This window comes from Phalacrocorax carbo, chromosome 4, assembly GCF_963921805.1.
Source record: "Phalacrocorax carbo chromosome 4, bPhaCar2.1, whole genome shotgun sequence".
Taxonomy (NCBI): Eukaryota; Metazoa; Chordata; class Aves; order Suliformes; family Phalacrocoracidae; genus Phalacrocorax; species Phalacrocorax carbo.
In genome coordinates, this window is record NC_087516.1 from 73,345,394 (window position 1) to 73,489,572 (window position 144,179).

Here is a 144,179-nt window from a genome sequence, read left to right on the forward strand (position 1 = left end):
ACTGAGCTCTTACTCCATGAGTCCAGTTCCTGGATGGCCTTCAAATACCTGTTCTGCCCAGTGTTATGAATTGAAGCTTTGGTGTCTTTTGGCATATGCAAATGGGTAGATTTAGCAATTCTAAAGCAACTTAAAAGGAAATTTCTCCAAATAGATTTCCAAAAGTGTTTCTTAGTCCTTAAATCATGCTTGAAGAATCATCTGGGACACAATTTCTGTGGAAGATCTATAAAGACTGTGATATGACAAATGACCTGTCAGTAATTAATAATTCTTGTTCATGTGAATTAATTAAAATCAGAGCGTACCAAGAAAAAGTGTGTCCTGCCCTTCTTGTAACTCTTTTTACTCCACTCTGCATGCCGTACCGTCACTTAATCTTGCCTCTTACAACCTTCCTCTACATGTGCCACCGAGAGCCGTATTTACAGCTCTACTGATGCACATGATGTAATTTGCATGACTCGGGTCCTTTCTTTTATGGTCTGTAACACTGTGGGCAAAATTAGGCCACAGTTACTAAAGTCTTTGACTAGTGTTTTCATGGTAATAGTAATAATGGTAGTTCTCCAAGATCTGAGAATGAAAACAAAGTTTCAAATTTTTTTGTGGTGGCTGGATTAACAATATTTACCTTAGAAAGGCAGACTATAAAGGACATGTAGCTGGCTAACAATTCACCTGTATCCCACATTGGATCTTCTCTAAAGCCCAGTACATTTACCCTGTATTCTGCACTGCAGAATAAGTCAGAAGCTTGCCTCAGAATGAAAGTGTAGTGCTGCTTGCTTCTGATGTATAATTCTCAAATCTCTCATCCAGGGAGTACCAAGGCTTCACTTGGATTCAGTATTGCACAGCTATGTCCTGCGGATAGGTGTCAGGGATGCAGTGCTGTAAGTGGACCCAAACCTGGTCACCACTAGGGGATGCTCCACACACCACTGTCATCTTGGGTAGGTGGTCCAGGCAAAGCCTGAACTGTCCTGTTTCCTCTCCTGTGCAACTGGTTTATGGTAAGTGGATGGGCACAGAGCTGGCCTCTTCTAGAAAACAGTCTGAGATGTCATAAGTTATGCGATATACATTTCTAGGCAATATTCAAAAGGGCAAAACATTTTGAGTTCCAGCCTCCTAAAAGACAATAGTTACTATTTCTAGTGATTTGAAAGGAAAAATTTGGTTCACTTTGTGGACAGGTTGACAACAACTGAGATATTTATAATTCATTTTCTATTTCATTCACACTAAATAGAAGGGTCACTTTGGGTTTCTGGCCCATGTATTCAAATCCAATGGCCATCACAGGGAAAAGAAAACCTGCTGTCAGACTTAATGATTTGCTAAATCTGGACAAAAGAAAACCTATGGTATAACGTGCACCCTTGACAGAGGTAAGCCAGAGTTGTTTTCTTCTCTGGTTTTGGCTGAACTTTTTGGTCTGCCAATGATGTTTACAGTTTTTCTGAAATAGAAAATAATCAACTACTCCATAGAAGATTAATAGTGATAGTCTAAAAAAAATGTAAAAAAAAAAACCCCAAACCAAAACAGTCCAGCTTGTCCCTCCTTTCACTTCTAGTACTTTCCTATTAGTATTTCAGGAAACTTCAATTTATGCCTATAAAGGACTGGAGAATTCTTGCACCTGTCAGCATAATTCATTTTTATAGTTTGCTGTGCTCTTGTGGTTGCTATGTTGACTCTTTCCATCATAAGTTGATACTCGATTCTCACCTTCATTCCAGTCACATGTCCCTACTCTTTCTTTTCCCTTCTGCACTAATACACAGCCCCAGTTCCCGTGGTCATTCCTCATTCTAGGTGGTGGCTTGCCAGGGCTTCCTCAGGGCTGGAGTTATAGTGTATGACAGCTTAAGGAGTCTGGAGCTGAATACCTGGATTTTACCCCGGCTATTCTAGCAGTTTAAATTCCTCTTTTGAGCACCTGCAGTTCTTCCTTCTGTGACTTAATTAGAGGTTCATTTTGCATACAATTTAATAGCTTTTAAATCTTTTATCTGCCTCTGAATAACAGGTTTAAAATATTTCTTTGCTTTTCCTTTTTTCCCCAAATGTCCTTTTAGGATGAAAATACTCTTGTCCAGAAATCTGGCCCAAGAGGAGAAGGGCAAATTGCACCAACAGGTAGATCTTTGCAATGTTGTCTTTTCAAGGAATGTTCTGTGGAGTCTGAAATGGGTGCACTATCGGATTCCTCCCACCTTCTCTAGCATCTGTACTGCCTGTTGGCGTGGAGCACAGAGATCACAAGTTAGGGTTTTGAGGAGAATAATAGGAAGTAGTGGATGAAAGGAATTTGAATTCTGCTCTCATGTGAAGGATGAAAATATTTTCTTGGAGGAAGTTGTCTGTAAACAGATACAGACAATATAATCTGGGTTGGCATGGCTTCACCTGTTATTAAATTATATGATACTTAAATGTATATTGTAACAGGCCTTAGTTCTTCTCTACTAAAACAATAAGTGTGTCTAAAATCTATGAAATATCTTAGAAGAAGAAATAATAATAATACAATAATTTTTTTCCCAACAACAAAATGGGGATGTCCAGTGGGATATGTTCTTCTCAAGGTTGTTAAAAGTCTCTGCCAGATGCTTTATTCCTTTAACATTTGCAAAGTTTTTGTTTCTGTTCCCATGAGCCCTGCTGTTTTGTTGAAGGCTGGAAAGGGTAAAGGTTGGTGCAAATTCATTTGCATCAAAAACACCAAGCTGATCGCAAAGTAATCTAAGAACAAATACCCAAGACTCCAGAACACATATTTAGGCGTATTCTGTTTTAGTGTATATCAAATGACAACCAAAACCATATTCCTTTCTCTAAGACCATATGCTAGTAGTTAAGGGGTTACACAGTTTTATTAAGAAGTTTAGGAATTTTATTTTTTGCAATTCATTGTTGGCTGAATTGGAAGTTAATTTACTTCTAACTCTCTACCTATGGCTTTGCTTAATTCAAAATAAAGTGAAGGTGAAACAAGACCTTTGTTTCAAATAACCTTAAGCATGATGTGGTAAGAAAGTCTGAATCAAGCACCTTTCCTAGATGATATGAAATGTTACAGCTGGTTCAGTAAAATTAGTAAGCTTACAAAAGAAGTGATACTTCATTATGAATGACTATAGTTTAGAGACAAGGAAGCAAAGAGTTATAATATGCACAGCAATCTTATATCTAGAGATAGATGGCAGACTCCGGTGAGTCTGTCATGTGAAGGAGAGAGGCAGCAGACCTCTGCAACCAGTCTTGATCCCATCTCCACAATGTGCCTGTTCTGATAGAGCATAAAGTAATGTGCTTGAGAACACGATGAAAATGGATTGTTTCTGTCTCCAGAATCATTGCCTTCTCCTGAGGTGAGGTATTCTACTGTAAGGACACAAACGCATACCTTGAGAGTTCCTCTTGCTTATTCTTCTTCTCAAACACCTTAACCACAGAACCCTTCTTCCTTTCTCTTTCTTGATTGTTACGTTCACAGGCTAGGATTGTATGGAGAGTTTCAGTGTGGATTTAAGCTGCGTGGGGCTCAGAAGAGCTTTTGTGTTCTCTGTGTCTGGGGATTCCAGAAGGTTTAAGCTCCTCAAGGGAAAGAGAGGAAGTTTGCTCCATGCAAAGGGACCTGAGCAAAAGTAACTTTAAAAGAAGTAGAATGGCATATAGTTGAAACAAAATATTATACTTATTCTTTTAGGACCAGATCTTTGAAGGTAGTTTGGCACCTGGAATTCAAACAAAATGCCAAGGTGGAGTGAGTCAGGTGCTTATTACCTTTGATTTCAATGGGGGTGAAGTGCTTCTTAAAACTAAATTTCAATGCACTAATCTAAGTGCTTGTTTGCATCACCTTAAAATGAAAAGATTTAAAAAAAAAAAGGAAAACCAGAATAAGACTTCATGTCAAATTCAAAAAGTTGTCTGCTTCCAGTCTTTCCTGTTGACACCTCCTTAACAAAGCTGGGCTGGAAGTGATTCAGTCCAGCTTGCTGGAGCTGATTACCAAGAATAAGCACCAGCTGTCCTCACTTTTTGAATGCCTCCTTGCTCATAGCTGGGGTCCTCTTGATCTTCTGGTTTGGACCTGAGGGAGTGCCTCCTCAGTTGTTCTAGGGACCAACTTACCTTACCAGGGACCAACCACCCTGCCTTTGGCCCTGGTGACTCTCTTTCTCCCTGTCTTTGCATTACCGTGATGTCTGCTGAGCCCTTGCCTCTGTGACTTGAAAATTTCTGTGTAGCAAGGCTTTCTTGACATACATGAGGCTTGTTCCTGGTGAAGTCAGATGTAATTCTCATTACTGAGCTTTCTCAGAGTGGAAGGAGGTTACTTCAACCCATAAGGGTAAGCTGCTTTTCATCACAGTTGTAGATTAAGTGTAAGTTAGTGGATGTAGTGGGTTTTTTTCTATTTAATATGTAACATAAAAATATGACAGGATTTTCTGAGGTGATGGGTACCCTAAGTGCTCAATCAGCACAGTTGAACAGGGATAAAACCAAAGGTTCCTTGTTAAGGATATTCTACATAGGGATTTAGGTAACATATGTCTAATTTTAGATATGTAAGGATCTTTCCAAAAGTTATATTTCAACAAATGAGTGAAAATAATTGTCTTCAAATGCCTTAATTCATTTATTAAAGCAAATGTGTTGGGTCTCTGGTACTAGTGCATGCTTAAAAATGCTGTGTCATTGTAAGTCCTTATGTTACTAAATGGCATGGCTAGCACATGTGATGAAATGAAATTGCAGTGGAACAAGGTTGATAGCCTTCTTTTGAAAGGTGTGGCCCTGGATCAGAGTTCACCTATTAAATCCTTTACTCAGAACGATTAACTGACGTACAGGATTTCAGCATTATGCTTTGTCCTCAGAAAGTAATGTACAGCCATGACCTCGGAATATTTCACTGAACCTTTAATTTTCATGGCTCACTGCTGAAACTTATAAAGGAGGTGTCGTTCTCCTTTGCTACTAAGGTTTTGCTGGCAGAAACATTACTTATTCTTCTGTTTTTAAAGGCTGAGAATTCAGCCTTTCTAATATGCTTCTAAATTCAAATTTAATTTGCTACTTTGTTCTATAGATGTTGTTCATTAAAACCTTTGGGGCAATAATATGTTCATGTTCTGCTGCCTGAATCTTTGATGCTGAAATCTTTCCTACTAAGCACCCGTTATTATGTCAGACTTTTGCAAGAATCTGTTGACTTACTCAATTTTCTTGATTGAAGCCTTGGAAGTATATCTTTCTGTGTCCTGAACAAGTCCAGTGAACTGTAGAGGCTTGCAGTCTTATATTTAGACTGATGTCAGTAGTCATGATTGCACATGCAATTCTTTAGTCCCTTGTACAAAAGGAAATGTGTGTGGACTAGATGCTCATCTCATGCTAGAAGGTACTGGATTTTACTAGTGAATAGAGTTTGCATGTGCCTAGAAAGCTATGAAGATAACAATATTTCAGTGTTAGAAGAACACTTCTCCCTTCTGTAATTGCAAGGCTATTAGATGTAGATTTATTATACCATTTAAGTATGACTCTCATATTGGCAAAGAGATACAGAAATGTGGAAAGTTATGTGGATTCAGGAGCACACTAGAGCACAACTGTGATTCACACCACCAGAATAACCTTTTCAGTGCCTAATTCAGAAAGGACTTAATGAGAAGCAGATCTGTGCCAACTGCTCACCTGCCACAGATTTAGCTCACCACTCCACACTTGCTAAGCAAAGGCCAGTACGTTAGCATTAGCTGGCATATGAGTATGTGTAGTGGTGCTAGCTTTCAGGTGGAAAGAGTGGCCCTTTGAAAGTTGACTTCATACTGCACATTTAGAGCCAGAAAAGTAGTAACATTTTTTCTCTTACTCTCCATGTGTTCTTAAGCAATGCAGTTGCTTTAAAATAACTGTTCTGCGATTAATTTTTAATTGAGGTTGGAATGGATATCTGGAGGTCATTTAGTCCAAACCCAGAGCAGGTTTCCCAAGACCCTGAATATGTCTGAGGGTAGAAACCCTACAACCTCCCTGGGTAACACGTGCCAGTGCCCAGTTGCCCTCACAGCAAAAAGGTGTTTCCTGAGGTTTAGAAGGAACCTCTTGTGTTTCAGTTGGTGCCCATGGCCTCTGGTCTTGTTACTGAGTGGCACTGAAAAAAACCTGGCTCTGTCTTTGGTACCTGCTCCCTTCAGGTACTTCTACACATTGATGGGATCCATCTCTGATTAGGCAGCAAATTTAGAGAACCTTTTGGTAAATGTGTGATGGTGTTAGGGTAATCATTCCTGCATGAAAAGAATTTTTAAAAACCCAAGCAAACCATTCTGTAATAAAAAAAAAACCCTTCAATTAAAGTTTAAGAATACATTTTGTTTATCATCATCTCAGGAACCATTCATTAGATTTTTACCCTGTGAAAACAGCCATGGTACTATTACCTTTCCCAAGTAGGATGACTCTTAAATCCACCGAGGACTTTAAAGATTGATTACTTTTATGGCTAGTAGTTGTTTATATGGGTATTCACATGATGTGATTTTTTTCTGTCAAGTTTATCACAAAAAATATTTTTGCTAACCTGATTACCCATAGGAAGTGAATAAACAGTTTAGAAAGTCTACGGAAGTGGGGGCGTTGCTTTTATTTAAATGAATATTTGTAAATACATTTTTAGTAATATTTACCATCTTGTACTTCTTGGAACTCAAAAATGAACTTTTTAATCTGCAGTAGTTATATGAATGTGAATTCTTGAAATGCTATGGTGATTTGCAGCCACAATATTAGTAAATGTAACTAATGATTACTCAAAGTAAAACTTGATCTTCTGAAATGTTAGTTATTTGTCTGAATCCTAGCCCGAATGTATAGACTATAATTTTCCTCCCAAATAATTTGTTTGTGCTCACTATAAACAGCTTATTAGGAGCTTCTGTCAGCATCCATGATCAGTTCAAACACAAACCTGAAATCAGGCAGTGGTATGCCAGTCTGATAACCGTCATGTTTGTATTCACATTGCTAGGTGTCTTTGAGTGCAATGATAATCTCCTTGTGGGCAAGGCTGTGATAGATCTTCCCTACGTAGAATTTATAGAGAAGCTAAATCTATGCCTTGAGTTTTCTTGTCTAGAGCTTGCACTGGTTGCATGCTTGTACATAAATAGTGTAAATGGTGTTTCAGTCTGAATTTGGGTGGATGTCAGATACTCAACTCAAAGGGTAGAAGTAACACTGTGCATCCATGTCAAATTGCCGTCTTCATTTTGAGTACCTGGAGTCTTTTTAGTTAAGCTGAAACCCGTGAAGTGCACCTTGCTTAAAGCTAAGAAAAAACAGCTCTTAAAACTTCATTCTTCCCCTGGATTTCATCACTTCTTAAAAACATGACTGCTGTCTTGGTGTTGGTATTTTGTCTAGCAAGGGTTTGCCACTTGTAGAGGAGCGTAGATCACCTAATTTGACTATTCAGGGGAACATCTGGCACTACTCTCAACGTGCAAGGTGCAGGAAAAGAGGCCCAAGAAAACATATTCGTGAAAGCAAAGAAAATGGGTTTTGCACTGCCTGAGCTGCTGACTCAGCCCCCTAAGGATGCTTAAAATGTGGGTGTAGCACTTGCTGGAATTCAAGATACAGTGCTTAAAAAGGCTGTGGCAGGTCCTTTACCCTTTAAAGAGCAGTCACTATGTTAGATGGACATGAAAAAGACAGTACCAGATGAAAGTGCTCCTGATCAACATTTTTTAAAACTGAAGATGCTTACTTGGCCAGCTAATAAAATGCCAGTAACATCCTGAAATAATGAAATATTTTATTAGCCAAGGCTCAGCAGAATTGCCTCAGTGCTATTAAAAATATTTATAAAATGAATTTGAAGGGCATCGTGGCCCATTAATGTCATCATTCCTGACTTATTATCAGGACACCATACTACAATCTAATATTACTTAGCAAAAACTACCAGCTAACGCCAGGACTAGAGAACTTCCTCTTAGCAGGATTTGTGCAGTTATTTAGGGGACTTAGCTTCAGAGAATAAGAAAAGCACAGCTTACTCTAGAAATGTATACTCCTTTTTGTTTTCTGTATGTACTAACATGTTTTAAATAGGAAAAGAAGAAAAATCCTATTAAATGTAGCAAGGAGGAGCATATAAAACATCAATTCTATTGGTCTGACTACCAAGAACATTCTAAAAGCATTAAATGAAAGCTTATGCATATTTATGGAGCTTTACTTCCCAAAAATTTCATGGTATTATGCTCACCATAGTATAACATATTATTCACCTTGTGGATTTTCTACATAATTTCCTTGTGTAATATGTGATTATACTTCAGGAAAATAATACAGAGGAGAAAAATACAGTGTTCCATAGGCAAGCAGGTGCTGGATCAGAAAACTTTTTTTCCTCCTTTTTATTTATTTTGTTTTGTCTTCCTGTCTTTGTCTTGCTGTTTTCTAGCACATCCTCAGAATCTGCACCTCTGGCTGCACACGGATGTCCCATTTCAGAATACCAAATCAGCACAAAATGAGTCACTTCTTGTTATTACTGTGTTGGGGCAGCTTTCTGCCGAGCATGGGCACCAAACCAACCTGGCACAAGGCACGGGATGTACCAGATGCAGGGGAAGCAGCTCACGACAGCCGGGGTCTGGTTGTGGAGCCAAGGCTGGGTTGGCTCCAGCAGAGCTGCACCCTCAGTCTGCACCTGGGGGAATCTCTGAACACCTCTCTGGACACTTCTTAACCAGGACCAATATGGCACAGAGATTATGCTGGAGATAATGTACCTTCTGGAATGATATCGGGCTTTGGTTTGCTGCCACTATTAATGTAGAATATTTTTTTTCCCAGGAGGGGAATATTTCACTTCAGCAGGATTATTAGCTTGAAGGAGTGTTGCTTCACACAAGTGGTCCTGTTTAAATAAGCTGTGTTTGACAGCGAAAGCTACAGTGTGCTCCTGTGTTTCCTGAGACTGCACAAGGATAGATCTGTCTGGGCTATTTCCAGTTCTTCCTGTCAGATTAATTTCAAGGAGTCAGGAGCATTAACAACTCCTTTGCTTGAAGAGCACTGGCAAGGATTTCTGTCTCTCCCCCTCTTCCATGCCTTTAATCATACCCTAGGCCCTGGGAGAAGCCTGTAGACCACTAATGCTGCACTAATATACCAAACCGATGATATCCCTGAATTACCTGTGCAACAGAGCGGAGGGGATAAGGCATACTGGATAACAGACCCTTCAGCTGTGCTGACATCTCCTGTACGATGTGGAGGAAAGGGACATTTTCATCAAAGGTAGGGACTTCAGGAGGTATGCAGGGAAGGGCAAAGAAAGGAGGAAGCAAAGCTCAGTCACAGATTGTGTGAGCTTGCTGAGTGGAGCATGAAGCTCTTAAACATAGGAATTAATCAGTTTCTAAGATTTAATGCCAACAAAAAACTGTTGACTGCATATCAGTGTGCTTGCCTTTTCTCTTGCAGATCAGAACTCTGCTTGGAAACTCATCCAAGGAATATATAATTTTTCCCATTGTTTTGAACTCTTATGCAACGTGACAGTTACACATAGACTGACCAGGAAAGTCGGGCGTAAGCTGTGTATTCCACAGGAACATTTGTCATGCTGTTAAATAGCAACCTGTATGGTGAAAGAAGCTTTATTTGAATTAGGTCCATACATGTTAACTAAAACAGGACCATTCTTTCTGTATATATTTAACAGTCAGAAAATCTCCTTTATGTCAGATGTTATATAAATTACCAAGTATTTTGAAAGAACTCTCTTGTTTTGTGCAAAGCTATTTTGCTGACACCCTCCTATCCAAGGTGTTCCTATGCTGATAGCATCTTGTTCTCTTAAGTGAATTTCTTGTAAAAGGATTATGTCAGCTTTTTCTGTTTCAACAATTTTTTGTGGTTATAACTTTAAGCCATTTATGTTCCCCATTACAAATTCAATTATTTGATTTGCCATGATTCACCTCTGTAATATTTGACCATTTGATATACTGTACAATGCCACTGCCAAGATTTAACATAACTATAAAAAGACTAGCATATTCTAAAGCTATTTGTTTGGAGATGTTGGTTTTCAAAAAAGTTAATATATCAATATAACCCTGAGAAACCTACTAGAACACTTTGCATATTTAGACACTTTATCTTTAGTCCAGATTCTCATTAACAGGCTCTGTTGGTTTCTTATATTGCCAATTAATTACTTATTGATAAAAATAATAGAATTAGAATATTTGCAAAAAAAAAAAAAAGGAAGAAAGATTGAAGTAATAGTGACAAACAACACAGTTTTGGATAAACTGGTATCATAAGCAAGAAAGACTGGTAGGATGCAAATTTTTCTTTCCTTTCATGATATGCAGATGTGGCTAAACTGGTACAAAAAATAAAAAGTGGGTGTTGGTTTTTTGGCCTTGAAAAATTCCATTACTGACCAGTCATCATATCCAAATTTCCCTGGCTGATGGAATCTGACAAGAGCACAGCCTATGGGAATATGGCTGCAGGCCAATAAACTTTTTTTTTGTTCTTGAGGCATACTCAAAAGGGTAAAGCCATCTGCTTTCCAGCAATTAGATACTCCCCTTTCAATTGTAATATACTGTGAGTTGGATAATTTATTCATCCCAAGGTAAACGTATACACTTGCAATATGGTGGAAATGAAGAGAACTAAGTCTGGCAGAGGAATAGATAGCTCTGCTGTCCCTTGTCCAGTCCACACAGCGCCCCAGGAGCTCACCCATCCTGTCCTCTAATGAGCACACCTTCCCGCCCCCCTTCTCCTGCTTTGACACATAAAAGAAAGTTATCATTGCTGTGTTACTGGAGAATCTTTGAAGGTCCATGGTTATTTGGTTTAAATGTTTCAGTAGTCTATGAAGACCTAGGTAGATGGTGGGATTCAGGATGGTATGTGACTGCTAATGGTGAATGGAATATAGAGCAGATATGGCTCAACTGGTTTGCAATAAAGTAGGAAACCAAACTAAACACACAGAAATGTGGACCAATAAAGTGAATAAAGGAGACTTGCAGTTAACAGTGTCGCCCAGCCAATAAGATTTGTTGCCATTGCTAGCAAAAAGCCACAGGCTTTGCATTAAACAAAGTAAGGGTCTTGGCATGGTACATGACCGTGTCCTCTCCTGCAGCCGCTGGCTCCAGCAATGCTCTGTGTGTGGGGGGGGACCTGATCCCTGCAGGCTGCCCCTCAGGCAGCAGCAGCCTGGTGGGTGCCCAAGGGCTGGAAAGATACTGGTGCAGGTTGTAGACCTCACCTGGGCACTGGGAGGAGGAAACACACACATGTTAACCAGAGATGGAGGAGGCAGGAACCTACCACAACACTCTGCCCATCTGGAGAAGCCCTCGGGATGGTAGCAGTTTGCTGCAACCCTCCAACCCACCTCTTCCTGGAGGAAGGCTGATGGTGTCAACCTTTGGGCCAGGAGGGCACCTGGAGGGTGTGTGACACCAGGCAAAAGTGGTATCTATTAGTAGGTTTTCACATATAACAATTTACACTGTCATTAATGTGGCTTTTCTTTACCTGTGAGGTGTTGATGGTATTCTAACTGGACTGATAATTTCTGCTTGTTGTATTTTGATTACGCTGCTAAAACATGAACTGGGCAAATAGCAAATTCTTGGCTCCATGTTTATGGTATGTTCCCCTTTTCTGGTAACAAGGTTTTGAGTGCAACCAGCGGAAGAACTTCCTGCTTTGCTGGGAGTTAATTCCATGTGAGAATGAAAGCTTTGGCTGACTTTGAACAACTTAGTGTAGAAATAGCCACATTTAAAGAACCCAAGCTATCAATAGACTAAGGAAAAAAGTCTTGTGAATATTAATGAAGCCTTTAGAAATAATCTGAGTCTGCCTTCTTAACTGTATTTCTATATAAAAGTTAATTATACAATTGTTAACGCGTGAGAGGTCACTTTAAAATTTCTCTGGAGGAAAGCTCGGGTTCCAAGCTCTTTCTTCAAGATTTGGAAGAAAGTCTGATGCAAATCTCATCAGAAGTTTCTGGTTGACAGTATATGTTGTAATAGTAAAATGAAAGAAAATGTTGTAGCTGGTATGATTTGAATGTTGGAGAGACTTGGAAAAGTTTATCCCACTTAAATTAAAAATGTGAGAATTTTGTCTTGTATTTGAGAGTTTGTCCCAATTATAGTGTGTAGCTGTTGTGAACACACATCGATTAAATTTCACTTGTTGGAACTGGTTTTAGAAAATATGTATCCAAGATATATACACAACTATTCCTAGAAATCAGTCCTACGTTATCATTTGCATGCATACGGTAGGAGATACTGAAGAAGTGAGTTGGGAACTGAAAATATCATGGGGCATTGATCAGAATTAAGAAGATCAGTTCCAACAGAGCAGGTCCTAGAAATTAGAGCACTCCTGGGAGAAATTAGAAATACCTGGTCATCACAGGAGTCAATATGCTAGACCCTGTGCTCGTGTAGATTAGCATTGAAATCAATAAAGCTCTTACAGTTTGTCACAGCTTTTGGTGGTGTTAAATTAGGGTAATATTTATGACAGTACTTTCTAGCATTCTGTCTCTCAGAAATGTGTAGATGGTCAGAGGGGGTTTGTGTGTTACAGAAATGCATCACGAAACACTGGGTGTGAAATGGAGGGGACTTAACGGCGAAGATGACACGCTCATAGCTGTACATACTTGATCTGGAAGTATTTCAGTAGCATACCATCCCATTAACAGACTGAACCTTTAAGAGAGAAGACAGTGTATGGAGCCTTATTGCAGCATTTTCCATCTGCTAAGAAGTTAGATGTTGACATTAATTCCATAGGCTCATGATTTAGCACTCTCTCACACCTGATGTTTTATACGCGCCCCCTGGCAACCATCAATTGCAGTGGAGACTGGAATTTGTCTTGCTTTAGGTGAAACAAAGTGATATTTACTGAAATATTAAACAGGAGAACAGATTTCAAAACCCCAGGCTAGACATCATGAGGAGCTTCAGAGACATCTTCAGGGCAATTTTTTTCTACTTCGCTTCATAAGTAGGATAAGGTAAACACCAACCCTTTATGAGCAAACATTGCTTTATATAAACCCATAGGCAGAAGATAGTTACTTACAAAAGAAAGTTAAAACCTGATGGAAATGTGACGTATATTACCTCTAACTTAATGGAAATGTGAGGATCCATTTTCATTTTATAGAATGAACTAGCTTCCCACAAATTCTTTGAAAATACACTCTCTCCTTTAAAAACAACTTTGGTCTAGCTGAATTGAGGTTACAACCCTAAAATGTTTCCTAACAGTAATCTCACATATTACTAGGGTGATAATAACTTGCTTCAGCTGAGGGTGGTGTAAAGTGAACAGTGAATAGGATTGCTGATCTTTCATTTTTGTTCTTTCAGTCACCTTTTCTGAGCATATATGCCATTAAATCTTTAGCTTTGGAAGAAGAACAAAGATTTGTTCACTCAGAACAGTATACAATAACTAGGGAAAAAAAGCAGGTTATTGGTTTGTGGTTTCACACCCCACCCCCACCCCCCATTCCCCACACCTCTATATATGCTACTATTAAATTACCAAAAAGGGGTAAAACTCATAAGATTAAGCAGTACCTCAGAAAAGGGTGCTCATCATGAGTGATATCACAACCTTGTCTGCATGCCTGTTTCCTGGGTATGAGTGGGGATCTGCAGAGCCTGTGAAAGAGATGTGTAGCTCCAGTGCATTGACTGGAGGATGCCAAGGCCAAATTTTCAGAAATGGAATTTGCTAGAATTTGTTTCTCTCTGAGTTACACTTTGGGTCTGAAACAGGCATCAATGGAAGAGTTAGATTTTAATGCTGAAGTTGTTCCATGCATGGCAATTCACTGGATAGCTCTCTTGGCTGAATGGGGCAATCTTGGTGCCCCTTTCCTTTTAATATGGTACAGGCAATTTGGATAATTCCCAGCAAGAGTCTCCATCTCTGAAAGTCAGGAACATAATCTGATTTATTTTTATTATCATTATTAATATTATAAAATTAAATTTCTGGAACACTGTTTCTATAGTACAATGGAGATCCAAGGTCTCCCTGGAAAGGGGCCTCCAAGCCTAGCTCTTGGAGAAACCATATTGCAGTGCTGTAACAGCAGCTGTGGCTGAGACTTGTGGCACTGCTCGTTCCCATTCTCTTTTTAGATGGCTGCAGTCTCTGTGGCATCGGTCTGGTTTGGATGCCACCTCTGTAAGTCATTCGCAGGGTGCTGTACGTGCAGGTGAAACAGCATTTTGAGTTTGGCACTGCAAACCCCAACACTGATTCATTTTTATACCACTCAAGTGTGATTTTTGTGGGTCATCTGTTTTGTACATCTTTATCTCGCCCTTTTTTTACTCCCCTCAGAAGGAATTGTTTTTATAGTCCTGAAACAGGAGGTGGCCGCAGACAGACATACCAACTCTGTGCTGCTGCCCACCTTTGGGGCAGTTTCTGCTCTGATCCAAACATCACGGTTCAGTGTTTCTCTGGGGTAGCCACTGTGTGAAGGGTGAAAGTCAGACATCGTAAACTGAAAAAAGTTCAGATCCAGGCACAAACAGGCAGGATCTCAACTTTACATCTTGGGTCCACTGAGAACTGGGCCATGGTACTTGATCCTTAATCCCCTCAGGTAATTCATTTCCCTCTGACCTCAACAGGAACAGAAAGAGCTCAGAACAACACAACTTTGACCTTGCAATGAACAATGTGTCTCAACGGTGCAGTAAGTGTTTACATCGGTATTTCCTTCACATGGCTTCAATCATTTATGAGTTGACTTGATTATTGCAGAAGACAAAATGTCTAAGTGAGATTTAGCACTTTTGACTGGAAAGAATTATGTTGTGATCTACCTAATATTTTAGATTTAGGTTCATCTTTTCAGGGTAAGACTCTAAGAACTCATGCCAAGTATCCTTACAATTCTTTGTCTCTAGCTGTCAATCCAGAAATCAGCCAGCAGTGAGATATACAGTACCATAAAAGACAAATATAATGGAGCAGAAACTTTCTTCTCATGTTGTTATCTGTCTTGTCTGCTATAGTAGTTTTTCAATATACGCATGTAGTATTTCAATACATATGTATATATATCATGAAATATAAATATATTTCCATCTCCCTTTTCAAGTCTTAATACAAAACACTAATTTTAACTTCATTATAAGTGCTGTGCATTTTTCTGTGTACATTTGTGTTTTGCAAATAACATAAGATATTAAATGAAACCCAAATTCAAGTAAGCATTGGCAAAGCTGTTATTTATTTTAATATGTGACAATTTCTATGCTGATTTCTAGAAAAAATCATAGTCTTGAGCAGTTCTTTATTCATCTATTTTAAATACAATGCCAATGCTTAAGTTTAAAACCACTCAATTTTTGGTTTTGTTTACAGTACTTTCTGTGTATCTGGGAAAGGGTAAGGGAGAGCCAGAGGCCCACCCCATTCACTTACAAGCCACTGCTCACCCCAGTGAAACTGCAGACATTGATTAACGTACAGAAGGCTTCTTGTTTGTCTAAATGTGAAAATTAGGGTATTTCCCCAAAGAATGGAGGGAAATCCTAGCTATTGACTACTTAACTTGAAATGTCAGCACTCAGTAGCTAAACAGAGCTAAACGGAAAGTGCCTCAGATGCTGCATAAAGAGCTGTCATTTCAGTTGACTCCCTCTATTTGCATTTTTACAGAGTTCAATCATCAAAATATTTTTTTTTTCCCAAATATCTGTCTTTTTCATGTTTGGAAAAAATCATAAGCCTATTCTGCATATTCCAGTATTGGCTTTCAAAAAATTATGTGCCCTATCATGCAGCTAAATGGCTATGTGCTTGTACCTTTATAATCTTATATAACTTTAGTAATTATTGTCACTTATAAATGGCAGCTTTGTTAATTTCCTACAGTTAATGTCATAAAACAAATTTTTAAATCATATCTTACTAAAAAAAAGTAGAAGCAGTTGAGATTAATAAATATGGGTTCAGATGTTACTTTAAAATGCCTAGGCTACGTATATTTGTATCACACTTGCCAAAAATAACAACTAAGTATATGCAATGTCAAGATGCGGCTGCATACTTTGATTTACTTAATTGTTTCACTTAATTAGTTTTGTTTTCAACCTTGTATTTGTTTTATGGCTTCTTCTTCGGATTTAAGAAATGTTTGTGCTAAAATTCCATCTTTTTCACTTCTGCCAATCACTTGAGATTTTACCTCTTCCGTTCTAATGTTGTCTTGCTCTCATGATTGCACCAGTGCTATCAGTACAGCAACATATTCAGTTAAGTTATTCAAAATCCCAAATTCAAATTCCTTTTGCTCAGTTTTGTATTTTATCACCGATGTATGTGTCTATCCTGAACTCAAAAGCAGTTTTCAGTGTGCTCTGGTTTTTGCTACCTTCTGTTTTCCAGGTAGCTTCATGGAATAGCTTAGAAGTAGGTGCTACATAATGAGGCTGAGATTATTGAAATCCATTTAAAAATACTGTTACTTTCTTGTGATGTAGTTTAGCTTTTCAAATTATAATACTCTAACTGATTAATGAAGAAGCCAAGCCCAGCCTTAAAAAATGTTATGTATCAGTCATTCAGTAGCAATATTTATTCACCTATGATTGGTACAACACTGTTGACATGGAAATATCTTGTCTGCAGTCTTATATACAAACATGAAAAAATCCTATATGTGATGAGTCAGTCTGGAAAAAAAAATCATTCCCAGGCAAACAATGAATGTTCTTGAAATCTGTGTAAGCAATTTATAAAAACATTTACCTTGCTCAGCTGTTAGAAGTGGGTTTTAGTTCATTATCTCATATGAGGCAACAGCTTCAAAGGCAGCAAAGCCTCTCTGGAAGTGTAAAAGGAGACATTCAGCCTTGATGCAGTGTAAAATAATTCCATGGACTCCATGGGTAGTAAAAGCTATGGGTGAGGACTGTGTTGCTGTCTGTCTTCTGCTTCTTCCTTCTTTCTTTGTTACGTTGTTTACAGCTGAGGCCAAGAGGTAATGGTGGTTTTTGTTCTTCTTATTTCTGTAATCTGGGTTATTTAGGGATGTTTATTCACATTGTTCTTAAAAGTAGCGAATGCTTGTTTCCAGTTTTTCCTGTCATGGCTTATTTAAACTTCTTTGGCGGGGAGGGCGTGTGGAGTGGTTTGAGGACTGTTGGGCTCCAGGGCAGGTGGCGGATTTCAGTCTGCTGTTCAGGGTACGGTGGGTACAGGAGGGAATAATGAGGTACTGTTAGGATATTGGGTAACCAGTACACAGCCTCTGGAGGTTACTGATATTCTAACCAGTGTTTTAGGAGTATAAAGGACTGGTCCAGGGTTTGGGGCAGCTGGGATTGGGAAAGGATGCCAAAGTTAGCGGCACAGTGCTTGAGCTTTTTTACGCATTAATGTGGCTCCTTATGTTTCTTATCTTACTGAGGGAAGGGATGTAGCATACCTGTATCTCTAAACAAAAATTCTTGTACACTATTGAGGAATTGCAAGATATGATGAGTATTTCATATTTTCACATGATGATTATTTCATATTTTCATTGTCATTATTACTGAGAAACTGTGTGATTCCTGAACTAGACCCCTCTATAAACAGGAGTGCCTGGAGGGCACCTCTTATGTGTGACAAGGCAGAGATCCTTCTGTTTATTCATAGCACATTTCCTTGTCAGCAGGGTTGTTTGTAACAACATTGCCATGAAAGAGAGAATAACAATACTGAGAAGTTTGTAAGACTTCTCTGGAAATCTGAGGAATTTGTTTGTTTAGGACCTCCATAACTGCTCTTGCATTTTGCTCCAGATTGAGGATCATGAAGCCCCCTGTCAGAGAACATAATCAGTATCTTATCTAAATTAAAATCTAAATTAAATCTATGTGCCTCGTGATTCGACCTTTTCTTTTCTGTCTGTTTTATTGTTGGGCTGAATTCACTCTTGTTTCAAAGAAGGTGCAGAAATGCTAAAATTTCCAGAAGAATCAGCCAGAACAAAGCTACCCTATTCAAAGGCAGAATGAGAAGAAATAGGAAGAGCAGGCTGGGGTATCACGTTATCCTACTCTCATCATTTTCCTTCCTTTTTACTAGAGACATGACATGATGGGAATGCTGGGTGCTGCAGGTTTTAAACTGACTAGGTAAAATAGGTAGATGATGCCTATGTTTGCCAAGCTATTTAAATGTTTCTATATAATTGTGTAATCACCTGGGAAACTAAACACGACATTCCTCTTTATCTGGCATCTGCCTTTCAGACTGGATAAGTAAAGTACAGTCTGAACAAAGTATTTCGGGTGGGGGGGAGGGAGAGAAGGGTGGTAAACACCATCTGTCTTCCAAACTATAGACATAATCTAACAAATGAAATGTAAAAGAAAAACAGTGGCAGTATTTCGTGTATCAAAAGTAAGGATCCTGTGAGTATTGACAGGACTCTGCAGATCAGTCAGACCGTTCCCATCCCATGCAAGTCAGAAACAGCCGGCACATTCACTCCCTCCTGCTGGTCTAAGATGTAAATCCTGAGAGCTCACATCCCATGGGACAGGCACAGAGGGGCCCTTCAGGCAGCCACTGCCCCCTCCATGTGTATATTACCGCTTTGGGAATTCGAAGTTCAACATTATCTGCTTTTCTCTGTCTGTTCTTGCATAAAGGACCTTGTGTATCTCCTTGGAAAAGTATTATGAAAAATCTGCGCTGTTTAGTGCCTAGCAGGGGACATATTTATATTCAGCTTACAGGCAGGAGTAGGTTATGGTAAAGATTATTTAATGCTACCAGAAGCAGAACGCTATAGTATGTCTAATTAAAAACAAAGTGTACCAGCTTCAGCTGGTTCAAAGACAGAAAGTATTTTAATATTCTGTATGTCACACTATATAATGTTAAAATATACTGTTGCTGTTAACTTTGTTTCTGATGTTCTTCCTATCAGATACAAATGTTCAGGAGCTCTGGAAAGTTTGGTGTTTTGCGTTTTTTTTTTTCCTCTGGACTGGATGGGAGAAATCTAGTAATTGTTTTTTGGAGTGCAGCGTAAAACCTATAGTCAGCAATTGAGCATTGGCTTGTAATTTTTTAAGCGCCTTTTTCATGCTGTGTTGATGTATAAATACAATTTGTATTTCTGAGTTTATAGTAAGCCTGTAGAGAGGATTAAAAAAAAAAAAAGCCTCTCAGAGTACATTGTGGTATTTAAAATAGAACATAAAGTAGGTGTAACAGTTTCAGGGAAAACAAGTACAGTAGGCCAGGTTCTTAAGATGCATTGCTGTGCTGGGTCAGACTGGAATTAAGTTAACTTTCTTTATAGTAGCCCGTACGGTGCTGTGTTTTGGATTTGTGTAAAACAGTGGTGGTAACACACCAATGTTCTGGCGACTGTTGAATAGTGCTTGCACAGCGTCAAGGATTTCTTTTTGTCTCACTCTGTCCCCTCTAGCATGTAGGCTGCGTTGGGCAAGAAATTGGGATGGGACACTGCCAGGATAACTATCCTGAGTTGGCCCACGGGGTATTCCATACCAGATCGCATCACGTTCAGCAACGCTGCTTGGAGGGCCTGTTGGTGCTCAGGAACTGGCTTGGGCATCAGCCTACTTGTAGGTGGCAACTGATAGCCTTTGCATGGCTTTTTCCAATTTCCTTTGCTCCATTAACTGTCTTTTATCTTGACCTAAGAGTTTTCTTGGATGTTGCACTTTATATTCTCTCCCACTGGGATGGTGGACTGGGGAGAAGTCGGCAGCAGTACGGACGCTTAGCTGCCGGCCAGCACTGACCTACAACGGCTGTTGAAACTCTGTAATATGCCCTAAAAAGGCATGTAGAAATATGGTCATGAGGCATGTATGTAGCACTTCTCTGGAATATTTTTAGGCAGGAAGTCAGGAAATATTTGAATAAATATGCATTAACACCTCCTAAAACAAATGTGAAGGAACCCTGCTGCAAGACCTAGCTGGTTGTCCGTGAAAAATTAGTTGTATATGAATCACGCATGGAGACAGAAGAATTTAAAAGGTTTACAAGTCACTGCAACAAACGTACTGCTAGTACAGCTACGTGCCTCTGTGTTGAATACAGATGAAAATACATTAGATGCATATTTTACTACTTCTTGCTCTTTAATAGTGAAATAAAGAAGATTTTCTGTAGGATTACTATTATATTCTTCTTTTCCCAGGTATAATAGAGGTGCATAGTCCCTCAAGAAGAATTATGATGGAAGAAACTAATTGGAATCTTCCAGGAACTTGTTACCCAAATCACATGTTAAATATACACTTCTTAAGATTAACAGCTGGAATCACTGGTAAGTTTGTTTAATTTGCTATTTGTACAAAATTACATTGTAGTTATACTTCTGATTTTCATGTTTCACTGAAAAGTATTGATTTGGCTATTAGGTATTTGGACTTAAAAAAAAAAAATAAAAAAAGAAAGCCACCACCAAAACCTAATAAAGCAGTTTCAAAGACAAAATACATCAAAGTCTAGAACTTTAATCATAAGAAATGAAAAAGAAGCATTCTGTGTGATTCAACTATTCAAAAAATTCCAGTGAAAGTTTAGCTAGAAAATGGGAAAAGGCACTTAATGTATGTACTGAACAACCAATTAAGTATCATTACTGCACATTCTTTCCTTTTCATGTTGTGTTATAAAATATCTAAGGGATAGTGGGAATGCAATGACCTTAGATACACAGAGCCTGATTTTGTGCTTTATCTCTTCTTCTGTCATTTATTGAGTATTGCCTATCGCTGGAGTAACTGCATTCACTAATTGCTTAATTATTGCTTTGTGCACCCAGACCCAGACCCAGATAGAGAAGGATTTCAAAGAGAACTTCTGACAGTCAAACCTGGAAATCACGTATATTAAACTTTGTCTTGACTTTGGAAAGTAGAGTTGCCTCTTTCTCTGAAATTCAGCAATTATTGTTTCACTGCTAGGCAGGACTTACGGAAGCAATGATGTCTCAGACATGGACTCATCTTTCAAGTGTTACAGAATCTATATTTTTGAAACAATTATTTTTCAAAGAAACATCTGTACTCTCCTAAAGGCTCTCCGTAGACTTTAAGTTTCGGTAATTGTCCCATCCCTGAGGATTTTTGTCATTGTGAGAGGGAACTGCTCAAAGAATGACACTTTATGAATTTACAAAATGCTCAAGTTAACGTCCTGTGATTTTTGTCTGACTTGACTAACCAAGCCTATTTAGTGCTTAAAATAAGTTTACAGTTATTCAAGTTCAAATTCACTTTAGAAAGTTGACTTTTCACATTTAGAAAGTTAATTCTAAAATGCTAAAACCTTACAGCCTGTAAGAATGAACCATAGTGCATTTTGCAAACTGTACAGTTGCAAGAGTAAACACCAAGTTCCCTTTTGGTGGCATAGTCAGAACTACACACTGTGGTGAAGAATTGCGTCTTATTTTCTTTCTATATGCCAATGAAAGTGCTTTTTGGGAGACCCTCTTGTTACACAAACACAACACCCCACAGCAACTGCAAATTCTGACCTGCTGTAATAGTAATGCAAATGACAAAGGCTAAGGCAGAAGTGTTTCCTGAATGCATAGTTTATTTTAACCTGTTGCCTTGCTCAGCAGAGTTTCTCATATATCACTGCTCACATAAGTGAGAGATGCAGCCTCATTAATAGCCTTATAAAAAAAATGCTGTTGTCCCAGGCTTTCTTTAGATAACACTTTCTCCCCCTGTAGAATGACTGCAAATCTGAAAGAGTATCCTGCTTATGAACACATATTTATTTTCAGGGATGAGACTCTAATATTCTTTTTATAACCATAGCATCTGGTCTTAATTCTGCTTTTCATTCACATTTTTTAAAAGAACATACGTATGAAATTATTTTTGATGTTTGGTTTGTTTATTGTAGTCAAAAGTAATTTCAGTACAACCAAAACAACCTATAATTAGTTTAATGAATATTTCCACTTCCAGTGTTACTGTCATATTAGCATTAGAGCTGGTTAATAATATAGGTGAAATTATAGGAATGTGCACTGTAGCTGCTGTGGATGACACAATTCTAAAAATTTTAATATAGGTTCCCCAAAATGCTACTTTCTATGAGTATGAGCTGTATGAGATACAGGCACCATGACATACACAATGAAAACTGGCTAAAAAGAGTTACTGTACGTTCTCTGGTAAATTTAAGATACAAATGTTTCACTTTTTACATTCTGCATAAATACTTATCTGTTACAGGTCTCTCTTAGGTAACAGGTTAATACCTTATGAGCTGCCAAGCTGGAACAACGTATGTCTTTGCTGACAAACGTACAATACCTAGCCCTATTTTTAGATTCAGTTATACTTTCAAAGCCACCTTTGAGTTGTTCCTTTAAGTGCATCCCATAATGGGTGCTTTTTTGCTAGGATGTGAGCAGTCTGCTCTCTTCAACCCTATTGTCCTTCTCTGTTTGTTGCTTCTGTAAAACTACAGAACAAACTAGTAACAACAGTCAGTAACAACATTCTTCAGGTTTGTTTTCTAAAATATCTGGTGTCCTCTTTTTCTGAACAGTAGATATAAAGATTTTTACTGTCTCTTTTCCTGGCCAGATTTCTAGTGGAACTATAAGAAATATTTTATAATTAAAACAAAACAAAACAAAAAAGCCACCTTCAGATATTTGTGTCTTTAAGCAATGCCTAATGCAAAATCTCATTTTGAAATTTAGCATGCTGTTTGAGCTCCTTTAAGTTATATCAGTGGAACTGGCCACGTGCCCTCCAGCCACTACCACTTTTGCACAATAACACAAGCTAAGAAACATGTGGAGGGTCTTCTAAATCAAAATTAAATATTCTTACATCATCTTGAGAGAAAATATCTCAAATTATACCCTTTGGAACAGTGCAGATCCGTACCGTTATTCTTGCAGCTTTGTAGCTAAATATAAAAAAAAGCCATAGATATGTGTGTGTATTTATTAATTCTCCAAAATATGTATTATTCTACGTATAGCATACCAATCTTGAGTCAACTTCAGAGGCATGTGTTTGTCTATCTCCCTTATGGGATATATATTAGACATTTTGGTGTATGCCATGCTTTGTAGTGTTGGTCAGCAAACACCTGAGGCATGGGCAATTTTGCTGATTGGCGTAAGAAACATGTTCAATAACGTTTTGTGGCTGCAATCATTGTACATAAAAAATGGAAATCCACTGATTTATAGACAAAAGCACATTGTTTTGGAGACACATGTCTTAGTTTCAATCAGTGTCCCACCAGAGCTTTCCCAACACTGCCAAAAGGTTGCTTTAAAAACTACAAAGTGTCATCAACAGCCTGGAAATTTGGATTTTAAAATTCTGCCCTGAACAAGATGGTTACCACAGGAACTTCATCACCCACTCTGTGTCCTTGAGTGGCCTCTTGTTGTGGTTCAGCCCCAGTCAGCAACTAAGCACCACCAAGCCACTCGCTCACTCCCCCCACAGCAGGCTGGGGAGAGAATCAGAAAAGTAAAAGTGAGAAAACTCATGGGTTGAGACAAAGCCAGTTTAATAGGGAAAGCACAAGCCACACACGCAAGCAAAGCAAAACAACAATTTATTTACTCCTTCCCACGGGCAGGCAGGGGTTCAGCCATCTCCAGGAAAGCAGGGCTCCATCATGCGTAACGGTGACTTGGGAAGACAAGTGCCATCACTCTGAACATCCCCCCTTTCCTTCTGTTTCCCTCAGCTTTATAAGCTGAGCATGACACCATATGGTGTGGGACATCCCTTGGGTCAGTTGGGGTCAGCTGTCCCAGCTGTGCCCCTCGCAGCTTCCTGTGCACCTGGCAGGGCTTGGGGAGCTGAAAAAGTCCTTGACTAGTGTAAGCACTACTTAGCAATAAGTAAAACACCTCTGCATTATCAACACTGTTTTTAGCACAAATCCACAACATAGCCCCTTACTAGCTTCTATGAAGAAAATGTAACCCTATCCCAGCCAAAACCAGCACACCTCTGTAATGACTTTGGTGATTTCCTCATGATCAAGAATAAAACATTTGTTTGCTTCTGCTTCTCCAAGAGGTAGGTGAGATGATGTAATAGCAGACAGGTTACCATGTACCATGTGTCAGTGAGTTGGAGCTGAGACCACTGAACAGCAGAATTCACTTGCAAAGCAGAAAGGGATCCTGTACATGCTTGGAAGAATGGTGTGCTCTGTTTTCTTAAGGGCTGAGCAAGTTTCTGTGAGCTCTTAAAATGAGCTGCTCTGGTGGCAAGAAGATAGTTTTTCTAACATCTTCTGCTCACATTGTTAAGAAGTTACTCTTACGAGCTGAAATTAGTCAGACCAATTGAAGGAATTAGTTACAAGCTGGCTCTGAGCATGCATGTATTTTTAATACACAGTAAATCAAATTTTCATTATTCCAAATTGTGTTGAGAGATTATGTATTCAGTAAAAAATAAACGAAGTTTATTTTTCCTGTGCGAGGCACACAATCCAGGAGGTTCCTGCAGAGCATCAAGGATAACTTTTTGACACAGTTGGTGGAGGAGCCAATGAGGTGAGATGTGCTGTTGGACCTTATATTAACGAAGAAGGTCTAGTGAAGGTTGGGAGTAACCTTGGCTGCAGTAACCACGAGAGGGTGGAGTTCAGGATCCTGTGTGGTAGAAGCAGGGCAACAAGTAGGATTATAACCCTGGACTTCAGGAGAGATAACTTTGGCCTCTTTAAAGACCTGCTTGGAGGAATCCCATGGGTTAGGGCTCTAGAAGGTAGAGGGATCCAAGAGAGCTGATCAGTTCGGAGGGACTGGAGCACCTCTCTTACAAGGAAAGGCTGAAAGGCTTGGGTTTGTTCAGCCTGGAGAAGAGAAGACTGAGGGCGGATCTCATCAATACCTATAAATACCTAAATGGGGGGTGTCAGGACAATGGAACTGGACTCTCTTCAGTGGTGCCCAAGGACAGGACACGGGGCAATGGGCACAAGCCGGAACACAGGCAGTTCCACTTAAATATGAGAAAAAACTCCTTCCCTGTGCGGATGCCAGAGCAGGGGCACAGGCTGCCCAGGGAGGCTGTGGAGTCCCTTCCCTGGAGACATTCACACCCCGCCTGGACGCGTCCCTGTGCCCCTGGCTCTAGGTGTGCCTGCTCAAGCAGGGGGGTTGGACCAGTCCCTTCCAACCCCTGCCATTCTGTGAAACGTAAGCTTCCCAACTAACCAGTGACATCTGCCCCACTAACATGTGAAGGGCACTGCACGTACCACAACACAATGCCCATGTAGGATGCTCAGCTGCGTTTTGCAGTGTTGCCTCTTTGAAGTGTCCTGCTCTTTCATTAACAGCTGTATCACACTTGAGAAGAGCTAATGATAAAAAAATTTCCTGGCAAGTGGCTTCTTCTGTTAAATGGGGAATGTGATGTGTTTGGCATGTGTAATTTAGCTAATTTGTACAAGAAACACATTACTTAATCAGCTGTAGATTTGGTTATTGCATGATAAAGATGGCAATCCATTAATCAATTTATAGACATAAATGCATTACTGTCCAAGAAAAAAACCAAGGATTTAAACACCTTTGAATCAAGAAATATAATTAAAATAATGGTGTGTTGCAGTCATTTATTTGATTGTCCTACAGCTGTCTGATGCATGGTGAGATTACTGAAGCATGGAGCCAAACAGCCAACACTACATTTAGTTTTGTTTATTGAAATAATGAAAGGGTATTAATGATAAAGTACAAAAGTGTGTAATAGAAAGTAATGTACTGTGAAATAAAATTATGTTTGGAAATCAAGAAGAATACAGTAAAAGTTAAAGCCTTAAATATATTTGGAAACTACTTTGTATTGTTTTAATAGAAGAATGGTTGTGATATACAGGCTATGAAAAAATTTAAGAATGTGTTGCAGGCATATGAGTAAGATGAGATCAAATTACTTTATGGAAAAGCATATACTGTTCTTAGGTTTTTCTTGCAGTCCTAGAATTGGAAAAAAGTGATGGAAATGACCATGCGCTATATACTTACTGACTCAGCATTGCATTTTCATTTAATAAATTTCTATGTTCTATATTTTAGGATGCCTATGACAGTGATTGTTTGTTGAAGTCTAATTAGGGGACACACAGAGAAATACCTGTAATGGATATGATTCCAGTATGAGAATATTCATGGACTACTGTTTCTAAAAAGTCCTGAAATGAATGCACCTATGTGCTTCTAAATTGTTCATAAACACTTATCACAACTGAACAAATAATTTCTCTTTCAAATAAGAGAAATAAGGTGTTTCTTAAATCTTACATGCTTAAAACTAATAGAAATGTAATACTAAATTATTGGCTGATAAGACAACTGGTGTTTGTTTAATGACAGTGCAATAAAAAGATGCTTGCTTTCTACTATTTCATGTTTCAGCAAAATGTTAGATAAAACTACGCTATTGAATATGCTATGTGTTCTAACAAACCCTTGTCAAGTTTGTACTTATTAGCAGAGCCTATTTATAGTGGTTTTCATAGTACAGAGATTGCTTACCTGGGCTAGTGAGATCCTAAAACATGTGCTTAAAACCACTTTCCCATTCTGAATCTCAAAATACTGAACACTTGAGCACTGGTGTGTTACTAAAACCTCTTCTGAAAATCAAATTAAAATCTTCTGAAAAACACCTGCTAGCGAGCCTGTAGTATTGTTCATTACTTTCAAGAAGTTCACAGTAATATTGTTTTGTTTTAAAGATGTACGGAACATTAAATAAAGGTCCATATTTTAAAAAGCATATTTCTCTAGTATCAATCTCTTGATTTCATGCCCAAATCCAAGCACTTTAGACTATTTTAAACTTCATTTTCCAAAATAGTTTTCTCAGATTCACCCCAGTGATAGAATATGATCTTAAGAAATAAAAGACTAAGACCATGAAACTCTTCCTACCGTCAGAGAAATGACTCCCATAAAACCTTCATTTGGCTCTATTTTCAGTGCAGTTGGGGTACTGATGATAGTAATTATACTACATATCATGGCATATGACAAAGCTGTTAAAAAAATACAAATATATCACGTATGACAGCTGCCTAGAGATTGTGCAGTGACATCATCATCGTATTTTCCATAGCTTGTATTGTTCTTTCCCAAAATGACTGCTTAGTTTTGAATTCAGTGGAGTTTACAAGTGAGGAAAATAGCATTTGATTTGTAAAAAAATAATCCTAATAAAGTTGCAGTATGCAGAAGCACCATTTGCAGTCTTCATATATGCAGCACTTACAACTTGTAAATATTTCAGGTAAGGAAAACACCGAAGACTGTATATTCAGTGATCAACTATGTTAAAAAAGAATACGTTTTTGTTATGGATCTCTGCAAAAGGTTGAAGGTAAAGTTATATTTATTAGCTCTGAATCTAATTATTTCAATTTCAAGAGAGTTTTGTGTTTTCTTTACTGTATTTCTTTACTAAGCCACTTTGTAGAGATTAAGTCATTGGCCTGGACTTGGGAGACCTTAACACTACCCTATGAGTGCTTCCTGTATAACATTGGAAATATTACTTCTTTTCTCTGGCTTTTTTTCAGATCATTTGCAATGAAGTCAACTTGTGTCATGACAACCATGTTCTCTAAAGTCAAAAGAGTGAGAAGAGATCTAAACCATCTATTATCTAAGAATGCCTGGCAACCTATGCGGTCAATAGACTGTTGCTGTTCGTGGTGAGTCATACACTAATCTGTATGACAATATCAATTTTTCTAACAGAGGGAACGACAGTCAAGTCTTACAAAGATTATTTAAGGAGCAATTGAATAAGGCCGTAATGGCATTAGAACATTATGAGTTAAATCAGAGGCAATACATTTTCTGTGCACCAGTCACGGAAAGAGGTAGTATAGATGGAGCAAACAACATGAAATTAATCCAGAAATATAAAATAATGGGTTGTGCATACTTTGATCTTACTGGGGCATTTAACCATCAAAGGTTTCTATGCACCAAAGAAAACTAAAATATTTACATCATCATCTCCTGAGGCTTTTTCTGCTAGAAAAGCATTCTGGGAATAAGGCATACCTCTGTCTCTCTGGGTAGCTTCCACGAGGGCAGTGATTATGAATCTGTGTTAGAAGCAGCCACTTTCATATGGCACAGTGGGGAGCTACAGGCTCCTTTGCGGAGTAGGGGCTGTTTGCACCTTGAAAGTAACATGTCTCCGAGCCTGCCAGTACCAGACCTGGGTATTTAAAAAGTCAAGAATTTCTTTTAGAAGAAAGGAAAAATGAGGACAAAAAGCCTTTCACTCTTCACATTTACATAACTTTTTATTTTGTTCTGCTGGTTTTGTTAGAGTAAAAACATAGACAGTGATGTCTGTTCTCTAAAGAAATTTTAATTGAAAATAAAACCAGAAGTGGCAAATAGCAGTAACCAGCAAAGGGAAACAAAGGAAGTGTGTCGGCTTTGAAAAGAAAAACAGCTTATACTGCACATTAGATAGGCATTATTATGGTTCCTAACTACACTTAATGTAATTTCCCATAGTTTTATATCAATAAAGAAGGCACATTGACAAAATATTTTAAGTAATACATATAAACTTGAGATGCTCAGCTGCTGCAGGATAATTATTCAATAAATACTCAGAGAGAACAAAAGAACAGCTAGAAACACAAAGACGAGAACTGCAAGCTCCAGTCTGAATGGTTCCGTGGAGCTGTTTTCTGTTTGGGTGTCTGGTATCTGTTTTCTCACAGGTTTAGATCTGTACCACACTAGTCATTGATTTCCAATCTCAAAGCTTCTCAATATTTATAGTTGTGTATCTTCCCAAGCAACATCAAGCTTTTCTACCACCTAACCATGATCTTTACCGTCCTTTTTCAGTGACAGTCACTAGCCAGGGCTACTGTAACTCCTTGACACTTGGTCATAAGTTGCACATTCCCATTTTTCCATTTACTAACTAAATGATGAACGAGGTAAAAAGCTGATCATATGAAACAACTGCATTGTCTAGTTCTGCCCTTCTGACTTCCGTGCTCTCTGAGTGCTTACTTTAGCTGTACAGCTTTACTGATTTTTGACATGAATCGCATGGTGTCATTCAGGAATGGCATGATAGGTTTAAGTATAACATAACTGAGTTCATTTTGTGATTGTGAAATGAATACTGGTTAAACGGAAAATACTTCACAGCTCTGAGCTGTAGGGCCACTTGCTGTCAGTGCCAGAACTGATGGCCCCATCTGCAGGATAGCAGTGATATAGTCTTTAGTAGCTTCTCAGGAAGTCCAGTTTAATTAAAAGTTTATCTCCTAATACAATGCCAAGTTTCTATATGACAGTGTTTCCCACCATATGCACTTTCACAGCGTTGCACTGAGCAAAATGTTGACTTCTCTCTACAGCAGAGGAAACTGCTGTTTTACCTTTGTTTTCTGTGCTGCTGCAAGAATGCAGGGTTTGAGAGGGTCTTTGTTTTCTTTCCTACATGCTTTCCAAGATAACCAGACCATGAAAATCTGAGAAGTAACTTGCAATGAGGCTTATTAAACTTGCTCAAATCTGATTTCTATGGAGCCTGCGCAGTGACTTTCACTTATTGAAAGTAGCAGTAAGAAGCTAACGTGAAGTTGCAAGCAGATTAGCAAGCTCTTGCTGCAGTATGTTTTAGACTTTATATCCAAGGAAGACTCTGGCACTCAAGTTGTTTAAGCGCTCTGATTGTAGCTTTCATTTTCAAAAAATAGGGAAAATAGCATGCAGAGGTCCCCAGAGCTTCAAGATGTGTCTTATTATTCACTAGAAGAGTAACTAATTTTTTTGGAGGAGGTTAGTAAAAGGAAAACCCACATGCTACTACTGTATGTTTCCAACAGGTTGTAATGCTAACCATTGACATGATTTGAGAACTGTCTAAAAGGCAAGGGATCCTTTCAGACTGTAGTTTGACAATGGAAAATTTAAAAAATTTCATGTAGAAGGAAAGTGAAACATCTTTCAAATGTATATTAAAAACTTAATTTACTTCTCTATTTATACCTTCTACCTTTAGTTGTATCTTTCCCACAAAGGTCATACATATGTCATGAAAGTACTTCATGAATGTACATCATTGAATGTTTTACCTATTTTGTTCATTGGAGCAAATTCACTTTATATGATAAACAAAGCTTTGAGTAACTGCTATACTGAATGCACAAAAATTTGACCTGTAAAAAGGTAATGCACTTACCAAAAACCTTGCTCCACCTAGATCTGTCAGTCCTGTAGCATTATTCCTACTATGCCCAATAGGAAAATTCTGTACAGTAAAGCCTTAGTGACTACTGTGTGATGCTAAAGTGTACTAAGTGCCAAGAGCTTTTTCATATTAATCCCAGGCTTTCTAGGATATATCCTGTGTATTGCTATAGAGTTAGTTTTTTATTATTAGATTTGCTCATCTTCTTTTTGTTTAAAAAGGAATGCAAACTTTTCTCATTTACCTGTGTAGCTAACATATGATTTTAGTGTGAAATTACAGGAGAGAGAACTAATATAGCTCTGCTGGTATAAAGGCTGTACAAAAATATTTCAAAAAATGCTTTTACAAAAGCATGTGTGATAGTCTTTTAGAAAAAGGATACATTTCCGTGTAGTAATTGTGGTCACGTTATACATATACTACTACTGTGGTAAAAATATAGTTAAAAAATATTGTATATAATGACCCACAGTGTTGGTTGCCATATGCTGCAGAGCTAAGGAGAGTAGAGAGAAGGGATATGTACCTTTTTCCTGATTTCCCCATAAACCCACTTGTTTATACACATGGAAATCGTGACAGTGACTGCAGCATCCGAATTGCAAACATGTTGGAAGAAGGTAAGGTATTCCACATTTTCTGCAGCCTCTTGAGAGCTTTTACTCCTCCCGTCCTTGAATAAAATACTGTATTCTTATTATCATGAAACACGCAGTTATCAAAGGAGTCATAAAAAGCTTTTCCCTTGAAACTCCATTTCATAGCTTTGAAAATACCATCCCACTTATAGGGAAAAACACAAAGGGAAACAGTCTTGGATTGACTTCCTCTAAAGGAATACTTTAAAAAAATAATATTCAGTCTTTAAAATTATTAGGAAAGCTAAGCATTTCCCACAGCTGTCAAAGACTTGTTCAACATTACTTATACTTATTCAAAGGAAAGGCTGGCCCAACTTTTCCTGTGAATTATTAACCTGTTCTCATGAGAGTTGTCAGATGTGAACAGGAGATGGCTGAGATGGCTTTCAGTCCAAAATTCCAGTTGAGCGAACAAGTTGAAAATATACCAAACATAAGAGACCAAAGTATCATCTCAGTCTAGTCAATGGATTTATATCAAGAATTGACTTTGCAGTTCAGGGATTTCCTTTAGCAACCCTTTGCTATCACTGCTGTAAGCTGATTCTGCAACTTTCTAGAAGAGACCTGAAGCAGGGGAGGGGCGAACAAGCCAGCCCCTGCAGAGGTGCCTCTGTCCCCTTGGCAGCAGTGGAGGGAGGGTTTCAGCATGGCTGCATTGCCTTCCACGGACAGAATGCCTTTCAGAAACATCCTGCATGGGAGTGGATTTCTGAAGTCAAGGGGATGTGGTTGCTATCTGGAATCTGCAGGAGAAAACAGTCTCCCGCCCATGCTGGCACTTCCCTTATATGATTTACCTGCCAGGTTTGGGGATGTAGTGAAAAAATATTACTTATTTTTTGTAACATGGATTTTCAGTTTCTCAAGGGAAGGGTAGATTTTTACAGTGTTCTCTAAAGCTCAGGACATGGAAAACAATCACATGAGAAATATTCCTCAGGGGATGGCTCCGCAGAAACATATGTTGCTGTTCTTCTGTGATATGTGTATATTTTTGAATTTCATATTCTGATACTGTTGTAATATTTTTTTTTCTTCAAGAATTACTTAGTGTGGGAGCACACCTACTCTACAGAGAATTTCTTAATTTTAAGAGCTTCTCAGTGTGAGTGCCTACCCAGTCTGCAGAGGATTTCTTGTAGTCAGAGTTTATTGTAGTATGATCTCTTCTTCAGTTTGTTGTGTCTTTCCCCAGAGAAGTGGGTTACCCTTATTAAATTTCCTGTAATGTTTTTTTTCATTTTAATCTGTGCTTCCACATCAGTAATTCTTTGTTTCCTTTGGATTGTTTCCCACAAATCCTGTGGATCAGTATTGGGGCATAGCTATGCACATGCATACAGGTACACATACACGTGGCATGTATGTGGAGACCTTAATCAGGGTGTTTAAATTGTCTTTTGTCTCTCACTTTTTATGTTCTGTATTTATATTATGATCTCACTAGACTGTGAATTGTTCAGTTTCACTTCCACTTAATTCCCCGTTGATGAGTTCCCTGGGTCATAACTTATAAGACACCAAGGCTATGAGCTGCTCTAGCGACCTTTCCTGTATAGTTATGGCACATCCTCTTGGCATCAGAAGCAAGGGAGTGTAACTACACAGGAAAGGCTGGGCCATAGGGAGCCATTCAATGTCACACCTGCCCTGTACAACTTAGAAATTTGCTGTTCTGGCAGCCCCAGTGCAGCAGAGCTGGGGTACCAGGCAGGAAAAAGGCCAGTACCTCTGGTAGTATAAGGAGTCTCACAAAATCTTTGCATAAGTGTATAGCAATGCAATAGCAATTTTGTCAGCCTCTTGGTTTCATGAGTCCAGAGTTACTCTGTGTCTCCTCCGCAAGGGCTGTTGCTGTCCACACACAGATGCCTTCTGGTCTTCCCAGTCCAGCTGCCCAAACCACGCACCAGAAGGAGCACTCGGTAGTTGTTCGGCGACTGTCTGACGGTATCGGCACTTTTGTATTCTCAAGACCTGTCAATGGCAGCTCACCGCAGCAAGGTACAGTACCAGTGTGAAGATGGGAGAATGCTTGTTGTACTGTCAGGCAGACCAGACCTCCGGGTCCCAACGCTGCCAGCTGTGTCTGCATGCCACCAAAAATATAGTCATCAATGAAAGAAGTCAGCTTAGATGTGTTTCTCTGGATTTGTTTCAGAATGAGAATGGCTGTTTTGCTTAATTGTCAATGAGAAAATGGTTCAGATCACGCTCACAAAAAGGCACGTGCATTTGAGCAGGACTGAGCTGACCACTTCCGTTGCAGGAAAGGAAATCATGCCTATCTGCAGTCTCAGGAGATGCCTGGGCACGGAGCTCACTCAGCAAGGTCTGGAGAAGAATTTTGAATTATTATTAATAATAATATTAATGGTAAGTCACAAAATTTCTCAGAGATTCCTCTACATAGCTTTTGTGTACTTCTTAAATTGTGGAAGTGGTTAATTACATTCAGCAAATTTGTTAACCACCAAAATTTTATATTCAGTATTATTTTGTTAAGTATTTCAATAGAAATACAGATGAACAGTGTTTGGTACTAGCAATAAACAAAATACTGGCAAAATCCAGTTAATTAGCGTGCTTATTCCTCACACCTTACAGACAAGTGGAGCTTCTGTTCCAGCCTGAGGAGTTTGATGAAATGACTTTCTAATCCTACAGCCTATTTCATATTCATGGGGGTGATTTATGAGAAATAAGGGGAGTTTCTGCATAGAGCTTTAGGAAAAGCTCAGATGCAAACTGAAGTTTCTGTAAGTGTAGAAAGAAACATTCGTGATATCCAGAGATTGATCTTGAAATCTAAAAATCCTGCTGTGTTTGGATCCTGGGATTTAATTTGGGCTATTCCAGAGAAAGGAGCCAGACATTAAAAGGAGTCAGAGGCAGTTTTTTCCCCCCACTATTGGCCCCAAGCCTTGGTTGACCTTATCTCAGTACCATTCCTACTAAATATTATGAGGGCAAAGAGCAGGTTTTTCTTGGCAAATGAGAACAAGTTTTATCATTATGAAAATATTTGTGACAGGTCAAAGTACCTGGCACTTTTTCTTACCTACAGCTTAAATTTGTCATGATACAAGTAGCTGTGGAGGATGTAACTAGTGAGTAGTAATGTCTCAAGGGGCAGGGGGGAGTTCAAACTCACCTGAAAGGAGGTCTGGTAAACGTGGGAGAACAGAAGCACTCATGAGTGATATCTAAAGGAGTAACATAACTTCTCCATATGTAAAAGATATCTAAGTTTATGATCCAAGTATGATATTGTTGGCTGCAAAATCAGCGCCTTCTGTTTACTGTTCCTTATGACTCCCAAATTCTCTGCCACTGCTTTCCAAAACAGTCACCCATCTAGTATATATTCACTGCTGACATTTTTTGGTTTAGTTAAACTAAATGATCCCAATGACTGTCTGATCTGTGTCTTTGCCTACCTTTTCACTGCTTACCAGTCTCTTCGTAGTAAGTCTGTCAAGCCGTATGTTATCTGCAGATCTTCGTCAGTAGCTTTTAATGTTGTCTTCCAAGTAATCAGTAAATACTTAGGATAATCTCGGTGCGTGAATTGCTCTGTGGAGGACACTACTGGTATCACAGGGGTTTGTCTGTCTGTGCATAGGTGTCTAGCAACTTTGTAGGTGCTGTAGGGTATCTGAGACGCCTGCATGGCTACTGGCAGCTACAACACAGGATCTGGCGGAGATCTGCACCCTTGTAGGATGGTAGGTAGAGCCAGGTGTTTGAATCCCTCCCAAACCAACTTGAGAGGAGATGTACTACAGGACAGAAATCCTTCTGGTGCATTGTGAGGCCTATTTGAACACACACGTAGTTCCTCCACTGCCTCATTCTGCATCTCACATCAATCCCCTCAATTCTCCTATGACTTTGATGAGGCTGAGTGATCCAGATCCATGATAGTGAGTTTTCACAGGTAGAACTTCATCTTCCATTTTCACTATATGTCATGGGAATAATTTTTTCTCCTTTTTTTTCTATAGCCTTGTGTCAACTTCAAATATAGTAGTATGTTACACATTTAATACATGAAGGTAGTTTGTGTTTTTTTAAAGTGAGTTTCATTATTGCTTTTTCAATTCCTTATCTTTTACTGAACTCTCCTTGCTTACCTTTTATTTCTAAATGACATTCACAATATTAAACATGGAAAGTTTCATACACTGTGTGATACTGCTGAATATAATGATATGATTAAGGTGCAAATTGAGACTCAAAATGAAGCATAGTGCTCCCAGCATGTTTAGGTAGTTCTGTGTCATTATTCAGCCTCGTTGCACAGTCACAAGTGTCTAAATGTGACTACAGCTAGAAAAAAGAAAATACATTTAAAGGATTGTCAAAAAAAAAAAAAAAGAGACATTGTACAACCCAGGGTGTGTTCATGTGTGCACCTCTGTGTCTGTATATGCATACATGCACACAACAGTTCTATATTAGTGTCACCATTTCTTGCTTATGCAACTAAAGCCAAATGAAAATGTATTTTTCACAATACATGTTATTTATTTACCCTCTCTGTGTTATTTGTATGCTGTAGTGGTTTCAGTGGCTTGCTGGTTTTCGTACCCTCCCATAGTGGTATTATGTAGCTGATTTCTAGCATTCCCAAGTATAGTTTGGATCATTACACATATCCTCAGAAAGAAATAATGGTTTCTGAGGTTAAAAGTAAAATCACAGTAATGTTGCCATTTCTACTGATTCTCATGATTTTGTATTGTTATTTGTAATAAAACCCTAACTTTTCTGTTTGCTAATTTCTTCACTGGAATTCTTAGTAAAATACAGGAAAAGACGCCCTTACTCAGAAGAACATCTTCTGGCAATACTACATATGCTTTATTCCCATTTTAGATACAGCATTGTTCCTTTCTGTGAGAAATAATAAAGTTTGGACAAGACTACTTACTACTTAAATATGTGGAGAAGGAAAGCGCAAAAAGAAAAAAAGCTAAACTAAAGCAAATTTTTTTGTCTTGTGGAAAAATCTTGAACCTTTGCGACATTTGCTTATTGAACTGCTTGGCAGAATAAGAAAGTGTGTGGGTAGGAATATAATAATTCAGTTTGCAATAGAAAGAAATGTGATTTATTCGACTAACAGGTTAACATGCACAACATAGTATATTGGTGCACTGTAGCTACATGAATGCACTATTATAAGAGGGAATTTAAAAAATCTTGTTGTACTAACTTCCATATGGAAATGGCTATCCTGTAATTAAATTCAGGAAAGGAAATCAAATGCTATCTCATATTTTTAAAGATTACATTTATTGTCTATTGACACAATTATAAGAGGGGGGAATTTCAGGTACACTATCAGTATATTGGGGGTAGGCAGATTTTTCTTCTTTTTTTTTCCTTTGATTATAAAAACTGGGAGAAAGGAGGAGGAGAGTCTAGGAAGCCTTCAAATTTACAGTATCTTGTTTTTCTTGACTCCCACATGAATGCAGATCATAAAATCTGTGACCGGGAAGGTCAACGAGTTTAAATATAATTCAGATCCCTATCCAGGCCTACAGAAATTCTGCTCTGCCAAAAGCAGCTTGATGTCCAATTGGGGATCAGTGACGACTAGTGTTCTTCAGGGGTCTGTATTGGCACTGGTGCTGTTTAACATCTTTGTTGGCGACATGGACCCTGGGATTGAGTGCACCCTCAGCAAGTTTGCTGACAACTCCAAGCTGTGTCGTGCAATTGGCACACTGGAGGAAGGGATGCCATCCAAAGCGACCTTGACAGGTTTGAGAGGCGGACCTGTGCAAACCTCATGAAGTTCTTCTAGGCCGAGTGCAAGGTCCTGCACCTCAGTCAGGGCAATCCCAAACACAAATACAGGCTGGGCAGAAAACGGATAGAGAGCAGCCCTGAGGAGAAGGGGATGATGGTTGAGGAGAAGGCTCAATGTGATACAGCAATGTGTACTTACAGCCCAGAAAGCCAGCCCTATCCTGGGCTGCATCAAAAGAAACATGACCAGCTGTTTGAGGGAGGTGATTCTCCTTCTGTACTCTGCTCTTGTGAGACCCCACCTGGAGCAGTACATCCAGCTCTGGGGCCCCCAACATGAGAAGGGCATGGACCCATTGGAGGAAGTCCACAGGGGTGCCACAAAGATGATCAGAGGGCTGGAGCACCTCCTCATGAAGACAGACTGAGATAGCTGGGGTTGTTCAGCCTGTAGAAGAGAAGGCTGTGGGGAGACCTGATTGCAGCTTCCCAGTACCTGAAGGGGGCCTACAGGAAAGTTGGAGAGGGACTCTTTACAAAGGCAAGGGGTAATGGCTTTAAAGTGAAAGAGGGTAGATTTAGATGAGATATAAGGAAGAAATTCTTCACTATGAGGGAGGTGAGGCACTAGAACAGGTTGCCCAGAGACGCTGTGGATGCCCCATCTCTGGAATTGTTCTAGGCCAGGCTGGATGGGGCTTTGAGCAACCTGGTCTAGTGGAAGGTGTCCCTGCCCATGGCAGGGGGGGTTGGAACTAGATGATCTTTAAGGTCCTTTCCAACCCCAACTATTCTATGATACGATTCTATGATAAAATTATCTGTACTCTGTGGTGCAAAATAATGTTCTTGGGTTGCTTTTCAGACAGACAACTTCACACACACAAAGACATATAGATATATTACAAACATTATACTTCATATTGCATAAAGTAGAGTGAGGGTTAATGAGCAAACATTACACGTTGACTTTCTTTGCTCTTCTGTGATAAAAACATGTCGTTTTGTTTGCAGTAGCAACAGCTAACACAAACTAAAAATGAATTTTCTTTCTCATCCCCAGTTTTTATTGAGTTTCGTCTTCCTGTTCACTGCCATGGGCTATTATTCTGCACACCTGCACTCAGCCAGAAATATAATGAAAAAGAATCAATCTCTGAAAAGAAAGTTATCACCAGCCAATAACGTTGGGCCACTTTCATGGGTCCTGCAGTGTTTCATCCAATTGCCAAAATGCCTTACCATTATGAACTGAAGACAGTCTCTCAGCTGTTCTTCCCGGTAAGTACAAAATGTCTGTGTGCTAAGTGATCTAGAATATGATGTTAATACTGTGGAACTCATTAGGGCAGAATAAAAACAGTGTTAATTTGTGTATCCAGAATAGATTGTCTAAAAATTGGTGGACAGGAATATCAGAAACCACTATTTCTGAGAAAAGGAGAGAGTGCTTCAGTATTCTGTGTGCATTGCCTTTTAGGTGTTCAAAGCTTCTCATGCTCTGTTTGTGATTTTCTCCATTTAAAATTCAAGTATTGAAAACTTTTATTGATTAGTAGCAAACTTTCAAGGCATTCACTGAGAATATTTATTTTCCAGGTTTTTTGACCACATGTACAAGTGTTCTGTTCATGACTGGATGAGCACTGCTGTTGAATTCAGTTTCCTGGTGTTGACATTCATAACCATCTATTTTAAATGATCTCTCTGTAAGTAACTTTCCACATTAAACTAATTTATTTCAGCAAATATTTCTGCTACTACACTAATTTGCTTGAATGTAAATATATAGGTGGTATGGACATTTTCAAAGTAAATATAATCAGTTTTTGAGAGCCTTTGGAAAGTATGTCTTGTGTACAAGCAATATGTAAAAGATAACATCACTACTTTGCAGTGTATTATTTCTAGGGTCACCACACAGTAGATCTGAAATACTGAGTCTGCTGAGTCATAGATTCAACAGGTGCCATTGACATGTGTTCAGATACACTATAATGATTGACTCGATCTCTAGTCTAAATGAATCAAAACTGAATGGTAATTTAGCACGCGTAACAGCCCTGGCATGGAGCACTTGCTGTCAGGACGGCAGAACTGATTGTTACTCTGCAGAAGGACTTCACAATCAGAAATATGATTAAGACCTTTTTTTTCCCCACTCTTAAAAACTGCAATTGAAGAATATTTAAAAATTGATTGTAAAATGCTTTTGAAATCTTTTCTCTGGTGAAGATGCTTCTGCCAGAACTTAATGACAATTAAGAGGTATTGGAAGTGTTATCTCAGGTAGAGTTCATTTCTACTGAGTCCAAGACAAATCTGTCAGCACTAGAACCAAACATCGCATCTCAAATTCTTCCAGTTTAACTTAAGCCAAAACTACACCATGCACAGCTTCAGACAACATGGCAGTATGTCACCTTCCATGGGAGAAATATTCTGAGAATCTACACGTATTGGGGAGAAGCTCAGGTAACAAGTGCGTCCTGTGAGAAATGTACTTTTTACTTTCAGCTAAGGGTATCTAAGCTCTCAGAAAGGAGGACCTTGGTGGGATTAGTTATCAAGGCTTATTTGGATAGACAGCAACCTACAAGCACAGATAAAGATTTAGACAACTGGGAAGTCAGATGTAAAGAGGTTCCACAGATGATTGAGACATGTAGAAAGGACTTTTCATGTACTTAAATAGGAATTAAACTCCACAGATTGACATGTGGTAGATTACTCACTGAGATGATGGCATGCTGCATTTCTGGGCTAGCAATTGTCAGTGTTTTAAGTTGTTTCATTTGCCCCCAACTAGTTATTCCACCTGTCGTCTGCTCCTATGACAGTTTGGCTTGTCTGACTGTTTGTAAATCCAGTGTGACTGGCTGTTTCTGAAATGTCCCAGGTGTTAAGGAAATACAAGCAGGGATGAAACAAGGGAATTGAAAAGTCAGTTCATGAATATGTTTAAAACCTTTGATTCATTCCATAACAGGACTGAAGAAATATTTTTTGGTAAGATTTGGGTTATAGTTTGGTTCTGGATAAAGCCAGGACCCTTGTTCTATTTCTGAGGCTATGGATACAAATAGATCTGATATGTAAAAATAAGGCTGACACACTATCTCACGACATACACTTAAGCCTAAAAATCCCTAGACATGCACAAAGGGAAGCTTGCCCCAGCTGGTCCCTCGTGGGACACCAGCTCGTGTGGATTAGGGAGCCTGGCTGAAGCCACTTGGCTTTGCAAGCTACACCCTGAGCTACAGCACAGCTATGATCACATTTCCCTCTGTCCGTAGATGAGGCCACCTTCCTGCATTAGCCTAGTTTCATTATGTGGTAAAGTTGAAAGAGCCTGCTCCTTGAGTCATCTTCTTTGCAGGTTTATTTAGACTGATGTTGGTCTAAATGGAAAAATTGTATCTGATCTTCATTAAGACATTTTTGAAGATGAACTTTAAAGACAAGACCTTGCCTAATAAGAGTGTTTTCTTTTAGAAGTCTTGTGCTTAAATGTGGTCAATTACCATCTTATTCCAAATCCGCTGATTATAAAACCAATTATATGAGATCCAAGAACACACAGTTCCTTCTGGCTGCACTAGAAGTAAGTCACTTTGAAGCCAAATTAACTTTTTAACTGCACTCATGGTCTGTAAAGAGGTTCTCAAAAGGGAATTCCCATGCTCCCTTCTTTTCTAGTGCTCTCTGTTGCAGTCTCCACCCCTGGTTTTCACAGAGCTGTATCAGCCCAGGAATTGCACTCTACTTTTTTGAGCTTAGTCCAGAGAAGATGATTCCCACTGAATTGATACCTGAGATTGATATCCTAAAGTTTGAAATGTCAAGTTGTGTTTCCCCATCGCTATATTATACTGCAGCTGTTTTCAGAATACAGAGTTAGGCCAAAAGCCGATTTAAATTATAGCTGTAGTGTCATCTCATGTTATTTCACTTGTGCAAATCTAAAAGCAGAGTATGTGCCAAATGGTTCCTATATAGCAGTTCCCTTATATACTCCTTGCATAGCTGAAGTGCAGCTTTATCTAGAAGAGAGGAATTTCCACAGGGACTCACAATAAAATGGTTTTCAGAACCTTAAATCTGCTTAATGGTGACTACTTGTCACTCAATAAAATAAATTGATGTTGTAATATACTCTTTGGTACATTAACAGATAAACAGCTTGCCTTTTTTTTTTCCTCTTCCCTGAAGGTTGTTTAAGAAAAGGAGAGACCAGCAGAGAGCAGATGTATGTTGTACACTTTCACTGACTCAACCCCTCTCATGGCCCACGTCCTCTACCTTCCTGGGGTTCCTAATCTGGGTCAGTATTAGGATCACTTTTTTGTGGTTTTCGAAAATAAATTGTATCATTCTTACTGAATGATAACTCAGGAAGTGAAGTTAATCAGACATCCCTAAGGGAATATATTAATATGGCAGTTTTAGGTATTGTACCTGAAATGGTTTATCTTTTGGTCACAGTACATTAAAAGGCTATCCTAGGCATGCTGATTATCGAAAACTCAATTTTCGCGTGTGGATACAAGTTTCCTGTAGCATGTTTAGTTAGCCAGGCTTCACTTTTTGGTTCTAGGAAAAATCTTACCTTGTTGTCAGTTTTGCAAGCCCTTGCTTGTTGAAAGATCAGCAGTAGGTAAGAAAACAGCATCCCAGGCTTTCTTGAATACTCTAAACCTGAAAACGTTGCCCAAGACAGAGCAAATGGAACAACTGCGGAAGCACCACACTCCGTTTAAGTGAGACAGCGGATACTGTCTTATTCATGTACTTCACTCTGAGCTTATTTTCCTTTCTGAGGCTACTTAGTCATTCCTTCAGCTTAATGAGCTACCATTTGGCAACCACTAAGCAACTTTGATTAAATGATGTGATGGTGTTAAAAAGAATCTGCAGTAAATGTACTCAGAGCTGGCTGCTGGCTCTCTGGCACAATAGCAGGTACTTACTGCAAATAAAAACACATACTTTGTTACTGACAAGAAACTCCATGTTGTTTCTGTGTTCGTTGTACTGTATGTCAACCTCTGCCAGTGTGGGACTGCTTGCTGTCGTCACATGGAATTAACCTAATGTGAGATCCAGTCCAGAACTCAGAAAGGTGTTGCACAGAGTGAGTACCTGGAGAAGAGTACAAAGGTTTGGTGAGATTTTGCTGAAGAATCTAGAATTATCTCCATGATGATTTCCTTCAAGTATTGCCTTAAGTCTCTTAATTGCCTTTGTAAGGCTTATCTCAATCATATGACTGAACCCAGCAGGGACTTAGGATCCGCAAGTTTCTCATGATAGCAGTTTAAGTTAACAAAATTCTCTTTCCTTTCTATTCTATTCTCCTTTTTTGGATATTTTAAAAAAAATGAAATTAAAATGCCTATTCTTCCAACAACTTGGAGAAGAGAAGTTCTATCCTTAACTTTGTACAAATGCTGGAGAATTACCCCTATTACAGTATGTATGAATAGCTGTAGAAGAATTTTCCATCTTTTATTTTTCGGTGTCTTTTTTAAGCCTATGACTCATATTCCTCTCTGCGTTTTTTAGCTTAATTTTCTGCATGCTTCCTTTCCTTATCTGCTCCTTCTTCCCACATTGCTCATCTTCTCTTCAGTGCTCTTCCCTCTGTACGCCTCTCCCATACATAATCACCCACTCTTTGCTTAAAGGTTGAATATCCTCACAGAAAGACAACTGTATATTTTAAAAATCTTTTTGAGGGGAACTCTAAGATGGCAGAAGGGATAACACTGTTTCTCTTTTCACCCATCCACAATTCCACAATTTATCTCCCCTTGCAATTTTCCCCTCTTTAGTAAAATCCTGTATAGTGCACTTACTTAAACGTGTAAATTTATTCACTTGTGGGGATTGACAGCAAAGGGAGTTTTTAAATTCAGAATACTTTTCCAAGCAGAAGGAAAATATATATAAGAAATTCACTCCTTGTTCCCAGTCTAATTGAATTTTCTAATCTTTTAAATATTGAAACCATACTTGATGTTTGTTATTCAAGCTTCCCTTGATAATACAGTTAAAACAAATTTGAAAGCTTATCCTTGGGAACAAAAACTATGTTGACTTCTAAATAATGAATTTATAGTACTGGAGACTATTATGTAACAGACCCCAAAGTATCATTATTTGTTTCCAGAAAATGACACGTCTCAACATTATTTATTGATTTCCTCTGATATAACTGTAATCAGATTGTCCCTTTGATAAGACTCATTCAGAAGTCAATGGAGGCAAAAGTTGTGAAACAGAAAGAGAATGGAAACAACTGAAAAACCTGATAGGAACAACCAACCCCCTGTTCCATTATTAATTGCCATTTTTTCCTCAGAAATTTGGAGGATCTACACATCTTCCTTAGGATTAGACAACAGATCTTGCGACATTGGCAAAGTTGTATTTAGGGAAAAAAACAACCCATGCGTGTATTTGCCATATAGGCGCTGATGTTTAAATCTTACCGTTGCTACCCATTTTTGTGACTGCTTTTAGACTCCATTTGAATAAAATTCTGAAGTGTGATTATTAAAACAGTCAGGTAATAAGGGGGAAATCACACACTATTAACACCGTAAATTTCACTCTGGATGTCCTCTAATGGGAGAGCAGTTTCAGGTACCTGTGTCTGAAGCTCTAGGTGGTTTTGGCCTTAGTTACAGGTGATGTTCTTTGGACTCCATCATGTCGTTGCAATGACCAACATCAGGTCTGCATGGTATTATCATCTCTGCATTTAATGCAAACAACCCTAAAAGCACTTTCTTTACGTATGGAACTATGGAATTGGATTCCAAGCTTTGATGAAATGGTTACTAAAATTGTTTTAGGGATGCTATAATTGGGACATTTTTCATTTGCTTTTGTAATTTGGGAAAAATAAAGATTTAAGACAAAAAGAAGTTCTAGTATTGTAACAGTATAATTTTGCTTGGGTTTTGGCTAAGGACAAACTTTCTTTTAAAAGAAAAAATAAATAACATAAGCTTAGCCAAGGAGCACTTAATCTCCATGAAATTAATAGGAATGGCACTAGAAAGCTAAATAAATATTTTTCAAAATCCCTATCACAGAAGAAATTCCTATATAAGTTTCAGTGCCAGACAAGAGCAAAACAATTGCACAGGATAGGTGTGCTCTGTTCTTTTGCTCAGAGATCTCTCCAGTGAAGTTGATTAAAGTGTATATGGTCCAATGTTGTCAGCCATGCATATAATTTTTGTATCTTGCTCTCCCCAGACTAAATACTAAACCTATATTTTTCCTAGCAGTAAACCCTATTTATAACAGAAGATATCAGAAAGTAATTTTGCTTATGCATTTACCTATATAACTACTTATGTATTTTTGCTAACTGGAATAAAAATAGACTGATATTTGCTAGCATTTTCTGTAATGGAGGAGGACAGTCTTTTCCAGACATTTTGTTTTATACCTAGAAAGAAATGTGTTTCTCTGGCTCCTCAGCCACACTCTTATCAGGCAGAAAGATATGGCTAAAGAATGTGTTATAATTGTTCACCTCTGTGGGAGTATGAATAACGTTCATATTAGATTTCTCATGCAAAGAGGTGCCAAGAAATTCTTTGTGTTCCTGGAGATTTCAATAGTCTGCTGAGATAAGGGCCACTGATTTGATTTTTTATCTCTTGTGTACTTTGAAAGCAATCATGATTCCTAGTTTTTAATATTCTTTTTTTCCCATGGAATATAGATAGGGCATGTCAACAAATATAAAAAATATATATGGATGTGTGTGTATGTGTATTTTAAAACTTTCAGTAGTTTTTATTGAACTATGAGTATTTCAAAGGCTTGATCTAAAACCAAAAGAAGTCATATATTTCAGGTGTTTTCAGTGGGCTTTGGACTGCCTTTTCCACTTCCTTATGTCAAATAAGAGCGCATATTTTTCAGTGGAGGTGTAGCTTTCAGAAGATCTGCAATAAGATTTAATTGCTGGAAGTTAATAATAACACTCTAATTTGGAAAACATGACTGAGAGTCATGCTACTTCATTGAGAATGAAGAAAATATTTATATGGTCTGTTGAGCAGTGAGATAACACTTCTTAGTCATCTGCTTACATGGAAGTAGCCCTTTAACATTATCACATATCTCTCTTGTATGAAAGGATATGTTTGTTCATTCCTGTCTTTTCAAATCCATTTCACTGGATTTTAAATCTCTTTGCTAGCTCACATTGTTAAAATGGCCCTTGATATTAGCCTGTGTCTTAACTTTCCAGACTGGCACCAGCTTAAAAGAGTAAAACAATAAACATCTTGACAGCCAGTTGGATAATTGTAGGTAACATGAGGCTGAGTGAATTTTAGTTTTTCAGCCAACACATTTGCAAAAATGCAAGTTCCATCATCCCCAAACAGTTTGTGAATTTGCCACGTACTGTTCATAGACTGGAGTAGGGGACTAGAGGGGAAAGAAGAAGGGGGAAAAGAAAGGAAAAGGAGCAGGGAAATAAATGCTTTGCAGGAATGGCATTTATATTCCCCTTCCAGAGTGTGCCTTGTGAGGTGAAGTTGAATGGCCCACAGCTGGCCATGCGGGTACCTCTGGCCAGGCACAGAGGACTTCCCGTCCAACCAGCGCATCCCCCAGGGAGGACCCATCGGTTCAGCAGAGCCTTTACCACCTCTGCTGCCAGTGAGGCGCAGTTGCTCACTATGTACCAAGGAAATAAAAAAAAATCAACAAATTACAGAATGTATATAAAATGCATTTGGGAGATGTAAGTACATCACCTTATGCCTTATTATACTCCGTTGTGCCCCCACTGCAGTAATATAAAGTTACCGTGCATCTTGGCATATGAAATCTCTACCCTCTGTTGTTCTATTTCTGTGATTAGATTGCTGGTTTGATAGCAACATTTTGTATTTGGCTTCTTAGAGTATTTCTCTCTTGTTTTGCTTTAATGTTACATTTAATGTGTCTTTCATAACAAGTACATTGTGGTTCTGAAAACCTCATCACTACTCCTAAAATGGTACAATGTAATTACTCTGTTTTGTTTTGGGGGTTTTGTTTGGTTGGTTGGGTTTTTTTCCACCTCTGCTTATTTTTCCTGCTCCTCTGCCCCTGCCTAACAAAGATTCACTGTAATAGAAAGCAGGCTCGGTAATAACTGCCTGTTATGTTTTTGCTTAATATACTGTGCAAAACATGACAAGGGTGAATGTTAGTAGATGTAACAACAGTAAGAATGTTTCTTTATTCCAGCTGTTGTATCTTCTATATGCAATAGTTAGAAAAGATGTTAAACAAACTGGGAGAGTAGGTTGTAAATCTAAAGGTCAGAAAATGCAACTCTGTCTGTTTTTCCCCCTGAATAGGAAAAAGAGGGCAGTTGAATGGTGCAGTATCTAAGCCTAATGTATTTTTAAAAAAAATTTCAATCATGAATGTCTTAAGCTTCCTGAATATTCATATTAGAAGTAATTCTTTCAATACAGGCTGCCTAGAAATCTCTCTTTACTGGTGGCATATTGAAAATTGGTCATGATTGCTAGCCCCTTCAGCTAGATGTTATTTAACTAAGAAACCTTCGTTTTCATTTAATTCAATTTAAAACATTTCCAGCATCCTACTAACAAACTGTACTAAAAACCATTCAAGTCTGACACACATTTTACAAATTGTAGTCACTGTGAAAACATGGTTTAATTTATATAATTACTACACATTTACTTTAAATTGTAATCTGTCACAACAACACATGTATTTCTTACATTTTCTGTAAGAATATGCTATATTTCCAATCTCCATACACAATCCATAAAACAGTTGCTGTCACCCATACTATCTCTTATTCTAGCTTTGATTCTTATACTTGAGAGTTATCTGCATGCCAATTTTTATTGCATTGTTAATCTGAGTATATTCACCCTGGATGCATTCATTACTCTGGGCTATCTTTAGTATTCCAAGAAAAGATGCATCGTAGTGTATATTCATTGTTTCATTTCTATAACGTTATTTGTTTATTTGTAAATCAATATATTTCAAGCCCCAAATCAAGGCTTGCAATGTCAGATGGAATCAAGAATCAAATAATTCTCTGGCTTCTGTTTTGACAGAAACTCCAGGTTTTCTTGCAGACTTTTGGATAAGATCTACTGTGGAAAGAAAAGATATCTCTGTAGGTGAGAAACATACAACTATATTAGAAAAAGCTGCCAAGTAGGCTGACTTAAAAGTCAGCATCAAGTGTAAATTTAATATATGGGAGGTGACACACTTGTTATATTTAAATTAGACTCTGAAACCCTGCTTCACAAAGTATCAAGAGCTCAGGGCAGAACAATTATCATGATCATATGCATCTAGAGTAAGGGATGGATATGCTTATTTTGTAAATGAACAAATGTGTGTAATTGCATAATTGCTTTAACAATAAATGTCCTGCAGGGTATCTGCATATGAAAACTTAATTATGATACATGTTTTTCTGGAAGGAATTGGAAAAAGAAGTCGAGAGTTGTGTGCAATTGTGTGTGCTTTTCTAGGTATTGAAAAATAAACTATTGCTTTCACTGAAAGAAAGCACAAGGCTGTTTAAAATGCCGGTTTAGAAATAGATTTCTGGATTCCCTCTGTCCTACATCTCCTATTAATAGATATGAAGGAACCAGCCACAGTCCTCATTCCAAATAGCACTTTTCAGCATTGCTTTCAGTTGTGTCATTGGCACAGGGTGTTTATAGACATTCTAGTGGCAGGTGATTAACATTGCATTGCACCAGTCTCCATTTGCTACCAATCTCTGACACATCACCTACCGTGAAAGCTCAGGTCACTGATCCAGCAAAGCTGCTGCCTAGAACAGGATCTTACAATGAGAAAACTTTTGGGTATTCACAGACTAATGAATTTAGTCCAGACCTCGCTAGTGGCCAGAATTTTCCTTTGCTTCATGTGCCAGTGAAAACGTGCTAAACATATCAGCTGTTATGGTTGAGCCTTGTTGTTTTCTGTATTACGGTATATATTCAATATCCATATTTGCATGTTCCCAATGCAATAGACAAATGAGCAATCCCATGCAAACTTTATGGAGTTCTTTAATAATTTATATTTCAACACTATAGAAGAAGAATATAATTCACAGTTAGGATTGTTCATACAGTTGCCTTTGGAATCTTTAAATTCCTTCTGTGCAGGGAGAAGACACCTTATTTTTTTAACAGGGCAATAAAATAATCTACCCAAGTGGAATATTTTAGGTTATACAGCAATACTCTTGTTTGGTGCTGAATTTTAACATTCCTTTACAAGGTTTTCTCCTGAGACGCATCAATGAGCTATTTCCTCTGCTTATCTCTTCAAGAAACTGAAAATGTAAGATATAAAATGTATTACCTCATAGGAAAATTTTCTGTGAATTGCTTTACAATACACCTGACTCCGCGCCTCTAGTCTTGCGGTCATAACAGTCCTATTTAAAAGCTGTAGAACTATCTCTTGCCTTCTCTTCAATTTCCACACTTCCTTTTAGACATTCATAATTAACAGCAAATCTCAGATTTGATTTGATTTCTTCCTAATCCTCGCCGGAAGCTGTATGGGAGACACTCACTTCACAATCCTGCTGATCAGAGCTGGGTAAATGAGTACTTCTAGCAGGAGGACTTGTGATAATACGTCTTTGAAAAGGTTTAGAAAAGGCTTTTATTTGAGAATAAAAGACAGACAGATAGATGTTAGTCTGGGAACTTCAAAAAAGACAAGTCTATCTGCCAATCTCTAATTCATTATGCTGCAAATGTTGAAATGTTTTCCCTTCAGCCTTACCCAGAAGAGTTAGTATTTACAGGGCATTACATAAAATAACCTGTTATGCCATTGGGAAAGCATGATGGAAGGGGGAAAAAATAAGATAACTATAATATAAATTTGGGGGGAAAAGCTTGCTGCTTCCCTCACAGGCAGAGGAGTGTAGGTGGAGTGCAGACCAAACCTACCAAAAAAGATGAGACTGGTTTCAAGACTCAGGTATACATTTCCAGCTGGAGCATGCATCCACTCAAAAACAATCGAACGATAGCTGTTTTGTGAATATGAAGTGCCACAAAGCAGAACCTGACTTGCTCTTTGCCCTGTCACTAAAGGGGAGTAGCTCCTCCTCTCAGCATATATGGAGCTTCTTGACTTTCATTAGACACGCTCCCATCTTTCCTGTGGCAGCTATTAGGGACTTGCTTTGAAGATCCCAATTAAAAATTCTAAATGCTAAATTTTTCAGTACTGGTTGAAAAGGAAGGTTTATACGGAAGCTGAAAGGTGGGGGAACCTACCAGTTGCCCATGTACTTAAATAAGCTGGGGAATATTTGGGAACCATGTCTGGACTTGAGCACCTAAATCCTTCTTTGTCTTTGCCCTTAGGGTGCCTAAATCCTTCAGCTAAATTACAATGAGAGCTCTTCCCTTGCTTGTGGGAGCTTCATGGGGATAAATACATTTAGAAAGAGCACAAACTGTCATGGGCCTATGATATGAGGGGCCAGCTAGCTGTCTGCAGGGAGGTGGTTTGGCTGCTACATCAATGGTTTAGTTCAAAAGAGCTTTCTATCTGGCTATTGCCAGCTTCCTCGCCTGGTAACAACCAGCAGGAGAAGCATTCTGACCTATTAATAAACAGCTTTAAAAAGAGAAAAAAATTGTATAACTTGCACATAATTAAATAAGATTTTTAATTTGGAGAGTTTCCATCGTCCTTTTTCCTTAAGCTTTGAAGTATTTTACAAGGTGAAACCAGGGTTTAAACAGATGTTATAGTATGTGTTAACAGCTATTTTGAGAAAAGAAAGGATGAAGTCAATTTAGGTAGTTTTGAAGTGTTTTTTGCTGCTGATGTTCGATTCTATTTGTTTTAAAACGAAACAAACTCACACAGTAGGAAAACAAACAAAAAAAAAAAAAGAAAAGAAAATGCCACTTCTGTCTGTCAGCTTGTGTCTCTTGAATTTTCTTCCCCTGCAGCCTTGCTGCTGGGAAGTTACAGGCAGAGTGCGATGTCTTATCAACCACTCTGAAACTCAGCAAACTTTTAGCAGCCTTATGCTGTTTAAAGCATCGCTTTCAGGCTGCAGTCTCATAGCAGTGTTGCAAAAAGGTGGATTCATCTTTGCTGGCTAAAACTTATGTATATTAGACAGAAGTCAGGAAAAGAAGCACAGGAAAGAGGAAAAATCAGAAGAAAAATAACACGCTAGGGAAGCAATAATAGCTAGAATCAAAGGGTCACGACAAGTATTGTCAGAACTAGTCAGAGCCAGCAGATGGGGAGATGCAGCTTAATTTCTGCCTCCACATTCATTCTGCTGGGTTACATTTCTCCATCAGACTAACAAAGGCAGCGTAGTGGGGTTTTGTGTGCAGCACATCCAGTCATCCTGGTGAAATTAATTTCTCTCATTTGCCATATAGTCTTTAAAATGCTGTCTCCAAAAGGCAGTGACAGGTCCTTTCCGAAACACTAGCCTCTCAAGAGTGATTCCTGGTGATTTCAGTATCCAATATACCATCCCCCGTTTTACAGAGCTGGATGTAGTCTTGCTGATCGACAGACCAATCAGGGACACTGGGGCGAGCTTAGAAGAAACTTCTGCAGTTTGAAGCAGTAAATCTTTTCTGACTCTTATTTCAGTGTATGGTTACTTTTGAGAGAAAATTTAGAGTATAGGCTGAAATGGACCTTGGCACAGAATACACATCTTTCCAGAACAAGGGCTGTAGGGTGGTTATCACCCTCTTTGTCATTGTGTGACTAAATCAAACTTGATCTTTTGGCATGGTTCAGTCTCCTCTCAACCTCTAATTATATCTGTTGTTCTCCCTTCAATCTGCAGCAATATGTTAATATCTTTTAGTAGCTGAGCCATTATGCCTAATTAAGGGATTGCAAATAAATAGGGGTGGACAGTTCCAAACATACAATAGCTGCAGATAAATAGAGAGGGACAGCTCTCAACATATGGCAATGAATGCAGCCATAAGGCCTAAAGTATGTATTTTAACTGCCAAATTCCATGAGCAGCTTCCAACTGGCTTTCGTTTGGCCTCAGCTATATGTCTGACAATCATTGTAAACACAGTTTTTGTGCCATATCGGTTTTGTGCTCTATGACTAGAATTTATGCATGTAACGTTCATTTGCACTACAGACCGAGACTGTTCTGAGAAGAAATGTTTTATCTTTGAGAAGATGCACGTTTAGGGTGGATGTTTGCATTACTCTTACTTTCCAGACTAATATAAAGGTAAGCACTGTTAATATCTGATACCAAATCTAGGTGTTATCTCCCTATCTTTTTAAAGATCCTTTACTAATAGTCTAGAAATATTATTTGACTATCCAGTCTTCATCAAATGACTATCCAGTATTTATCAAACGAAAGTTAATAATTTGCACTTTGGTGTAAAATAGCCATGGTGGCATGTCAACAGAGAAGGTCCCCTTTGAGAAGAACTGAATGCATATGGCCTCTTTAATTTAATTCATTGTTTAATTCTTATGTAAATAAAGGGCAAGAATTGCTTCTCTGAGGGCAATTTGCAATAAAGGAGGAGAGCAGTGCAGTGGTGAGCCACCACCTTCAAGACCTATGTCTAGCAGCTAGGGTTATTCTGTAGACAGCACCTTCCTGGAAAGGCGGGGAAGTATGAAATTTGGGTTTATTGCTCTGACTATTGCGAGGGGAGGAGAGTGACAAAGGCCATGGGCCAATTTGGGGAGGATGCCCCAGCCCTCCCTCCAGGCATGAGCGTTCCGCCAATGGCAGCAGCAAATGTTAAAGGCCCTACAGTGAGGAAAAAGGGATCCCTTGGAAAATATACTGTTCCTCCACCCGGTTGTCATCTCCTTTTGCACAGCCCATGTAAAAGTCTGCTATTTTTTTCATTTTCATACCCAAAATAAGGATCAACCTCTCTTATGCCTTAAGTTAGACCTGATTGTTACTATCTCTGTATGCTTAACTGCTATTTAACTATTGATTTTGCATTAATTTCAGACCAAAAAAGAGAGGTAACACAATTTTTAATAATAACCACATAGTTTTCAGAGTAACATTAGTGCTTAACTACACAAAGCAATTACGTAATTTTATTTTATTTGAAAGGTCAATGACTTTTTTGAAACTGATTTTGTACTTTAAGACCCTTTCTGAACAAATACAAAATTAATAAAACACGTTGTTAAGGCTCCTCGGGCAGGATGTACTACCCTGAAGTCACCCAACTGAGCCTAGTCTGCTGCACAGTCTGAGTGTCATCATAACCAATCAAGAATGAAGACCGGAAAATTTAACAAGATGGTTCAAAAAAAAAAAGTGTTTTAGCCACAAGTCTTTTTGCTATCAGGATTACGAGGTTAAAGCTTCCAGGGAAAAAAAGGGAAAAAACACCTGACGCTATGGTGTAAAGAGTTTTGTGCAAAAGTTATTTTTAAGGAAAACATAAAAAACAATATTCTTTTTGTGTGGAGGATCATTTTTGCAGCATTTTAAATACTACAACTGTGGTACCTGCACACTGTGAAATGCACTCGTATGAAATATTCTTTATAACTGGCAACATGTAAGGTAAATTAGTATAATAAAAGTATATGCAATTTCTGTAATTTTACTACTGCAAATCTTAAATTCATTCAGGTAAAGAGTGAATATGATTTGCATCTGTGAAACTAAGTTTAGTATTTCTCATGAGGAGATTCTGAACATCTAATGCAATGCTGTTAATTGGAAAAGTAGAGGTTATTTTGGCTACCATTTGACAATGTGTTACCCCTTTCTTTTCAAGTTACAGAGAGAAGAAGAACCTGGGCCCTTCCTCTTTCTTGCTAATACAAATTATTTGCTATGGCTTTATAATTACCGTTTCCAATTTCCACCTGTCAGCTCTAAAATGTAATCTAAATTCAGGAACCTAAAAATTGTTTCTTCCTCAGTTTTTTGTTTCTGTTCCTTCCATCATTGCAGGGCACTACCTCGGTTAGCCTGAAGTAGAGGAAGGTACGACTGCGAGGTGCAGGTGGTGGTGGGAGCTCACCCAGAAACTGGAGGTATAACCTTACACCTTTGCAGTCAGCTGGTGCTTTTTGCCATGTGTTTCAGTCGTGAAGGATGGTGGGTGGCATCTTATGGTAACTCACGACATAATGCACTCCCTGGGGAAAAGTACATTTTACAGCTCATTGGTTGTGTTTGTCTTCAAAATAAGGATGGTTTGGGCCTTATAAATTGATAGCCTTCATGATAACTACAGGTCTGCTGAGTTTGAATAAAACTCTCCCCCTCAGTACAGTTAATTCTAAAATTCAGGTTTTGCTCTGTTTTTGTAATTGGAAAGAAAAACCGGATATAGACATGTAGTAGTTGTCACCAACAAAGCAGTACTAACTTACCCTGCTGTCGTCACTATAGATTTGTCTTTTTTTTTTGTTTCATTGTAAACTGTAAGCATTATTAGATGCTAATCATTGCTTGGCAAAGAGTTTTCATGAATACCCTATTGACGATGAATGTAATTTTGCATTGTCCTTTGAGGAGACTCCACATATTTTTCATGTCTGGTCAGTTCAGTCACAGGCTATGTATGGTTTTCCTAGCAGTTTTAGCTACCATATGAAAAAAAAATTAATATAAACAAATGGCAGTGGCTGGAGAAATCTGTGAAAAAGGGTGGAAGATGAGCTTTATGGAGGAATACGCAACAAATAGCTCTATAGCTTTCTTATAAATAAAGTATTAAAAAGTTGTTTTAAAAAAACCCCTAAGACAAACACCCTGACTGAACGAGAGAGGTAGTAGGTGAGATTTAGTGGTTGCCAAGACAAATTTATACTAATTTTGTCTTGTTAAGTGCACATTAATTATGTTCCTGCACGTTGTTATTTGTCTGGATGTTAGTACAACTAACTAATAACTTGATTGAGTTAACCATTTTGTCAATCATTTATTAACTATGAAGAAAATGTCTGGATGACCCCAGAGGACTTTATTAATGTAGTACATTTTTTGCTTTTCTTTAACAGCAAAAGAAAGATTAAAAATGTAATTTGAATGATTTCTAATTTTCTTATAAATTTCTCTTAAATTCATGCTGTTCAAGTATTTGTTTTTGGAGGCTGTTGCCAATGCAATGGCTTGGAAACATCATCTTTTATACAGAGAAACAGCGATTGGAAGAGAGGTTTTTGAGATATGCTTTCAAGCTTTTTTATCTCAGGCAGTATCACAAACTCTCTGCATGCCTATACTAACAATGATTCTCAGTGTAGAGAGCATTGTCTTTAAGATGTACTTTTAAAATCTAAATCAACATTAAAATTCTCAGGAGTGTTGGGATTTTGGAATAAATTCAACAGAAATGCATTTATACTATGTTTAGGTCAGCTCCATAGAGGACAATTCCAGAACTCATTCTGAAATAGGTGTGTTGATTGCCAAACAATATTTATGTTTGCATGCAAATGGCACCTTGGAAGAGATTAATATCTCCTTATTACATGCAAATATTTAATACTCTGGAAAAGTGATTTATTTTTGAAATTATTTAAATACATTCTAGGTACATGAGAATCCCATATAACTATTTTTCTTTTATGACACTATTTTAAATATATTTTCATGACAACACTGTGACTGCATATAGTTGAGATATTATTCTTTTCAGTTTAAGGCCTTGATTAAGATCGTAAGAACAGCTGACAACTCCCCTTAGCAGCTCTAGTAGATGGATCTAAGTATAGGCTTTGCCACACACATCTAGAAAATTATATCATTGGTACTCTTCAAGGGGTTATGGATGTTTTATAATATGATATTTATTATAGTCATATCTTGAAGCTGCAATCCACAGTGCCAAGTTGACCCTCACAAATAATTGTGCTAAAAGTGATGTGTGTTCCACCTCACACCAGTCACATATAACAGTGGCAGCAGGCCAAAATGTTGAAAGGGTGTTATTTTTAACCAGATTCTGGATTTTGTTGTTTTATGTTGTCATTAACAATTCATGAAGCACTTATTGAAACTAATAAACTGATTGCAAGCTAGAAGAATGAATTGATTAATATGAAATGTAAAATGGAATAGTGATGAGCTCATTTCCATTGTAAATAATGGAAAATAAATCCAATAAGTGTCTGCGCTTTGGACTGCAAATGAAATGAACTCACCTCCAAATCAGTCCATTATAGTTAACCATAACTGACTTAGAGAGGTTTTTTCAAGCCAAAGCTAAGAAAGAAGTCATGTTTTAAATATAACTTGTGGTGCCTTATGCGCCAGCTAACCACCTTCCACAGATCTGAAGTGGGTATGTTTAATCATGGTCCTGCTTTCCATGTGTATTACTCTACCTGGATCATCTTAACTCAGAATTTTCTCCACACCTTTGTACATCTTAAGTTCACTTTATGGCAGACCTGAGGAAAGGCAAGTTTTTGTAGCAGAAGGTCCTTTTTCCTGTCATAATGACACAGCTGGACAGGACTTCCTGCTGACCTTTGCTGATAGTCTCTTCAGTGGGAAAGCATGCAATTTTATGCATCTTTTCTGTGTCATAATAATGCAGAGAAGACAAAAATAGGAAGATTAATAGATCCTATCTCTGTTCAGTGACAACAGAGAAAATTAAGGGCAGAAGAGAGATATGTAGGCAGTGCTAGAAAGTCCTGGAAGACAATTAACAAGAAAATAATTCCTGCTTATTGAAAATTTTGAGATGCAGACTCAGTGTGTTACATATTTTGTGTGTTGGTGTAACAAAAGACAATGGAATGTGCGAGGGAACAAAATAATTTTGATTTGGTAGCTCTTATTCTGGAACATAAGTGCTTCCTGTGCTGAAAGTTCCTGTATTGCACCAACCCCAGCAGTGTTGAAACTTAGCTACTGCACAAGCGTTTGCTGTGTAGAACTGCCTACCCGAAATTGTTCCAGTTGCATTAATCTTCTGTTTGACTAGATTTTCTTCCAGAATATATTCCAAATATTTATCCTATTTATCAGTTTGTATTTGGTTTAATGCTTGGGCAGAAATTTGGGGTTATTTTTCTTGCTTCATAGTAAGTTGGCTGCACATAGTTCTTCATATTAGGAACTTTTTCTCATATTCATTTAACATATTTTATTTGTAGAACAGTTAATTCTCAGTTAATGACAGTTTCTTATATCAGTCATTATTAATTAAAATAATTTTTAAAAAAGCAACAAAAAAACCTGTAGTGAAAATATTTAAATATTCCAATAATTCAGTAAAATTCAGTCAGGGTTGAATCATAACCTGGCCATCCATGAGACATTTAGATTTCTGTGTTTCTTGATTACTTATGTCATATACAAAATAGTTCCAAACCAGTTGTTACTTCATATTTTCTTGTTCCTACATGTATTTAATCAACATTAATTACACTATAAGTCTGTCAGTCCTGACCTATTTAAATATAGCAGGATGTGTTTTCAAGGCACTAGGCCAAAATTACAAGCCATCTTAAGTTCCCCTTGACTCTTCTCTAAGATATATGTGTTTCCACATAAGTTCCACTGACACGAGGTCTCCAGTGAATTGGTATCTCACTATACACACACCTCAACTGGTCTGTATGTACCATAAACAAACTAATGACACATTGAGTGTCAGTTCATGTGGTTAGTAGATAGCACAAATTTTGTTGTTAAATAGCATTTAACATAACATAAATATTTAAATTTCTCCAGTTTATTCAAAAGCATGGCATATGGCCACTGAAATATGACATGGGCCACCCACTGTATGGGTTACTTTTTCTAGAATTTAAAATGAAATCTGATTTCTGTGGTGAATTTAATTAACAGGCTCTTTTCTTAACTAATAGATGCTTTTTCTTTGGCACTTTCCTTACTAGATTCTAGTTCTTCTTCTGATTCATAGAAATAATTGTGGCAGCGGGGATCACCGAATAGACACGGAGCACCGTGTTTGCCAAATGCTATCCTTAAAGCAAAAGAAGTTCCATATGTAAATACAAAAATTGAATATTTCTCAATTTTTAAGAGAAATACTTTGCTCCAAGACAGCTTCACAGGGCTCCATCTGGCTTCACAAATCTTCAGAAGTGAGATTTTCCTTGAATAAAATTTATCCAATCAACCTCTGTGAAAACTGTATAATGTAAAAAAATTTATTATCACATTCATTGGGTGTTCCTTGGTAGTCTAGGTGAGCCTGGGTGCAAAACCCAGATTCTTTTCACACCAAAAAGATACAGTCCTTGATTTCAGCACTTGGTTAAGCACAATGTTTTACAACTTTAGTCTCCATTTCTTTCAAAGAGATAATTTCAAATGACAAATAACTTTTTAAATGTTTTACTTTTATTGAAGGGTTTCTTTAAACTTCCACTGCTCTTTTGGCTAGAATGCATGTTCAAGAACTCAACTTTCTGCAACCCAACTGAACGTATTTTAAATATTCTTTTTCAGGCAGTCTAGGATGTAATTCATCTTTATTTAAGATGGATAACTGATATGAAGTATCTGTTTAAGGCATATGAAGTATGCCTTAAATGGTGACCTTTGCATTTTAAGCCGTGACCCAGAGTTTTTCCAATTAGTTTATGGTAAAGGCTCTGGAGCTGTAACATGAGATACTGGAAAATGGGTCACATAATATTTCAGAGCAATTTTATTCTGAGTATAGTCAAGAATAAATCAGAAGAAAGGTTCCATATTTTTCTTTGCATGGGTGCAAGTTTATCCTCAGATATCTGGTTGCACACATTAAAGCAGTTTGCTATTTAAAGTGTGAGTAGATGGCAGGTTGGCTGTCACTGGATCTTCTTAAGGATGAAGGTTTTACTTCTTAAAGTAAAAGGAATAGAGGCCAAGGTGATACCTTGCCATTATACAGAATACCTTGTACACTCTGATACATCATCAGTACCAAGAACGAAAATATATTTTGATTTTGTGTATAATGTGAAGGAAAACTTTGTGAAATGTATTATTTTGTCCACATCAAAGTGTTCACTTCTGATTGAAACCATGACACTGAAACAGCACTGAAATGATACAGAAATGGAGCCTCTGGAACGTCTGGCCATTGTTCACCCCTTTTGCACATGTACCAGAAGCCAGAAATCTCCCTCAGGGGAGGCTTCCCCAGACTGGCATCTGACAAAGTGAGCAGTAGTTTGTGGTCTCAGGATTTCTTTGCAAGTCTTTGTATAGAAGAGATAGCAAAAATAAGTATCTTATAGGTAATATGTGAAATATGAGGATTCCCAAAAATGCAAGACAAGTTGCCAAGTTGCCATATACTAAGTTCACCATCTCTGCGTCTCCTCAGGAACTACAAAGAGAAGGAAAGAAAATTGGCTTAATCCTAAAACAGGCTTGTGTAGCAGGTTCCAGTCGGAAAATGTCCATGGTTTGTTTTTTATATATTTTCTTAAAAATTAGGCATTAAAATAAACCAGTGACATCTGGAACAGGCACTGTTTAAGAGAGATACAGTAAAATACAGCACCTTCTGCATTTTCAATAAATTTTAAAAGAATGCCAAATATAACTACTGAAACTTAGGTCTAATGTTATTTTTCTGTATTCTGTTTTTTTTTTCCAATTAGGCTTTAAACTTCCGAGGCAAACACAAATTGCAGAAAGAGAAAGAAAACAGTGTTGCTGTTATGTTTGTGTTGCTTCTGCCCCCCAATTCCAGCGAGGGTCTGTCACTTGTTCGGCGCTGGCAGTTGTTTCTATGGTAATTTGTCCTGATGCTCGGAGAGGAGGGGAACAGCACCGCTCTTGCAGGAGTAAGGCTTCTCTGTGCTTCTGTCAGTGCTGTCTCTCTCAGATAATTTAACGCACAGGCAGTAACTATTACAGCAATGGCACACAATTATTATGTGTTTGACATTAGTGCTTAAGTGAGATTGTGGTAGACACAGTCCCTGGCAATTATAAGAGGCTGTTTCTGTACACAGGAGCCCACAACCTAAACAAATGGAGCAAAAAGGGAAGAAGGAGCACTCATATCTTAATTTTGCAGGTGGAAAACAAGAAGAGAGCTTGTCATTTTCTCAAGATAACTTGTGAAGCCCGTGGCAGTGGCAGTAGCCCAGGTCTCCTCAGTCTCTGACCAGCACTGTACATTTAAGATCTTTCTTCCCTATTTCCAAAATTGTTTCATAGCTGCCTGCACTAACTTTCAGTTTCAAAAACCTCCAGTGATGTTCCCATGGAGAAAAAAGGCTGGGGTTTTTTTTCAGCTTTTTGTGTTTGATGTTTCAAAACATTAGGCTCTCCTAGCCCGTATTCACACCCTGCTCATGATAGTAAGTATCAGGATAGATTATATGCAGGGCAGCTAAGTTGAACCACTGTAAAATGTATAAGAGTTAGTCTTTTGCTACTAGACCAGGATAGCCCAGCAAATTTTCTCAGTAGCAATATACAGTTTTAATTTGATTTCATCTACCAGTGCTAATAAAAGAACACTCCAAGGCAAGAATTTAAAATGATTAATTACAATACTTTAAGAGATGAAAAAGAATCTGTGTGTGTCAGTCATTCCTCACGGGGCAAGGAATAATGAAAATGAAATGCACACAGGAATGAGTTTTCTATTGTCAATGATAAAAGTGATAATCGCCCCAAGTCAAAGCAAAATGACAGATGAAAGAAACCTATAGAACATCACCTAAGGGAGCGCCTGAGGCCGGCGCTCAGTACCACATGTACACATGCTAGACTGATATTTAATGAAGCTCTGGTTGACTCTATAATGAATGTTGAAGGCTCTCTGGAGCATCAAACATCATTTAACACCGCTAGAAGCAACTGCTTTATTTTTGTTTGGTGGGGGTGTGTGTGGGGCATTTTTTAATACAGTTTTTCAGCTCTTTCAATGAATAAATTTAATTTGGAAGAGGGGACAAAACCTTTTATGATGCAAAGAAAATTTATTTGTATGTTGTATTTGTAACATTTTTATATATGTAAAATGGAAAAGGAAATGCAGCCTAGAGTGTTAATGAGCAAAATGAGATTGGGCTTGAAGTCTCTGTTATTTATGCTAGCTAGGGACTAGTCTGACCCTTGTGCTATAAGAAGTAGCCGATAGTTTTCTAAATCATGTTTGTATGGTCTGTGGTCAAGCAGCTGAAGGTGAAAAAGAAATTGAAATAGATTCTCACCCATGATTTAATACGGATGTGGTGATTGTACTGTATAAATGTATCTTCTAAAGACCTTTGGGACTGTACATCAAGTCCAAGCCAGTAAATAACGGTTCAAGTTATATATTGGTAGTAGTGCTGAAGCCCATAGCACTGACAGGCAGCATTTCCTATCTGTTTTGATCTTAATCAGTGATCTATGTGCCTCTCTAGAAATATTTTTTGAAGTTAACATCACTACAACAGCTTTTGTTCAACTGATGGCCCAAATTATGCCAGATTTGCTTCTCCCCTCCCCCATTTCTTTCCAGCACACTAATTTCACTGTTGCGAGAATTAGTTTAGGCAGGATATGGTTTAATACTGCCTCAGCCAGCATTTGGTATTATTTGCAGCTGCAAGGCTCAAAACGTGTTAACATCCTGGAGATGTAATACTAAATTCTTACCTCTTTTCTGCCTTGCCCAGGCATGCAGTGTGTTAAAGACACAAATAAAAAGGATTCTGGGGAAAAAAAAAAAAGTCTTATTGACAATTGGCAAGTGTCAGCCCATGTTTATTATAATGGGAAAAAAATATACCAGTATAGAGGAAGGAAACACTTTGAGAGGGATAAAACCTTACTTACAAACACAGGCATTTTTCTGCTGTTCAGCTGTTTGAAGTAATAGGGAGAGTGGGAAGAAAGTGCTCTATTAGGTTGTTAACTTGGTCTTCAGACAAAGCTGCAGAACACTGTTGTTTTGTTAATGGAGGAGAGAGCACACAGTCATTTCTATAGTAATCATTACACCATTGACCCTTTTAGCTATTTATTTTGTGAATTAAAAGAAGACAGCATAAACCAACCACAATTTCAGAAAACAAAAATAATTTAGTGGAAAACTGAGTAGAATATTTGGAACGTTATACAGAAAATATGAACAACCAAGAAAAGAGTTCCTTAACATTTAAAGCCATAAAAAAAAGGTGCCTCTTGGGAATACACCATCAAAATTGGAAAACTCTTTTTCAATATTTATTGTCAAAAGAAATAGAAAGTTACACTATCTATTGCTTGCAATATATAAAATAACCTAACCTTGAAGGTAAATAATTCAGTCCAAGTTGTTACCAAGTGGTCAGAAATAGCAAGTTTCCCAAAATTATTCAAATAGAGTGGAGAATGTTCTTGTATTCGCATACATATTGTGTGGTTTAGTGGCATCAGATACAATCTACACACATCACAATTTATTAAAATTATCACCTATGTGTGCAGGTATTTGATCTATAGGAATACTTCTAGGACAAATGTTAAACAATGCCAGGGAAAAAAATAAGGTATTAAAAAGACAGTAATTTTTTATCATTTCCTCTCTGAAATATTTTGATATTTTGCATTTATTGCCAGGGTTTTTAGAAAAAAAAAATCTTGGGTCCAAGTATATTCCCATGAGGTAAACTCTGAAGTTTTTTGTTGCTGTCATTGTAGATAAAGAGACAAATAATGAAACTTGTCCCAGAATAGGTCTGTTGTGAAACCAGAGGGATGCTCTAGCACGTTTGGAAGGCCATACCATTATTATTTTTCAGCAAGCCTAAAGATGAAATACTTTTCACATATGATCAATTTAGTTTTATACATAAATTTTATGCAAATGAGAAAAACATTCCTTTTTTTAACATCTTTCCAGTTCTAGGTGATTTCTAAGAGTAAACTTATCCCCAGCTGGGCTTTTCATAGACAGTCTTGGGTTTCTTCTCCTTCTGCAAGGTATATCCATAGATTTTTAACATTCTCAGCTGAACTGCTAAGCAGATCTTCACTTCTTCGCCCCCAAGAGCTTTAACTTAATGCATCCTTTGTTCAATTAACTTACCGCACATCCATAATGTTGTATCAATGGTCCATCAAGGAACTGGCTCCTGTAAAGAAAAAGAATTGACCAACTTTGGGGTCACTGTGTCGTTTAAAAGGAGAAAGGAAAATATTTGCACTGCTTCTGTTGTGACCAGTGACTTTAATATGTTGAGACAAACAGTGATTCTTGGTTCACAAAACCAGTGGTGGAGGAAAAAGGTCGTCTTTACACATTCAAATTCTGTTTTGTCACAGTTGTTCCGGGTACAGAGAACGAAAGTAAGTCTTTTATCTGGTATAAATTCATTTTTGTCTAATAACAATTTGGAAGCTCAATGAAGGGGGTGCAGTGGAAGTGGAGAGCAAATCTGAGGCATGGGATTGGAGCGCAAAAGAGAAGCAGGACAAAATGTGTGATACTCCTAGTGATCATGATAGGTTCTTGGTGAAGGGTGCCAACAGTCTGCCAGAAATAGGGTTCTGCAGATTCCACTTTTGCCACTGCTGTAACTTTTCTGTCAGTCCTGTGACCACCGTATTAACTAAGAGAAGCAACTGGAAGTATGTATGTATGTATGTATGCTAGAAGAAGCTATTGTATTGTAAAGTTGCTGAAGAGTTAGACAAGGGATACGATTAACCTACCACTTTGCCTGCCTCTACTATCTAGACACGGGTAGGAAGAGAGTCAGTAAGCATAGCTACTTGCAGTTATTTTTGTTTCTGAGTAAATCTGGAAAAGCATAAATCACAGCAGCTATATTTTATGTGTCTTTAGAATTACTTTTTCTCCCTTTACTAGTAGATTTTTAGTTACTATTCTCACTAAATGTAGCAGCTTTATATCGCTAAGGCAGTCCAGATAAAATATTATTGAATCTCCTGCCAAACCTATTAAGACTTCTCTAAGTGGATGCCAGCTCTTGAGAGGTTGAAATTTGGGTTTTCACTTACTTCAGCTAACAGTTTGCCTACTACCCACACAGAACACACAAAAGAAAGAAAATCATCCATATTATTCTGCAAGAAATCTTTTGGTATGTCTTAGCTAGAAACTATTTTTAACATTCTTCTAAAAGAGGCATAATTGCCTTCAGCAAATAATGCATAATAGCAGGACCACATTGCTGTGTCTCAAAATTCCTTATACACAGGTCATCTTAAGTGCTCTATGCCATCCTGAAAACTCATTAACATTCCTAGGCACTGAAACTGGCTGAAAAAATGATGTAGGGTGTGCAGAAAAAAATCAGAGTAGTTGCTGTAACATGGATGGGCATGGTTGGATTGCAGCAAATTTAACCCTTCTGTGTAATCACCAGACATTAGATTTCTTATTTTAAATATAAATAAAATGGGACCCCTTCATGCCCATTGTAAGGCCCGATAGTTTACCAAATAGTGGCCTTTCCTACAGCAGTAGCTAGGAACCACAACATTCTGGAAACATGAATAAATTTAATTGTGGGTAAATTAGGGCAGAGCAACAAATCTCCGAGAATAGTTTTCAGGTGCTGGAGAAGTACATTTCCCTTTTACACCCAACAAGCTACAAAGCCCCTTTCCCTTCCATCAGGCTTACTTACCACTGTGTGTGGAAGCCTAAGTCCTGCTTCAGAGAGAGTATGGGATAATCAAATTAAACAGTGCCGAGCTTTCCTTTATGTTACTACGTTATTACATATTTTTATGCACCGTGACCAGAGAAACATGTATGGATGTATGGCTTCCTTGAACATTTTAACTATCACCGAGGGAATTTCACACTTCTGAACAGCACGTAGTCTATATAAGCTAAACATCAGTGTACCAATCCAGGGTGGAAACTGAATGTAAAAACAAGCGGTAAGAAAAAAATCTAGCAAAGTGTTGCTAGTATTTTAACATGGAAGTATCAGGAACAGGTAGCCTGTGATACATGATATGTGTTCAAAGGCATTTAATGTCTTTTTGTTTAGCCAAAACAGCCTCCTCATGCCTGGAAGTGCTTTGTATCGATTACCTTAATCCTTGAGCTGCCTCTCAAGGATGAAGCTGCGAGTGGGGTTTCCTCAGAGCATTGGAGCGGGGCCGGTTTGCTGCTGCAGGTCTGTGTTCAGGCAGGACCCACCCCGTGAAGGCACCTTCAACAGCCTGCAAACCACCTTCACCCCTCCAGATAAGTAATGCTGCTCTGAGCAGAACCCTGAGCCTGCTGACTGACCGCAGGTGCCAGTGCAGCACCAACACCTGGAGAAGAAGCAGTTACGCTTTGTATGTGTCTGCCAGGAAAAGTCATGTTTCTGGGTATGTTTATTATGTTCATTTCTTCTGGCATGCAACCATTTCTTCAGAGGTGGTTTTCTTCCTCCTTTTCTGGTATTCTTCTAATGTTGTATAACTTCTGCTGGAGGCAGTGACTAAACTTACAAGTGAAAAAGCATTCTTCCCAAGAGAAGGTGATATGCAAAACCAATAGATAATATTTGGAGTACTACTGGGAGGGGTTAGAGCACATCATAATGTGTAATTTATCAACTCAGGTGAAGCAGTACAGTCTGCTATAAATTTTTCATCTGATGTATCCAAAGCCTTCACTTTTAAAGAACAGAGTTCGTTTTAAAAAATAAATGTCCAAAGTGCAGAGACTTCAGACATACCCTCTGTTAAAGCAGGGTCAAATAATAAGCTTAAGGAAAGTGGATTTCTGCATGTATGTGTGAATTAAGGAAGCAAGAAAAATACTTGTAACACTGGCAAACCAATATGAGATTTCAAATTATAGCAATACTCAGAAAACAATGCTGTTATGTGTTTCAGTGATTGCCTTGCAGTGAGTTTCTGCATAAATTTGTTCAGTTTGTAAATAAATGTTAGCTTTTTTGTCCTCTCTAACAGCTTTTCATTCAGGCTGGGGTCATACTTTTTCCAGCAGCAGCACTAAGATTTTTGAAGAGGTTATTCAGTGATCTTCAGTCACACCTGGACATCCTCTGCCATCAGACAAAGCCCTTACTGCTAGGGCAACCATGCTGCCAACAGCCATCTTCTTCAAAGTGGAGCTGATGGACCTGGAAAACTATATTTTGATTGAGAAGAAGCCATGGAACAAAGCTATCGGGTGCTGTAAAGGTAATGGGGTGGCCCTGAGAGTGCGGAGGTGTGTCAGCAGCCTTGGGGTTCATGAGCTGAACTCCATCCTCATTTCATGGACCAGGAGGAACCTCAGTCATCTGCAGGCTGCAGAAAGCCCTGCTCTCTGAGCGGACAGTGAAAGTAGCCCTAGGAATTAGTTTTCTAATAGTCTTAATATGGTGCATATTTAGAGAGCTGAATCACTCATATTTTAAATCAAAATCAGACATCTATTTGCTGTTGCTTTTTGATTGTATTTGAATTGCAGAATGTCCCATGATACACTTTGGTTAAGAATACTGTGCATTAGTATTAATATTGTTGTTAGCAACAATAATGATCAAAGCTTGTTTCTCAAAATGTCAATGCATACTATGTTATTTAAACAAGAGTATAAAATCTCATGTGCAGATTCATGCTCAGACTGCAGTGCATGATATTACTTGCCCCAACATTTCCAGAAAGACACAAGTAAAATATGAACGGTAGCTGTGAAACCCTTACAACTTTATGATGCATTGGGAAAGAGCAGAAATACAAATGCGTTCACAAAAGTTTACATTTCAGAGTAAACTGAAATAAAGTCATTTACAGTCCTCCTCATCACCTTGGCAAGGTGGGAAAAGATTATATGCTCTCTCTCTCACACACACAGATACATAAAAATTACAAAATATATATGAGCATTTGTAGTGGGATGTAAAGCAAGAAAAGCCTCATGAGGATCAATATTCTATGTGAGGAAATGGATGCATATGAACAGAGAAGCTGCTCGCTTTCAGGTCTCCTAAGGGAACAAGTTTTAGATAATTATATGACAAAAAGACCTTTTAGGATCTATGAAAAAACACTCCAAAATGTCAAATGCATAGAAGCCATGTTCCACCTGTAATGATAAAAGCAGCACATTCTGTAACCTTTCTAGAAACAGATTTACTAAACACGTTAGCTTAATTTTACAGCACTGTAAATGTCTATTGTACTGTACTGTTAGGGCGTTGTGCTGAACAAATACTGGTGTCCTGCTGTATGTCAGAACGTTGTGGGATGCTTCAGGATTTTCTTTGGAAAGAAAATGGTAGGCAGGGCATGTTTGGAGGATGCCAGAAGGGGCAGCCAAGTCGGGGGGAGTTATAAGGGGAGGCTGACCAGAATTTCTTAATTGAGGGGTTCTTGCAACCTGTTACTTTAAAAACAGGTAGTCTACCAACCCACCCACCCCCAAAAAACGCAGTGGCACATTGTAGCTCTCATCACGATACCATCAGCTGTCTCTGAATTACATACCTACAGCTCCTACACAATGCCTTGAAGTAGCTGGGCATCTTAGGATAGTATTACTAGAATTCAGCATGCCAGACTTGGAACAGCAAGAGAGAAGTGAATTTTTTACCACATTCCCTCCTCTGTAACTCTTTTTTATGGAGTGGGACAATTTGCAAATACTTCCACCCAAAACAGCCCCTGCTCTGGCCATAGGAGAAATCTGCATGTTTGGATCTCCCCCAGCAGTGGAAGGGGCTGAGGGTGGCATCCAGCCCATCCCAGTCTCTTTTTGAAGGACACCAACTACCACCACGGGCTCCTTCATGGGTCTGCTTTCTCAGCTCTTGATTTGGGGTTTCCAGGTAAAAAAAGATGGAGCAGAGCCTGGTTTGCAGGCTCCCAAGCAAGCCAGTGGGCACAGTTCAGGCACAGCAGAAGCAGAAACTCAGAGGCTCCTGCACATCAATGTTCTTGTCAGATAATGTCTCTCAATTTAGCAATACCAGTTTCCAACTTTGGCTGGCAGAACTGGGCAGCAGTTCATTAGAAGGCGTAAAATCAGGAGGTTCTGGCTTAGATTGCTACATGTTCTATCAAGTCAAGCACCCTCTAAATATCCAGAATTATAGTGTCATACATTTTATGAAGAAAGATTAAGTCTTTATTAGAAATAGATTGTAACTTCAAAGATAAGAAAAGGGTTCATATTCTCAATAGGCACAACAAAGCCACGTTATATAAAGAGTATGCTTAAACAGATATTTTTTTTCCATAGAATGGTACAGGAATTACAACGCATAATAAATCAGTATACCAGATTTTGGGATGTACTTGCTGTTCTTATATATTTATGGTACATTTATTACTTGTAGAGGATGCATCCCTTTTCAGATAATCGTTTAGCGCCAGCCTCCTAAGGAAATGTACAATGTTGTTAATACAAAATTTTCACTTCAGCTAAAGGATATGAAGACACTGTATAAAGCACAATGAAATGCCTGGGGTTTGTGTTCCAGTTCTCTGTAATACTGAAGGCAGAGTTCTGACTTACACTGGTAACTTTCCTTTTAGACACGTGTGAACAACTGATAGAGGTTGGTATAAAAACATCTATGTAAATGGCAGTGAACCATGGGGATACCTGGCCATAGGTATAGCTATGGAAAAATCCCAAGCCATATGCTCTAATTGCTTCAGGACGAGAACACAAGTAAATGGAGTTACAGACAGAGCTCCAGTGCATTTGCTTTGCTAAAAATGTTATGAAGCTATGGTGTCCGTCACCACTGCCTAATCACAGGAGTGAGCTGAATCTAGTGGTTACATTAGCTGTGTGATGGATGTGAGTTTCTGTGAGTAGGAAATGTAGAAATGTAGGTTACATTACAGAGTGATTAGCAGCAGATCAGAAATAACTTTGGCTTCATCATCATGCCAGGGCTGTTCTGTCCTGGATTCCCACCTGCCCCAGTTCCCATTAGAAAGTAAATTGTCATCTTAAATGTAAGAAAATTTATTTTACAAACATGATAAAGTATAAGTTGCATGACAGAAGAGTCTGTAAATAAGTTATTACATAGGTGCTGAGGTGCTGAGTCAGTGCTGATAATCTTTATGGTTTTTTTCCTGGAGAAGAGACAGACCTTAAGTACCCTGCATGTATGTATATACCTATTTTTGAATTTCTTTTTAATTTTTATTTTTCTTAATATAACACAGAATGACAAATGTTCTTTCTCCTGTCTTAAGAACAGCTAGCAGCTTCTATTTCCTGCCTCAGTGTTTATACAAATCAGAGGAGGAACAAATTTACCATGGCTTTAGCTTTATTATTTTAGGCTTCAGACTTCGAGACCTCTTGTCTCATTAAGCCTGTCCACCTTGTTTCAACGTATTTCTTTCTGAGTTGGTACCCATGTGATGCCAAGCTAATGTGCAACTGCAGATATGCCAGTTGCTTTTGTTGTCTTCTATTCGCCAGCGCTGCAAAAGTCTTCAGTGTGAGGGCAAGAAAACAAAACAAACCTGCCTGACCACTCGGAAACTTTCTAGTTGTGAATATAGCTGCCAATTCTGACACAGCCAGGGAGAAAGACAACTTCAAAATGTGTTATGTCTGGCTGGGATGAGAGCCAGATTATTAACAGGAAGACTTGTTTTGTGAGAGTAAGTGAAAAATTCAATACCACCTATGCTTTCCATCCCCTCTCTCAGTTTCGATGCCTGGAGTCTTTGAACTGATATTTGATTATTTATGAATGTATAATAACCAAATAGTGGCACTAAATTGAGAGACGTTATCTTCACAGTTGACATAGAGGCTCCACAACTGCCCGCTTCTCCTTTTTTTTTTTTTAATACACTTGAATGACAAGCTGCTGATAAAAATAAATACTTTGTGACAAGGGAAGAAATATGACTTGAGGGTGTCAGTGTGGGAATGAATATCACAGAGGTCTTCCATCACAGCTGTTAAATGTGGAATGGCATCTAAAACTGCACAGCTCAATAAATGGCCATTATACAGCCCCTATATCTGTAATCAGGGCACACTATCTGTAGTATAGCTGTGTACATGTATGAGGCCAAAATATTTCTAATATCTGAAATTTACTGCACCTAAGCCTTGGCTTTCAGACAACAATGGATTACTTTCAAACAGGGTGTCTTCCTAAATCCATGTTCTTCTTATCTTTGTTGGATTATTCTCACACTGTGTATGTAACACTCTATTATTAAGCCATACTTTCTGATTTTTGGATTTGAATTACTTTCATGTAGGAAATGAGAGTTTCGAAAAAATTTTCATTTTGTATGAGTGTTCTGTTAATGGTAAGTGTATGTGCAACAGTATGGGAGCCTGTGTAGCACCACAATTCAAAAATAATGCAAGGTGACAGAATTTGCTTTCTATTCACTATTTAGTTTTTGTTTTATAAAACAGTACCTTATGATGATACTTCCTTTGTATAAATAGCCAAGAATTCATTTCTTTCCTTTAGTGAAAAATAATGAATTCCTAGTAAGGTGAAACATTTTCTACTCTGCTTTTTGTCCGTATAATTTCTTCCTTCTTTAACAGCCCCCTGCCCCCAAATCCTGAACTTTCTTCACAGTTTCTGTTTGTTTTGAAAATACTTCCCCTTTGGTCTGATTAATTACTTTTATCCAGTGCCACAGCTTTTTATTCCTCCACTCTTTTGCTTTGATTCTATTGTTTTAATTTTTAATGAAGAATTATTTATAGTTTTGGGGTTTTTAGAAATTGCATTTTATCTTTGAATTTGAAGAGAGTTTTATGGGATTTGCATTATTAATGCTGTTATTATCATCATCATTATTAATTCTAACTGTTTACTTTTACTGGTATACATTTTTTTTCATTTGAATCATCAACTTATAAAAAATTAAAAATACATTGCAATGCGTGAGTGGCAAGAAAGTTAGCCTAGCTTCACTTACAGCCAACGTATCTCTAGGGCCTTATGCTTTCTCCTTTTAAAGTTACATATGGAAAGAAATATCACCTACATTTAGTTCTTCCTTAAATGAAAGCTAATATTCCAGATGTGGAATTAAAGGTTGTAATCTCATACCGCATGCTGAAATTTCAGAGAGTTGAGGCTCTAAGTTGTGGTAACCAAAGGAAACCCTGCAGAGTGCTAATAAATGCCTCCAGTGGAAACCCATTAGAAATGAAAACAGAAATATAAACAGAAATCTCGCTGACCAGTTTTTTTCTTTTCACTTTCTGCCTCCTCTTGAAGTCTGGTATTGCAAAAATATGCAAAGTATAACTTTGTGTTATATATTTGGTCCCAGAAGCACACTGCAAACATCTAGTTCTAAAATTACAATCATGTTTCTACTACAGATTTGTCTACTCTCTATTTTACATCCTATGTCCTGGAACACAGGGCTTGACGGCCAATATAAATATAAACCGTATAGTTTAACTGCAGAAGCTATTCTTATTCATATAAAAGCCTAATACTTCCCTCTCGTACCCACTTGTAATTCCCTTAACTATGTCAATAGTACCCTGTGGCAGGAAGCTTACAACTTCATTATATGCTATGCCTGATCCTGGCAAACAATAATTAGTTTAAATTTTGAAATTAAAAGGAAGGAGTAGCTAAAAAAAAACAAACCTAAACAAATGCAAACCAAAAATGGATCAATCTAATACTTTGCTTATCTCCTAGTAAACAATTCTCCAGGGATTTCTTTGTGCATGGTCCTTTCTGACTTTGTGCATTACAAGCTTATTGATGCTTAAGTAGTGTTTAGGTGCTTGCTCAGGAAATTCAATACACAAAGATCAAGTATGGCCTAAATATTATTAATAATTTGTAGTGGTGTTTGGCAACATATGTTTGGCACAGAACAGGAGTAATAAGTTTTGAAGTGTATGCATGTTTTGAGAGATGATTTTTCACAGGTGCTAAAGCTGCATGGGTCTCAGATGTTCTTAAAGATCTAAGACAACAGAATATCTCTCCAAACCATTAAAGTTTGAAAAGCAAGTGAACAGATGTTCAGTCCTTTCATTTAATATTTCAGGCAGCTGTGTAACTTTGCTGTGTTGGGGCTTTTTTCAATTATTTTTTTTCCATTTTTTTCCACTTTTTTTCCCCCCATAACATTTAAAAACTAAACTGGGTTTAAGGTCAGGCCTGATGACAGCCTGAGCGGGTTCTGACAGCTGTTTAAATGTTTGTGACATCTGCCTCAGAAGCCGGGACTCGTGTCTCGCCTCTGCCGGAGCTGCCACAGCACAGCGTCTCTGTCATTTCTCCAGGCAACTTCCCCTGGTGAACAACTTAAGGCACAGGGGGTGGCTAAAACTTTCTGGTATTTCTGTTATGCTTTCTTAACTGCTTCGTAGACTTTTCATCAGGAACCTGGAATGGGTGAGAATATGAAGTTTAAACCGTATTAGAAACTGGGAAGAAAAGCGAAAGGTTTTGAAGGTATCCCTTACAACATCTGAGGCACATTTTGCTTCTTTTGAAGAAAGCCATCGCCACATTGGTAACAATAGGTGGCTAATTTTGCAGAGGAGTCCGTCACAATATGGCATTGTTTTTCCTTCGCTCAAAAGCCTGCACCTAAACAACCTCTCAAACCGCATCTCCCTCTGAGGCCTGCAGCATGAGCAGGCTACTGCAGAAATTCTGGCAGCTTGCTGATTAATCCTTAAAGTTAGGCTCATCTGTTTCTGTGTGAAATTCTCAAATCTCAGGAAGGCAGACTTCAATGTAATAACCTCATGGAGGAGTTGTAAGAGGAGGAGAAGCTGGAGAGACCTGGCCCTTCCTGAAAGCTACAAGGCTAAATACAAACCACCTGGTGCAGAGGAAGGCTCAAAAGCATCACAGGAAAAATTTGGTTAAATTGTGATCTTTTGGTCTGAAATTCATTTCTTCTTTCCATCAGCTCCTACCGACAGCATGTGTAATGCCTATATTAACAGATATTTTTCTTTCAGGGTGTTTAGCAAATTGCTACTTAAAGTTGGGCTTTGTGCTGATCATCTGCTTCTGTGTTACACTGTGGGGTAGCTTTCTCAATGTGGTATATGAATATTTTTAGTGGAGAAACACTTCGGCTATCTTTCTATGCACCTGTGTGAATGATGTCTTACTTGCTGGGGTGTTGGAATTTGATGCAGGATTGTAGAGAGATTTGGCATTATTTATTGTAGCACCTCATCATTCCCTATGCCTATGACCACCTGCTGTCTCATACTGCAAGGGAGCAATCAGAGGTATATCATCTGCAAGGAGGAATCATCCAGAAATACTTTTACAGTGTGAAGTATGAAGAAAGGGTCTTACACAATGTTTTGCTTTATCTGATGAAAATTTCACGTATGATATGGTCAAAGCTTTGCTGTCTTCTGGTTTGTTTTCCTAATGAAAGTTTTTATCCCATGCAATTGATTTGTTTTATCATGAGCTGGATCTTGTCTGCTCCAAACTCAGTATTTTCTGCATGAGCCCTTGTCATCACTTTCTTCAGCACTGATAGATAAGTGTTTCACTGGAATTGATGCCATTATTACAATCTCGTCAGTTATTTTCTGGGTGCCTGTAAGGTTTCCAAGTAGTCTTTGTTCTTTTGTTGTAACACTTCACTAGCTGACCTTATTCCAAAAGGTAGGCAATGAAACTTTTTCCTGCCCCAGGGTGAACCGAAAGTGCACAGTTAATATCATTCTTCATCTGATCTGACTTGTCAGTATCCATCCTTCCTACCAGGACTACTTTTAGCAGAACAGTTAGCTTTGACCATTTGCTATCACAGCTTAGCCTCGATGAGGTCGCTGGAGTTTTGATACATCCAAATTCCACCATTCCTCTTTTAGGCATGTCATGCTGTTAGTCCACAGACTGAATACATTTGTTTTGCCTATATTCCCTTGTTTCCTTAGCTGCTGCTTGTTTCCTTTGCTGCTTTCTGTCACTGGGACTGTAACTTTTACAGCCGTGCATGACAGGGATGATTGATGAATACAGATATATATGTGTGCTTCTTAAGGGATTCTGCTAACTCCTTGAAGACTTCTGGGTGTTTGTGATCAGTATTCAGTGATGTGTCATGCATTGGGATGTCTGCTTTGTGTTATATCTTTAATTGTGTTTGAGTTACACTGGCCTTCATGGTACTTCCATAACAAAGGGTCAATACCCAGCCTTTCTTCAGCCATTAAGTGAAGGTGACTTTAGGGTGTTTCCTGGAACTATGTTACAGCACGGGTAACATAGTCATTCAACTTCTTTACCTGGACTGGGATAGGGTGTCTGTTTTAAAAGGTGAACCTCAGCTCCTGTGCTTAACTTGACCCTTCTGAGTACTTTTCTTGGAGTATGTTCTGCATGTGCTGTAGGGGTTATCTTATTTACCAATATTACACCCACCAGAAGAGATTAGTCACATCTGAGTTCAGCCGGGGATTTGTGGTTTTTTCCACCCTGGGGTAAGTTTGTTGTTTTGAAAAGCAAGAATAGTGGTTACACATGTGTGGAATAATTGCTGGAGGTGACTTAGAAATTAAACTTATGGTTTTAGAAAAGGTACAGCATTGAAGAAGCTGTCAGGGTGAGGTGCAGCTGATAGGTGAGGAATCCATTCCACGGAAATTCCCTACTAACCATAGATGTCAGCAATGCCAGGAGAACTTGGCATCCTGACTCTAAGAGGAGTTGTCCGGAGGGTGGACTGGTGTGGAGGCATCGCAGCCAGGCTCTGTGATAAATGGGAACTCGAGGTGCCGTGGAGCTGGTACGCTGCATATTTGCTACCCTGGGCCAACAGTCTGTCATACTTTTGACAAAACACTGTCCTTTTGGTGAACTTTGCTTATGGTAATATCATTATAATACCAAAACACACCTCCATCTCAAATGTAACCCGCCTCTAAGGTGCGACCACCCCTCACTGGGCATGTGCTTTGAATTTCTTCTAGTCTACACTTTTAAAAGTAAAGCAAGGAAATTTTACACCAATCATAATAAAGGTGTGTATGACTAGAGTCACTCAAGGTAAAAAGAAATATAAAACGTGTGAAGAGAAAGAGGGTGTTAGGGAAGATACCATCTCGTACCACCCTGACTTCTGGGACCAGGCAACGGGCTGAGCCTCTCTGCCCCCCACACTGGGATGCCTTTGGGTAAGATTGGAAACCTCCTCTGTAGTGTCGCTTTAAATCCCTAACGTATTAGAGTTGCTTTGCTTCATATTAGAGTCACTTCATATTTGTTTAGCATACTTGTAGCCTAGCAGTGTACTCATATCTTTGGTATTTGTGTGTGTCTTGTAACCAGCAATCTTATCACCGGTAATCCAAAGAACCTGTGTGTCTGTTGCTTTAATAAATTGCACTATTCGTTAACCTAGCCATGATCGTTCTCATTGAATGTGACTGGCTGGGGCATCTGCCAAATTAGTTACTAACAACAAATACTCTGATGAGTGGTTAGTTCTACAACCCTTAGAAAATAAACTGTGGGCCAAGTCTGAGACTAAGACTGGACTTAGCCGCACCTAGACTCCTCTCAGGGGAGATTAGAAAGCACGTGGGTCCTGTCTGAACCTCGTGGCTCAATGGTAGGGTCTCTCCCTAGCCACTCCTCAGACTCCTACCATTAATGCAACAACACGCTGCATTTGTAACAGAAAATTTGCACATGCTGGTGGTAGAGACTCTACCCAGGTGTGAGGTGTGGAGGGTTTTCTGCTCTGGCCCAAAGGCTGCTGGTCTGCCTGCATGGTTTTGCAGGGTGGTTAGTGCAGGAGGCAGTGCAGCCCTGATCTCTGCTTGGGTGGCATGTAGCTCTGCAGATTATCTCCTTTCGCACTCCCAAATCGGCCTTCCCCAGACACCCTTACCTAAGTGATTTATCAGTGACACTGAGCACAGTTTTATCTCTAAGCATGTCATTCTCAGTATTTTCTGACTCCCAATTTCATGCTTTTTGCCTCAGCTCTGTTACATGCTTTTCTATCTGCTGTTCCTCTTGGTACTAGTGAGACCAGAACTGATATAATTCAGCATCTGGGGTTTTGTTTGTTTGTGTTTTTCTTTTTCATGGATCCCTGTATTTCTAAAGCATTTTCAAGGCCCCCTTTGGACTGGGAGTATTTTCAGTTTGTTGCTTTGCTAATATGATCTAAATCCCAGAATCTCCTGATCTAGTGAGTTCAGCAAAAACGGCCATTTTCAAGTCCTATCCTGTTCATATACTCCTTGGGATTTTGTGCTTCTCCTTTCAGTTCTTCACCAACCTGTTCAATGAGGGAGTGTGGAAGGGGAAGCAATTTATCACTCCTGCCGCTCTGTACTTTTCCCCTGCCCTGCTTTCTAGGTTATCTGCTGTGATTTTTTGCATTGCATTCATGCATTTACTGTCCTAGAAAAAACAAAACAGAGCTGCTCTCTGACCCACCCGTGGTCGCCTTGTTACCTTCTGTTTCTCTGGATAGACACCAGTATCATAAATATAAAGTCTGAACTAAAACTATTTTTGCGTAAGAATGGCTCCTACAGAGGCCCCAGCTAGGCAGCCCTTTAGCTGCTATCAGACTCAGGAGACACACAGTATCCTCGCTGGGGCTTATACCTAAGTACATCTAGAGAGACCATATCAGTGTAAAAAGTTAATCCTCCTTGACCTACAGGCTACACCTCAAAGGATAACCGTGTCTCTAATGCTTAAAGTAGACATAAGCACCTCCTGGAAATTAACCTGCTTTAGATTAGGAATGATTTGGTAGAGCAAATCTGCATCTAGTGATGTTAGAGTGCTGAAGTTTCCTTCGTCTGCTATTAAGAGGATCATCATAAACAGTAAAAATCAATAAATGAATGTAAGCATGTTTCTGTGAAATAACTCCGTAAAATTGTGTTGGATTTCTTGCAGTTGGTTTTCTCCCAATATTCCAGTACTGCAGCATGTCATTAAAGGAAAAATTGACAATAACAGTTGAGGCTGGAAAGACAACACAAGTACACATTGAAACATAGGTTTTCCTTTTCTGATAGCATCACTTCAAAAGCATAAACCAACCAAAGTAAAGAAAAACACTCAGCAAATAATGAGGGGACAAAAAGCCCCTAAACACCAGTACCTTACCAGTGGATCCAGGTTTGGTTTGGGTTTTTTTTATAAGTAGTTAGGGTGCTCATCACCACTAAAATGTCAGGCTGGGTTTTGTATGACAGTGTGATTAATTAATTTCAAAATGATAGCTTTTTAAATTTTAAAATATTTATGAGAGCATTTCCCAGAGTCTGGTCTATGACACATCTGCTGGTCGTCCCAGGACTATTTATTCACTCTGCCCCTACTTACTTTTAGTTGTAGATTTGTCTAAGACATAACGAAGACCCATTATCTTCTTCCCCAACTGTAACAGATGGAAATGATACATGCCATTATTATAAGATCATTAAAGAAACATAGTCTTCACAGTCTAGAGTGAAGGTGGTTGTGGCCCATGTTACGATGCCGTTGTTGCAAGGTTTGCCTCTGAGGTAAGACAGTGAGTTCATCATTTCTTCCTATCAGTCCAAGATACAGCACCCTGGGGCTTGTTAAATTGCACCCACTGTCTGTAATTTGTCCCATGGTGAAGGCATTGCCATAATACTGCAACGATGATACCTACCAAGACCTGGGCTGTCTGTAGAGGTTGCACAGCAACAGAGTGCCGTTCACAGTCAGCTTTATCTTCTCTAGCAGTACCATTAGACTATACATTTAAATCGCACATGTGGATATTTGCATGTTTCTAGACTCAGAAGTGTCACTGATTTCTGCTATCCTACCACCTTGACCCCAAACCCTTTATGGCTACCCTCACTGTCAGAACAGGATGCCAGAAGGGGTAAAGCCAACATGCAACCACCTAAGCCTCCTGCTGCTTCTTCTGCATGACTCCTGTCGCCCAGTTGTTACCAATTGCTAAGATAAATCAAATATTTATAACAGCGCCACCTGGTGATACCTACGGTAATGTTAGAGTACGTGTTCGGTACACTTCTAAAATAAAAGTACTGCTTTTCTGGTTCTTGCTTATCAGTTTGTTTTCAGAAAACCCTTTAAAATGTTCCTTTTGAATTAGGTGACATTTTCCAGCTTTTGCAATTAAATTTTGACTTGAGACTAATAATTTGACTATATTTTATAAGACAAATTATTTGAAGTGATTCTAGCAATTTTTTCTAATAGTGCCACATTTTTATAATTATGCATCAGGGACCGTACATACAAAAAAAGTATGCAAAGAGGTTTTTTCCTATCCTGTGTAGCCCTAAATAAAAGCAAACGTAGCTGAAGCCTCTGAATTTGTCCCAACAGCATGTATCCCAACTGTGTGAATGGGTCCCTCTAAACAATCCAGTTTCTTCAAGTCCTCAAAGCAGGGCTAAGTTCCACAGTTAAAAGCCAGGTCCAAGTCGGTAATGTCTTTCCAGGAAAGTAGTGCAATTTTCCTTAGTCGCAATAATAATAGTTTGAGACATAATGTGGAATTGTATGGTTCAGAAAACCATGACTGTAATCGTAAGACAAATTAAGGGATAAGATTTCTGTGAGTAATTCAGTAGCTGATATTTGACCTTTTATTCAAAATAAATACAAAAGGAGCCTGCCAAATTGTTTTGTTCTTTTTTTATTTAAAGAGTTCTGATTTATTTTTTCTTATTTCTATTTCAAAGTCATGTGGCAATCTGGAATAAGATTTCTCTACAGCTCTATTGTAAGGCAGGTATACTTAGAAAAGATTTATCTCACTTCTGGTTACTACTTGGGCAGTAAGTGGAATGATATATTCACAAACATGATTGCTAAATCTAGCAAATCGATTCAGCCATGTTTGTACCAGACTTCCTTTGCTTTTCCAGGTACTTTGGAGAAGCTGCCTTTTTTTTTCACGATAAATGTTTAGGTGAGAACTATTTATGTAAGTATGACTGTATTAGCATACCAGCAGAAGTGTTTATATGCAAACAAGTGTATACAAACAAGTGTGTATATATGAAGCTCTTTCATTCTATTTTTACCATTTTCCTACCCTTTTTTTTCATTTACAAGAATGAAATGAGAGTTAAGTCTGTAAGGCAGCAATAAATCTGATTGTTCTTCTCATATTTGCTAGTCTAAAATCTAGAGCTAATATAGATATTTAAATGTGATCTGAAGTCCAGAATTTGAAAGACTCATTACTTTCCATGGTATTTGAATAATTTACTGGCTGAAATATATTTTATGTCTCAATGTGACAAAAAATACAAACTGCAGTACAGTTTATATATATCAAATTTTTGATATCAAGTTTGTGTTTTTTTTCAAATAATAAAGAGACATTTCTGAATGCTAGAGTCATAAGCCCAGTTGCTTCTTGAATAATTAGGGAAATTGAAACATTTATAGGGAATGTTTGGGCAATTCACAGACAGTCTGTTTCCTCCAAAAAGACAGATAAGTGTAACAAAAATGAATAAAGTCCCCATGCTCAACGCTGACGTCCAGTAGCAATAGCTTAAGACTTTTTATGTCACGTTTGGACAGAGAGCTGTGTCAGTTCTATTCCTGGCATTCCTAATTACCAATTTGGAAAAAACCAGAAGAGAATCTTTGTAGTGCTGGGACATGAAACAAGTCAGCAATAGTGCCAGTTTATTGCAAACAGATATGCAGAAATGTCAATCGGTGTCAAAAGAGCTCTGTAATGGTTATCAGGACAGATTTTCAGTTCCCCTTTTGGACAGAATTGTCCTGTGCGTGTACATTAGCTCACACTAGGATTTGGCAAGCTGGACAATCCATGGATTAGGAAAGTAACCACTTAAGGCACAGATTTATTTACACCAAGACTACTTCAGGTACTTTTTATGTAGGTAAAAGATAGGGTAAAGCAGTGCAAGGTCACAGTATGTAAGCCAGCCTCTGGAAAAGTTACTTAGACTAAGCAACAGTTTTTGAATCCAAAACCAAAAGCATTTGTCCAGCGTTAGGAAATATCAGAGCAAAGCCTTTTTCTGATGTAACTGAAGTCTGCGGCCAAACTGAGCTATCAGTTCAATAGGAATTGCACCTTCACATTTCAAAGATAGAGTGTTCGTTGTTATATCTTTGTAAAAGTAGACATTGTACTGAGATCATCACTGAGAAACCCAGATTTGTAATAGAAATATTGATGAAAAAGTGCCCATTCTAACATGAGACGTTTTAAAGTAGCATGCAATCTAATTAAATTCACATGTGATAGATTCTTTCTAAATCGAGGCAATTCCCCACCCACAGGATTAACATAAATTTTTACCTCAGAGGTGAACTGAAATGAGAAGGAACATTAAAACTGATAATGGGCTCAGCTATTTCCTTCCTGAACAATATCAGGAAACCAATAATAATAGAATAAACCTGGAAAACCATTCACGCATTCGGAAGTCCCTCACTCATTTTGTTCCGGAAAATGCTACTCTGCAGATATTTCCATCCTGCTTCGTGTCTGTCTTGACAAGGTAAGACACTGGATTCTTTTTTTTTTTGTACTTTAGTTGTGTCACTTGTTATTAGATATTTCACTCTGGTGATTTGAAATGCATTTGGAGAAACTATTTTCTGTAGATCTGTATGCATATGCTTGCACAGAGGGAAATGCATGTAAATGAGGAAGTATTTGCACTGATTATAGCAATTAAATCAAAAATACAGAGGAGAAGAAGTATTAAACTACATGTGACATTGCTATGAAAGGATTACAGTGTCAAAAGGGAAGGGCATAAATTACAGTATGCCCACATAACATAAGAAAAGAAAAAGCAAGCACATTATTATTGATAGTTTCTGGTTTACGTGCAGATGCACAGACACATGCACATGCACACACATATTGTAACTTATTTTACAGCTTGAAACCAGCAAATAAAATCCAAAAATATACTGTATAAATTTGACTGCAAAAATTAGTCCAGAAAACAAATGGGCTACTTGTGAGATTGTACTTTGGGCACTTTATACATGATTCCACCCTCCCTCCCCCCTCCCCCAAATACGAAGTTATTTTATTTCAAGGACCTCTTAATTGTATTAAAAGTTGTTACCAGGCAGTTAAACAATAAATATTTATGATCTGGAAACCAGGAAAATCTCAATGTGTGACATAAAGAGGCATCCAGTTCAAATTACTTAATTCCTGCACCTCCTGTAACTACCCACCACAAATATTCTTAGTCTATCTGACACTAATCATGAAGATATTCTTGGTTCACCTTTTTAACCTTGACAGTAAAAACTAAATCTCTGAGCTAACATATGTGTTCAGGTTGGGGGTCTATTGCTGTTAAATTCTTAATACTTACCCGAGTTGTATTTTTTGCTGTGATTAATTATAATTATCTGAGCAATAAGAATATCATGTCTGAATTTATAGGGGCCTGTTTGCAGTGTAAGAGAATTCGTCTTGTATTTTCAGTTGAAGGCCTTCTTCAAATTTTCTAAATGAACCTCAGCAAGACAAATACTTTTTCAAGAAAATCATTTATCAAAAGTAAATAATGCCACTGTGATTGATACCCACTGTTTAACTTATTTACTTTGTTAAAGAATCTATTTCTCATTCCTAGTTTGTTGGATCTTTTTTTGTGTCAGAAACCTCTATCCACCCATAGAGACTGGTAAAATAGAACGTCAAATGATTGTAGGAGCAAAGTGTACCAAGCATTTCTCCATAATTCTGAAAAGAATGGAAATCATATCAGTTATGAATTGATGACTGTGTAATAAGCAAGTCTATTTTTAAAAATCAACAAATTTGTTTTGCAAGGGAATCAGCAAAACACATCAGCAATGACTGCTTCAGAAAAGGCACTTACCCCTGGAATTGGACAGATGAAACAGGACAGGAAGGAACCTGTTGGGCAAAGAGCCCCACCCCCCCCAGTGAGCAATGGAGAGAAATCTGAGCAGCAAAATCCTGCAGAAAATTATTGAGAACATGGTATTCTTTTCAGTACGTCAGAGGATACACTTTAAAAGAGAAAAGAAATCACAGTGGCCTCTGTTGACTTTAGTGGGAAGAGGGAATAACCATTGACAATCGCAGAACCAGGAAACAGAGGAATAATTTTCAGCAGTTGAACCATTTTCAACACCCATAACATTGAGCTCACTTGCAAACTTAACATGCAAGAGCAAATGGAAAGTTCTGCCTCAGAATCTATCTCTGGATGAAAGAAGGAAGGAGGAAAAGAAACAAGCTAATTCCTGATCCACCCCCATCCATTTCTCTCTCAAATAGCTAAAGTACACACAGTGAAAAATTCACACGGATCTTTCTGCTCTTTGGGTGAGGATACACATTTTGCAAAAGAAATACTTGAGAAAAGAACATTTCAGCATTTGTAGAAAGGGATAACAATAAAACTTTAAATACCTATAGCTGTGCATTTTCACAGGTTACTATGGGTAGGGCAGACACTATGCTACCAGCTTTTTTTCTTCTTGAGCACCAGAGCTCTTTAGTATTAGAAGCATAACCATCTAAGTTTTAAAGGTCACAAAGGAGGAATATAGGCCACCGTCAGAGGGGAAACTCATCTTCTGTGTCTAGTTGGTCTTTATGTCAGTTTGGGGATCCGGGACGCAAACAGTGGAGATTACTTATAGCGAAGAATGACAGCTCTAAAGCAACCCCTTCTTGCCTTAAAAGACTTTTAATCTCAATCTGTGGCGCTGAGCCTATCTAGGTGATTTAGATAAATGATGCACCAGTCTTCAGATATTCTGTGAAAAGTTAGCTCTCGTATTCAGGCTTATATCATGGTTAAACATAGAGATTTTATTGAACCAAGAATCCCAGTAGTACAGGTGTAATATTGAAGTTGACATATACATTAGCTTTGTGTTATTGATGTTGTGGCTTCTATTTCTTTGCACCTTGAATGTAATGTGAATATCAAATAGAAATTCAGCTGGCATCAAGTTTCCCAAATTGATCACAAGTTAAAAATCTAAATCTTAATTTATTTTTCTAGGTTTTCTGTCTTTATGAATAAGATAGGCTGTTCTTCAGAAAGACCATACACAGGAAGGTGGATGTACTAACAATCCTTTTAGAGGGAAGAAAAGCAATCTCATTTTACTCATGCTTCCCAAACATGGGTGGAAACTCCTGTAATTCATAATCATCAAAATGTGATTAAAATACATAATTTTTCCCTTAAATTCTATTTCTGCTTCAAATAGAGGGAGTAATAGAGCTAAACAAAACTCTGCCCAAATTTTTGTGTACTTAGAGAAGATAGAAGGAGAAATTCAGTGTTATTGTATGGTGCACATGGATGGAAACAAAAATCCTACCACAGCCAAAGAAAGTACAGGATGTCAATCATATCCTCTAATTGTTAACTGCTAAAATAAGTTATCATAGGGGAACTATGCATACCTATATAGATATGTACGCATGTATAAAATTAGACATATAAATATGTCAACTTCAGGACAGGTTTTTCCTCCTTCAGGTATACTCCCTGTAGTGTAGCTGAATAAAAATAAAGTGTCTTAATGTGTGTCTGACATTTTATGACCCTAAATTTGCTAGAACTATTATTCATACTGAAGAAATTTGATTCCCTGGTGTCATTGGTAATAAAGTAACAGTAATTCCTTTGCCAAAAATGTCATATAATACCTTTTATGGCAGTATGTGTGTGTAGTGTCACCTACTGATTATTCACAAAAGCCCAGGAGTGAAAAACCTAACTTGTTTAATTAATCTCCAGAAGTGCAAAGACCTCCATTTATATGAATAAGAACGCATGTATAATATGAGAAGCATCTTCCCAAACACTGAGGGTATGCTTATTTTAAAATAATCTTTTGTCCTTAAAGGCCAGAAGACCACACCTATGTTTGGTACACACTCTACCCAAAATGTCAAGCTATGCATGTTGCTTACAAGAGAGGAGCCCCTTAGTCTCCTGGGGCAAGCAAGCTTCACAGTTTCAGATTTCTTTGTCAAAGACATCGCTGAATACTACCAATTTAATCTAGGAGCTCTTTTCTATGGGCCCGGACACTTGGGACAGCTCATTCTGTCCAGGTAAAACTAAGAGTGATGAAAATTGTACTGAGTTTTGGAAACATACTAAACTCTTCAACAGAGTAAAATCCATCTGCAGTTACATTTTTTTTCCTAATGTGCCTGTTTATCCTTCTGTTTTTAGTGGTTTTTAAAAAAAGATTAAAGTTATATCCATGTTGTTTATTTGTCATTTCATAGACTGCTTTGTTAACATTAAATTATGTTTTACAAAAATCTACCTGACATTCAGGTGTTGTGCTTGAAACAAGTGTGTGTTGGACAGTGAGAGATACAAATATTCTTCATTTTTTCCTGCATATTTTTGACTTAGGATAAAAAGCTTATTCATAAAATGGAGTTTTATATTCTAAGGAAGCGGAATGTGTTCACTTTTTGTATTAGAAAGTTAAAATTCCTTTCTCATCATAATCTGTAATCTGACATGCTTATAAATACCCTGTCACACTCTGCCTTGCACATTCCTAATCTTCTGTTGATAGTCATATTGACTTCCATTTACACTGCTTCACTCATGCCCATTCATACTGAATCAGGCTTTGTGCTTGGTTGATCACACTAAATGAAAACCATTCTTTGCCTCTCAGACTTTTATATTCATAACCATTCGTATTTCTTTATTCATATTCTCTGCTTCACACATCCATTGTGTATTACCTCAAGATATTTCCAGCCTGTGTAGCCTTAAAAATTTAAGACCTGATTTAGGAAAAAAGGCATCCGTGAAACTGATATACTTAAGGAAAAAAAAAATCCACTTTCTGGATTTTCTTCTTTCTTGAGAAGAAAAATGGGAAGTTTTAACAAACTGGAAAAAGTGTGGAAAAAATACCACAGTGGGACATTTGTTGTGCTGCTTACCTAGGGCCAGTTGCTGATACCCTTATAATGAATAGTTCACCCTCTGAGTATATATTGACTGAGTTGGTCCACTCAAAGTATACTGCGTTACTCAGCGTGGCTAAGAGTGGCAAAGACAGCCACCCAAGCCTTTGGAGTTTTGTAATTGAAAAATTAGTATAAGTATGCCAAGATTGTATAGTCTGATTGCTAGCCTTAAACTGGGGACTGAGGGGGCCCTTGTTTTAAATGGAGAGATCACTTCTGCTTGAAGGAGTATTTTGACACCTATGGGCCATGCGTGAGATGCACTATAATACAAAGGAGCTGATATTTTTGGCAGTCTAGGCTTGATATAAAAATGCAAAGGCAGATTCCTGCTTCCTTCCTGTCTTAATAGCACTTTCCTGGCACTCTCTGGTATTTGTGACATGCTCAGATTTGAGTGGTACCGTGCATGACAAAAGGCTTCCAAACATGATACCATATTACCTTTTTATTCGTTATTTGGTTTGCTGTTTGCCAGATGTATACTTCAGTTACAATGCAAAAAGGATATACTGAACGTATGTGCTATGTTACTAATTTATAAACTTCAATGTATTTGAGAAAGGGTTTACATGTCTTGCAACTTTGCATTTTCAGTAAAAGCATGCCACAGCTTATTTATCTTGGCTGTATTATAACCATCCATTTGTGGGTAAGATATAACAACTACTTCATGCAGTTGATTTTCTTCTTATATGTAGGTAGGCTTTATTTCAAAGGATCTGCTTTCCATTATCAGGATTGATATATAAAAATCTGGTATATTTCCTCGAATGGCTACAAAATTATCTTTTTTATGGAAATGATGCAAAAATACTCTTCAACCTCAGATTTAATGCTCTGGTCTTCCCCTGTCATTTTATTCTTTTTATTTCCTTACAGAACATGTCCCAGTAGCTATTTCTTGCCTTTTGCATCCAGATGAATCTGAAATACAGCACAACGGCCTAAAACAGGGGGTAGTATTATTAATGGAGGTAATTTGCAAGCACAGTAGGAATTTGCTGAAGTTTACAGGGTAAAAATTTTATGACTTTTCTGTGGTAGAAGCAGGTGTTCTTAGTCATGTTAAGAAAATAAAACAAAGCGAAACAAAACAAAACATATCCCTGCTTTGTTTTCTCATCCAGGTAAAGGACGTACACACCATGGCTGAAATTTCTTCCTTTCATGGAGCACCAAAACAGGTACTGGCAGAAGGAAATATCTGTCAGAGGAGGAGTACCTGAATGATGTCCCAGCATCTGCTCCAGTGGCTCCCAGTGACTGCCTGTGGTCAACATGAATTAGGAGAAAGTGCTAGAGCAATTTTATCATCTACTGGAGGAGGCAGCTGCCATGTGAACTTTCTAGACCAGACAGGTTAGTACTGCTGCATAAATCACAGTAAGTTAGGGGTCACTGCTGTTTAAGCCATGCTGGATCCACCACACAGTGTGTGGGCCCTTGTTGGTCACATACTTTTTGCTGTTATGTAAGTAGATCAGAATAACCCTGTATTGTACCACATTGAATAGCCACCGTTAAAAGGACGATAGTAGTGAAATAAAGCATCATTTTGCACGTGATAATTTTAAATGTCTTTTAAAGCCTCTTAAAGATGAGACACCAGCTGTCAAGATTCCAAGTTAAGCAGCAGGGACTCAGCAGGTGTTTCAAGAGAAAAGCAGTGTATGCACCTGGGGTGGCCCCTCATCTATTACAGAGGCACAGAAAACTCCATGGGGCAGAGGGGGGAATCCCTAATCAGTGTAAATCAAGATGGCTTAATCTGCACCCTGACAATGTAAAAAAAAAAATTTTAAAAAATCTAAGTATCTCATCTGCTACTGTATCATACATCCATTCTTCATGAACTTGGAGTAACAGCAGTTTTGTAGTCCCACAGACCTTTCCTAACAGCTTGCTTAAAAGCTGAAAATGGTTTGGGGTTTAGTTTGGCTGGGAAAGAAGAGGAAGGGGTATTGTTTGATTGCTTTGGGGTTTTTCTTCCCCCAGAGTAAAGGATGCAAATGTGAATATGTCTATAACACACTTAATAGTCTGTGTGGTTCAAAATTTTTTAACCAAGTGTGTACTGTCAAACAATTTCAGTAGCTCCCAGAAAAGAACAATATAACTAGGTGGTATGAATGTTTGTAAATTTGAGTAATAGCACTTCCTGAAAAACAATGTCTTTTTCTATATATGTCTTTTTATTACCTGCAGTTCTTTCACCAGCCAACATCTCTCTGATTCAAGCTCGTTCCTTTTTCCCACCCATGTTAATAGCTGTTAACACTGAACCTGCCTGTTACTGGAAATACTCAGCTTTGCCAGTCTCAAGAATCTTTAAGGTAGTCCCAGCCTTTAAAGGGTATGTTCAAATAAATAGATCAGCCTTCTGTCATGTTGCAGCTCGACATTCCTGAGGCAGCACAAATAACCTGCTTTGTAAAGTGTAAAAAGCATTGCAGCAACAGAAGAAAAGTTTGTTTTCTGTAGTTCTGCTTAATAAAAATAAAATATATTTTCATGATTGTGCTGGTTTCAGTTAGGATAGCGTTAATTTTCTTCATAGAAGCTAGTACAGGGACTATGCTTTGGATTTGTGCTAAAAACAGTGTTGATACTACAGGGATGTTTTAGTTCCTGCTGCGCAGGGCTTACACAGAGCCAGGGCCTTTTCTGCCTCTCCCCCCGCCTCACCAGTGAGTGACTGGGGGTGCACAAGGGGTTGGGAGGGGACACAGCCAGGACAGCTGACCCCAACTGACCCAAGGATTATCCCACACCATATGACATCATGCTCAGCATATAAAGCTGGGGGAAGAAGGAGGAAGGGAGGGGATGTTCAGAGTGATGGCGTTTGTCTTCCCAAGTCGTCTGGACTATCCAGCCTCTGGATTTCAACAGCAACCCTTGTGAGGTCGGATAGAATACAGAGAGACGTTTTTGAAGTGATAATGATCAGGGCAAGCTTCTGATGTAGTCTTAAGACAGTGCTCAAGTTTGGCTGCCGTGTTCTTGTTAAGTCAGAGCTCAGAGGTACTAAAAATTAAATCAGCCAGGTCTAAATGAGGCATTCTAGGGATCTGACTGCATTTAGAGCAGTCCTGTAGAGGACTTCTCTGTATCTTTGGGTCTGTGAATTTGAATTATGTCTAAACCATAGTAACGTCGTTAATTTGAATCAGAGACTCACCTTGGATAAATTCATGCAAATAGATTCAGAAATGTGTGAATGTTTATCACCTACAGAGATTTATTTAATAGACTAGACTTAGATCCACTCATTCATTCATCATTCAGTAATATAGGCTTTAAAGGGCACTGTCAACAAAGTATGTTTGCCAAGAAAAGACCTATTAGTATAGACCTTAGAGTACAACACACTGAGCTAAAAACTGCGCTACCTATACTTTTAATTGATAGGTGGAAAGCCATTTGCTATCTCTGTTTTGCATTGCAATGTCCTGATGGGTCACGATAATCCAGTCGTTGTAGAGTAAATGATGCAGCACTGCCAGAATCTGGATCCCAGGTGAAGAAATCAGTACTACAATCTCATCCCTGTAGCACAGGCTTTGATAAATGCCATCATAGTTGCACAGAAGGAATTGTAGGGAGCTGTTTTATTTTGTTTGTTATCTATGAGAATGTCAGTGACTCAATATTGTAGCTAGCCTGCCTGGACAAACAGTTTTTCTTGCTGAAATGACATAGAGTAGTCCAAACGAGATAGCGAATAGGACACATGCATACAAATAGCTTCCCGCTGAATGAAAGGGCTAGTTGTGAACATGTGGGACTTTCTGGTAAGCCTTTAGATATCTTTATTCTCATATAACTTACTCCAGCATTTAGGATCAACTGGCTTTTCTATTGAAGTGGATATTTTACAGTTCTCAACTGACACAGAGGGCATGAGGTGTTGAGTTTTGTGTGATAGAAAAATGAGTGCAATAGCACGGATGATCTGTTTAATAGGATGCCCCTTATTCTCTAAGTATGCTCAGGATCATAGTCTTCAAGCAAATATTCATTAATATTAATTAATGTGTCCTCAACTCCTATGAGGTAGGAAAGTTTGATCCCTACCTGACACAAGTCGCTCTAAATATCTTTCAAGCCTCAGAGTTGCAGTCTCTCTTAACTAACTCTGAAACAGTTCTTTCTCCTTCTCCAGGTTCCACTATTCTTTGATGCCTTATTACTCTACTTTCCATCTTTATTTTGCCTGCAGTTTATCTGTTTCTCTCTTGTTAATCTGATACTTGGGAATACAGTACGCTACTGAAAAGGAATGACTATATAAATACGTGTTTTATTTTTTCATTTATCAGATGATAAATACTGTATTGATATCATTTTTGTAGTACTTTAGATTCTATGGCTAAATTAGTTAGGCATTACACTAGCAGGTCATTCAAAATAAATTCTATTTTGCGCATTTTAGTAAAAAATATTTGACTGCTGAAGATTATGTTTCATGAGCATTCAACACGTTAATTCACAGAATACCTCACTATGGAATCCTGATGCAGCATTAATGAAGCTCCTACTTCTACACAGGTACAAACAGGCTGCAGTTTATTCACAGGCCTAAATATATATGCATGTATTTATGAAAAGGGGTGTGTGTGAGTGTGTGTATATATATATATATATGAAAAAAATCTCTTTGTACCTATACATATTTTACAATACTTTATACAAAATTTTATGTATCGTATGTATTATGAGTGCTATACAACAATAAATACATTACATACGGAAATAAACTCTATATATGTACACATAGATATTATATACACTTCACACACCTTATGCAAATGCATATACCTACGTGTAGTCATACATATTAACATAAGTATCACTTTTCTATCATTGTTAATTAGGAGTTATACTTATAATGTTGATAGACTCTTAGCAAATAAAACATGACAGGCACTGCAGTTTTGGGCAATTATACTACACCTCAGGTGGTGTTAGCTGGCACTAAGCCAAATGACTATAATCACACAAGAACTCCAATAATTTCTCTGCAATGATTTAGTTTGAGCATCTTGTTGCTATTTTGAAATATGGTATATGATACATAAAAATAGGGAAGAGAAACGGTTCTGTCCAAACTTGCTGGGGATATGGTCATGGGAATGATATCAATGTCAAACCATCAAAAAGGTTCAAATGTGTTCTGAGCTGTAAGTTTTTCATTTAATTATAGCAGTATTAATAGATGTCACTGTAGTTTAGATCTTTTTCAGGGTAAGCTGTGCAACAGAATAGATTGTCTAAAAAGCAGATGATTTTGTTTCTTTGCAGGCAAAAGTAAATTCAAACAAGATTTGGAAGCGCTCTTTTATCAGATCAAAACATCTGCAATGTTAGCACCAATCAGGTACAATTTCTGTACAATTCTCTCCATTTTTGAATGTCATGCTTCTGGACCAAGTGTTTGCACGCTACTTTGGCAGGCCACTGCTTTAAAAAGTACTTTAAAGTGACTTCACAAAATGTATGACTGTCCAAGATAATTTTGATATGGGGTTACAATTTTTGTAATTTTTGCAGTCATTCAGGGAAAAAGTTCACATTACACAGCCCCAGTTCAACAAAAGGAAACATAAAGCAGAATCTCAGCTGAATGGGGATGGCTGCAGCCTGACCTAGAGCTTAAGCTTCAAATCCCTCACAAAGTGCGCTAGTCCTCACTTCCACAGATACTTAATAATCCTGCGCACGCCCAGAAATGTACCAGTATGGCAAAGCTGTGTAAGGAAGGACTGATCTTTCCTTTAGGCTGAGGAAATCCAGGGATATCTGCCATCCCTCCCGATGCTGACCTTCCCTCCTGCAGAAGCAGGTTCAGGTGTCACACTCAACTCTTAAGCTGGAATCAGAGTTTGTTTTTATAGAGAAGCGACTTCCTTTAATGTCACAGAGGGGGAGCACTCCCTAGCAGGTAATACCCGTGCTACAGACTGATTGCCAAAGGTTCTGCAACGCGAGGTTTATAATCGGTCAGCTCTGCCTGAGTGCCCCAGTTTCTGGGCTGCAGCCCCGGGAGCAGTGGCTGCAGTCTTATTCCTGTTTGGAGATGTATGCATCTCTTTCCTCTCTCACAACATCATATCGCTATGTATGTTAAACCTCCTCACGCCCCTGTCCTTCCTGTTCACGGATGACAGATCACCGCACTTTCTTAGGGAGACAGCTGTGTCCTAAAATCCAGCTGTAATCTTGTACATAAACACACTGATGAAATAGTGGATTAGAACTAGTCCAGCAAAGATATCAATCAAAATAGTTATTAAGTGCCAATTACTTTGTTTGGTAATTAACTAATACCTAATGAATTTCCTCATAGCTGTTTCCTTTAAAGCCAATTAAATGCTTGAACAGACCTTCCATGTTTAATAAACTAATAAGAATGATTCATTTACAGCGTATGCATTTTTGAATAATTACCAAGCAGCTGTTCTTATCTCCAGTATTTTTATTAAACCTCAGCAATCAGTTTTAACAATAATTCAGTATTTAAAATGCATGATCTTGAAAACTTGCTTATATTAATCTGTGTTGGTTCTTTTGAATAATTTTATTTAGGTACACACAGTTTGTGATTTGTCAACACGCATAGACTTTAATTTTAGTTGCTGGTAATAAGTTACTTAGAACTTGAATTTCCATTGTCCTGCAATGTAATTATTTTCTTATCTGTAAAATGTTACCTTTTGGTTAAGTATCTGACACAAACACCACAAAAAAGATATAGATTCTGCACAAGGGTTCATCCAGCCTAGTGTTATTTTCCAACAGTGGTCATGAGCAGACACCTAGAGAGAAAACTATGTTCCAGGTGCACATCCGATTTCCACATCCATACCATCTCGTACCACCCCTTCCCTGGGACTCAGCTCCCCCACACCTCTGTGTTGTGGGTCTTGGTTCTTGTGTACCTTTGATCTTGACCCACTTTCTTCTTGCCGCACCTAATTCAGCAGATCTCTGCCTTTTTCTCCTCCAGCCTTTGCCCTTTCAGGCTGAACACGCTAAGCCTACCCAGCTGTTCAAGGTAGCACTTTGCAGTGTGCTTGTCACCCGCACAAAGTGCACCTCAGTTTCCTTGTTTTCAAGGGGAGAACAGTTGTGCTTACCCACTTTTTCCAAGCACTTTGATATGTATGAGAGAGTACTAATCTGATCCACTTACACTTTCAAATGCAAAATTATTATTATTAATGCTAAAATGAAAACAATGAGGCTTAATTTATTACTACTTCTTTGGATCATTTAATTAGTACAGTAATAAGAAAAAAATCAATATAGATTCATATAGTAGATGCTAATTGTTTTATTTGTCTTATAAATAACATTTTTTAAGTTAGTCTGGCAAATAAACAGATGTCAAAACATGAAAATGCATACAAAAAGAATGATATGTGATTAGGGCACATACAGGATCATAACATCAAGCACTAGGAATGCATGCTTACTTGTTTCAGAATAAAACATCTAGATTTGCTAGAACTAAAAATGAATGTATGAGATGTTCTACTTTTTGTACTTCCTGAAGGCAAAAGATAGTTTTCTGTCGATATGTGAGGAGGACTCTTAAATAAATAAATAAGAGGAAATTAAGTCAGAAACAGGTCAGCCCAGGTTCCTGTCTTATTAAAATCAAATAAATTTGGATAATGTGTTTTTCTTCTTGGTAGACGAGCGGTGCTGTGCAGTCTGTGATTTGTCCTCTGAAAGAAAGATCACTAACAGGAGCCCATTAGGTCATCGCCAATCTGTTCACAGAGAGGTTCAGTGCTGGGAACTAACCCGAGCTGACACGAGAACAGCTGTGGGTCCTAACACGTGGATGGCATGCACAGACTGTCTTGAGCATGGACAAAACCACAGGCTTTATGTGTTTCTAATCAGATGGTGTATTAATCCTCGTGTATAGACATGTAAAATAATTAATAGCAACATACACTTGAAAAAGCTTGTTGAGATTCAGAGTGAAGGGATGACTGACAGAAGCTAGAGCTAAAAAATAATTCAAGTTAGCATTATTTTTCTTCTTTTTCTTTTCCCTAAGTGAACTATGTAATGATGCAGAAAGACTAATTAAGTTAATGCACTGTCTCCAGAAATTTTCAGATACTGCAGATGCCAAAATTTGTCCTTCATTATACAATTTAGGATTTCAAGGATGTGTCATATTATAGGAGCTATCCAGCTCTTGTTAGCCTAGCAAATGTACCATTCTTAAAAAATGTATTTTGACCTTGACAGTCAATTCCTTCTGTGATTTATTAAATCAATGGCTGAACTAAATATGCTCTTTAGTGTAATGGCCAGGTTTTAAATACGTGTTTAGTACAGCAGGAACAGAATGGGTATGGCCTGAGTTCTACTGAAAAGAATTCATTTTGCAGACTAAATTCCCTTAAATTTCTTTCAGTTTAGCAAGTTGAACTCCCAATCCTTCAAACAATCTGACCATCCTGTCACTATAAATTCATATAACTATAAAAATTACGCATACAGTCTAAGCCAGGACCCTAAGTTAGGGCCTTGTATTGTCAGTGAAAAGATGTAGGAATTGGCAGGAGAAAATTCATCCCACCCAACTTTAACAAATACCTTTAAGTGATACTTAACCCCTCATCCCTTGATCATGCTCATTTTTCTTTGTCACGTACACCAGTTGGCCCAGCCTAGACAAATGGTTCAGAGAACAATATGTAACTTTCAGACATTTGAGTTCAGATGAATCATGTGTCATTTGGTCCCTTTTCCTTTGCAAAGGTGAAGGACTGGTGTTGTGGCAAGACCAGTTTAAGCAATGAGTGAGCATGAAACTCTTGGACTGGCTTGTTTCCCTGCTAGGCTGGTCGTCTCCTCTCCCTCAGAGACGTGACACCTTATTGAAGAGGGTTCCCTCGGTGTCAGTGTAAATAACCTCTTTATTAGTACGTTTTGGTTCTGCAGGAGTAATGACAAAAGGAATCAGAAAGGTCAAGTGTCCCATTCTTCATTTCTTCTCTCCTTTGAAGGAAACAGGAGGGCAGCAGGGTTATGAAGGGCAAACTTCTGCCTCTCTTTGATCATCCCAGGGCACACAGATAGAGGTTTTTTTCTGTCCATGTGGAACAACTGAAAGAAAGGAGGTAGAAAGAAGAACTGTTCCTTATTTTGAGATGTTTTAAAACTTGCTGCAAAAATAGGTCCTGAGTTGGAATATATTATCACTTAATGATAAATGAAGAATGAAAACTCTATCCAGGCAGCTTTCAATCAAAGCTATGTAGTATAATAGATACTGATCGTATGTATTAGTATAAAGATTGATGGAATAAAAGAGATTAATAATTTTCTTGTCATTTGTTTGTGCTTTTTATCTATTGCTTCCTAATATCCTTCCATCATTTATGTCTGATACGTCAGGAAAAGCAGGGAGCATCTAAAGCAGGTATTTATACTGTTTTATACCTTGTAACAATTATTCCCACTACTGGTTTTGGTATTTTGTGGGAAATGAGTATAAATCCATTAGAAAGCACATTGAATCCTGCAGTGGATGGAGGGCTAACAAATCCGTTTCTCAACTTACTGCTTTGGGGAAGCCTTACTTTAAAAGCTAATAAACCAGTAATGTCAGCAGCGATGAACAGGAGGCTAACTACAATAAGAGCCCTGGGTTCCTTACATGCTTTCTCTAATCAAAAGGAGCCAATTATTTTTTGAGTTGTGCAAAATGTCATCTAATTGGCTGCCTAAAAGTTGTGTAGACGGAGAGAAATGTAAAATTAATCAAAATCATGTTTTAAAAAAAATGTACAAAGAATGTAATACATTGTTATTTTCCCCAAGTGATGAAGCGCAAATCCTTCTTCCTTTTTAGAGCCCACAGTAGAGATTAAGGGAGAGAAGATGCTTGCAGTTATTATACGTAGAAACACTCAAATTGATTCTTTTCTTGGTTTCTGTAGCCAGTTGGCTAAACTGGCAGGAAACATACTCTGCCATGCATCCCCTAATCATGCAGACTGACGACCTGTCCAGACAGGCCCAGGCATCACAGCGCCTGCCATGCTAGGCATAACAAACAGCAGGTTTAAGCACAGATCTTGCCTCAGGTTGGAGTTAAGATGGAACAGTGAAGCACCCTTGGAGCTGTAAGCTGAGGAGAGTGTTTCAGTCCTCCAATTTAGAGTCTAATTTCCACGGTCACTCAGGGACAATTCAGAAACTTGGGAATGTCAAACATCATCAGAGTTTCTTGCCTGGTATTAATCCTAATCATAGGCTGTCATTTCAAGAGCTCAATGAAGACTATGCATGGTTTTGTTTGGTTTTCTTTGGTTCTTACACACACGTGTGTGCGTGTGCTCACACACACAGAGAGACACAAAAATGTGTATTTCTTAATTATGTTTTTGCCAGCAAGAAGCCTAAAGACGCCACTCCAGTATTATGTGAACTTCCATAGGAATTTATTGGCAAAATAATAAATTATGAAACATAGAACAATGTCGTCTTTGCTTAAAAACATAGTCTAAGAACCAAAACTTCAACTTAAGGTCAATATGGGTGTGTGTTCCATGAGCATTAGTTATTGCAGGAAGCTTAAAATAAGTGCCCTGTAATGAAAGAATTTGCAAACCTCACCAATTTGTGTAACAACAGAAGACCTTTTTTTTTTTTAATATAAAGTTACTTGCCATTTATTAAAGCTACCGGACTTTTTTTAGCCTTTTAAATAGCAAAGCTCTTTTTCTCCTTCATTAAGAATAATTGTCTCCCTTGAAAGGATGTCCATAATGATTGCAGTAAAATTCATCATCATAAGAAACAACAGGTTTCCTGTTGTGCCATAAGAAGAAAAATGGGTTTTGGCCTTCGCACCATTTAATATCTTTGTTTGTTATTTTCTCTAGTATATGTTTAACTTGAATGTTTTATGATTGCACAGGAGATTTTTATAGCAGAGAACTGCAAAGCTTTGCAGAGTACTAAGATGAAATGAGTTTCATTTAAGAATATTGAATATGAGACACAGTGAAAAATAAATCATTCTCTTCTTATTTAATCTTTTTCTTCTGCAGCTACCTTGTTTTTTTCACTTCTGTATCACAGGTCTGTTTCTGTAAGTAGCAGTGTAAGTCTGTATGAAGTTGGGTATTCTTATTTTTGTGAAAGCTTGATATACGCTTCAAATTCTCCTTCTTGCTCATGCCGCTAGAATCAAGCACCCACTTAATTTCCCTTGCAGTTTAAACATGGCTTTGGTTTTTCATCTGTCTTCCTTTGGTGCAGTAAGTGCTCTTTTGCCTGACAGTTCCTTTGACCTATTTTAAGCTTTTACTAAATGAGTTATTACAAAACAATGAGGTTTCCAAAGTTACTGTATGGTGCGACAGCGGTGTGGTGGGTTCTAGAGAGACCTGTGGAAGCAATGATTTGGTAACAGGATTGTTTTCCCACATCACTGGGACTACAAAAAGAGTTCAACTTTCAAGTTAAGCCTGTGAAAAGGCTACCTAATGACACACTTACCGAATAGGGGAAATGGATGGAAAAAAAATATAGTTTCACTCATGCAGTGAAAATGGAAACATCCCACACCATCAGCCTCTAGCCCATGGGATTAGCCAGTCCTGTGTCTAATGAAAAGTTGGGGCAGGTGCCTAGGTTGTTTCCTTTGTTACTTTCCAATTGCTTAGGGGTTTTTTCATTTTTCAGAAGAGGAATTCCACCTTTTTCAGACCATAAGACATGAAATGAAGCTCACTGAACCTGCAGAGTGCAAATAGTTTCTGTGGCAACGATCCCCATTTGACAGCCCTCAGGACTTGACTCTGCCTCCTGTGACTTATTTACTGTTCCAGCAGTGCAGGTAGCAGAGGTGAGATCAGCAAGTTGCACAATGATCAGTCATGATTAAAAAGTGCAGAAATACAAGTATCAGAAAAGTTTATTGATGCAAAAAAAAAAAGAGGGAAAAATAAAAGATTAAAATAACCTTCAGTGGATAATATTATTGAGTCATTCCATAAAGGACTGGTAAATTGGTGAACAGTCTACAATACATGCTGCTCAACTAAGTGCTTTCCTGGTTTCAAGCATTTTGTTTAGATTTTCTTAAATTAAAACTAATGATGGACAGACTCAATTCTCTGCTTTACTTTCCTTTAATAATGCTTTCATTCTGTAGCTGGGCTGAGCACCTGCACAGTTACTGTTTTCTTTAATCTCAGGCATATATACACCACAGTTTCACATACTGATTAGTAAAACCTGTGTTTTTGTCCCTACTCGAGATGGTCTGTGCATGTTGTCCACACGTTAGGACCCACAGCTGTTCTCATGTCAGCTCAGGTTAGTTCCCAGCACTGAACCTCTCTGTAAACAGACTGGCAAGGACCTAATGGGCTCCTGTCAGTGATCCTTCTTTCAGAGGACAAATTGCTGGTTGCAATACTGCTTGGTTGTTGGTAGGGTTTGGTTTTGTTGGGGTTTTTTTTGGGTGGGTGGGGGAGGAGAGACACAGACATTATCCAATTCTGTCTGATAAATCCAGCAATCTCAGCTGAACTTCTTATTCAGACTTAATTTCCTCTTAATTATTTAGAGTTGCTTCAGGTACCTTCTAGAGCAAATAAAAATATTTCTAGGTGGTAAATTGTGTTTCATTGGTGCATTCCAACAAGTAGGAGGAATCAGAGCCTAATTAGTGAATTGTATCATAGCCTAAACGAATAATGCTATTAATTATAAAGCACACGCCACATAAGCATGTAGCTTTAGATCATTACAAAGCCATCCTCATTAAATAACAATGTCAGTTATTACTGAAATTGCAAAGAAATGAAATGCTGAAACAAATATGAAGACCGCTGCGGTAATTTCAAAGTACCTCTAGCTTTATTTATTTTGTTCTTTATAATTGCACAGTGGGAGTTATCTGGAGAAGGGGTGAATTCCACATTCCTGTCACAGGAACCATCAACAGCCTGCCAAGAGACAAATAATGGTATGACATTGATAGCTGGCCGTCTGAGCATCATCTTTCCAAAGCCATTTAGCACAGGTGTTTGTTTATAGCACACCAGTAGGATCTTCAGTTACTACTTCAGAGGCACGTATTTCAAAAGTTGTTAGAAAGTCTAGCATAAGAGAAGAAAACTTCCTAGTCATAACAGACTATGGTTAATGGATCAACATTTAGAGTTGTAAGTATGGTTTTGATAATAAGGGTCTTCAAAGTCCTGGCTGGTGCACTAAAACCAGGATGAATTATGAGTCAAATGTCTGAGAAGCCCAATTCTATTTTTGCACAGTATTTAGATGACTATGAAAGTGGTTTTTTATAGGTGCATAGCTACCCAGGGGTATCAAGCTGAACCTGACGGGCTCAGGACTGCTTTAAAAATTGTGTGTTTGGAGTAAGATGGTTATCTGGGATGCGTAGTGTTCAAAGGGCTCTCAAAATTCACAGTGAGGCAATGAAGGAGGTGTATGAGCTTACTGGAGGTTTCCACCCTCATCGACTCTAAAATAGGATTAGCTGAATGGTTAAGTCCAGCTCTGGACCCTGATACAGGTCAGGTAGGAGAGACTAATGGCAATGTCTGTTGGCATTGGCACTGGTCCATGATGTGTTTTTAATTGTAGAAAAATGGATCTAGGCTTCCACCTATTGCAGTTAGGAATGCATGTTCTTTGCTTCTAATACCAACTCATCACTGAGCAAGACGGCATTATGAATATTCCTTTGTTATTTTCTTTATCTAACATCCTCTTAAGTTTATGAAATATGCTCACTATCACATCATTGGGTCTGCTTAATTTGGATAAAGTTATAGGAAAAAGAAACACATGAAGAGTGTTGCTAAAAGTAGAAAACAGCTTTATGGTAACTCTTCTCGTAGATTTAAATGCACATGTATTTGACACACTCACAGACATATAAATAGGTAGATCTTTCATTCATAGCCCTTTGAAGTTTATTGCCAAAATAGAATTTGTTGCCTGCAGATGTTTCATTCTGATTCCTGATGTTTAAGCAACCAACATCATTGTCTTTGCAGATGCAGTTGTGATTTTTCACAGAAAATTTAATTACAATGACTATGCAGGAGTGGATGGAAAAATTAATGATACGAAAAAAAATGTATTGGTATTTAGTATAATCTTCGATATTTCAAGAGCTGGAGAGAGCCTGCAAAGGCTTTGAAAGCTGGTTGAATAAGTCCCTGGTTGAGCTGGTTCCAGCCCTGAATGAGTGACTTCTATCTTCTACCTATTATCTTTGCAGAATATTCACCTTGCTTTTGGCATTGTGTTTATCTGATTGCTTCGGGCAAAATTAGATTACTGACCTCATCACTTGGAGTTTTGTTTTATTCTCAGTAGAATGCAGTTAGATCAAACTCATCTAAAGGATCAGCAATGAAGTTGGCACTGGGAGAATTTTATTTTTCATTTGTTTTTTTTTTTATTTTGCTTTTATTTCTTTGGTGAAACAGTTTTTACTAAGTTATGGGATATGAGTAAAAACTGAAGGCTAGATGAACCATCAGTGAAACAATGCAGCTATTTCCACAGAAAGAGGAGAGGAATACTGTGCAGCTAATTCCCTTACTGGACATTAATCTGTTGTGGAAACTTGTGTCTTTTGAAAGGAAAAATAATGATTATTTTATAAATAGAGCAGGCTCTTGGTTTTGGAGCTTAGGCAGCGTACATATTCTCTGGGAAGCAAGATTATATGTACAGTATAAAATGTTTAATAGAATTGAGTGAACTGTGGATGGAATACTGAAATAATTAGAATATACAAGCATACCTAAAAATACAGCTTATTTGGATGTTATCGCTATGGTAAATCAAATCCAGATTTCCTGTTTCTGTAAGCGTCCAGACTGGATGGTTCAGAAAGAAGCATGAGGAAGTGAAAGCAACTGTGTGATCATCTGTACCCCATCTCGTCCTCATACCAATTAGCCAAAATACCTTGGATCCTGAGACACTATTTTTAAAAAAATGTATCAGCAGATAACTGTTGACAAATAAAAGGAGAGCAGGAGTAGTACTTCAAAATCAGGAAGAAACAAAAACCCCCAATTTAATTCTTCCTTTTTCTTTTTTCATCCATCTAATGATGGCTAGTGAGTGCTTTCAGCATTAAATTATGCATCACAAGCTCTGATCAAATGCAAATTCCTCTTCTGTGTATCACCTAAAGCAGAACTGTATCATCTAGAGCTGAGGTTCCTCAGCTGATACATGCATCCTATGGCAGTAGCAACAGAAACACAGATAAAAACCTAATTGCTAAGGGTGTAAACTGTTTCACAGCAAATCACTTTAGCAGAAACATTTAGCTAATGTGGTAATCTCACAGTTTTTATCCCGTCCTTCTTCCTGACATGCCAGCCATCCAACCTTCTCCTGACAACACAAGCTGTGAGTGTAGTCGGTACAAATGAGTGCAGCGTGGCGTCAATGTCTCTACAGGTATGGAGACAAGGCAGAAGGAATTGAAATTTCTTTGATGTCAAGGAGTCTTTGAGTATGACAGAACTAGCTGTATCAGTAACATCTCACCGGCCAATAAACAGCCTTCACAGTTTTGTGCTAACACAAATAACACTGAGATTTCTTAACTGTTTGTGTTTTTCAGCATCATCTAATTAAAGGCTTTTCTGAAGTGTCAGCTAAATTAGTTTTTGTTGTCTTCAGCATAAGGAGCCAAGATCAATGATGTATTTCAACTATGGATGGAGCTGAAGAGGAAGGTAAGGAAGCAGAGCTGCAATGGAAAGCCATTGTTCAAGAATTTATTGAATTACTGAATAATTTCCCAGTGGGATATGGGAAGCTGCGAGTAGCAAAAACTGCTTCTAAGGAAGACACTTTCAACCTCTATACCTGCCCTCCAAAGCAGTTAATACACTTTGCTGCTTCTTTCCGTGGCAGCAAACCTACCTTTCCAGACCTCAGCCGAGATCTAGCCATTTCCCCTCCCTAGCCTGTTACCCTAAGCTATGTGCTTTGCTCAGATATATTTAGAATTGGCCCTGATTCAAGGTTATAATTAACTCAACACATTTCTGCAGCTTGCGTTGTTTAAATAAAGCTACCTGGAATTTTCAGGTGCCTTCATGCAGAATCCACTGAAAGGTCACAGATTTTTATCCCACATATATAGGTGAGGCTTAACGTCTTATTCTCATGGAGGCCAGTTCGCAGAAAATTAAAATTGCATTATAACAACTGACCACTGCTTATTTTTGTTGTTGTTTTGTTTTCACATATATTTCATTTATCTAATCTTAATGATATGAGCATTTGTGGAAAATGAATTTAAAATCCCACCATACAAAATCCATGGAAACCAGCTTAAAAATTCCTACAAGCCAAGGAGTGATGCCAAAAGGGCTTGAAAAGTCATCTAAGAAAAAAAAAACTTTAAATCCACAAATAACTAGTGCATCCAATATAAAATATTTAATATAGCCTAAAAACTAAAAATCTACATTAAATTCACATTACAAAATAAAATTGAAAGTATATTACGCAACATGAACAGAATAAGTTTTATTAGTATAGAGCATTAATTTATGTATGCATAATCCACAATATTCTTGTCAATATGTTAAATGAGTTTTTCACTGCAGCACCTATGAATTATGTTTTGAGCATAGGGCCAAGCCTTTACTTTAATCCAAATTTGCTTCACATTAACACAGTATGGGAGCAAGTCCAAGTTCAGATACGGGCATTAGGACGGCGAAGCAAACATGTGTCCTTGCTAATCTTTGATATAGTGTCAAACAAGCAGCTTCCAGAAAATTTCCATCACTTAATCAATCTGTTCTCGCAGCAGTATCTGCCCTTGATGGCGACAGACAGAGAAATCAGTCAAAAGACCTTGCAGGGGGAGCCCAACTATCACAGGAGGGATTTGCTGGCACGCTGATCATCTCTGGCTGCCTTGACAGGAATCTTGTATGGTAGCATCATGGCCAGCTCCTAAGAAAGGTAGAAGCCAATGAATTAATGACATGGCATCACTGTTTAGCATAATGGTGTGACATACAATCTTGTTAATAAGCCATATGAAGCAACTGAAGCCATCGAGAAGTGTCAGGGTTAAACAACATTAATGAGTAGAATGCTAATACCTACCTCTTCAAGAAATGCTTCCTTTGCTACGTTTCATCAGTAAGCCTCAGGCAAGTCTGCAAAGGTTCCTATCCTGTCTTTGCCTGTTTCTCAGACTTCTGCACTAACACCATAAACCCAGCCTGCAAAGTTGGTGGTCACTGAAAGGGAGGAAGAATGATTCAGTTGTGATTCTATGCAAACATCTGCACCGTTACTGGCCTCATTGCAAACCAGGCCATATGAACCTTCAGACTTGGAGGTTTTTGTGACTTCAAAATTGTACTTGGTCAATTTTTCATGTATTTTAAATACAAGCTTCCACCTTTAGCATTGAGACTCTGACCTCGACCTTGCTTCTTGTTCTTTACTTCATTAATTTTTTTTTCTTATGCTCTTTCATTTCCTCAAGTATAATAAACTAAACTAGGGCATTTGCTGAATACATTTGAATGAGATTTCAAGTGCTTAATGATTTAAAGTCAGAAAAATTCTTTTACTAATTAGTAGTCCTTTTTTTCTGAGAAATGTGACATAAATTGGTAGGAACACTATTGCTAAATATCAGAGGAGTTTTCCTGATACAGATTAAGGACAAAAGTCTACTTTATAATGTTGTTGAAGAAGAAATACACAAAGAAAAAAGCAGGGTTTATTTTTCAGGCTTTTTTTTCTCCACAAAGTTGTGGGTTACTAAAGTACAATGAAGAAGTATCACCTCAGTGATGTAAAACTTGTCAGTAACACAGAAGGCATACAAAATTCTAAAAGTGGATCCCAGGGGTGCAAAAGCCTCAGGACAGTAGTGTTGGAGACTTTAATGACTTATGAGTGGGAAGCGAAGGACAAGGCAGGTCAGAAAAGAAAAGTGATGTGCCATTTGGTTAGAGTTACACAGAGAAGGGATCACAGGTACAGAAAGGATCACAGGTACAAATATATTCCTGCATGAGCCCATCATGTTCTTCTTGTAACTGATGCTAGTTCAGTGTAAATTTGTCTCTTGACAGAAAAGTTAAGCTTGGCTTTTTGTATATTCACTCTACCGAAGGACCTGATAGGTAAAAATTCTTACTGATGTCCCTGCATCATCATAACCATGACCAGGGTGAACTCATTTCTGAAGTTTTACTACCAACGGCACTGTGAAAGATACAAAAATGCCCACAAGGTTGACGATGAATAGCATGGAGCCAGCTTGAAATCACTGCTGACTTTAGTAGGCAGTCTCAAAACATTCTCTTCTCTTCAGAGCAGGGCAAAGGATGTGTTGACTACACCGTATCTTCATTAGCACATATCTGTTTCTACCTATCTGTATGTATGTTATATTTTCCCTTTCAGGAACCAGGCATAGTGAAATCCTCCCTCAACACCCCAGAGCCAGTACTTAACATTTAGCCGTGCTAATCCTGTCAAAGTTAATACAGCTTCTCAAATATTCTACAGTACGTGTTTATTTAGCAGTTTTTCTGTGTTGCTGGCCAAAGGTCACTCTGTTACCAGGCAGATCACGGTTAAAGTGCTTAGTAGCAAAAACAAAACCAGAAGCCCCAGTACCAAAATACTGGGTCTGGCCAGCTCGTCAGAGCTACAGCCCTCTCTTCATGCAGAAGGCTCTGGGGGTGCCCATCATCAGCCTTGGGCCCCTAACAACCCTGTCAGCCAAGGGACAAAAACCTTCTAGCCCATTAAATGGCTAAACTGACACAAGACAATTATAGGGATTTTGCTCCTCCTGTTGTCATCCAACAGATTACTCACTGATGGATTTCCTGTCATAGCCTGGTAACAGGAAGATAAAAATGGGAGGTTTTTGCTAGAAATAAGTTACAGGTTAATAGTAAAGTGGGGAGAGGCAAAAGATACCAGAGAGGAAGAGCTGTAACTGATGATCAGTGCTAGTTAAAGTTCCTAAGATTTAGGAAAACCTGTTAATGAGGTGGAAAAGGAGGAGTAAAGTTCCAGTTTTATCCACATAATTAATTTCCACCTATCTAGACAGATTTGACCAGGACATAGACCAAAAAAAAAAATAATCCACAGCAAATTGGAGTCAGTCTTATGAGAAAATTAATGAAAAAAATAAATAGGGATATCTTGTGAAAATGGCAATCTTGATTTAGGTGTATATTTCTCCTCTAACAGCTCTGTGACTGACATCATAGGGATGGACTCTGCTCCTCTTCTGCTCCTCTTCTGCTCCTCTTCTGCTCCTCTTCTGCTCCTCTGGAACATCAGAGGTGGAACAATAATAGCATACAGCTACTCTCAATACAAGGAAAACAGACATGCTGTTCGTATTTCTAATTCTTAATGCCAATTATTTTTAACAGTAGTCGCTGAGCGTTGCCTGAAACCTAAAATAGTGTCCAGTACAGTACAGTACAACAGTATCCAATTCCTATAAAAGGAATAGCAACAAAACAAATGATGAAAAATATCAAAGTTAGGGTCATAGTGCTGTATTTTCTATACCTTTTCATTATCAGCTTTGATATTTAATATCTGTTATTTATGCAATAAATGAAATTCTATGAAATGTGTCGCTGCAGGATGTCCAGCGCAGAGTGTGGCATGTTAAAGGACAATGCAGAAACGCACAATGCCCTTAAAATCTTATCATTAATTCTCTACATTTCCTGACTTTTCATCAATTTGACAATGTTACCTGAACATTCAGTAGAACTGAGCAAGCATTCAATTCATTAATTACATTATTATGTCTAGTATCAAGGAAAACGTATTTCCAGAATTCAATTTCCTGCAAAGGAGGACATTTGCCAAGTTTGAGATATGCTAATACTTGTGTGTAAAATATTTGCAAATGATTTCATGACCATTAATAACACTGCACTTCATCCACATGCAGATCACCCTCTGGAAAAAAAATGCCATCTGTTCCTTTCAACAGTATTTTAATAGTATTTATATATGGCTCTAAGGAGGTCTTTCCGTAAGATTAAAATCTTAGATTTGTCACAAAATGGATTATTTTTTGTTGCCATTTTCAGATCTCATTATAGTTTTGGCACAAAGTAAAATGGTTTTGTGTCATTTTCTGTTCTTTTTACAATTTTGTCACTGATAATGCTTTGTAAAGATAAATTTACATCAAGTATTGAGCCTTGTGATAATTCACTCTTACAGCAGGACAGCACTGATTAGAACTGCCAACTCCACAAAATCAGTTGACTCCTACTCATAAATATCACGGGAGGTGGTATAAGCGTTGCTTGTTTCTCATGGTAATTTATAGGCGATTTGGAAAAATAAAAAAAGTTGTTTGTTATTTAACTTGAATGAGACCACATTTACTGATGCTTTAAATTCCTGAGATGGATTCCATTTAAATAGAGCGCAAATATATAAAAAAACCTGTAACAATGCAAAAAAAGGCGCATAATTTATGTCCTTTTGCAACAGCGAGCTGTGTAGTGTTTAGAAGCCTCATAAGACATAATAAGAAGTTATTACCCTAATTTTGCAGATAGAAATTTGGCCAAAGCTGGTTGGAGTAACTGGGAACACAGCTGTTTTTTGACAAAACTGTAATTCCGCCCATCCCCTTACCAGCAGTCACTGCTGCTCAGACCCACTGAGGTGAACTGGCCACAGGAGCACTCCTACCAGCTAGCCCGTAAGTCGAGCAAACCAGGTTAGGAAAGACTGCCCTCCACTGCTGTGTGAATTTGGTTCATTTTAGCTGCAATGACCTGAATCTGGAAGTGTTTCAGCAACAAACCATATGATAACAGGTAAGTATTTTGGGGCCAATTGTCTATTTGTTTTTCCTGGTTTTGTATCCTTTGTATATGGGTATAATGCACATTTCTGGCAAATTCCAGTAACTTCTGGCATCACCAGTCCCTGCAGGCGGTACTGTTTTAGCCCACCAGAAGCTGTAAACAGAGAAGGATGCCATCCCATGGTGCAAACTCACGTTAGCTATGCCCAGACTGCATGTCCACACAGCTGAAAGCATCGTGGTCGGTCCCATTTCTTTTGTGCACGTGAGGTTCCTGTGGGACACAAGACACATCAAACCACGCTGGGACATTCACAGCGACCATGCTGAAATGTGGTAAGTAACATGTAGACATAGCTACAGACCAACTACTGCCCCACAGACTAACGACACTGCACAAGAGACCCATGAGGGTTATATTTCCTTACTGCATAGTTTTTCCAGTAACATGGCTAATTCTTCTTTTGCAGGGAATTGAATTCTGAAGGTGTTTTCCTTGATAACAGACATAGCAGCGTAAATAAAGAGTTATTTATGCTGTGGGGCCCCTTGCGACAACATGAGGTGGATGCTGAGAGGTTACACAGCTCCAAGGGGAACTTGGACAAGTTCAAATTAAAATGTGACCCTGAAAGTCCTGGGCAACAAACAATGGGAGAGTATCTGTGGGAGAGTTTCATATAAATTCTACTGGTCATTCTACCCTTTGTGAGTATTATTATTTGTGTCCCCTTTTAGCTGTATTTTGAGACACGATACAGAGCAATGGTTGTGGCTGACCTAATGCAGCTATTCTTACATTCTCATGTTCTGTTTTAGTCTCTCTGTTTAGTGGTTATCATTCCTCAGATCCTTCCTGCTCTTTACTTCTCTACCTCATACACAAATCTGCTCAAAGAATAATTTTAAAATTCTGCTTACTGCCATTTCTCACTTCCTTGGGGAAAAAGAAAGCAGAGTGGGAGTCAAACACATTTAGCACAGATGCTGTCATAACAGAAGCAAAGCCATTTTGTCCTTGATTTGAGGTGAAGTGAAAAAAAGAAAAAAAAAAAAAAAAGGAAAGCACTGAAAGACTTGCCTCTTTTGAACGTAAAAATAAGATCTAGAAGTAAAATTACCATTCAGTTTGAACAATTGAATGTAATAATTGAGAAGTCCCCCAAAAGGTCTAACTTTTGAAAAATCTATAAACTCTCTCTGAGGACTACATATTGTGCTTAAAGTGCATTATACTGAACAAAGCTAATATAAATAGAATTATTTGTGTAAAAACCCTATCAATGAAGTACGTCCAAACCTAAAAAGCAATTGCTTTAGAAGAGCATCCCATGCTCTTCTTCTGCATGACCTTGTAAAACCCCTGAATAGTTCAGTGTTGGTACATCTCTAATCCACATACAGTATTGCAAGGTACAATGTAAAGCTATTAATGGAGATTGCCAGCACAATAACGTGACAGGCAGGAAACATTTGAAAAATGTTACACCGGGATTTAAACCCATTGCCTTACATATGCCTATAAAAGACTAAATTAAAAGTACATGCTTAAGAGGTAGGTTTTGGCATATTTGAAAAACCAGGCTATGACACTGAAAATAGCTACTTCACCCCTCCCCCTTATTTCACAGCCGGAATAGCTCACTTGAAAATTTTGCTGTCTGTCTGTGTCTTGTAATCTTTAACACACACTCATGCGCTCACACACACACACACACACTCGCAAACTTGATGACAGTAGTTAGTGGGTTCATCTTAGTCTCATAATTTCAGAGTATATTTATTTAGTATTATATATATTGTATTATGCACTTTTTAATATATATTTAGTATTTCATCTGAAACCCTAAATACAGATTCATAAATGAATATGAAACTATTTACTTGTAGCCAAATACTTCACTTTAAAAACACAATCTTTGTGAGATTGCCTAATGAGCAGAATACAGGTGTGGCTGGCAACATGTAAAACCAATACATTTGTTAATTTTTTAATTTAAATTTTCTTATATACCTGCCTGCTTTCTGAACATAAAAAGGCACCTTCCAGATACAGTTTTCCTTTGATCAGAAGAAATAATGTCAATAAAACTGAAAAACTCTAAAAGTGCAGAGTCCAGGTTAATAGAAACAAGGTCTTAGTTATGCTGTTTACACAGCACCTCTGTTTTGTTTTTGTTGTTTTTTTTTTTTTAAATTCAATGATGCAGCATCATGTAATACAGCAATGTAAAAAAATAAGAAAAAACAGGTTTTATTTGGCTACCCAGCATGCTAAGCAGTGTTCATCCAGAATTCTGAAAAAAAAGTGATATCCACAGACAACCATAACACTTCTTCTGTTCCTCCCTATATGTGAGTGAAAAGCAGGAGATACCACAGAGGGACACAAAAAAAGTCACCATCAGATATTCCCCAAGCGCCTGACAAAACCTGGGAAGGAAAATTAGAGCTCTGCATTTACCTGTTTTTTCATCCAGCGAGGCAATGCCATAGGACAGTGGTACAAACTGCTCTGAGAACTTCCGGAATTGATTTTTCACTACATTAATGAAGACTGTGGTGCTGCTTTTTTTTAAAAAAATAAATCCATAATGTACAGTCTTATATTTTATACTTCCGTTTTACTACAATATTCCACTGACCCTTGAAATAACAGAAAAACTTACTGACTCAGCATATAATAAAACTTCTCAGTACAACATTGCAACAATAGCTGGGCCTCATATATGGACACAAAATTATTCATGTTTTCAAATAGTAATAAGCTTTGTCTTAAGAAAGTGTACTCCTTAACGACTCTAAGTCAGTCAGGCCACATACCAGCTTGTACTTAGCCCTAGCTTGGTTACCTAGTTTTAAATAACAGGATTACATGAAAACTGAGACAAAGTTACTTTCATATTCCAGTTCATATGTTCATAGCTTTATGAATTAATAACAATTTGCCCCTCTGCTTTTCTTAATGTCTCCAAGAAGTGATGCTGGAACTATTCTTTCAAGATTTTTTTTTTTCTTTAATATTTACAGCCAGTTCCTGAAATGGCAGGTATAATTTTGCCATCAACAGAATATATTGTAATCAGTTTGGGATCTTGTTTTCAGAAAATATAGCAGAAAGAGTGGTGTCCCTCCAGCCAGAATTTCAAACTCCAAACCTCTTCCTAGATTAATGTCTGTCATTTTGCACAGATATTATGGCAAAGAAGGCAGTGTTAGTATTTGCTGGTAGTTTATATTAATGATTCTTTAAAGACCTGAAACCCGTAACTTTTTGTTCTGCACAGAACGTTCACCTGAACAACCCGACCCCCTCACCCTTGCTTGGCCTCGGAGATGCTCGTGTCCAAAGAATATGTACCCACTCCATACAAAGAAGAACAGCTACAGCTAGAGGGACTGTGAGCATTATTTTCTCGACTCCAGACCTCAGCACGTTGCTGCGAGAGCCAAAAAAAAGCATTCCCAGTCCTTCCCAGAAGGCAAGGTAATTGAGTGGAAATCTACATTAACTGTAACTGCTCACACAACTGATATATGAGGTTGGCAGATATAATCAGAGACCTTCTCCCTGGGTTAAGTATGGCCACATAACCGGTAGATGTTTTACAAAGCTTTTGCATCCTTGGCATGCCTGTAAACAGGTATCGAGATACTTCATGACACATTACCTTTGAATAGCTGGGTGTTGACAGATTGGATGCCTTGATGGATCTGGCAAGAAAGGCACGGGAATTTTGGTTATTAATTTTGTACCAAGATTGCTACAGGTACCCATCCTATATACTTCACACGCATTAACTGTCAGTCTGTCTACCTGCCTAGCTACCCAACTAGCTAGCTTTTGGTAAATATCTAAGCACATAATTGTGAATACTGATTATTTCTAGTCTTTTGGACTTCATGCAAATAAAAGATGCTTAGCATCTTGTGGAATGGGGCCCCACATGTACACAAAATTTGCCAGTGTAAAAAAAAAATCCACAGAAGGTTGCTACTCACATGATTTCTTCTAGCATTTGACAAACCTAATTAAAAATGTTTGCAACAAGATGATGGTTACTGAATTGTTAGGGTTGTCTAATCTTGCATCCTTTGTATTAATGTTGGACAAGTGGCTCAGTAATCAGGCTCATGACAAAATTAACGGTTAAGACTTTCTGCTAAATGTTTGGGTCTCTCTCTGTGTTATGCACAGTTGAGGGTTTTTTTCAGCCTATGCTTCTTTTTAGCCATACGATATATCTGGGTTTTTTCCATTAATTTCCCAACATGCCAGACAAATGCAGTTCTGTGCCTCTCCTAGTCGCTTGACCCTTAAACCCTGCCGCCTTACAAAGCAGAATTATGGTCTGGTTCCAAGGAACCCAGCTCTTCCTGAAGTAAGACATCGGGGGCAGGCATAGCTGTTGTACGGCTGAGTCCTTTGCAAGGTTCAGGTGGTAAATATTTAACTACTCCTCTTTGTTGTCTTTCTCTCTGCCTTTAACGGTACTTCACAGAGCAACACTGTCATTCTAGCAGTAGGCTGTGACTAGGCTGTACCATCTTTTTGTTTTCCTGTTTCCATTTCAATTTGAGGATACTGGATGCAGCTTATTTAAAGGTCATGTTATCAAATCTCTTTGCTTTAGCTCTCATAAACTCCCCTCCCTTGTAAAAGTATCAGATTTATTTTGTATTTTTATGCAAATAGTACTAAAGCTTACTAATAAACATAGCTGGTTTTCTTTGCTTAGAAACATAAAGTTCTTAATATACTTTATGGCATTACATGAATGGACACTACGTTCTACTTCTCAGTCAACTTCAATAAAACCTCTTCCCTGAAAGACGTTCTATGCAACTTAAGAATTAAGGACAACTCCTACAGAGAGTTTAGGAATGGTGACATTTGGGTGGAATTTAGGGAACTAGGTCTACGTGCAAAATTGTAGACCAAACAGACACTTAGCAATTGCAAAAGTCAGGCATGGGACCTTATTTTCTTTGCCATGCGATAAATGCTGCTGCTGAAGAGCTGGTAGGAATTTAAAAAATGGAAGAGGGGAAAAACTACATAATCCAAAGGAAGTATACAGCAAATATTGGCCCCTACATAACAAGTGGTTTCAGCAGCTTGTTACAAGGTTGAGATCTCGTACAACCCCTTGGCTGCGTGCTCTGGAAATGCCCTAAGCCAGGGCACCCCTCCTAACGACCAGCACGCTTCGATGGTAATCCATCTTGTTGTTCATCCTTAATTCATCTCATCCCCTGTTGCACTATTTCTGCTCTTTTCCTTTTTCATTCACATGAGCAATAAGCTACCCAGGGTAACAATGCAGCAAATGACGCAGCACCCCTCGGGGAATAAATGAACCTTATTTTCTATTGGCCTGTGTACTTTGCAAATTCCCTTCAGTACGCTTTTAAAATTAATCCATCTTGGTAATGATTTTCCTGATGAAAGAATGTAAGTTTCAAGTTTGTCCTTTGAGAGACTCAGGATCTTTTGTTTCAGATGATGAAGGACTGCCGTTTGTTGTCTGCTGCTGGTCCTTTTCGCAATGATTGACGCCCAAAAGCTCCTCAAACAGAATAATTTAGAAGAAAAAAGATTCCACAGACAAATATTTAAGCTGAAATGACAAACAGAAGGACTACAGTTTGTACCAAAAAAAAAAAAAGTAAAAAAAGGAGAGGCTTTATATTCTTTTGTATTAGCTTTAATCTATCAACTTTAAGACTTTAAATCTGATACGGGTCCCATTCAATAAGATATTTAAGCAGTACCAGAAGTGATTAAAAAGTAAGACACATGCGACTTCCTCAGTGTTATAAAAATTTTGTCTCAAAAGATAAGCAGTTTTTGGCCTTTTTTTCCTTTCCTGCTCCATGGTCTCTTTCAAAGGAGTTACTGTCTAGCCTCATCTTCTGTCAGCAGACACAATTATTACAGTACTCTTTCTACTAAAAATAAATGATACAGAAGTAATGTGATATCCTGGTGACCAAGGCAATGACAAATGAAATGGTTTTAAGAGCAACCATTTGCTATAAATTTAACGTCTAGTGTATGTTGTGTATTAGACCTTGTCAGTAAGTAAATCTTGTTGTATCAGAAATCTAATCATTGCCAGAGTCCTTTTGAAGCTTTAGAGAAACTTATTAGCAAAGGATTTATGACAATCCTGAATTGCTTTCAGAAAGGTACATCACATTTGCAGCTGGGACCCAGCATGTATAACAGCTGCACTGACAGTGTCCTTGTACTACAGCGGTGTCATCCTGGCAGCTCTTTAAAATCTAAACGCATCTGGTTCACATTTAATTTTTGTACTCGGATGACTTATCTGCATTACATTTTAGTGTAGGATGTTTCATTCACTATTTATTGAACATAGATGTTTAAAAAAAACCCCAGCAAATTCGTGTATGCCACAAAACCCTCACCTGCAACATCAGCTGTTACAGGCCAACATACAGACATACAGTTTTGGTAAATCACTTCGAGTAAGTTAAAAAACAAAAGCAGAGTTTCCTCTGAGAATTTATGCAAAACTGATTGAGCAGATTTAATGCTTGAAAACAACTGCATTTCATACTGGAAAATTGCCATTACTGTTCTACTAGTGCTCTGACAACTTACAGCGTGTATCTGAGTTGAATGCATCGCTAACTCTGACATGCGAAGTCATTCCCTTCCCCCGTCACAGGCATAATGTGATGGTAACAACAGCCAACGCATGTCAGCCTTGTTTTGTTAAAAGCAACTGATCAGCATGAAATGCTATCATTTCTTAATTTTATTTTTGAAGACGAGTGTCTGGTACCAACTATGAAATTGGGAAAGAATGAATAAAAGCCTGTTGCCTCATCACCTGTTGCCTTATAAATCTGAAGACTGTTTCCAATTCCAGTTGTAAAGGAAAACATATTTTAGGTAAAGTAATTCCACAAGCAAAATGGTGATGTGATAGAATTTGGATTTTGCAAGTGCCTGTTGCATTATTTACTGATATTGACAACGCATTGGGAAGAAACAGGGATTCGGGGAACTAGTGTTTGAGCTCGCAGAAAACAGAAGATCTTAAGTTAGCAGACTGGCTGAGAGGCAGCTGAAATACCATGAATTCTTTACTAAACGATACCTCACAACCACCTACACTTAAGTTCTTGAAGACTCTTAAACAAATTCTTGTGTTATTTTGCTACAGCAATGTAGCAAAAACATGGCTGTAATGCAGCATGATATTGGTTTACCAGTATTCCTGTGACAAGCACTGGTCAATTCCAGACTTGCCATGGATACCAGTTTCCCAACATCTCCTGACATGGTCAAAGATGATGATTGTGTGATCTTTTTCTTTTTCTCACATTATTAAAACTCATTAGCAACCCATATATTCATAACTGAAAACTATGCAAAAGCATGGATGCATTTGCATTTTCCAAGTTTATGAAACGAGGTGTTTATGTTTGGTCTTCATTCGAAAGAGAACCCATGCCAACAAAGGGAATCTAGAAGAAATCACTCCCTTTTTTTTCAGGTAGTACATGAGTTTCCATCACTAAGATGAGTCCAAATAATTTTATTCTTTGTTTTTATTAAAATACAGAATTAAATTTAACATATATGTTATATATCTGTAAATCTAGTATTATATTTAATATATGTTAAATTATGATAAAATTACATAGTAAATAACAGGAATTTATCATATATTCTTAAGGGACATATTTCACGTGCTAGGAACTAATATTTCAGGATGTCTAAATGAAAACCAGCAACCTGGATTACACAACCATCTCTTCTGACATCTCTCTATTACTGGTCAACCATTCCCAATCTGAGATCAGAAAAAAATTGACCTGCAATTTTATTTTTGTGAACTATCTTCCATATTCCAATCTACCTAAGTTACAATTGTTCTTTGAATAAAATAGTGGAAGAGAGTAACTCACTCTTTGAACCATAGATTGCAAACTGCATCAAGTTGTTCACGGAAGACTTTTTATTCATGGACTGTTCAACCATTTTAGAAATAATTTTATTTTTTTTTTCCCAGTTACAGAAATCTACTTTCTAGAATACTACATTAAAATTCACAGAATGCTAGAGTATAAATTTCATATATATACATTTCCAGGGATATATATCTCTCCAGCTATATTGCTGGGAGAGATTAAACTGAATATAATGTTTTAAACAGGCATTTTAAAATTCTCAGGGAAAACAATATTTATGTCGGAAGAAAATATAACCTGAAGGTGCAAATCACAAATATCCTTCACTCAGCAGTATAATGTGACTGACTAGAGCAGCAGAAGACCAAGATGAGATTTCCTGTATTTTCTGGTGTCTTCATACAATATTGAAGTCCAGCATAACTTTTATTGTTGAGTCATGAAAACAATTCTTAAAGGATGAAGCATTTTGCCCTTCTCTTGAGGATATATTATCCACAGGGTATTCTAGTTATTTTATTTGGGCTGTAAGAAAATACAGAAAAATTTTTGTCTTTCTCCTAACCATGATTTTTGTTTTCATTTTTGAGCCACTTAAAAGTTTTGCCAGGGCTCCTTGTATTAGCCCAGTTTATTAAAAAAGACGGCTGTATGAAGAGAAAAAAATGGATATATTAAGAGAAATAGAAATACAGCTGCTATGGGGGAAAAAAGTGCCCAGCAACTGTTGTTGTTGTTTTCCTTATGTTGGATCTTCCTCTCAGGAATCCATGCAGAGTGACACTGATGCTCTCCCTGGAACATACTGCTTCTCCTTTCAATCCCTGCACTGATAAACTATCGCTTAAACGGCTGCACAATCTTCTTTAGGGGAATGGAAGTCATTAAGGAGGGAAGAAAGAGACACTTTAATTCTTCTCCAGGACAAAACAAAACAGAAAATGATTCACTCTTTGAAAGAGCTAACTCTGCTCTGAACCTTTTGTGCACAATTGTTTGAAGGCCAATGTGCTCGATGTCAAAGAGGTGGAATTCCTGACGGGACATTACCATGGTTGTTAATCACCAAAGGGCTTTGTACAGGCAGCCCTTAGAAAAGATATACACACAGTTTCCCTGTTACTGTCATGGCATGTACTGTATAAAATTTATTGACCCTTAGCTGTTAAAAGCCCTGTGATCCAGAGCCTGTTATCTGTGTGCAGAGAGGAATAAAGCGGGGAGACGTGTTTATGCCTTTAGGCTGATCGGCTGCAGGGAAGCTGGCAGGAGCTGGAGCTGGGGAGGGACATCTCCCCTGTGCCCGTACATCGCTTTGCTGGCTGAGCAGGCTGAGTGCGCTGGATGAAATCAGTGTAGGCTGGATCCTCGGCAAGGACAGAGAACATGCGATGGAGCAGCATGTATTGAACCAGACGTACCCCATCGATGCGAACCCTGGGATTGTGCATGATCTAGGATTGCATTTTCCTAGCCAAAGTATAGATATTGCTTAATATTAAAACAAATAGAGTTATGCATAGCTACTTCAGAACAAAATGGTTCCACAGTGCTTTGATAGCCTTAATGGTAAGAACTAAAGGAAACATTACAGAGACACATAATTCACATTAAATCTGAAATATCATTGTTAATTACTTCCTTGCCATCCCACTGCAACTGCAGAACAGCTAATATGAATTTTCTAAAATTTACAACTATCAGTATTTATACTGGCCTCAGGAAAATAATCCAGATACATCTGTCATCTTCCCCCGCCCCCCCGCCATAAATACAGGTGCTTAGACAATTCTGCTTTCCCCAAAATAAACACCTCCGTTAGTGAGTTAAATCTAGATTTAAACTAAATAAGTAAACTTGAAAGTTAAAACATTAAAACCTTAGGAAAACTCAAAGGCTATTTTACCCAGGTCCTGAGTTTTAAGCAACTTCCTTTGTTATTTTAAAAGCATATCCTTCACCAGCTGTTGGTACCATTCCTACTGTCATGATACATGTGTTTTATGTGCCTTCTGTTTGGGACTGGAATTACCCTATGGTCCAGTTATCCACTTAAAGACTGCAAGGTCTTCCTGACTTAGCTCCTACCATGATGCCACTGAGACTGACTTGCCTAGCTTCTGCTCTTCACAGGGAAAGCAGTCGTGTTGCAAACCATCTTCATCAGAAAGTATTGCAGAGCTCACAAAGTCCATAATTTCTCACAGCAGCTGGTGCTGTACTTTGCAAAGCTCCCCAGCAAAATGCACAGTGTATCAAGGACTATGGGACGTTAAACACCCGCAAAAGTCTTTGCAAGACCCAGGCCCTAGCTTACTTTCTTGATTGTGCCTGTTCATAACGTGTCATGAAGAGTGCAGTGTTGTTCCTGAGACAGAAGTGCCTAATGCCATCGGAGACATCCTTTGGTGTCCTTGGGTATCCCGCCTGGCTTCCCCATCATGTTCTGGTGCTGCATGAATCCACTTTGAGGTTTGTATCAGTGTTCTGTGGTGGGTATCTATCTCAGACACAGCATATGATCTCAGATGGTACTAGACCTCTTATGTCTAGGCAACTCAATCATGCCCCCAAGTTTGTTGTTTCATTGCATGAATCAGTTACATAGCAGTGTTACACTTAAAAATCTTGTTATGGATGAAAGGGAACATGAATTTTATGTAGATCCAAGTACTTACCACTACCGTAACTAAGGCCTTGACATTCTAATCAAAATGCAATGAACATTTTCTATTAGCCAGTTACAGTGCTGCTAGCACTCACAGTCCAAATGAATACAGAAAAAAGTCTATTAATAATATATTTTAAATTATTTAGCAAAATGTTTGCTTTCTAGTATCTATCCCTTTTCTTTGGTCTTATGCTCACCCTTGGGGGATGTCCCTCTAGGTCCCAGGGTCCAGAGTGCCTATCAAGAAATTTGGAGGGGAAGGTATTACACCAATTTATTAGTAGCAGCCTGAGGGCTTTGCTGGGAGGAGTGTGGCATTCATGGTGGTGTTTCTTTCTCTTCAGTCTTGGATCCGCCCAGGGATATTATTTCATGTTTTCTTAATGCAAGCTGCTCACTTGCACTTTTCTCCCCACCGGTTTCCCAGCTACAGATTGACGATCCTCATCCCTTCGCTGTTAAAGACATACAACAGCCTCTCACAGCGCCAGTTATCAGAAAAGGTCTTTTGCTTGTTATGCAGGAACTGTGCAGGTTTGCTAGACCTTTACCACATTTGGTATGCACAGAGATAAACTTAAACAAGGTAGGTAATAGTCTTCTGACAGACAGACAATTGCTATCGCAGCTGGAAACAAGCTAAAATGAACCGCGGCCAAGGCGAGTCCAGGCGAGTCCCGAGGCCAGAGCTGGTGAGTTAATACACAGCATGTGGCCTTTACTAAAACCAGAAACAATCATATTTGCTGAGCTGCAACAGCGGCTAGCACCCAAGTTTTGATCTGCTTCCATTTTGTCAGCTCTCTTTACGGCACTTAAAGTTAGACAACCAGGCTTTTGGTGCTGTAAGAGCTCTGGCAGATGGAGAAACAGATGTAAAAGTGGTCAAAGGCAGAAACAAATCAGGAGTTAAATGAAGAGAGAAGCACATTAAAGGGTTTTTTTGACACTTACAAAGCATGAGAAAGACTCAGGTGTTTATCCAATTTAGTCCCCGAGTCCTGTGGGTACATATTTATAGCTGTTAGACTTCAAAAATAAATGCATACACCTGGGACTTTGCTACAAACCTACTGCATACACATTTTTAAAATAAAAAAAAAATAAAAGACTTTATTTTCCTCTGAACCAGAGGACTGCTGCACTTGCTCAAGACCCAGTTGTATTTTCCCAAATTAGAACCTCAAAGAGACTAAAACCATAAAACCACACAGTGAACAGCAGATGTGAACACAGAGAAGGCAGGTGGGGAATATGGCCAGCTGTCTTCAGCTCAGGAATTAGCTTGCTGTGGACCTGGGAATTTTTGAAAATAAATAAATAGGACCAGAGCATTTGGAAGGAAATGCCATGATATACTGAAGTTACTTCATGTTAATCTGTCATTAAAATAATGATAGTGGATACTACTCTTGTTCAGTTTTCCTCTAAGAGTATTCTATTTTGTGTCTCAGAACTGGTTAAGCTGCGCACCTTTCTGCTACTGAATATATATATACACACAGCTCCTAAAGTATACCCTGCAGTAGCTGCAGGTTTATATACTAATACTTCACCAATGTTAGGCAATGTCTTACCCTACCATCAAATTCAAGGGATGAACCTGAGACAAATAGAAAACAATCTAAAACCTCTCCTTTGCTAGGTTTTCCCTGACATATTTACAGGAAAAAGAAATCAAAATATTCCAAAAACGTGAATTAAAATCTTTTTTCCAAATAATTCTGCCTCCCAGCTTGGTCATGATAACAAACTATTTAAATATTAAGGCACACAGGGTTTATGAGGACTGAAAGATACTGTAGCCTTCTCTAGATGAAAGGCATCAGGTACTCTCAGAAAAGTTATAGGGAATTTACGTGGAAACGGATCTTAGCAGGAACAGCTCTGACCAAAGGTAACATACCTTGTTGGGCCAGAGCCGACTGCACTGATTAACGCCATGTGGTTGTTACTACAGAAAACTCCTGTAGTGCTCCCTGCTCACTGCATCACCAGTTTCAATCCCTGTTTCCAAAATGAAATTATGTCATTCTCTTCATGGACACGGCCTGTGCTGCAGCTGATAGGAGTCACACGAGATTATGAAACAGCCTAATGAAGGCCCCGGACAGTGATGTATAGTTACTTATCTGTTTGCTTCAAAGAAAAACAAATCTCTGGAGTGCAAGTTCAGAAAGATCCTGGAAAGATCCTGGAAAACCTCTAAGTACTTTTTGTGGGCTTGTTTCCTAGAGTACTAAATGCATTTTTTTTTTTTCCTTCAAATTTTGTGAATGAGCTTGTCTTTCCCCAAAATTCTTCCAGCACATGTACTGTTAACTGAATGTTTCACAAGAGCTGGTTTACTTGGAAACTAAAATTTCTTCTATTGGAAGATGAAGACCATTAGGTACAGCAGACTAGCGTATACAACACTACAGCAGGTATTTTCTCTATAAAGTTTACAATACAAGATAGTGAAGCTATTTTTATGTGAATGACATTTTTAGAATACTTTTTAATACTAAAAATATTTAGTGTATGTGAAATTCTGTGGGATAAACTAAACCCAAAATCTAACATGACTTAGACACCCCTAAGGAGCCCTTCAAAGAACGCGTAACTAAAGAGATGTGACACAAGTCAATCAGAGATTGACAATACTTCTTGACAGCCCAAATTTTCATGAAATTCTTTTCCAAGGCCTTTCCAGTTATTAGTAAAAGCCTGTTTCACATGCTACGTTACTAAAAAGTGCCATTTTAACATGAAGAAAAGAGACAGTAATTATGCTAATACTTTACACAGAAATCTCACAACATTAATTGTCAAGAAATGCGTAAACCAGAGTAAAGTACTTGTAAAAGGAATCTCAGCTCCCACAACGTTATGACTTTCACATAAATAATTTTTTTCTGTGCTTTGTTCAGCTGAAGCCCCTGTGGAAATTTGGGGTTGAGTTGTGGAGGGGTTTTTTATGATTCCCATGTTGAATTTGTGATATCTTTTTTTTTTTTTTTTGTACAAACTACCATGGGGAGTTTAACTGTAACAAGAACCGTGGTGTTGATCAAAACTTCTTATATCAAAGTCAGTGAAAAAGGAAAACAGAACATGGGGAATCGATGCAAAAAAAGAGAAATTACTTGCACTGTCATGCAAATTGTTGTATTTGAAACAGCTATGCCACTAGGACTGCCTACCACATTTTTCATTAAGTGGATTCAAACAGTTTCTTAAATAACTAAGTCTCACAGAAATACATCTCCCCACTCCTTCTTATGAAGGATATGACTTAGAAAATTTGAGAAAGCAGTGTGAGAGCAAAATGCCTCCATAGAAGAAGATTTCTTGGTTTTCTGCTACTGATTTCCTTACCCCATTAAAATTACTCCCCCATACTTCAAAACCTTTCTTTCTCTTCCCCCAAGAGGCCCTTTATATCAGTCTTCTGGCACTTTTATGACCGCATACGTGCAGTCCAGGTGCCACCTCAGTGGTTGGGAATAGGGCTAGGCTGCTTAAAGTGCGAGAACAGGGCTTGAGATGCAACAGGAGACTGTGGATGCGCACCAAAAAGCTGAGGAAAAGTGTTCTTATTATCACTTGAAATTAAAAGGAGCAGGTTGTAACTGTTACACTGAATGGGTATGTTTTTTGTCAATTCTGAGATATTTTCTCAGATACACATATGTGGAAGTAAATGTTTTGCTGTTTTAAAATTTCTGGGTTTTTTTAAGGCAATTTCATTTACTTTTCTCCACGCTATAATATTTGACTTGTCATGTGTGAGACTGTTCTGAGTACGTCAGGACTAAACCAGCAAAACAAAGGCTGTCTTTTACCTCCCACTTACCTATACAGACATTTATTTATACCTCAGTCAGTATTAGGGTAACCGCGCTTTTCAGGACGCTGTTACATAATAAGCACATAGAGCGGACAGACCTCAGCGCAGAGGGACAGAGGGCTCCGTGCTCGGTGACAGCAAACTGACAGAAAATCCTTGAGTTATTTTGTAAACTCTACCTTGAAATATATGTAACCAAGCTCTGCCCTTGTATATGCACGTCTAACTCCCAGAAATTTTACTTCTGTGCCTGAACGTATGAGGACAGAACCAGACTTTATATTCGCAGCTAGAAAAATTATAATGTTTGTCTTGCAGTGAAACTGAGAATGATCTGCTGCCTTCAATGCATCTGTTGGTTTTATGAAGAAATCTTGAGAGAAAGAAAATCAGATGGCAATTCCACTAATGACAAATCCTGGTGATTTCATCTTTCTGAAGAGCCAGGCAATAAATTGCTTACTTGGTCAAAGAACTACTCTGGAAATGGCAAAATCCTCAGTTTTAGAGTGTTAAATGTGGAACGTGAAAAATGGCCAGCTAATCTCGCTGTCCTTATATTTAAGGTAACCATGTAAAGTGCCTTCTACTGGAGTCTAAGGAGGTGCCACTGTGCTGTTCAGCTCACGTTCCATAGACTTTGGCAGATATCCCCTTAATTCAGTTTTTGTATTGCAAACAGTATTGCAACCACTGAAACGCCAGTTGCCCACAGTACTAAGGTATAAGCAAGGTATTCTGTGAGTGCAGGAAGATACTATTATACCTCTTTTTTTTTTTTTTTTTAATAAATTCTAAAAGTATTCAAAAAATACTAATGGTAAGGCAGATAACATAGCATGAGGATTGCTGTGTTTACACAGCCTGGTCTGTAGCACCATTGCTGAAAATTAAGGACAAGGACAGACCTAAGCTTACAGCATGTTTATATCTAATACTTCAGTATATATCCGTCGTATTACCTTTTTGGTTACCTCTACGGACTTCCCAGCACGAGCCCATCTCTTTATCTTCTAGCTGAGGCATCTGGGGAAAAAAACATCAAGCCACACCCACAGAAAGATGAGAAGTCTAGTATTCCTAAACAACACCACTCTGTTACAATAAATACTACCTTTTGATCAGCCTTTTTCATCGCGTATAAAGCACAACGCACCATAAGCCTTTGCTCAGCAACTGAATGTGTTCCTGTTCTTTTGAATACGAAACACAAATCACACATATTGCAGAAAAGGCTAGGGTTTTTTGTGCGTTTTGCTAAACATAAACCAGACCCACGGCTATCATACTTTTATGAATGTACCTGGAAAGATGAGTACTGGAGCCTGCACTGTTTTTGTATGACAAAGTAGCTTGTTATTGTGAGTGATATTCTAGCTTTATTCTTCTATACTCTGGAAGAAAACAAGAAAAAGAAAATTACTTATAATTTTGATATACAAATTACGTACACTTCAAAAAGTGTTTAAAATGGACTGCAGTTCTAAAATACCTGAAACAAAAATCTTTGGAAAAACATGTGCAGCTTTATATCTCTCTAGAGAATCTTGCATCAGAGTATATTGTGGAGATTGTATAAGAAATCAATCTATGAGCAGAAACATTTCAGAAACAATTACATTCAACAGATCAGTATTTTGTGGCAGATTACTAAGCAAAGAATTGTCTTACCAAAAGATATATTTTTAACATATATATGCAATATATATATACATATGTATGCACACACACTTTTTTTTTTATGTGAAGAATGCTTATATTTATTTGTTCATGGAGAGGTTCCAACCACTGGAGCACTTCAGTAAAATGGGGACAAAATTGGCAATGGAAGCTTTTACTTAACAGAGAAAGAAGTAGTTTAACAAACATTCCAAAATCTGTAGAGCTACATGTTCTTAAATCTGATTTATGTACCCATTTAATTATATGCCCTTTCATATACTCTTTGCGTGCTTAACTGTTTAAAACATTTTTAACAGGCTGTATCAGCGCTTTGCCAAATATATTAGCTGTGAGTAGTGTTATGTATCTGGACTTCCGCTATTTGATTAACTGAACTAAATGACACTAGAACGGTGGAGATTATAATAGGTCTCGTCCGTTTTTCCAGAATGGTGCTGCTGAGTCCCAGCATGGCAGAGTTCACACTTATATTTGTCTTCCCTTAATGACAGCAGCAATAGAGTCATTGTTAGGAGCTGCTTTTATAACATGAATAACAAAAAATCATTAGCGCTTTTCTCTCATAAAACAATGCTTTCCTTGGAAAGAAAAATCAGAGTACACTCCCCTTAAAAAAGATCAGTAGGTTTTCCCTTTCCTCTGGACAGTAAAGGCAGAGTATATGTACTTTGAATCAAGCACACGCTGCCAGAGTTAGATGGCTTCTGGAGTGGTGCTGTCCCACGGCTGGCTTGGAGAGTTGGAGTTGTGGGGATGTACCTGCACGTCTGTGCAGTGCACGGCACAGCTGCACGTCAGTATGCTACCGTGACCCTGCATTTGCTTATTTTGTTTAGGAAACACTGGCCTTCTTTGAAGAAACATTGTCCCTCCTTGCCTCCTAAAGCACTCATTGGTTGCCAAGTATACCAATAAACGCGAGATGGGCAAGTAAGCCTTCTGTCATGTATGCTAGGGTATGAGGGGAAAAAATCATTCACCTGGACAGGAATATGTGTTTAGGTAAACAAAAACCCTAAGTCCGAGGAGGTACCTCCCGAGCGCAGCAGCGCTGAGTGCCAGGTGCTGAGCAGTGCTTTAAATTAGCCAACATTTCCATGGGGAACGCTCTCGCTGACACTGCTTAGGAACTGGGCGTGCACCTATTTCTGTCACCTGTGTGCAAGTTGCATATATGTCCTCTATAAATGCCTGTGTATTTACATATGAGTATGTAAGTATAGACCCATAAGTATATACATGCATGCTAAGCATATCGAGATCAGTGAAGGACTCATCATGGTAACATCTGCCACAATCTGACATAAGATCTTACTTCACCTTGCTCCTTTAAATTGGTTTTGACTCACCTTTTACCTGTCATTTACACCCAATTATTTTTACACGTCTGCAACCTGCAATTAAAATGAGTGAGCAAAAGAGGAACTCTAGAATATCTGTGGTTTATTTGCTTAAAAGTTAAAATATTTAATGCAATATGTAGTCCATTATTAAACAAAAATATTAGCCACAGTTAGCACATGGAACTAAAATTCTTGGGCCAAAATCCACTAGAAATGTGTGATTTTGATGATTGTTCCCTGCCTGGTTGAAAAGCACTACTGAAAGGCATCCTCTATTAAGCAGCTCAGTAACTATTATTTTATTCCTTAGCAGTGAAGATGGTTAATCCTCAACACAAACTGCAGATGGGGTGGGGAAACCCCAAAACAGTGAAAATAGAGTCAGGTTACACGAGTGTATGTCCGTAATTCAGACCTGTTTTCATATCAGGGACTTTTCCACCACAGTTTCTGTAAGGCCAAACAGGAAAATTCCTTTGTAAGCCACAAAAGCCAGCACCCCCCTCTGGGTCCCTCTGAACCTTGTCTGCATCACGGCTGGTGCATGCATTGGGTCTAAAAATTGATTAACAGACAATGTACAGAGGGACAGAGTCAAGCAATGGAAAACCAAATTTGGATGAAATTCAGATCAGGAAGCATAGAGTTACCCAGACAGAGTATTAGGTTTCGGGCTTCTTAGAAAGCTCATCTGAGTAGTCCCAGCTTAAAGCTAGGGAAAGGTTTCAGAAACATAAGCTGTGTGCACTGACACGATGATGGAGAGCACAGAAAAGCTTACAATAAATACACGTGGTACTACATTACAGGGTAAAAAATACGAAATGCCGTTCACTAAATAATAGAAACCTAAACTGGGGTGAGGACAAGGGCAAGGGATGACCTTGACCATGTAGAGCAACAGTGAGACTGAGAAAGGAAAGTGAACACTGACGGCAAGTCTCTTGTCAGTATTCTCCTGTAAAGGGATACAAACTGTTAACACGACGGCTAACTTCCACTAAGGGTTAACCGCAAAAGCAGAGCAAACGAAGATGCGCACCCCCCAAACATCAATCTGGTTTTGAAGTCATTTCACTTCCTTTCTCCACACAGTTTTCTTCAAAAATCCGTATTTTTGTACAGAGCTACTGCTGTGTTTTCAGTATCTCAGGGGACACAATACAGTATCCGAGATCCCTTAAAAAGGCATCTTTGTATTGATACAAGTTGGTGTAACCACAACAAGTGCCTTTTCCTTCCCCTTTCACAAACCCAGTGGGACCCAGAGCCACAGAGCAGCATTTTGTCATTGAAAACACACCTTGGGGAACCGCTGCCGCCCGCAGCCTCCACGGCAGGCTTGAGATCCCAAAACCAGAGCCATAAATATTGTGTCTTTGCACCTAGGACTTCGGAAGTAGGTGTTGGTGTATTTCATAGGGAATTTATTGAGCTCTGAAGACAGGTACTGAAGATCTGCTTGCTTTAAAGGCTGCGGCAAGCAGACAAGCCGTGGTTCACACCAGAGTGTCACCTGTGACTCCATTGTGATTACAGTATTGAGTATTTTTTCCCATTGTGGATGCCTTGCTGAGCAGCTTTTCTTCAAAACCTTGGGGAAGTACATCCTACTATTCTATAATGTAATTGCTAAGGTAACATGGCTTATGACATAGCTACAATAGTCTCAATGTCTGAAAAATAACACATCTCGCTAAAAGATTAACCGGAGTTGAACCAAGCGTGTGAAAACTACTAGATCTTTTTCTCCCAAATAGAATGATTTCTTTCTTCCTCAGGATAGATTTTTGTTAACTAAATGCAATGGTATTTCCCAAACAGCACAGCTATATTTTCCCAAATAAGCACAGCTCATTTACTTTTTTTTTAATTGTTCATTAAATATTAAAAGTATTGACCCCTCTAACACTTTTGCAAATACTACATTCTTCTGCAAAGCCCCTGATAATTTTTTGGTATTTTACTATTTCACAAAAAAAGACATAACAGTATAATATTTTCATGATAGAATGCTGCTTTTGCATAGTAATCCAAATTTCATAGCTTAGCAGCATTGGCAGGGTGAATATTGTCAAGTGTGATCCATCCCATTTAACGCAACATAATATGAAATTCCATTAGCAAAAAAATGCAGCCTTAAGAGAGGACACCTAAATCGTACTCAGAGCCTCTAAGACAAGACTCATTTATAACATTCTGGCTTAGCAAAGGCTCTTATAAACACCCATGAACAGGCGAGAATATTTTGGGGGATTTCATTCAGTCAAAGGAATAGATTTAAAGCTATCCAGATAGGAGAGAAAGGTTGGTAGGTTTTGTAAAGAATTGCTGAGAGGAAGAGAGCTTTCGCCTCTGTAACCGGATTTTTTTATCTTTTTTTTTTTTTTTTTTTAATTTTATTTGAAGGTCCTGAAAGAGGAAGTGCTTATCTTGAAGGTTTCACGCACACACTCCTAGAAATCTCTCTCACAGGTAATTATTCTTTTCAAGTTCTATATCTTCGTAGAAATACATTAACTTCCCCTATTCTTTTTTGAGCTGCAACTTGGATTGGCTCAGTCAAAAATGCCTTCTGCTGGGTTTTAACATTTGAAAAACTGAATTCCCCCAAACAATTATAATCTGATAATTCATTAGAAAATTTTATAAATGTAGACTTGCAAACTATACTTGGGAACAGAAGCTCTACAGTCTTTAATCCACTCATTTCTGAAAACTGAAGTGATCTTCTTACATGCTACAATACATTAGTTAAGAATTAAACAGTGTTTCACATTGTATACAACAGAATCTTTATAATTACTTATTACTTAAAATGTTTTTAGAATGTTTACTTGCATGAGAACATTTCAAACAAAGCTAACTACAGATTTGTGTGCTTGATCACACTTGGTGAGGGTTATGAGAAGGTAAATGGAAAAGTAGTAAGCTTTAACCAACATTATAAAATTAATTTTAAAAGATTTAAAACATTTAAAAATTAGTTTTCCCTTGATATGCATTTTTGGAACATTGTCAGTAAACTAAGGACTAGATACTTTTTCCACTAACATGGCATTCAAGAAGATGAACCATAAATAATAATATCTGTCCTGATACGCTGCATTGTTCTGATATGCTACGCTGTTATATATCAGTTCTTCTCAGTCTGACTAGTGGAATCTGGATAGAAATCTAGTTAAACTTATTTCAATATTATGTTGGACTTTGACTTTTAAAAATATTGTATGGCTCTGAAAGTGCGCCCCGACTGCTCTGTTTAGTGGCTCCATCCACAGCAGAGTCACAAGCAGCAACAAATATTGCGGCCACACTCCACCACGCAGCCTCGCTAGCCCGCTTCCCCTCCTCTGGAACGGGCTCGCAGCAGTGGGCAGCGAAGGAGGGCTGCTTGCGCGGCGTTAAGGCGAAGTCCACATACAGACGTAGATCCCCAGAGCAAAAAAATCATTGTGCAAGAGGCCAGTGGCCTCTGCTTTTTGGCAGATTTTACTTCTGGCCAGATTTAACTTCTGCACTTGTGGAGCACATCTCTTGTTTTACTTCCATATGCCAAGAATATAGACTGTGCTCCCCTAGGCCACTCCTAGATATTTGCCACAGCACGCTTAAGCGGATGTGACTGAGATGCACTGCAAGAGCGCAACGCCAAACTGAACTAGGGCATCGGTAGAGACACATCCTAAACTGATACCACTGCCAGGCATTAACATCAACTTGGACTCAGCAGATATTTATTTTTGGAAAGCAGGTATATCTCTTGTCCAAATGCATCTTGACTTCTGTTAATCAGCCTACCTTGCTCTCTGGCAGACTATATGGAGAATTGCACAGACCTCGCCCCCTTCCAAGGTGGTTTTTACTTAAAATGTCAGGATTTTTTTAAAGATCTGCTCCTGAATTGAAGCCCTGAAGTCCTCCACGATATTAACTTCTGCTCCCCACCCAGATTTCCTCAATGCCACGTTGCAATCCAACAACAGAGAGATCAAACTTATTATTCTGTTCTGTAGGATGTGGCTACATGCAAAGATCTTGAAATAAATATTAAATAGAATATTAAACCGTTCAGCACTATTTTATTGGGGTAAATACACGTTCATTATCCACATATTGCCTAATAATAAGCAGTATTTTAACAGACCCTGACAGACCTTAATTGGAACATACACAAGTAGCCCTAGCCATATTTCATTTTATATTCTTTTTCTTTCTTATTCATACAGCAATTAAGAAAAAACCACTGAATAAAAATGTATTTGATATAACATTAATAGATTTTAAATACAATGATCTGCACATAATATGGTAAAAAGCTGACATTCATCTGTCTCATCTTGGATTTACTTTGTTGATGATTATGGACACAACTCTGCTGAATACTGGTACAGAAACTATATATAGCCCAGGGAAATCAGCCACGGAGAGGTCCAGAGAGGAGCAGAGAATGAGGTGATGAAGCATACTAGAATGGACCTTGTGCATGGATGATGTCTTTAAATGGCATATGAACAATTTGAACAGTCTTAGAGAGATGCATGTTGCCTAGATATAGCTACCAAATGTGGTTGACAGGGAAGGGTGGTTTGTGAAAATTATTACCATGATTAGTGATGTCACTCTTTATCTTAAGTCTTCATTTAGCCTCTATGGGCAAATTCATACCGACTGAGGGAAGAAAACCCCCGTGGGTAACCTCAAAGTTGCCCCAGTGTCTTAATCATCATTTGACACAGACACCCATTTGCGGGGAAGACCTTTTTAGGGTACTGGGATGACTATCTTAAAAGCTTTGATTGCAATTGGTAATTCAGATGACAGCAGCAGTTATCTACACAGCCTCAGTATCCACTGCTTTACATCTCATTGCATATATTCCAACAGGATAATAAAAAGCTCCGTTCCCTCATTTGTCTGGTGGATTATTTCCGAAGTGGGATAGGCACTGGGATACGAGACCTCTCTGAGCATCATATCCTAACTGGGCAGGAACGCAGGGAGCTTGTAGCTACAGTGTTTGCCTTACAAACACCTTTTTAGGATTCCCACTGACTAAACCACTAGCTGCTGCACCTGCTGCAAAACAATGACAGATTCAGATAACACAATATTAATCATATCCGTATTAAAGAAGGAGGCTAGGTTAATTTCGGAGGGTCATTGCAAACTAAATCATATTAGTGTATATGCAATGCAGGTGTCTGGCTTCTGTCTGCTTTTCTCTAGGAATACATACTAGACACATACCAGGCTTCTCGTTTCAGCAACTATTCTTCCTTCAAAACATCCACACATCAGCATGCATGTGTATCTTTACATGCACGGATACACACAAACCATATGCTTTTCTTCTTCTCTAATAACACTAATATGACAGCTTCATGTAACTATCTACCATCTATAGCCCTTTGTTGCCCCATGTATCCAGAAATCTTGCAGTCTGCAGACCTTGACCCAAATAACATATCTTATAACCTTTTCTGTAACCAGTGAAATAAAGACAGCAAAGATTACCTCAGAACAAGCTTCAGCAACACTTGACACATACTTACTTAAAGCAGGCACCTGTACAAAAGAATAACTGCCAGAGACTTATAATAAGAATTTTCTTATGTTAATAAAAGATAGTATATCAGATGATTTTCCAATAAAGGTTCTTAGTTTGACTGAGTCAAATATAGGAGTTTATGTACTTTGACAAAGACTGAAGCACAAATATCTGAGCACTGGGATATAAATTTATGACCAGATAAAGGTTATTTTCCACTCTTGATATGAAAATATGATCTACTGTCTGTGCCAGGTGCCCATGCAAGTGGTGCAGTCTATTCATCAGGAGCAACAGAGCTAACTCCTTTCTCTCTGCCTGGATTGCAGATACAGACTCGACTCTTTCACTGAAGCATGTAGCTCTTGTACACAGCTGCTTGCTTGAGTAGCCAGTTCAATTCAGGAGGCGATTCTTGGACTGGCTCATTGATCTGATTAGCTCTTGATCAGCTCAAATTGAGATCCTTTCTTCAGTCTATAAACATAGGTGAGCTCTTTACTTTGTGATATCCACAAAGTAAATTTATTTCAAAAAATGTACTTCTTTCTCCAGACACTCCATTTTGCCGCTTCTCCTGACTTCTCTGCTCTTTTCAACTGCGGAGGCACGGCCCAAGTAGCCACAGTGTAATTTGCATTTTTAAAAAATTTATCCAAAATTTCCATTTTGACTCTTGTATTCTTACAGCTCTATACTATACGGTACAACAGCTACTATACAGCATATATACTTTATATTAATTATAAAATTCTTTAATATTTCCTTCTTTTTTTTTTTTTTTTAATCAAGTCTCAAATATTACCGTTGAAGGGATGAGGAAAAGTAGTGGGTGATTAGAAGAATGAGTTATCTGGTACCATCGCTTTTAAACATATTGTCTCTCTGAAGTTTCTGAGGAACATTTGAGAGCAACAGCTGTGTGACAAGACTGCCAGATTTCTTCATTATTGCAGATAATCCCCAATCCTACCTAATCTCTTTTTTCTATCTACTCACCTGTGACATACATAAAGCTCCAATCAACATTATATCTCAGTCCTAGCTCTAGCACTTTGCTAAATATGTGATTCTGCCCCTCTACTCCGCTCTCGTGAGACCCCACCTGGAGTGCTGTGTCCAGCTCTGGGCTCTGCAGCACAAGACAGACATGGAACTTGTTAGAGCAGGTCCAGAGGAGGCCACGAAAATGATCAGAGGGCTGGAGCTCTTCTCTCGTGAAGAAAGGCTGGGGTTGTTTAGCCTGGAGAGGAGAAGGCTCTGGGGAGACCTTATTGTGGCCTTTCAGTACTTAAAGGGGGCTTTTAAGAAAGACAGAGACTTTTTACTGAGGCCTGTAGTGACAGGACAAGGAGCAGCTGTTTTAATCTGAAAGAGGGTAGGTAGATTTAGATTGGATAGAAGAAAGACATTTTTTATGATGAGTATGGTGACATACAGGTGGAACAGGCTGCCCAGAGAAGCTGTGGATGCCCCATCATTGCAAGTGTTCAAAGTCAGGTTGGATGAGGCTTTGAGCAACCTGATCTGGTGAAAGATGTCCCTGCCCCTGGCAGGGCATTGGACTATATGATCTTTAAAGGTGCCTTCCCACCCAAACCTCTCTGATTGTATGATACATCCATGCTCTAATGATGGCTGTTATAGGAGCACATTCAGCCACGCAGTGCCATGGTAAAGTCTTTGGCAAAAGTCAGTAAAAGCAAATATTTTTCTCCCCTTTAGCTGTTGGCTGTCTGCTCTGTTAGTTTATTCTAAAGACACCTACCCATTCCTAAAGGCATTATTAGAACAATTCTGGAGGACTGGGGCACAGGAGGACACTCAGATTATTCAGTTTGAAATTACTTTTTTTTGGCTACCATTTAAAAATAATTCTTATTCTTCAGTGGTTTTGTATAAACCAGATCTTGACTTGTACTCAATAACTTGCTGTACAGTTTCCTGTCAAAAAATTGCTTATTAACATTGATCTCTCATCACTTCCTCGAGCTGAGCGCCAAGCCTGTAAACAGAAGCAAAGTGTCTGTTCTGTTAATCCAGACAGCTTTTAACCTGGATGTAGCTTCTGGTCATGAAATCATCTTTTACTTGAAAGATGCTTTTTCCCAGGTTTTAATTAGAACATTAACTCAGTTTCTCTGCACTTTCCTTGTGCTAGAAAGTATTTTAACAAATTGAACTCAGGCTACCTAGTGACAAGAACACATTTTTTTTCCAGCCTTCGTTTGTTTGCTTTCAAAATGTGTTTTAATCATTTTTCATAAGTAGTCCCTGTTGCTTCATCAAAGGAAGCACCATCATGATTACTGAAACAGGCCGTTTTCTTTTTCCGTCTTTCTGAGAAATCAGAGCTGAAAACACATTCCCACCATTAGTTTTTTCTCTTTGGAAAGTAATAGCATTTTTAAAAAAATGAACTGTAAATTTAGCATTATTAAACAAACATAAACAAAATAAATGAAAGCAAATGGCAAAAGGAAGATATTTTTCAAGCTTCATTTTGTCCCACAGCTGCAAAGCAAGTAAACAATATATGGAAACATCTTATCTGCAGAATATTCACACTCTCAGAACCATGATGGCTGGTAGATATGGGAAACACTGATTGCCATAATGTTTTTCAAGCGGAAATGCTGACACAGAACTGTAATTTCTTCCCTCTAAAACTATATCATCATTTGTCTAACCAGGAAACTTTCTATTTTAAAGTTAATGTTTCATTAGCTTTTTTCATCAGAAAAAGTACTGAAGCATAAGTGTACAAGTAACCTTTGGGCTTTAACCAGCGTAATTTTTTTGTGATGTGTGCTTTTAATAACGTCTTAGACTACTGCTAATAGAATCATGGCCAAGACTGGGAATAAAAAGCTGAGAGTGGAAAATGAAAATTCCCTCCATCTCAGGAAACCTGTGGGACAAATCGGATTTAGCTCAGATAGGAGGAAGCAGACTAAGTAACCTTGCCTAATATTTTCTGCATACCATCAGAAAACCACACCCATTCATCTTCATTTATGTGCAAGGCACATAAATAAATTCAAAAAAACAAAAAAAGAGAGAAAGGGAGACCATTCATATAGAAAAAAAACCCAGCCACTGCACTGGGGCCTGGCACACAGAACACATAAGGAGATTGCGGGAGATGCAGCTTAGGTGAATACTAACAGTGTCAAGCAATACTTTAGTTCCCCAAAGTAAGCTCACTGTTATTGGGTAGTATTGAACAGTCATCTCTGCTCAACAGGCCGAGTTTATGTTTAAACTGCAAATAAAACCCCCTAAGATTAATAACAGCAGTTTTGGTGGGCTCCAAAGTGTTGGTGACTATCGCATTATTGAGTGGAAGCAATCAGTCTTCCTAGCGGAATAGCTGCAGGGCACCTGCATCTGAATATGTGTTCTAGCAGATTAGAGAACAACCAGTAAGTAATGCACATCAAAAGGCATATGGTTTGTGGAAAGTCAGCTAGAAAGCAACACAAGCTACTTGGACCTCAAACCCCAAAATACTTGATTGAACACCGGAGCTGGTGTTACAAGGGACTCTGTTACAAGATTATATTATTTTCATAGTGTTTACTTAAAGTGCTTTCTGGTATGGGAATGACTGTGGATTTAGACTATGACAGTACACTCGATATAGAGAAGGACAAACAACGCTTTGTTAAAATGTTTTTGTCCTGAGTTTATCTTTTTGAAAATCCAAATAAATTTCAGTCTTTAAATAAATTTTTGCCTAAAAAACATTTGACATTCTGTGTATTTGCTTGCCCAGATACTAAATCATCAGAACTTGTAAGCACTATCAACTATTCACAGTGACTGTGGTACAAGCATGGATGCCTGCAGTTATTAATTTACGGCATAAATTCATCCAGCTGAGAAGTCTTGAAAGAACAATAAAGTCCTGTGTGTTTTGTTGGGAGATTGCAGTGGGACCTGAACAGGTGTTTACTGTTATTTGGATTTCCAAAACAAGACCATCCATACCAGCTTACAGACGAATTCAGATCTACCGGTGAGCATAGTAATCTGCTAAGAACAACAATTTTCTTGCAACTGAACAGTAATTAAATCACACCAGGTTCATCTAATTCAGGTCTCCAATTCTTTCTGCCATGCTCTCCGGCAAATTCTATCTACACAGACCCTGATTCACAAGGTACTAAAACACATACCCAACTTCAATCACTCAGCTGTACTATGGCAGTAATATTTTGGCCTTCACAAATTAGGCTGCAGAGCCTCTGAAGATTTTGTTTTCTAATGGAAATTCTATGTAGAAGTATCAAAAGCATCATAGAGAATTAAGCAAAAAAAACCAGAGAAAATACCACTAACAAATGATAAAATAATGCTTATCAAACCACTGTAATAATGATTACAGCATATTGCTTACACTGTATCATGTATACCATGGGTACTAAAATTTTAAGATTATTAAAACTTGAATAGCTCTGCAATTAAAGTCTTAAGAAAGGGAGAACTTACACAATCTTTAAATTTTTTTTTGTTTGGTTGGTTTTTTAACCAAGAAGGCGGCTTCCCCTGCATGTTTTTATCCAGAGACTAGCGTGAGGAGGAGCGTTGCATGTGAACTGTAGGGAAGATACCCCGCACTCAATCTCTCCCCCTGCTCAGACCCTACTTCCAGTGTAACCAATGTATTTTCTTTGCACTTTACAATAAAGAAATATAAACTAAGAACAAGGAAACTGATAATTGTCCTGATGTTTGTGGACTTGGGTCATTGCCACTAGGTTAACACACACAGCTTAAGCACGCAGTTTAGTTCAGTTGAACTGAAGACTATCAATAGCTTTTTATCTGCATAAGTGCTTGAAGAATTTGATAAGGCTATGTAGGTAATGCCTTTTCTAACCTTTCTGTATCAGTTGCAAAGGTTCTTCCCTCACCCATATGCAATCGAGTAACAGGCACAAATACAGCACTAACTACCTAGAGAAATTTGTTCTATTGGCAGAAAGATGTCCAGAGCAGGGCTAACAAGCAAATCTTGCCCAGATTTGCCTGTATTCCAGATAGGTTGGTCTCTTCCACGTCCCTGTGACTGGTCCCATGTTTTACTACTTTTCAGGAGTATCTCCAGCACAAGACAACAGTACAGAGGACCTGCCTAACCAGGCAGGGCTGCTCCGATTTACACTAATTTATCCCAAGGGGAATATTACATTTACCCAGTAAGTCCCCAGTAAAGGAAGGATTGCATAGCCATGCTAAAGAGATTTAAGCAAAACAGAAGACATATAAACAAACATATTTAAATAAGCATATTTCATTTATTAGCTTCCAGGGTGTTGTTGTTTTAGTTCATTAAATAAAGCAATTAAAAATTGTATCGTGTAACTCCCACATCTTGAATCAAGCAGCACCAGCTAAGTTGCTTTTTTTATGGACGCTAAACCACAACTTCCTTGCAAAACACTATTCATTATAAATTTGACCCACTGCAGATCAAATTGAAGGAGAACGGCCTTATTAATTTCCCAATTTAGTTTCTTTGCATGGATTATAACCACAAAACAAAAGATAGTGGCAAAAATATGTTTGAAATTGATAAAAGGATAAGATCATAAATGCCACATTAGAAGATATTATCTTTGCAATCAATTTAATCCTTTGATATAGGGAAATATATTTTCTTTGGTTCAAAGTCGCACAGAAAAACTGCACTCTCTCACTATGATATTCAAATTCAAAGCAAATGCTGTGTCTTACATGAGCAGGTTGCATGATCCAGCCTTACGTGTCCAAGCCATCCTAAACAAGAACAAACACCAAATCACATTTTGTAAATATTCCAGAAATATATTAAGGGAAATACAATAAATGAAACATTTGCAAAATTCTTAATAGAAATTAAAATGCCACTGAGAACTTAGAAGCTTGGAATTAGAAGCAGCTCTTCAAGATCCTTATAAACACAACCATAGACCACATTATCATAGTCTAAACTTGCAAACAGTATTTTGTACATTCTCATTGAACATTGCCAGCTTTAGCATTATTTCAATATGGCTACATTAGCCTAGTGATGCTTTCAACTAACTCATTGGCCTCTCTGCTTAGATGTAAGAAGAAATGAAAATGGTATTTTAAGGATCTCCCTAATTTTAAAGATAGGTTTACAGTATTTCCTTTTAGTACCTGGCCAGTGGAAAGTCTGTCAAGCCGTTATTTTTGAGATGAACAAACAGCAGTGCACAATATAGTGCAGTTGTTCAAAAAGGTTGGGAGAAGACAGGACACTCTGAGGGGAAGAAAAAGAAAAGAAACTAAGAACTATCATGTTTTAAAATAAAATTTAAGCTAAATGTGTCTGTTCTATTCTTGTTATTAGTATATGAAATAAAAGAATACCCTGGGAAGTAGGACAGCAGATTATATAGAGTATGTAGAGACATTGTTGGGGAAAAGGCTAGATATGCCATTCTTCTGAAATACTGTCAGTTAAAAAAAATTTTACCTCGTGGATGAATGCAAATGTTGAAAAGTCCACCAATCCTTCTTGAACATTGGTGTTTAATAAGGATGTTCCCTGTTTTCAGCTATACTTCACTCAAAGTTAAAAGAGATGACAGAAATTTATATGTATAGCCAAAACCAGTATTCCCTTTTAAAATTCTTAGATTAAGAGAAATGACTGCATTTGAGATTAGTATAATCTCTAATTGTGAGAGTCTCTTAATTATTTATAAATTTTTAGGCAGAGTTTTCATAATATTAAAGTCAGGGCTAAGTTGTACTGCTTAGAGAGTAACAGATCCACAGTTCCCCTGAGAAAACTGGGAACGACACAGCTCCTCTCCAGGCCTCTAAATAGGTGCCAGAAGTAAGCAAATGATGCATCCAATTCCTCCACAGCATGCCTGGCATTTGATATCATGGCTCATGGAGCCCCTCTCTCTAACGTCCTTGGAGCAATATGCTAGTGTAAGGGAGAGAAGTGAGAAGGATCTGTACCTTGGGTTGTAACTTCTTTTTTCATGCAAGAAAGAAAGAATAACTCACGTTGTCCTTCCAGATCTTTGTACCATGGAAAGGCTGTGCTTTGGTTTCTATTCCTTGTTCACCATAAGGTCAGCTGCTGTTGCTGTCTGGTACGCAGTAATAACCAGCAAACGCTGACTTTGCAATGACTTCTGCTGTGGCTTCGTAGTTGAGCCCACAGTGTGTGCTCAATAAGCTGAACATTCCCTTCTGCTTTCACTAGATATGCCCCTAATTTTGCTATTTGTGGAGAAAATACTTTTAACATGCAGCCACACTAAGTCTAATAGAGATTCTCAGCTCTAAAAGCATCTCACCAAGAATAATGGGACCTGAGGTGAGACACACCAGAGCTTCAACAGGAGAACTCCCGTGAGGAGAGCCCCTACCTCGCAGAAATGAAAATAAACCTTAAAGTAACTTCTGGTGTGAAACTACTATGAGCTCATTTCATTTAAGAGGCTGACCCCTGGATATTATAAAAACAACCACAAACCATTTTGCAGATGACCGTCAAAGGGGAAAAATACAAATTCAGTCATGAAAGCACCCCTTGAACTAAACCATTTTGTTGGACACACCACGAAACATGAAATGAAATAAAGAACAAAAGGCAATAATATTTTCAAGGATCAATTACAAGGCTCAGTAAAAGAACAGCAAACTTATCTTCCAGTCAAAGAGTATTTGTGAGACTTAAATTTTAATACAATTCTACCAAAAACATTTTTATAATGGGAAAATGCCAAAAAGCAGAATTTTTAATGGAACAAAATGCTCAAAATATTTTGATTATTCAAAATATCTCATTTTGGTAAACAAAATATTTCATACCAGCTTCAGTTTTTATATTTGCAAACAACAGAATCGTATACATACCATATAAAGTTTTAAAAATTGCAAAAAGGTGGGGTTTTATTGAAATGGAAAATTCTACTGCTCCTTTCTGAGAAGTGAAAATGGAGCATTGTCATTTTTAAATGAAATTCTCTTCATATTGTCACGTTTCTACAAAACATTTCACTTTAAATGAATCAGCATTTTCTAACTGAGAAATACTCCATCGGAAAAATTCTGGCCAGCTCTACTCAAAATGACAAGCAAGAAAAGCTTCTAACTATTTAACGGGGATTGCCATCAAATCAAATCACTGTAGTGCGCTACATCAAGCAGCCAGCAGTGCTGCAGCCCAGCCAGGCTTCCCATCCACTGTCTGTCTGCCACTCATCATCTGTCACTCCACTGCCCTCTCCCCACCCCCTTTGTCACCAAAAAATAAGGCACTGGAAGAGCCTTAAGACGAACAGCACCAACCGAAGCAGTCAGTATAGGGGTTGGCAGGGAGAAGCGTCTCGGTATCTGCAAAAGGGATTCAGCACCACTAAAAAGCCTTCCCCGGAATGGGGGTACTCGTCCTGCTGCGGTGCCGGCTGTCTTACCAACTGAGCTGTCAAGGGTGGAGGAACTTTCCACATGGACCACTGTCAAAAAGCAAATATAAATCAGAAGCAACAGTAAACTAGCAGTATCTGATAAAAATAGATGAGAAACACTACAAAAACACCTAGAACAGATACCAAACGGCAGGCTGTGATGTCCCAGAACAGAATATAATCCTGCAGCTTCTAAGTAGAGGTAAGTAGAAGAAAGCAGTCTATTCAATTGCAAACTCACGAAAACTTAGGACTACATTTAAATCTGTTGTAAAACAACATGAATGCATTGATTTGGTCTGATGTCAACTTTTTAGCTGTGCTATTCAAAGAAGGCGTCAGCCACACAGTCCCCATTAAAAGGCGCAGAGCGTTTGCACGCTGAGCGCAAGGGTTGCGCCATTACCGCGTCAGAGTGCTTCCAGATCTGCAGTAGTCTACAAATGTCCAAAACCTGCTTTCCAGTTCTTCTCAGCAAAAACGCAACAATGCATTCCTTTACAATTCTTACCTTAAAACACATCCTGCAAAGAGTATCTCCATTCAGCTTTCACAACGTTTGGTGGTATTTTCTTTCTCTGCCTGCACTATACATTACAGTGGCACGAAAGGCAAAGGGCCTTCAGACGAAACAGAGTTAAGTGTTGTGAAGATCTAGACTGTTGTCTCCTTCAGCCATTGCTCTGGAAAGAACTGTGAAATATCTTAAAGCTAGAAGCCTGAAGTCTGTTTTATATCCAAGTACGTTTAAACTAGAAATCACTTAAAACACTCATTAGCAGCAGTTTCTAGGCTGTGCTAACCCCACCTTATGACATACCACCCCCATGTTATTAAAACCAATCAGGTCACAATTCAGCGGTCCAACCTCCGTGTCTGATGTGTTTGTTGACTTACTGGTTTTCATGTTTCTTACAAATTCAAGCACTTTATCCCCCTAATGCAAAGTCTTACAGCAGGGAAGCTTTCACCTTTCTTATGTAGTCATTAAGGCAGTACAGGAAAATTTCTCCCAATCCTTTTTATCTATTTCTCTCCTGTGCACTGTAATAAACCTTTTCAAATTTTCCAAATTATTCCTTTGCCTGGGAAAGGGGGAACAAACCAAAAAATCCCCAAATCCTAACACCTACCAGTGATCTGAGATAGTTTGCTTCAGCAGAATCAGAACCCTGGTTTACTGATGGATCTCCACCTGCCGAATTAAACTCTGGACAGTGACCTCTAGGCTATAACTGCTCCTCGCAGAGCAGCAATTCATCATTCAGCCATGCAGCTCGAGTTGTCGGGACACGCTTTTGTCATATGTAACACGACGGGTTTTGTTTTGATAGGTGATTTTTAATTGAACCATAATGCCATCGCTGCCACAGTATGAGAGGACATAAATCTATATCTATAGCACTTCTGCTCTTGGAAGTGTGTGAATGTTAAAGGAGCCTGATGCTATTAGGTTTTCTAAGAGAGATGAGCTGATACGAAATGGTACATTTCATGGTATAAAGACACTATAATTATTTATGTAGATTTATAAAAGTAAAATAAATGTAACAGGTGGTGCAGTAAGCCACCTGATGAGCAAGTTATGATGAATGCTATTGGACTGGTTATCACTTCTTTAAAGTATTTGAGTTTATATCCTCGCAGATCTCATAAATTGAGAAATGCTTCAGTAATTTCAAACACTGAGTACAATGATAGGTAATTTGCAGCTAGTAAGGGCTTTTTATGGCTACTGCAATTAGTAAGTGAGCGCAAGCAGAAGTCTTGAATAATAGCTCAACTCACACATATAAAAAATTGTAAAATTAGGGAATATATTTAACATTGCTAGAGAAAGAAGTGATGGTAAAAAAAGCCAGATTAACCACCTAAAGCCATGAAAATCTTCCTCTTAACAATACAGAGGCTTTCCTAGCTCTCATATTACAACAAAGGCCCATCCTAGCATGAGCACGGCTACACATGGAAAATCCCTACAGATGTGTGGAAGTTGAGCAAGAGGAGAAATGTTCTTCTCCTTTGTTGCACAAAAGATCCCAATTTTTTCACTGTTAATAAGCAATTTTGAATATGAGCATATTACATATTATAAAATTATGCATGGGCTTGCCAAGTTCATAAGCTTCTCAGTTACTTTTAAAGGAAGTAAAGCTATGCTGGTCATAAGTTTCTTTTACCAATAAGCACTTAGTCCATTCTTCTCTTCTATGTATTCCAAAGCACCAGAATTTTGCAAACAGCAGCTCAGACAATATCACTGTAAGGTATATACCAATAAATCTTCAAAAACCAGGGTCCTGGTCAGACTCAGAATGATACCCAAAAATAGATATTCCTGATATTCACAGACATGAAGGGACAGACTCTTCCTTGCCAGCCTTCATTTTTCTCAAGCTTGGGGATTTAAATCACTCTCTAATCCTCCAAGCAGCCCACCAGATCTCAAAGGCACAGGGGCACTTTGCTCCCCTTCCCAGCCAGGCCTTGGTTTTGTATCACATTTTCCTTTTCCTTACATAGCCTGGCCTAAGATTAATTTCTATGCCCTAATTCAGATTACATTGACTTCTACCACGGTTCCTAAAGACAGTGATTTACTTCCTGAACAAGTCATTGTGAACCCTTCATGTACAAGCCTCGTTTTAATCACTGGACTGGCCTTGATTAGGCCACCTGACCAAAGCAGTATCTAACTCGTAATATGCAAGGAAATTATAGAACTAATCCCTCTGGGATTTTATTTTTTTTTAGACACCGGGTACTTCAGTTGTAAGAGCTCAGTCATTTCCTCATTTTTGCCTGATCATACCTTTATATTCACTATTATGGGATTTTTTACTTGAATAATTTTTACTGGTATAATTCTAGAGAATTATTTAGCACATGCATTGTGAAGCCACAGTATCCTTCTGCACGTTAGGTTAGATCTCTCCAGCCTATCCCTCTCCATACTGCAAAACTGTTTCTTCGTATAGCCACAGAAGTCAAAATTCAGTTTTTCCAGCTAAACATTACGGAAATAATTTGGAATTAGCAATCACTGAGGAAAAGAGTAGTTTCATTATATTGTTTTTAATTGAAAGAGATGCATAAAAGCATCAAGGCTCTGACTTTAAAGATCATTTCTACCTTGAACTATTTCAGTGGAAAACTGGTTAAAAATAAATTATCTGAAATTAGCCTCAACTAAAGTAGCTGTCATCTAATTGCTTGTCTTTCTCATGCCTTCTTATTTAAAGGAGGAGGAGTATCTAAAATTATTTTGCATTTCAGTTTTGCAGGCTTCAGGTCACAAAGTCATCCTGCACACAGCTTATGTTATAATTGATAACTGATGGAGAATTGCTATGTTTTTAATCTTCCTGAAACTGCAGTTTTGAAATTAGAAACTTTTATCACTCCATTTAACCAGCTACGAAGATATGAAAAACTGTTTAGTCAGTATTTCCAGAATTCAATCACACAATCCCAACATGTTCTTTCCAACCATTAACAGACAGCTTACTAGCTTTGTCACTTAATGCAGCTGAAATGCAATTGACAGAATGACAAATCTTTTTATGAGGAGTCTGAGTCACATCAAATTAGTCACACAGAGAAGTTAGTAACATATAACCTGCAAAGATGTAATGTCTTTCTGATTTTATACTTCCCGTGTTGTTATTCAGTCACTACTGCACAGATACAGATAGAATGTCTTTTTGATTTTAAACTACTCCTGTTACCACTTGTGCAGAGTTTCATAATTTGTTTTTAAGCTAGGGCAAAAAATTCACATAATATCTGAAGCTGAAGATGTGAAAATGTATCTAGCAAAAACTAATTTACACAAATATTACACTGTTTATTATACACCAACTTTATTATATGCAGAATTTTATTTAGCTTCAATCTACAAAATCAAACCTCAAAGGCAGGATCTTTGCGTGTTCCAGCTGGACTATTATACCTAGATTATATGAGAATCTTATTCAAGCCTGGTCTCTCAGAGCTATTTGGTGCTCTCTCTTGGACTCATAATTTGACTTACTGTATGGGTGGCTTCGCTCCAGAACAAATCCATAAACCAACAAAAGAAAGCATAAAACCAACACTGTGATCAATTTGCCCCACCAGCAGTTCTGAGATACGCAGTTAAAAGACAGTGTCGGTCTCAAAGGTATTGTAGCTTACTGGGGAGTAAGTCTTTCTGGCTCCACTGCATGGCCAGGCTCAGATTTTGACATAAAGATACCTGCCTAAGGACTGAAAAGGAAAGACTATTTTTATTAGCTCAGTTTCAGAATAAAGGGAAGGAGTCTGCCTGAGGTTTCCCATTACTGAACACGAAAAAGCCTCATTTTTAAATACAGAGGCAGCCACCATTAAACGGAAGGAAATGGTAGAAAATGCTTAGAAATGAAAATGCAAAATTAGATTATTGTTTATTATGTTTGTTATGATCTCAACAGTGACTTAAGTATCTTTAATTAACTCACAGTCGTGCCAGTCATGCTTGGAGCAGTGCTTTGAACACGCAGCACTACTGAAAATTATACATTTCAAAAATAGTGAGCATCACATCAGTACCTAACCCAAGAACCACTTAAGCAGGCATTGCTGTCAGTCCGTGCATGGGCCCACACTGACTAGAGCAAGCGTCCTGGAAGCTGCTGCCAAGACCAAATTTGTGGTTATCCAGGCTGGGCTGAACCATGCCTTCCGGAGCCACACGTGGGCTTTGCTCTCCACAAAGCACCCTGATGGACACAGCTTGTCCATGGGCATATCTGCATGGACATGGGCACTGCAGCTTTCAGGCAGCAAATGAAGTCAAACCTCTCTGCCCTGTATTTGGAAGAATTATGGAAATGGCTATTTCAGTACACACTTGCAAGTGTTTGTACAAAACACTATCCACCACAGTTCTTATTTCTTCCTTGCAAATACAAGTCTCGCCTTTGCTAAAGTGCTTGAGCTGCTATAAACTCATTTTTAAGAACTCCAGTTTAAATTCCCAGATTCTGTTGTGCAATGTCTTAAGGACAGAGAGCACTTTGGATCTTCAATCATACCTACCACGCTAGAGGCCTGGAATCTACCCTTCATAAAATCTCCCACACATCAACCTCTGTGACGTGGGTTATTTTGGGGTGGTTGCCTGGCAAACTCAGACTGCTTTTGTAGGACATTAATCCTGATTTTTGCAGTAGTCTTTCTCTCTCCCTCATCTGTTTGTTCCCATATCTCATTCGTGTACTTTGGACCACAGCACCAGAAAATGTCATTACCTTCAGCCTTGAACAATTGAATTCGAGCACTGAATTCTCATACATGTTTCTTTCTTATGTGAAGTGCAGCATTCCTCAATATATCACTGTGCACTTGCTGTCTGGAGAACCAGTGCATCACACAGAAGAGAAAAACCTTATCTTGCAGGCTTTTCGATGTTGTGAGACCTCACTTCTATGTACCTGTTATTTCTTATGGAAACTGAAGGAACTGCACATCTTTGAGATCTCAAACTCTCTGTTGAATTTGGCTGAAGATGACAGAGCAATTAAAAAATATGAGAGAGGATCTCATTGATTGACAGACAAGCTGACAGAGAATTTGCTTTAATCTTATTATTTTGGAAATATGGTTCTGGTACCAAATTCTGTGCAATAAGGAATTGATATTGAAATATTAACAACATGCTTTCTTACACTAACTAACCTCAGAATCAAACCCAAGTGAACACATTGTCCCTTTAAATATAAGGATGGAGAAGACTTGGTTTTTCTTTCTCAACCTGCCATTGACCTGTGCTTACTTCAATAAGATATCTAAACTTTCCCTTCCTCCACCTACTAAGTATTCAATTAAAAAAAGAGCTTTACTTAAGGCATTGATTTCTTTTCAATTGAGTTTTCTGGGCCCTCCAAGAAGCGTGTTAAGTCTTGATGTCTGTTCTTGGACTCTTGAGCAATGCCTCTGAGATCTCAAGATGATAATAATTTGACTTCGAGGCTTTACCAAATCCATCCAAGTTGAAGGCAGAATGTGTTGCTGCAGTTCAAATTATTTTTCTGCCCCTATAATTCAAACTACAAACCGCTACACGTCAGTATAAACAAATACTGGTATTTGTTCATGAGATATGGGTGCCTCAAAAGTTAATTTGTATTTGTACACAAATTTGATTTCTATTTGTATGTGGATTTCAGTATAGTGTTCTTGCTACTCTGCTTTTAAATTATTTATTAACTGTTAGACAAGTACTCTCATCTTCTCTTTATTCCCAGAGAGGTGAGGCCAGGGATGAACAAAACGCATTTACCAATAACTAGTATTTATTTTGGTCTAAATGACAGCGCATGTTGTCATTTATCCTTCTATATGGCATCTTAAAGAAATGAAGCCAATTGCAGAGACAGCTGTAGATTACTTCAGCAGAGTTGAAGACAGCCTCTACTGCTTTAGACTCCTCTGCACCTCAATTTTTGCAGGTAAATTCCCAACACTAAGTTAAAGGAACACTGAAAAACATATTAGCATTTTTTATTAATAATATTTTGTATTTAAATATAACTTCAATATCTTTTCTAAGTATCCATGGAACAGAGATGTATACTCAGAGCACATGAGAATGATTGTTCCTTCTCCTTTTTTTCACTTCATTATTCATAGAAGCAGCATAATCCAAATATTTTGAATCAGATTTCTTTATCTCTGTGCAATGTTTATTTAATCTCACTGTTTCCTCCCCTCTATCAGTGAAGATACACTGGACTTGCATAGACAACAGAGACCTGAATAAGGGCTGCTGCTTCCCAAATCACCTCTAATTACTAATGCTGCTCTTGTCCATCTCTCACTTCATGTAACCATTCTTCTTCAACTGAAGTTCACCCATTTCTTTGCTGCAAAACTCACTCTTCCAGTCCTTTTGCTATATCAACCCTTCAGTGAGCTCTTGCTTTATTTTCTCTTTTCTATCCACAACACCAAGCAAGTAATTTTCTCTTATGCTTTGCATGCAGGTTTGTGACATCTCATTTCTTCTTCCCACAATCCAAAAAATTCCTAAGTTGAGCAAACTTCTTGGGCAACCTTAGCTAATACCAACCCCCATATGCTGGAACTACCTTCCTTTGTCAGCACCGAATCCCTCTTTCCCGCACACGCTTATGGCTGGCCTTTTAACATTGCCATCTGCCTCGTATCTTTTCCTGTGTGTTTATTCACATTTTATTCAGTTTTTGGTTTTTAAATACAGCTAAAAACATAACAGGGTATTTTTCAACATGCCAGCCTCTCATTAGACATCACATGGTGATAATCACTCTCCCTGAACAGCAAGTCATTTACCATTATTTGCTGTCCTATGTCTAAAAGCTTGTAAGTGCCTGAGGGTAGAGACCTGTCTTATATTTCAGTCACACATTATTTACACAAGTTATTATTGTTAATTATTTACGTAGTCTTCCCATTTCTCATGTTCATCTTCCCGTCCATCCAACACACTGTAACTATGTTCCTTTCCCTTTTCAGTCCTTTTTACTGTGACAACCTCTCCTTAAAGCCGTGCTGTGACTTGGAATATTTTCCCTTATCCCATCTTACTATTACAACAATAATAACCCTTTTCATTAACAAGGTTTAGGAGAATGAAAATGCAATAAAGGAGAAAATAAGACTAATAATTTGAGAAAGTACACTATGTTGATCCTCAAGAGCTGCTTTGTCTCTTAGTAAGTGGTAACAGGAATTAAGACGACAGGGCAAATCACTGGGAGCATAATAATACCAATGATAATGAAAGGTTTGTATAATTCCTCAGAAAAAAAATGTTATCAAAACACGATAATCTTTTTTCTTTTCACTGATTTTTTTTTTTTTTGGCATGGCACTATTCATGTCATGCTTGCAAAGTGCTTACAGGGAAACAAACCCCAAATTTTAATTCAGAAACAGAATTTTTCAAACACCTACTCAAGAAAGAGAAGGAGGGAGCTGCAGAAGAAGGAAATCCATTTCAAAATAAAGCCTAATCTATCTTTGTGTGTGTTTAAATAAACATTAAGAAAAG